This window comes from Ciconia boyciana, chromosome 3 (genome assembly GCF_034638445.1).
Source record: "Ciconia boyciana chromosome 3, ASM3463844v1, whole genome shotgun sequence".
Lineage (NCBI taxonomy): Eukaryota > Metazoa > Chordata > Aves > Ciconiiformes > Ciconiidae > Ciconia > Ciconia boyciana.
Genome location: NC_132936.1, coordinates 26,760,415 through 26,886,384, shown reverse-complemented (window position 1 = coordinate 26,886,384; position 125,970 = coordinate 26,760,415). Strand labels below are relative to the sequence as shown.

Here is a 125,970-nt window from a genome sequence, read left to right as displayed (position 1 = left end):
CGTATAAATATTTACATTGGGATACAGATTTCACAGCCAGAGACTTTTTCCTTGCAAGTGCACTGTAGTATGTTTTTCAAAGACCATGTTTAGCCCCGTTTTAAAAGAGGAGGACTGGACAGAAAGGTAAGTATTAGGTAAACAGAGCTCCTGTCCTATATTGGAAACATCTGCACAGTAGATCCTACTAGTACAGATGATCAGAGTATAATTAATTTTGCATAACGGAGACAAGAATAAAATAGCATGTTGCCCTTTATTTCACCGCTGCAAAGACTTTGTAATCAAGAGCTTTTCCTAGTGTGGAAACAGGGATCGTAAAGGAAGAGGAGATTAAAAGCAAGCGTATCCTACGTAATGGCTTTTACGATGCATCTGACCTTGATTACACAAATAACCTTGGGAGTGCTGGCTTTCGGGGAAAAACAGGAGCCGTTTTGATTAAAATGAGCAGAATGCAGATCTGTGTATCCTGATACCCAGGGCTATTTCAGAGAATTTTATAGGTAGAGGTGAATGAGTGCATTTAAGCAGGGAAGACAAAAAGAACAAACTCATTAAACTGAGCCCAATCTCAAATCAAATGTATTTTTACATTAAAGCTTAACCTGTAATGGTTATTAACATAATACATCACCAGCTGTCCAGCCCATACAAATGGCTGGTAATTATTTAATAGCATTCGGTATTTATCATGCTTTATACTAGATAAAGTTGGGTGAGCAAGGCCCAAAATGCCTGTCCTTGGAAGAGGCCCAGGAAGGGTGGTGCTAGGACAGCAGCTCCTCTGCATTGCAGAACAAAGCATCCTCCCTGCTCTGACACCTCAGAGTCGGGCGGATCGGACTGACTCACCTGTGAGCAAACATGAACATGTGCAGAATTACGGGAGTACAGAAAGAGTGAGCTTCTAAAACAGCGTGGCGAGTGAGGGATGGAGGGATGTGGTTATGTTAATTAGAATTGATGATAATCAAGGTCCTGCAGTTTTCCAGAGATCACAGCTGGAGCACTGGGGAAAGACCACTGTTGGCCTCTTCTGTTGAGCAAAGCAGGAGGCTATTTAGGAAAAAGTGAGGGAACACGGTTCAGTGGAAAACATTCGGAGGATGCAGAAGACACATAAACTGCCAGAAGAAAAAGCTAACGAGGAGAGAGACTCTAGCAGGCAAGAAACAAGGATGCCCTCGTGGAAGTTTTGAGAAGAAGGACAGGAAGAGAAACTGGAGAATATGAACTGAATTGCTCTCATTTTCAGCAAGGTGAAGGAGAGTCTGCATAAATGCAAGCACAACACCAGGTCAGTATTCCGATGGGCTGCATTTACTGTCTGTCTCAGCAGTAGGTGCTTAATGAACACCCAAAACCATCCCTGCTCTCTGCAGAGCAGCTGCAGCTCAGGCTTGATGCAAGGGTAGGTTTCCTTCGAGCAACCCTGAGACACGTGTTCTCTGTCTTTACTCCTTTCTTCCTTTGGCCTTATGTCAAATGTCTGCGTTCACCATCTAGGCATGGTTTTGCTTCTCGGGGTGTTAGTCTGGGTCAAATGATAACCAGGTCAGCTGGCAATCATGCTGCCTCACTTCCTCTTCTCTGTACACAAACCTGGTGGTGGACTGCAACCGCATACACTGATGTTGCTGTTTGCTAGTAGCACCTTCTGGAGTAGGCTACCTGGTAATGTTTTGCTTACTGAAAGCTCTTCTGCATCTTATACCTCCTGTCTCCAGTCTTGATGGCTCTTGCTAAGTAGGATCATGTAAAACGTCTATAGAGGGAGAAATAGGTTGATATTCAGAGTAGCATGAATAGCATCCCAATACTGATGTTGAAACAAGTGCCACAACTCTTGGTGGGCACGTTAACCCTTGACACCTTCCAGACGGAGCAGTTTGGCTAGCTGTGGGTTGTGGGGGAACACCTCTCTCCTGGCACCCGGCCTCTGTCCTGGGCAATGGGAGCTCAGCACAAGCAGAGACCCATCCTGGGGGAAAATTGAGATACAGTGGAGTATGGGGGCAATGGGAGAGGAAAGAAAATGGTTGCTGGTCTTCCTCCTCTCCTCGGTCCCACCGACCTCCCCGGGCCCATCCTCAGCACTGTGCTCTGCCGGAGCACCCCTGGGGGAGGGAGGATGGCCAGCGGCTGGGAGCAAGTTTTCATTCTCTCCCTCTGTGATGCTCCTGCATCAAAATCCTGTCCCTTCAGACGCACTCTCTGCAGTGATCTGGCAAGTGCCCGGGAACCCTCCGCCAGGGCATACCGTGTCCATTACCTGAACACCAGGTGCTACTCAGGTCCTAAGACAACATTTCCTTGCCATTTATTTTAGCTGATGTTTTTCAGTTATTTTGTTGAAAATATCACGGGCTTTTTCCCTATGGAAAAAGTGCATGTCTCCATTTCTGTCAAAGTGATCTGTGGAGAAACACAACACAAAAATACTCTCCTACAAGCAGTACTAAAACATAAATTGAAAGAGGACACACAGCCTTAGGTGTCCGGGAGCCTGATTGATGTTTGCCATACTAAAGCAGCCACCTATAAAGCAAGCCTTGTCCCATCAGCTGATGAAAGATCAAATCGCTTCAGTGCAGCAACTTTCTCTCAAAATAACGATAACAAATATATTTGATGATTGGACCAGAAGTGTGCTTGAGTTGCAGAACTGTAATAACTTTGCTGGCTGTTGAGATGCAGGTTCCTCCTGAGGGAAAGGTTATACGTTAATCATTCATGCTATAATGTGAAGAAACCAGGTCATAAGGAGACTGAACACATTCTAAAAATAATGTAATCTGGTGGGGAAATGAAGAGGTCTGCAAGAAGCAAACTTAGAGGACACTCTGGCTTGACTCTTTTGTCCTTTGAAACTGAAGATCCCAGATCAAATCCTACCTGGGCCTTTAGGAGCATAAGAACTGGACGAGTAAAGGCAGCATCCCATGCTTAACTTCTAATTGAGTGAGGCTGGATACCCAGCCTACTAATGTTCGGTGGGGGTGTTCTTTTTCCCTGACTCCACTGGGCTTTTAGGCAACTTGAGATATTTTGAAGAGGTTTGTCTGTACTTAAGATGGCTGAAGTCTTTCAATTGTCCTCATTTTTTGAGGATGCCTATTGGCAAAGCATCTGTGTTTCCAGGTCCTCTGTCTACCAGAGAGCATTGAGATTCAAGGAGCTGCAGATTAAAGGGGAGGACACCTCATCGCTGTCCTCAGCTGCCTGGAGGGTGATACAGAGGAGGAAGAGCGGACTCTTCTTGGAGGGGCACAGCAGAAGATCAAAAGGTACAATGAAAGGACAAAGGCATAAGTTGCAGCAAGGGAAATTCAGATTAAATATAAGGAAAAAATCCTTCACAGTGAGAGCAGTCAAAGACTGGCACAGCCTTCCCTGAGAAGCTATCGGGGATCTCCATCCTTGGAGACATTCAAATTTCAGCTGGTCGGGCCCTGAGCAGCCTGCTGTAACTCTGAAGTGAGCCTTGCTTTGAGCTGGGTGATCTCCAGAGGGCCCCTCTAACCCAAAGTACTCTGATTGTGGCAGTGCAGAGAGCGAGAGGAGACAGACATCTGAGATCTTGTTTACAGGGGGAAGCAACTGCGATAGCTTCGCTCCTCCAAAAAAGTGGAGTGAAGTACCTTGGACTCAGCCCAAGCCAAGCATGCCTGCACAGGAGTTGCTGCAGTGGAAAGCCGGTGACAAGTTTGTAGCATATGAACTTCTCTGCATTGATGAACTCTGAGAGTGACTAAGAGAAGGAAGTAAATGTCATCCTAAAGCAAACAGTTTGAAACTTGAACTTTTAAAAAAGAGCTTTGCAATAACAGGACAAATAGCACAACCTTGTCTGCATCCTCCCCCCACTACCCCAACTGAGCAGCACTGAAACGCAAAGGCTGGCACCAAAGGGTTCCTGCTGCTCTTCCCTCTGGAGTTAATGCTTCATGGGCTGTCCTGCTCCAGGACCACCAACTCTCCTCCAGAACTAGGCCTTCTCTTGCTGAATGTTTCAGCTGAGCACAGTGCAGGAGGGCTAAATCGCAATTTTCAAAATACCTGAAACTTAGCTTGATTTTTACTAGCCTAAGTGGGTGTTTTGGGGGTTTCTACCCTGGATCTTCCCCACCGGACACAGCATAGCTTTTACCTTTCCTCTGGAGCTCAGGAAAGACGCTATCAAGAAAATGTGATGGTCATAGCTCATGCTTCACGCCCATCTGTTTCAAGTGTTTTGTTTATGTCTTTTCTTTGTCAGGTTCCACCACTCTGACTTCCACGTTTCTTTCACAGTCATTGCTAAATTAACTTGGTTTTCTTCTGTCTTATTAAACAGTGAGTAAACAAATAAATAAAACTCACCTTCTTGGACAAGCAGCCCCATATTCATTTTGAGATGTTATATGTGCCGTATTTGTTAATACCTCCTGTTAGAAAAATTCACCCTTGCTTCCTAAGTCCTTTACTCTTCGTCCTGTCTCTGTTCAGCTACTTTAACATTTTACCAAAGATTCAGGTTGTACTTAGTCCGTTGGCTCCTTTGATTCTTTATTCTGCACTCTGCTTCCTACAAGTAAGGAAACACTTCCCCATTCAAAGCCACTTTGCCTCCCAAGAACCGCATCGCAGCTCACCTGTGCTATAATGCATAGAAGAAAAAAAGTGACAATAGCCTGGTTTATAACCAGTGCTACTGAACTACCCTATTAGTAACGCAGTGCTGCTTACTTGTACCTATCTTCTACAAGGATTCAGTCAAAGAGGGAACAGAGCTTTAAAGAAAGGCAAGTTATAAAGATGAAATAGAAATCAAAGCTGGAAGAGAAATGTCTTGCACGCTTCTAAGGTAAGGAGAGAAAACAATACTGAGGGCTTGCAGGTGATGTTTTTGGAATTTGTTTCACCAAGGGAACAGCCTGCTATCTCCTATCAAGGGAAATAAGGGCATTTATCAAAGATACGTTGGTCTTCTTTGTCCATGCTCTGCTGGATCGCAGCTTGAAGATGCTGCCACCCTCCGTGACAGTCACGGCTGATGGACCTACTAATCCTTCTGTTACTGATTACATGGTGTGCCAAACCATGCGTGCCATCTACTCTTAAACTGGCATGCCTTTCAACGTCCTGACTGTCAATACTTGCTGTCTCTAAGCTTCCCCTGGTGCAGAAGACAGCTTTGTTCCTGCCCCAGGACACTTTGTCCTCCTGCTCTGTCAGGGCCCCGCAGGAACATTGCGGACTCCTTCCTGTAATTGCCTACAAGCGGCAAAGCCAAAGACTTGCAAGAGCAGGGAGGCTGAATCATGCTTGGTGGAGTTCTGCTTTTTTTTCTTTTTTTTTAGTCTCTATTCTCATTCTGTCCACAGACTGTAAAATACACAGATCTCTATCGGCCGTTAGGAAAGTAAAAGAGCATGAAGGGGGACAAAGAAAACAAAATGGATAGGGCATTGGGCAGGCTGGGTGCAGTGCATTCTCACCCGTAAGCACAGGGATTAAAGTGACTCACGGATACATCAACGCTGAGGTGTGGGGAGCCTCTCCAACATTTCCAGCTAGCGAGATCATTTATTGTAGTGAAATGATTCAATGACCTTAAGAAGCAGCCAGAGGCTTTCTCTGGAGACTGCTGGAGAGGCAGAGTAACCTAATAGATGAGAAACAGCACTGAATACAACTTTTCTTGGTCTTGTTAATGATCTCAGCACACATAGCTCATTTCAGCTCTCTGAAAATAGTTGGCAAGTTGTTCTTGAGATTTTCAAATCATTTTAGGGTTGGCAACCAGTTACCACTTAAAAGTATAAAGCATATTTTAGCTGTGTAGTGTTTACTTTCCAATGTAATTTTTGAGATCTTTCGTAGCATAGGGGTCCATTTCTTATTTATTAAGGTCACCACAGAGCACTTTCCCCTAAAAAAAACCAACCCACCCTAAGGCAAAACTGGAAAAACATTGGGCGTTTGGGCACGAACTGCGTACAGCTTGGGGCAGAAAGAAGCAATTCAGCCAAGCAGTGGGTTTAGGTGACTTTCAAAGTTTGTTACTCCCAACTTTTACAATTCTGGAACATTTTTCAAATTTTGTGTAGCTGTGCTAAATATGAAGGCACATCACATGAAACGGGAGCTAGTAATACCCAGAACAAGCAGATACTGTCTGCCCCTAGAACAACCTGAGCACCTTATAAATGTCCATTTCAAACCTGTGCGTAGGAACTGCTGCTTCCAGTTCCCACCTGACTCAGATGGGAGTTTGCCCTTTGCACAGCTCAGGTGACATGGCGATTCCTGAAGTTATGCTGGAGCATCTGCAGCACTCCGGGGCTCTCCATGCCACCTCTGTGGAAACTGCTGATTTCTCAAGATCCTGAAAGTCAGGCCAAGTCTTCTGCTGTCTGTAGACTATGGCAAAGCTCTCATTTGCATACTACAAAGAGTCGGTATCGAGGAAGAAAGGTGTGCCGGTTTTCACTGGGATAGAGTTAATTTTATCCATAGTAGCTGGTATGGGGCTATGTTTTGGATTTGTGCTGAAAACAGTGTTGATAATACAGGGATGTTTTAGCTACTGCTGAGCAGTGCTTACACAGAGTCAAGGCCTTTTCTGCTGCTCACCCACCCCACCAGCAGGTAGGCTGGGGGTGCACAAGAAGGTGCACAAGGGAGGGGACACGGCTGGGACAGCTGACCCCAACTGGCCAAAGGGACATTCCATACCATATGGTGTCATGCTCAGTATATAAAGCTGGGGGAAGAAGAAGGAAGGGGGGGACGTTCGGAGTGATGGCATTTGTCTTCCCAAGTAACCGTTACACGTGATGGAGCCCTGCTTTCCTGGAGATGGCTGAACACCTGCCTGGCGAGGGAAAGTAGTGAATGAATTCCTTATTTTGCTTTGCTTGCCTGTGTGGCTTTTACTTTACCCATTAAACTGTCTTTATCTCAACCCATGAGTTTTCTCACTTCTACCCTTCTGATTCTCTCCCCCATCCCACTGGGGGGGAGTGAGCGAGCGGCTGGGTGGGGCTTAGTTGCTGACTGGGGTTAAACCACAACAGTCCTTTTTGGTGCCCTCCATGGGGCTCAAAACGTGTGAGATAATGATAGGTTTGATTGCAATGTGCTAGATTGAATTTATAGCTGTTACTGCTGTTTAGCTATTAATTGGCAGGCTCCTGTGCTTGCCATGGGGCTTGCTTGCCTTCCTGTATATTAAGAGTCTAGGGCTCATTAGTGGCTGCTTTTTGCTTTCGCTGCTTGCTGTGCTGCCGATCATCTGACTCTGCTGTGCCTGGGAACCTTTTGATAACAGCAGTGGCCATGCGCCTGGGCTGGCAGATGGCCAGGGCATCGCTGCTGTTTCTGTGCTGCCGTACTGGACAGGCTGGGACTCCAGTGTGAACTCGAGTTGAAGGGACTGTGACCTGTGGGTGAGTCCACATGGGAGCAGGACACCCAGAAGCATCTGTGGCTGTGAATAAGTCCACACCAGAGCAGGTACATCTTGAAGCGCCTGTGGCCATGGGTATGTCTGTGCCACAGCAGGTATACCTCTGAAGGGATTGTGGCCCAAGGATAAGTCCACACTGGAGAAGGTGCACCTCAAAGCATCTGTGGTTGTGGATAAGTCCGTGCTGCAGCAGGTACACCTTGAAGCATCAGTGGCTGTGCATGAGGTCATGCTGGAGCACCTCAAAGCATGTGGCCATGGATAAGCCCACGACAGAGCAGGTACACCCTGCAAGAAAACTGAAACCAGCAGCTGACTGCCTCGCAGCATTTTAACTGGAGGTATTTACCGGGCCTGTTTAGCCAAGGAAGGGTTTGAAGGTGGTTGGAAGTCATTTTACCTTGTGAACTCTCTCCATAGGTTGGCAAAGACAGTGACACAAGATGGACCAGAGCAATGTGTAAGGGCATATCGTGCATCCTGCACCTGCACAAAGCCCTTTCTCTTCTTGTCCTCTGTTTTTCCTCTGTGTTGCATAACATGGTAGGTATGGTCTTAACAGTAGATGTTTATCCCAAATTCAGCCATTTATTTGATTATTTTCCCTAAGAAGATGTTTGTTCTGAATGAGATGACTGATTCAACATTTTTTTTTCCTTTTGAGGAGTTTGCTGAATGGGAGTAAAAGAGGCAACTTTCCCTGAATGAGTAACCACTTAAACTTTGCATTCCAAGTAGTTTAATGTTTCTGCTTTTTTTTTCACTGTTATATGACTAATAAATGTTGTAGTGGTTGCTATAGTTATGGCTGAAAAGTCCTTTTGCACAAGTCCTTTATATACAAATAAGTGAGTTTTATGGCTTAAAAAAAAAGCCTCAGTGAGCTTAGCTGTTGCCTGACGGCAGCAGTCTCCACCTCTGGGATGATTACTTGCTAAAGGCGTGATACCCAATCTCAGTCAGTACTTTACACATGTCCCTCAGAAAAGTTGCAGGACCAAGTCTTAATGCCAGTAGACAGTAGTGCCCCTTTTCTTGATATTGCTTTTCTTCTTTTTTATGTACAAAAACTTCTAGAGATTCTTTTCAGTGATTTGACTGCCTCAAGGGACAATATGTATTAGAAATCTTGCATGCCCCAAATATGCACAGTAGCAGCAAGATTAGAAGACATCAGCTTTATGTGCAAGGGAGTTTATAAGAGCATCTCTTGCTTGTACCTATTTAAAACTTAGATATTTAAAGTATTTTAAATTTTAAATGAGGACGAGGAACAGCAAAATGAAGTGGGTGAACAGCAGCTAAGAATGGAAATCATCACTTGCAAAGCCAGGGGACTAAAGCGTAGCCAACCCACGTGGAAAGGAGAGAGGGCTCACCCGATGAGGAAGGGGTAGTGGGAATTTGAGGCTGACCAGGGTGCAGGCAGCATGCTTTCGAAGAAGGTATGAAAACTTCTGCCAGTTAGAGGCACTAGGACACCACTATTTTAGCAGCACTCCTGAAGATGTAGTTCCTCATGTGGAGCTTTCCAGATCAATTTGCCTCCTTTGTCAAGGTGAATTGGAGTAATGCACATACTGTGGAAATAATAGACAAGAACATCCTGACTTCCTCTGTCTTTCTCATTTTGCAAGAACTTCTGCTTAGTAGCCTTGAAGTTATTCAGGAAAGGGGTGTTAAAAGCAATTTTCACTTGTGTATCAACAACACAATAAAAAGGCTTTTTTGCTACAAAATTAGGCTATCCCCAAAGAAGCAACTAGCTAAAATGCAGCGAGAAGAAGGGTAATTCAGAAAGCAGCAGTAAAATTAATTTGGTCTCAGTGCTTTGGGGTGAGCTGTATAGCACCACAGATCCATTGTTTCCATAAGGTTATGATGTATACATACCACCACATAGTCAGCAGGAGTTCCTGCTGAACACAGGCTGTGGGCTGTGGGTGTCCCTGCAGGCTTCTGCCCAAACACATAGGTTCCCTGTCTGCTGCCGCTCCTCCTTCATCGCCTTCCTGCTCCTGGTGGCCCCACAGAGGGAAATGGGTGTCAAGGTCTGGGGTGTCAGAACAGTCAATGACAACTCACGTTTGTTCAGCACTTGCTGTGCCGTACCTTCTGTCCTTGGTCTCTGCTTTTCTGTGTCAATGCTGGCAGCAAGGTCCCTAGGTCTGTGGGGCCAGGACCATGCTACATGGTGCCCTCCCTCAGTGCTGTGCCAGCTACAAGTCTGGAGGCTTTAGTTTGGTAACAGCCTGTGCAGAAAATGCTGTTGGGACTCATCTTCATAAAGGACAAACGGACAAGTGAAATGCAGAGAATATGAAGACATGCTTGTCCTTCTGTGCTGAAAGGAGCACGAGGTGTAAGGAAACCCAGTGATACTTATTAAACTCCCGCTGCAGTTTGTGCTGCAGCGTGATAGTGGATATGCAGGCAATCACCAGAGCTTCTCATCAGATTACCAGAAAATTGCTGCATCATGTTATTAGATATGTGGAAAACTGTACGGTATTTAGTTTCAAATGCAGGGTCCATCTTCTGAGAGGGCAGTGGTTTGTTCAGAGCAGACTCAGAACAACCTGCAATACTGTGCTGCTCTCGTGGACGGACTTTTATAGCAAGGCTGGTCTGACATCCATCAAACAGAGCAGAAAGGCAGAAAGAAATTCTCCATGTCACGATGTAGTGCAAGACAGAAAAACTACAGCCAGCAGAGCTAAGTAACCGTGGCAGAGCAACCTGGTAATGCGGCTGTACAGCTTCCAGTACCTAACCAACTGCATTGCTTTATAGAGCCATGCCCAGCTTTCAGTGAGCTTGGGGTGCAGGTTGCATGAGCGCTTGACAAGGTAGTCAGTCATTCTGCAAACATGACACAATCAAGGCAAGATAGGGGAGGTCAGCCTCAGAGCTGAAGAACAAACCAGGCATCCTGGGCTACTAGTTTTGCTGCCTGTTATTCTATAAGGAAAAACAATTTGGAAAAGCTGTAGGTATTGTAGATACTGTATTGTGCACTCTCCAGTTAGCTGGGGGATAGGTGAGTGTGAGTGGAGAAGGAAAGTGGGGCAAGGGATGTGACACGGGGAACAATGCTGCTGTCATCACTTTTAGGAAATTCATCTGTTTGCATGTGAGGCCTTTAGCTGCAGCAGCCTCCATTGGATTTTTAGAGAACAAGGTGTTGCACCATTGAATTATTTTGTCAGAATTACAGGTGTCTTAATATGAATCCATGTTGCCAGTAAAACAAGGTGCGCAAAGTGGCTACCACAGCTAGGATGTGGAAGGGCCAGGAGAAAATACAGGGTGGGTGCACAGGCCTTTTGTAGAGGACAGCAAACCTGTGGGTGTCCTCCTGCTCATGGGGACATTGCAGGCAACAGGCACCAGCTCAGAAGCCTGAGAAACTCAGTTGTGCGCTCCGCTCCTGTGTAAGATATGATAGCAAGGAGAGGCAAAACTCATAAGAAGGTAGATTTTTTCAAGCCAGTCTTGAGAAAGAGATAAGCTTAGAAATGGACTAATATAATAGATGGACATAGAATGAGAAAAGAGCATGTTGGCCATAATTTTGACAAGGAAAGAGGCAACAATTACCACCTCATCAGTACAGGCAGGGACTGCCCATGCAGGTAGACATATCTGTCTGGGTTTGGCTTGTTTCCAGTTCCCATGAGGCAGAAGTGCAGCTGGCCTTCACCGAGTTTTGCTCGGTGGGACCTACAGAAATAGATACCAGGGAGTGCCACGAAGGCCAAGGAGAAATGTTTGAATAGTGGATATTGAAGCAGCTTCTGTTGGGTTGGATCAGATGAGGCCAATGGCATGGAGGGAGCTGAGGGATTCCAAGGAGTGACAGAAACCATCTCAGGAGGCTACACCAGACTGCCAAGCCTAGGCTTATGGCTGGGATTCCTCTCTCCTAAGAGCAACAGAGATAGAACCTGGAATCAAATAGATAATTAAATATAATCTGGTACTCCCAAAACTGAAAAAGATCTGATCTTGTGTCACTGTTATAATTTCCACCGATCCCTTGGATACTGAGCCCAGCCCAGTTGGAAGATTAGCTATGCTTTCTCAGGGGCAAAGCAAGCTATGCCCTGTTGCAAAGCAAGCAACCAGCATGAAACTCAGTTTCTCCCACAGGGTGCTCCTTTCAGTTTCCCAGGCTATGGAAATGTTCCTCTCATTCTTGAATGTATAGCAGACCAAATGAGTTAAAACTTTGTAATTTCTGCCTGAACACTTAAGTCTATGAGGCGATGTAGTCTGTAGAAACCGGAACACGGTGTACATATAGGATCACCACAGCAGGTGATTATACCAGAAACAGTAGCTGTTCTGAAGTTAGGGCATGATTAACTGATAGGAATTTATTTTGGAATTCCCTGTAGCTGAGGCCGGATTTGGCAGATATGATACTCCACCTGACCCTGGAGAAAAGCAGAGAGTGCTGTCAGACATATCAGAAATGAGTCAGTTCCTACAACGAGAAAATTAGAATGCATATTGCAACAACAGAGAGGGAACAAGGAAAACAATAATCATAGCGACATACCAAATTCCTGCAGATGGACATGAAAGACAACTCATTTAGCAATTACACAGTCTTTAAATCACAAAAGGGAAAATTACAGAATTGCAAGGAAGAGAAAAGCACCACATTCAATAGCAAGTGTCAATCCATGAGATGAGATTTTGAGGGCATGTGATGTTCATGCCAGGCAGAACAAGATTAAATGTATTTGCACCAGATGCAAAGACAAGATGAGCAATTGAATGTCAGATCACGAGACGACATGAGTGAATGCACTAGGCTATGAAGACTAGCAAAATAAGAAAGCAGAATGGCCATAAACTAAAGCCATTTTTAGATTACATTATAGTACCACCACTAAGATATTGTAATTTTTAAGCATAAGACCCACAAAAAGCATTCAAACTAAAATTTTAGGTAATCCATAGAAGCCACTGCTTTCAACTAAAGCATATGAATTCATGATCTTAGTGAAAAAAACAGGAAAGATAGTTTATACAGTCAGCAAGATGCACAAAACCCAAAATTTTATCCAGACTTGAGTCCATCACAGCATCCCAATATTAGTGCTGTTATGATATTACCATGATGGTTTTGCATTTGTGGACTAGCTGCCATGAATTTTACCCCAGGAAGTAAATAGGATGTCTAGAATATCACATGCTTTGCAGAGTGTCTGATACGTTAAGAGAAAAAATTAAAGAGATCAATAAGTGAATAGAAAGTAGACTTCACTGCCAAAGCATTAGAGCTCACAGCTTTAATAAAGAGCTACCGAGAAATAAAGTGAAACATCTATTTGCACACACTCAAGCACCCCAAACAGATGATTAAAAAGAGCTCAGGCCCCAAACTTTTCAATTGGAGCTATGTTCTGCATGTGGCAGAGAAAGATATTTTCCTAGCATTCAGTGCTAAAACACTGTCATGGGGACAAAAAAAAGTCTTAATAAGTTATTCATACTATCCTGTTCAATAGTAAGTCATACAGCTACCAGGCTAACAGCTGAGAACGCTGCTTGGGAGCTAATGCACAAGTAGACAAATACCAGTTTCCTCAAGAAGAGGGACTGAGAGGCCTGGCAGAGATATTTACTGTATGTATGTGATGCAAGTGTGTGAACATGAAGTTCATGGGGCAGACCCTTTGGCAAATCATGCTCACAACCGCATCCGTCTGCTGGAAAGAGACAGGGAAGTAAATAGAAAATGAAAAACGAGAATATTGCAACCGACTGAAGTATCATTCAATTGACACTGAGGAAAAACTGAGATGATTGCAAGCTGTTGAGTTAGAGCAGTTCCAGAAATTACCATCCCATCAGCAGGATTTTAATGTCCACTTAGTAAGGTGGTACGATGGTCTGTGCGTGCATCTGTGTTCTGTGCAATACAGGCAGACAACACACAGTACCTCCCAAGTGGTCTGACAAAGCCACCCTGAGAGTCCGTACTGAGTAGTGACCTAACCCCATGAGGGGCAAGAATGATGCAAACTACATATTTGTAGTCTGACAAAAAATAGTCCAAGACATTCATCAGTGTTTGAGCTCTGAGGTGAATTCCAGGCTAATCTGTCTGGTTTATAATCTATGCTGTAGACGTGCCTGTTTTATATGATGTGACCATCAGAGAACCTTGCAGAATATGTCATTTCAGACAGCACTTCTACAAAGAGGATGCCTGGACAGGGATGGGAAATTAAACTTTTAAATAAAAAAGAAGTGTTAAATGAATGTGACTGAAGCAGCAAAGCTAGAAGAACTGCACTACCTACAACTGACTTCTTATCCAGAGCAGTCTGGAATTCAGAAATATGGTAACTGAATAAAAATATGAGATCATCAGCCTGTTCTGATACCAAGGGCATTAACAAGACCAGTTTAAAGTAAAGAATTAAAGAGAAACAAAGGACAAAAAAAACCAACCAAGGATTTCAAAATACTTCAATTTCAAAATGCGTCCATCTTTCTTTCAAAGAGCCAGACCACTTTTGGATACTGAACAGTGAAGACAGCATAAGCATATCAAATGGTGCTGAATATAGAGGCAGCCAACTTGAGAATATGTCAGGGCCATCTGGGAACAAAAGCTTGTCTCCGGAAAATGAGCAGCATCCCCAGTGCACTTTTGCACAGGCCGAAACTGTCTTCTCATTACAAATGACATGTCTATTTGTAGTGAGTTTATGCTCCGTGCCTGGGAGTTTAATCATATTACTTCATCCTGCTGCCACAGTTGATCAAATAGCAAGGCTGAACTGGAAGATAAAATTGTTATTTTTAAGTCTATAGAATATATTTGAAAATAGAAAAAAAATTTATCAGGCCAATGTGGAGAAATATTCCACAAGGATTATCAGTAGCACCTTGGTGTAGAATCATAGCATCATAGAATCATAGAATAGTTGGGGTTGGAAGGGACCTTTACAGGTCATCTAGTCCAACCCCCCTGCAATGAGCAGGGACAGCTTCAACTAGATCCGGTTGCTCAGAGACCCATCCAACCTGACCTTGAATGTTTCCAGGGATGGGGCATCTACCACCTCTCTGGGCAACCTGTTCCAGTGTCTCACCACCCTCATTGTAAAAAAATTTATGTTGTCATCCAAATATGCATGTTCCTTGGTACAGCGGTGCAGCGCCATGAAACTCTGCAGTAATGAAAGGGGGACTGATGAAGGACGAGAGGCATGCAGAGGCCAACGCCTGCAGTGGCAGAGAGGCAGGAGAGCTCCCATCAGAGCATCGGGGAGAACCTTTCAGTGTCAAGCTGTACCCACAGGGAAAACCATGCACTTGAAGGCAAGGCACAAAGGCAGCCATGGAAGATAGTGAAACACACACTGTTGGCCGGACAGGTAACTCAGCCCATGTAAAGAGCCACCGACTGCACCTGAGGTCAGTTAAGGGTTGTCATCGCTGAAAGATGACACCGAAGAGAGAAAAAGGAAGACTGATGGGAGCACTGACAAAAGCACCTTCTTCGTGAGGCAGTAAAACAGTACAAGAAAGGAGCCTGATCTTGTGACCGCTGTAATACCCTGGCTCTGTAACAGCCTGCATCCACGTGTTCCTGCCGCAGCTACCATCCAGCAACCTCTGCAACAAGACGGCTGCTTTCCCCAGGCGCTGCTCTGCAGGGTTGCACAGCCTCCTCCAGGCCATGAGCCTGAATGCAAGAAGATTTTTAGGGCTCCAGGGCTTTTTCCAGCCCTTGATCTCTAGTCATAGATGACTTCTGAAGAACTCCTGACATCCATCTGCAGTTATGGTCTGAAAGACTGCCCTTCCAAATAAGAGCCTGCAGATTCTATTGAATTAATTTAAGCTGTAGGCTCATGTAATTGGGAACACATAATCTCTTTTAAAAAGCCATAATCCTTTTCCTAAGAGTGGTCAACACCAAGTACTTCTAAGGAAAATAAAAACCTTCCTAATCCTTGCTAGGTAAAAATTGCCATAAATCATAAAATACGAGGCTTAATACATCTTCTAAACATATTCTAACATATTTCAGATGTCACACAGATGTAAGTATTAAATAGCATTTCTTCAAATATTATTTCTTTTCTATGTTTGTGATCTCTTTTCAGTCTTGACTAGTGTTCAACCTTCATGACATGCTACAGCAATACTAGTAGTAATGTTACAGCACAAGGGTATAAAGAAATAAGTGGGGCAAGGCTTGTAGGGAGAGGAAATAGCTTTCATTAGACTAACTGATACTAATTACATAGTGAATGAAAAATGCATTTCTTTGCCTCACTTTTGAATTTGCCAGTTGTTTTCACTCTGTGCCCCTGGGCTCTTGGGCGGTTAAATAATGAGAAGCACCCCCTGCTTCCTCTACACCCTTCTGTATTTTAGGTCATTTTTATAGTGCCCTTGCTTATATGTCTCTTTTCTAGAGTGAACAATCCCAGCTTTTATGGCTTTCCTATGCCCTGAGCCCTTTCTCTTTCTGGGAAGGACTGGTCTTTTTGCACAGAATCCTAAGTGAAAAATCAGTGATGGTCTGTGAATTGGTAATACCATAGTTTATTGTATGGCTCTTCACTGCAGTCTTTCTGTATTCCAACAGCCTGGCCACTTTTTGTCTGACACCTTGTGTTTGTTGAGCTGCCCATATGGATCCCTCAGTCACTTCCATGAGTTAATTGAGAGCAGTTCTGTAAGAGAAATAAGTACTTTAAATATTACCCTTCTAAACATGAATTATTTTGTCAGGGTGAAATATAAGTAAGCTCTTCTAAAGGATTAATTCAGATACATTGTTGTAATCTGTGCATTTTTTCCTCCCTTTCTGTTTTCTTCCGGATCATCAACAGATACATTAAACATTGGACCAAAACCAGACCCTTGCTACACCCTGCTGTTTACCTTCTGTATCAATGAACACTTACAAGGAATAAGAAAACAAAAACAAAATAAAGGCCAGGAGAAGAACTAGATTACTTCCACTGTTTTTCAAGCACAATGAATTGCACCACATTCCAGTGCCAAACAAAGGTGCTACTTACATCCTTCCTTCTTAATATAATAATTCCCATTTTTCTTACATGTATTTTTCCAAATCAAAATAATTCAGTGTTGACGTCTAAATGTTCACCTTTTATCTAAGAGGAGCAGAACAGTTTTTTCTGCAGAAAGAAGGGAAGGGAAGGGAAGGGAAGGGAAGGGAAGGGAAGGGAAGGGAAGGGAAGGGAAGGGAAGGGAAGGGAAGGGAAGGAAGGGAAGGAAGGGAAGGGAAGGGAAGGGAAGGGAAGGGAAGGAAGGGAAGGGAAGGGAAGGGAAGGGAAGGGAAGGGAAGGGAAGGGAAGGGAAGGGAAGGGAAGGGAAGGGAAGGGAAGGGAAGGGAAGGGAAGGGAGGAAAAAGAAAGAAAAACAATATTTCAGACCTTAGAATTTATAAAGCTGCTACACTTTAGTAATAATTAAAGCTACACAAATAACAATCAGACATTTAATATGGCCACATCATCCTGTAATTATCGCTCAAAGTTTTTGCTACTATTTCAGCCTTTGCCTGCAAGTAGTTAAATATGTATGATTCTCTGTAACTTCATTTTTTGTGCATATTATTATGAAATTATCTGTGTCTTTCATTAATCTTTAAGGTAATATTTAATTATTGTTTTATCTCTATCAATATAACAGAAAAGAAGAAATATTCCATTTTCTCTAATAAGAATGAAATTAAAAATCAATTTCTAAGCCATCTCATTTTGAAAAGTAATTTTAAAAGCAATGAGACTATCGTTTTGAAATATATAACAAATCATTTCATGTTTTAGAGCACACAATAGTCAAGGGTCATTTGTTTAGTAAATTAAACTCAGTTTTCCAGTGCAGCTCATATTTTGTTTGTCCTGACTTTACCATCTCCATCTTCATTGTAGTGCAATGTGAAAATATATGAAGACCTGATGTTTCTTACAGAAGTTTGTGTTTCTGAGCAGTGATGTTCCCTTCTCCTCTGGTCTAACACCTCATTTGAACCTGTGATGGGTTACTTGCCCTCCAACAACCAGCCTCAGTTCGAATTCCTGACTACCAGGCTGACTACCAGGCACCCCTCTGTGGGGTCTTTTTCCATGGGGATGCTCTGCCACAGCCTTTTTTCTCCCCCACCGCCACAGCCTGAGTCACGAAGTGGGGCAGTGGGGCTCTGACTATGCTGCCAGAGCACCATACAGCCAAATGTCTCAGGTGCTCTGCAAATATCTGCAAACTCTTGCTTTAGAGGTGATAATATCACACGAGAAATTAAGATTGTGGGTATTTTGTAAATGGGTAAACTAAGGACATGAAGGCTAAGTCACTTTCCAAGGGTCATGCATATGCAGAGCCAGAAATAACAATAAAATAAATTACGCTTAATAAAGTCTATGAAATAGAATCACATCAAGTAGATTTTACTTCTCCCACTACTCAGTAGTCTTCAACAAATCCTTAATTGGCACAAATTACAGTCACCTTCCTGAAACCACTGAAGCTTTCCCGGTTTCCAGGAAGAGAAAACTGGCCTGTTCATTTTCTGATTTGCCTTTTCTCTCCTTGCCAAAGGAAACAAACCCCAAAAGTTTTTCATGCATGGGATCCCTGAGGATAAGGTATTAAGCTTGGCTGGTTCTGAAATTTGAAGTAGGACAACCGCCTGCTTTACAAGATTTCAGACAAAAACTCTTGGTTTTAACAAACATACCTTGGTGGGTTTTTTTACTTCAGTCTGCTGTTGAGATAGGAAAATGCAGGTAGCCCAGCCTCCCTTTCTACACTTCCTCATGCCATTAGTAAGGTCTCAGAGATGCCAACAATATATGAAATGGCTGAGCACCATTTCATCTGAAATGATGTAGCCGTCCCCTCTTGCTGCTCACCTTTGTCATGTGCAGCGTGTGAACAATGGGTAATCGCATGGGTAAGCAGCGACTAATGGGTAAGCAGCGAGTAAAGAGCCCTTAGCAGCCACTGAGCTGTTCAATCAGTTTGGCTCTGGAAATATTGAGCCAGAGTCACATCAGATGTATGAAAAGCCTGTGAGCAGAGTTATGTGACAATAAACTTGGTATGAGAGGAGACCGAGCAAAACAAAACAGATGATAAAGGCATGACTTGCTTGCTGTTAGCAATGCCTCTGTAGCATCACAGGCTATCTCTAAGCTATATTTTCCACTGCATTGCCGGCTTGCAAAACTTTTAATGGAACAAGTTTTTCTGGCAGAAGAACACTGATTTTTATCTTTAATGAGCAGCCTCTCTATCATTTAGCTTCAGGAAACAGCTTCCTGGTTGTAAACTGCTTGAGAGTGCTGACAGCCAGTCAACTTCAAAAGCAGCCGGGAGAAACTTACTTTCTTGGTAACTTTGGGAAGGAAATCAAAAATGCTGAAAGGTGCAGATGATGTTGTTATGGAGCAGGAGGACTCTGCTTCCCAACATGGAGAAACGACAAGTTGGGATATCAATGACATCAAACTTCCCCAGGTATGTGTCTGTGCCTTAGAAATTTATCCAGTTCTGACCAGTCTTCTCCACTTCAGCGCTGATCTTAAATGCTCTCCCAGTCATCTATGCCTCATTGCCTTTATTCTCTTTGCCACCTTGAGGTATGGGACAGTGTTTTGCTGAAAAGCTAGAAAATATACAGCAAAATATTGACGTTTCCATGCATTTTTCCTTAAACGTATTCTTGAAAGAGCTGCTGATTGATACACAAAAAATAGTGATACTGCAGATGCATTGCCTTTCTAGTCCACTGGTGGATAAGGTGCAGAGAAAGCAGGGGAAAAAATTATCTCCTGCTGTGGTTGCTCAATTAGATATGTCCAGGACTTGCTTTTTGCCCTGGGTAGTGCTTTATGAGAAGTGAGCACGGCACCCACGACTGCCTTGCAACTCTGGGTGCTCAGCCTCTCTGCAGATCGGGCTCCAGGCAAGCGGGCTGGCTTTCTGCACGGAGGCAACATTCCTTTCACGAGCACCTAGGAAAAGTTTGCTTCATGTGGGCAGAGATTTGCTGAGAGGCAGAATAGTGATCTTTCCCTCCTTCAGTCCTTTTATCTAGAAATCTCATCCATGCTCTCCACTGAAAGCCCACCGCACCCCCCACCCCAATCTCATCTCTCTGTCCCTCACCTCAGCATATTTGTGCCAGATTCCTCCTGCTGGGGCCCTTCACCATCCAGCTCTTTCACCTGCCAGCCCTGTCTTCTTACCTGATCCCAGTCTCTTCCCACTATGTCACTGCTGTTTGCCCAAAGCCTCCATGTCCCAAGCCACCTCCTTCCCTGCCCTCCACCCCAAGGTCACCTTCACCTGCATTTCAGCCTGCAGGCTTCCTCCACACCCTTCCCTATCCTATCTGATGGCTCCTGGGGGAGCACAGGAGTTTTTCTCTTCTCAGTTGATGTTCTTGCTGCTGTAATGGCTCTCAGTGGTTGGGATCAGCAATTTCAAGGAAATTTCTACGCAGTTTTTGTACCCCTACAATATACTCCTTTTCCCTCAAAACCATCAGCGGGTATGTTAGGTGCTTTACAGCTTACTGCATTTTACTGTGTTAACTGTACCCACCGATGTGATGTGTGGTTGGTCCTTCATCTTTTCTTTCATTTAGTTTTATTTTTATTGTTCCTTACAGTGTTGTCTTTGGGGCTTTTTTTGCTTAGTCCATAGCAAGAAAAAGAAAGAAAGAAAAACCTGACCAAGATGTTATTTGTTTTGGACTTCAGAAAACTCACCGTGGAAGTCTCTCATGGTACTTAGGCCAAACCAAACCAAAGTCCAGAACTAAAGACCTACAAACGTGGGCATAGGCTCAGTCTGATTCAGTATTTGCCCTTTTTCCAGCAAGTTGAGCCAAATCAAGCCAAATGATTCAGCGTAATGCTGCTGTGAATAGCCTGAAAGGCAAAGCAGGATCTCTGCCATTAAAGCTAACAGAAGTTAGTCAGGCGGTGACTGCTGCCTGCAAGGAAAGTATCTGCTATTTTACGTCAGGCACCCACCTTCCTCTCCCGGGGAGGTCCTGCACGCAGCTGGACCCGTGGGTGAGTGAGAACAACCTCCTGGCCAGGCTTTCCTGATGCTTTGGGGCTTGTGGGGAGCCACGAGGAGCTGTGTTTTTTCTGCCTTCTCTCCACTGCTCCCTCCTGCCAACCAGCATCACCTGCTGGGGTGCTGGAGTCACCCAGGCTAGAGGACACCCAGCAGAGGACCAGGTCTGTTGGGCTCTTGCACAAGCTCTTCTCTTCCTCAGCCTAAAACGTGGCTTGCTTTGGTCTCTCCACAGGATGTAAGACAGATAGACTGGTTTCAAGAATGGCCAGATTCCTACGTAAAACATATCTATAGCTCAGAGGATAAAAATGCTCAGAGGCACCACAGCAGCTGGGCAATGAGAAATACCAACAACCACAACTCTCGCATCTTAAAAAAGTCCTGCCTTGGGGTGGTGGTCTGCGGCAATGACTGCTCGACCTTGGATGGGAGGAAGATCTACTTAAGACCAGCCATATGTGATAAAGCTAGGCAAAAACAACAGCGTGAGTATGAGCATGGCTGTTCATTATATTGCAGTTCATAAGTGAACACAACATAAAAGAAATCAAAGTAGAGGATACCGTTTGGATTATCCAACCTTCCCACTGCCATTCCTTATATTCAAATGCAACTGTTGATTTTGGAACAATGCATTTTACATTTCTTACTGTTGGGGGAGGAGTTGTTTGCTTGTTTGTTTTCCTTTTTTTTTTCCTTTTTTAATATCTATTTCTGATGGTTAGAGATTGATTCCCAGCCTTCTCAGGCCCATGCATGAGGCTACTGAGAAAGCTGTGCAGTGCAGGCCGCTTCCTGCTGTGCTGTTCTGCGGACCTGAGTGTTGGCTTCATTATTGCATGGGCCCAAGAGTAACTCAGGAGGCAAGTCTTGCAGTGAAGAAGTTGCTCATAAACTATGATGGCTGGAAAATCAGCCTCATAGTCATGTCACCGGAGCAAGACAATGCAAATAGAGAACATGAGCTGCACGCGCATGTTTAACGAGACCATTCCAAACAATTGTTGATTGCTCAGTAGAGCTAGCGCATACTGATTTCTAGATCTGATGAACGTTTTGGCTAAAGAAAGGTATTACTTAAGCACTCACTGAGGGCAGAATGATGTCCTCTAGAAAGATCAGACAAGAACACATATGACATTCCAGACACTGCCAAGTTAAAAACTAAAACTGACCATGATAATAAATGATAAAATTATAATAAAGCTATAATATAAATCATTTTTTGCCAGTTATATTTAATAACAGAACAGAATAAAGGCAATTATTACTTTGCTTGTATTAATTTTTGCTTACATTTGAAAGTTTTTTGCACAGTTTTTCTCAGTGTAGTTTCTGAGCCCCAAACCAGAAGTGGCAATCCACCACGAATGAACCATTGTATCACATAGGATTCATCTGATTGGTGTATAGAAAATATTTCCCTCCACCTTTGTTCCAGGAAAATGCTGTCCAAACTGCAATGGGCCCCTGCAGCTCCTTTCCTGCCGAGGCCATGGTGGTTACCCAGTTACCAATTTCTGGAGGCATGAAGGCCAATTCATATTTTTTCAGGTTGGTATAAAATTACCTTACATTATGCTAGTTAATTTCGAAGACTGTTTTTTAAGATTGATTAAGGACATTTTTTTTCCAACAAATAAGGGTCATTGAATATGGCAAGGTCAAATGACTGTAAGGAGAAAAATTTTCACAATGAGTGGGCAAGGTCCTAATCAGCCTCATCTAACTTTGAAGTTAGTCCTGCCTAAGCAGGAGGTTGAGCTAGATCTCCAGAGGTCCCTTCCAACCTAAATTAGCCTATGCTACTATGATTTTACAGCATATTATATTTTTCATTTAGGCTCCCATGAAAACCTGTTGATTTTGAAGCACTTTGCCTCAGGTACATAGGAACCAATGAATCCTCGAAAAGTCAGAAATGCTGTGTTATCTCAACCTCTTCTCCAAGGCACCACGCGTAAGCATGAGGTTATCTTAGAGCAGGAAATGGTTGTACCCAAGGGACTGTCTATGGAAAATGCCATCTGTGCATTACATGTAACTTATATCTGGAAAACAGTGTATGCAAGTGTGTAAATAATGGGCACTGTTTCTGGAAGCTGTAGTCCTAGTTTAGTACCGTAACCACTGAACTGTTTCCTGTTGTCCAGGCTTTCACTTATGTGCAGGTTAAATAAAATTAATTCTCTGTGGAAGCTAATGGAACTTAATGTTCTGATAAACATGTCTAAAGTGTGAGAATAATGGAAATGACTTCAGGAACACTTTAGCCAGGCTGCAGAAGACCTTGTGGCTTCAACTGGGGCTCTCGTGTGGGGAGTCTCTTCTGCACATAAATGTGGTGTACTGGTTTTATGATTTCAGAGAATTTCTACCCCATCACACTTCATCTGAGATATGTTTGTTACTTGAGCTCACATTAAGTAAGTCTTATTAAATACAAAGCATTAAACCAGGCCATATGTGTGGTTTTGGCCTGTGCTACAAATTCTGCTCCCTTAAGATTAATAACAAGGTTGTTTCTAAATTTAACATATCATCATGCCTTTCTAAAGTCCAAAGGAGCTCATGACCATCCACGTCCAGAAACAAAACTAGAAGCAGAAGCAAGAAGATCAATCCAGAAAGCACAGACAGCTTTTTCTCCGTCTTCTCCAAGATTAAAAAGAACCCGGGAGACTGAGGTAACTCTTATTATTGACCAATGAAATTGTGGGGTCAGTGATCCATGGTTCAAGGCATGGTGGAGGCTATCTGGGCTTTGGGTCTGGGTGGGAGCAGGCTTTACATCTCTGCGTTATGCCTCCCCGTGATCAGTCCAAGAGGGAGCAGGGATGTCCTGAGCATCCTGCTCTGCTCAGCACTGTCATCCACTGCCAGCACCCTCCACCTGGAGCCTCTTTGGGCCTGGTGGCAGCAGGGGATTACATCTGTACTGGTAAACAAAGAAGGGCTGGAGGGCAGGCTCAGCTGCATCACTATTCACGTGGTGAATGGATTTGGCCAGTGCTAACTCGTGCTCATAGACAAAATGCCCTGGCAAGGGTCGGGAGGACAGCATGTGCCAAGGACCATTCCCTGGCAGGATTTTGGACAAGGTTGCATCAGGTTTGGGTCCCTTCACTGTGCACACCTGGCTTTGAACCTACCTCTGCCCCTACGTGCCATCATGCTACAAGCCACAAGCAATAAGAATCTTAAGCTCATGCTGTGATAAATAGCCCTTGATGGGCTGCAACACAGCCCTTGCATCATTTCACTTCAGGCCCAGAGGTTGCCCAAGGCCGGGATGTAGTGTGGACACTGCCAGGCCATGCCTTTTGGTCCCTGTTACCAATGACAGTCCTTGGCCTCATTTTATTTAGCAGTACAGACATAGCTTTAGAGCCCCACCTCGTTCCTTTTTTAAATGCAAGAGTTGCCTTTAGAAAAATTTCCTACAAGTTCTTTGTTAGTGCTGCTCCAGAAATTAAATTATTTACAAAGAAATCTGGGAATAAAGTAATTAGATATTTAGTCTAATCACTATTGACATTGAAGGAGAATATTAGAAGGTTTTAATTGGATTTAACTTCAAGTATTGATTGCACGACCCCATGAGAAAATTGTAACAAATGAACACTTGAAAACTCGGAAGTACTTGTGGCAATAACTGAGCTCAGGAGGAAGATGTGTGTATGTCTGTACACATACACACACACACACACTGTATACTATTTTAATCTGGCATACAATATATAACACTACCTATATGATATGCCTATTATATGCTGTGTATGGTATCTTGACAAAACAAACTTGTCATTAACAAGGCAACTCCAGAAATCCTTACTCCTTCTTCCTCCAGTCCCCCAACCTTTACTTAAGAAAACCCAGTTACTTCAGTAGCAGGCCCGGATTGTTTTATTCACAGACTTAATGCCCATCAGGGAGAGAGATGCTCTCCTGCGGAGTGGCTGCCCCTGAGCAGAATTCATCCACCTGCAGACCCTCAAGGGCTGTGAGGGCACCCTCAGGTGCAGGAGGCACTGTCCCACCCTTGGAGAGACAGCGGGAGGTCGTGTTTTCTCCACATTGATGTGTGTCCTGAGGTCCTCCACTGACACGGAGGAGGTGCCACAGAAAAGCGAAGGCACCTTCCACCCCGGCTCGTCCCCCTCTGGGTTTTGCCAGGATGGGTAAGGGGAAGGTGCATCACCTCTGCTTGGTGTGCCCTGCTTGCTCCTCTGGTCTCCAGGAGGGCTTTGAAGGCAGAAGAGTGCTTTGAAGGACTTACAGAAGCACTGACGTTAAAACATCAGCTCTGCTGGGTGTGGAAACACTTGTGAAAGCACCTACAGAGATCCCATGGACTGCCTGATGGAGGGAACCGGGTAGAGTAGTGAGGCTGTCTCCAGTGACCTTCCTTGCAAAGGCTGTGTTACATGCAACTGTACACCACCAGTGTTCACATGCAGTTTGTCTTTTGATGTGCTAGAGGTGGTGCATCCTCCCCAGCCTGGTGTTCAGGACAGTAATCAGTGCCGCTTCAGCTACAGACAAAAGGGATAATTGGGCTGGGTGGGGACAGACTTCTTAAATGGACAACATGGGGAAGCAGGGGCATCCAGGAGCCCAAGAAGTAGATTAAGAGAGTGAACAGAGGAAGTTAAACCCATTTGACTGGAATATTAATTTAGGAGCTGCAGCTATTTCTACTGGAAATATTCAGGAGGACCCTAAAAAACAGAGCTCAGGAGTGACTCTCATGGAGACACACTGACTTGGGATGGGACAGTCAGAGACTACAGGACAGGCTGGTGGTGGCTCTTGACACAAGCACCTGGGAACACAAGCATAAGAAAAAGCAGCTGAGCCACTGGGTAAATCTCTAACAAATACAGAAACAATGATTTTCATATCACTGGTTTAATTCTGTCTCCATGAAGACTAAAATAGTCCTCACCTAGGAAATGTTACTGAGCCACATGGCTTTTTTTCTTTTATACCTGAGCCTACTGGTCTTATTGAGGTCAAGTTCCCTCTAGACATGTTTTTGTCTTTCCCTTCCTAAAACATCTTCCTGGTGTCTTCACTTTGAATTGTGTGGGAGTAGGAACAGACCAAAGATGTCATAAATATCTAACTGTAGACCCTGCTCTTCAGCTGGTCTGACTGTGCAGTCAGAGTGATACCATTTACCCACAGCTGGCTTTCCAGTTCATGGCTCTCCAGCATGTTTTTCTTGGGAATAACCCACCATATTCATGTTCTGCCAAGACCGGCTGTGATACAGCTAACTCAAGAGTCTGATTTGACACGCAGAACCTGTGTCGCTGAATCTGCAAAAAGTCTTCTGAAAAAATTCAATTTTAATGTGGTCACAAGAGACGAGGGAGGAGAATTTTAGAAAAAAGTATGAGCCCAAAATAGAGCAAGTGATACATAGGATGTTTTCTCTATGGTGTCAGCGGGTCTTTAGCTGAAGGTGGGCTGGGTCCTACATCAGGTTGTTGGAATTTCTTCTCATGGTGAGTGGAGAACAGCTGAAAGGAGCTTTGCTACTCTGGCAGTCAGCAAAATCACTATAATTAAATGGATGCAAAAGCAGAATTACAAAGAAGAGAGACCTGTAAGTACTCATCAGAAATGATAGCACAGAATGAGTGTTCTGAAAAGAATTAAAGTTTGCAAAATGATAATCCAATAATTAGGGCAATTAAAGAAGTTGTGAGATGTCCAGAACAAAGGACCCAGAAGAATAATTCATGTGTGCTGCTCCCTCCCTGAATGAAATTTCTGTTTGTGGGGTAAAAAAATGTAAAGATAGGAAAATTTATCAGTTAGAAATAGAAGTAGAGTCTTGAAAAGCTGAAACATAATATTACTGTAGTGAAAAGATCACTTCAAAACAATCAGTTTAAAAAAAATCATACTTAGCTTTTCTAAACTCCATTAAAAAAAAAAAATTCTATGGTGTCAAATGTATTAGCATAATTTCATTTTCAGGTGCTTCTTCAGTATACGCTGGCAGCAGACCCCGAGAGCTGTGAATGTGAGGTCTAACAATTCTTTCAGTGTAAAACAGGTTTTCGGCAAAAACTGGTGAAACAAACCCAGACCCGTGATCTGGGAGCCCTGTTTGTTTGCCCCTAAAGCCCACTGGCGCTACCCTACAAGGAGGCTCTGCTATGGCGTCTGCTTCATTACCTGTATTAATCGAATGCATTCGTGAGGGTCTCATACAGGACGGTTTTTATTTCATGCTGCTAGACTACACTTTGTTTTACTAAACCCACCTTGCTTTCCAAGTCTCTGACAGGTGCAATGCCAACACAGGACGCTTTGCCTTTGCTTCTTTCCAAGCCGGACACTTACATGCTACCTGCTAATTTCGGGGAACATTTAAGCAAAAGCTCCCAGGAGCCGACGCTGGGCAGCTGTTGTGGGCAGCTGCCATACCCAAGGGCAGCTGGAGAGGACGGGGGCTCCGGAGAGGCGCCGACCTGGAGCAGGAGCCCGGCCCTCGGGAGGACCCCCAGCGCCGGGAGGCCTTGCAGCGGCCCTGCCGTCCCTGCGGCCAACCTCCCCTGCGCAGCCCCTTCCCCCCAGCTCTGCACCCACCCCGGCACCCAGCACGTCCTGCCCGTGACAAAGAGTGGCCATGACCCCTTCAGGCCTAACGCTGGCCCTTTGGGGGATGAATCCTGCGAGGAGGAATCCCCGCTGGCCTACAGCGGCAGCTGCCTCCCTCCGCCGCACTACCCTGCGCCTCAGGGAGGCCCCCGCCCCGTGGCGAGCGGGGCACGACACCACCGCCAGCTCTCGGCACCTCTGAGGGGAAGCGAAGGAGACGGGGGTGAGGGAGGGCACCGTACGGGTCTCAACTACTGCAACGATGACATGTTTTTTAACCTGTACCCGCTACGGTGACCGTATTTAAATGGACTCTCTCCCCCTCCTCTGGCAATGGGCCTAATTCTCCATCCCTGTTGCAACACGGATGTGAAAGTGCTACCACGCCAATTCCCTCTTTAGCTCCTCCTGCATGCCTCAGGAGGGGCTTTCATACCTGAAGACTTGTTTTTGTTCTTTTTTTTTTTAACTGTTATATTTTCCCCCACTATTTCATGGATCTAATAAAAGGTATCAGCTCTTCTTACAGACTACCTCACTGCCATTCTGGTTTGGTAGCATTTCAATCACCCCTTGATACTCAGTTTGTTCAAGCCTGTGGGACTGTGGAAGGTACAGATGGATGACCTCAAGGACCACAGCTGTCGTATGCAACCCTCTCCACTCTGCCAGCTTCTTCGGGCAGTGATCTAAGTCCCTCCACTGCACCAGCCCTGCGAACATATTGTATAGAATCATCACAGAATGGTTTGGGTTGGAGGGGACCCTCAAAAATCAGCTAGTCCAACCCCTCTGCCATGGGCAGGGACATCCTTCACTAGATCAGGTTGCTCAAAGACCCATCCAACGTGACCTTGAACACTTCCAGGGATGGGGCATCCACAGCTTCTCTGGGCAACATCTTCCACTGTCTCACCACGCTCACTGTAAAAAATTTCTTCCTTAAGTCCAATTTAAACCTACCCCCTTTCAGTTTAAAACCATTGTCCCTTGTCCTATCACTACAGGCCTTGGTAAAAAGTCTTTGTCTTTCTTATAAGCCCCCTTCATATATTGAAAGGCTGCTATAAGGTCTCCCTGGAACCTTCTCTTCTCCAGGTTGAACAACCCCAGCTCTCGCAGCCTTTCTTCATAGGAGAGGTGTTCCATCCCTCTGATCATTTTCGTGGCCCTTCTCTGGACCTGCTCTAGCAGGTCCATGCCTGCCTTGTGCTGGGGACCCCAGAGCTGGATGCAGGACTCCAGGTGAGGTCTCACCAGAGCAGAGCAGAGGGGGAGAATCACCTCCCTCGACCTGCTGGCCACGCTTCTTTTGATGCAGCGCAGGATTCAATGGACTTTCTGGGCTGCAAGTGCACACTGCCAATTTTTCATCCACCAGTATCCCTAAGTCCTTCTCTGCAGAGCTGCACCCAGTTTCATACATGTTTATATTCAAGGTGCCTTGCTGCTTTTTCCAGCCACTTTTCATTTCTTTCATTGCAGACTGTAACAAATCCTTCAGCATCCTTTCCATACATCACCCCCTTTTCTGACCACTACTGTAAGCTATATTTCAGCAGGAGCTATCAGTTCCCTACATTTGTTTAAAAAAGTAGGGTGCCAAATATGAATTTTCTTGCCTGAATTTAGTGTCCAGCTCAGAGCCCTTCGGCAAAGATTCCTTTATCTTTTCCCATAATTCACACCTGCATGGCTTTCCTGCATGACTAGCCTCTGCTGCTCTCTGGACTGGATTCCAGGGGCTGACAGCCCTCACCTTGCAGAGGGAGGCACTGACGCACGTCCCCACTGCCACCTCTGCAAGGACGAGCTGAGGGATGTCGTGGAGCCACATTGCATGGCTGGTTCCTTTAACCACCATGAAGATAGAGAGCCTCAGCTCCACAGGCTGCCCAGCTGGCACTCCTAACCGTGCCCTGCCCTGCCTGCGGAGCAAGCCATGCCTCAGCAGTCCAAGGCGAAATAAACCTTTTATTGGGATGAGTCTGGGGGGACAGTATTACGAAACAAATGGCAATAAAAACTTCACAGTACCTCAGACTGTGGTGTATCTTGTGTCCATCAAACAGGTTCAGTCTTATAATTCGTCTTTTTTTTTTGCTTGTTTTCATCTTTATAGATTCCCTCTTTTTTAAAAAGAATTTGGAATATATTAGTTACTAGGGAAACCACTCTCATTGCAAAGGGTGGAGTTCAGAGACATTTACGAGACAAGAACAAATTATATTTATAGAGTGTTTCAAAATGTTTATTGCAATTTGTGAAACAGGGGATGTGTAGTCATTTGTTTTATGTGGAAAAAATCTAAATGTAGATCACAAAACGACAGTCCACTGTTGTATGTGAAGGTCAGTTCACCAAACTTTTATTTAGCCTGTGAGCTACTCTCGTGCTAATACCAAACTTCATGTGTTTTACAATGATTCTTCGGATCCGTAACTCAGAGAAAGAAACTTTGACCGGGGTAATAACAACCTCCACCTCTAAGAGAGAAAAGGGAAATCAATAGGAGCCATAAGCGCTGGTGCTTCGGGAGGTGAGCTGCAGGAGAGGGACAGACAGGTCCCCCGGGGCTGCGTGTCCCATAGCTGGGATTCCTCTGCGACTGCCAAACCGGTCGCACCAGTGAGGGACCGCGCAGGGCATGGACCCTGCCTGCTGCCGTCCTGCTCTGTCTCAGCTCGCCTCTCCTCTGAATTCCTTACCTCTCCGCTGCACCGCTGCCAGCACCGCCTGTCAGCAATGGTACCGTACAGATGCACGGCTGGGAGGCTCCTCAGACATTGTTCCCGCACCAAAGTACCATCAATTCCCTTTACACCCACCAACCCCTTCCTCCGTTTTTAAAAGCTTCCAGCAAAGCGGATTTGATAACCAATCCCATAACCTGTTCCACAGCTTCACCGTCCCAATCCCAACTCTTAGCATTTTTTTCCTCATGTCTGATTTTATTTCCTGCAGATCAACCATTTCTTCAAGTCTTTGAAGATGGGTAGCGTCCCGTTACTGAGTTTCACAGGCTTCCTAAAGGACTATTACTACCAAACCTCCTTAAACGACATTTACTACCAAACCTGTCTTCCTGCCTGAGAAGCAGGAAGCTTTTTGTTGGTTTGTCTTTAAGTCTGAACCAAAAGATTTCCAAAACTAAACCTATTCCTGCAAGCACAGCTGCACTCAGCAGCTACCTGCCATAGCAGGGCTGTGCCTTCTTGCAGCTCCCGTGCTCGTAATCCTGTACACCTGGGACTGTCACGCAGTTTGAGGGACCCCCAGCGTTCATCACACATTTCCGAGAGGAACACATTTCAGGCTCAAGGAGGACAGGTTATTCCTTTTCAAAAAGGAGGAAACCAAGACTTCATTATTTTTCTAAGGTTAAACGCAGAAAGGCGTTCCAGATTTACAAGCTGCCAGGGTCAGTTTGACCTTTCCGTGTTCTTGCAGTGACTTCGGTGCTGGCAGCAACTCCCTCCACTTTTGGTACAATCAGCACGGTGAGTCAATATAATGCCAAATTTATATCCGTTTGGCTCAAAATATGAAGATACCGATTCTAGCTCTGATCTTCACAAAAATTACTTTTTGCAACATATTTGGGATATGTGAAAAGAAACGTATGCATGTCGCTGCTTTAAGCCTCTTTTATTTAAGCTTCTCTAAGGTATTGTGTCTAACTGGGTGGTGATAAGAATCAGAGGTGAAAGACGGCACTAGATGCATTATCCTCTGCAATTTTAAGAAAATATACTGAACACCAAGGTTATTCAGGGTAGCTTCATGAAGAAACACCAATTGATATGTGAGGATTCACCCATAGGTAACTCTGTAACCTTATTCTCTGCTGCAGACAATGATCTTCTGCAAGGCACAGCTGCAGTAAAATATTAGGAAGGCAGCAGAGATGCAAGGAGGTCAGGATGTGGATGATTACACAGGCAAAATGTTTTGTTTGGGCTTATTGGTGTTTCAGATGGCTGTAGCTACTGTCAAAGCTTACACAAATATCCCTACATGGCACGGAGGGTCTACACTTGCTGCTTTCCCAAGGTCTTAGCTCTGAAAGCACTGGCCTCAATATTTAAGGGGTAATTCTTTGGGAGTAATCCCTGTGCTTGCTCCGAAGCAAATATTTTTTTATATAAGGGCTCTTCTGAGGCCATCAGAGAACACAGCCAATGTTGCTCAGAATGATACATTAGCCAGACTGTGTCTTACAGAAACACAACTTTTATGTTTGGTTGTTTGGGGTTTTTTTGACTCATGCAGCATTTAAAGATGAAATCTAGACATATAATCAGAAGGACTTACCTTAATAATACAAGGCAGCAGCTGGACACCTCCATTTTTTAGTGTATTTATCCTCAGAATATCATTGTGAGAAAGGGAAATGCTTCTGTATCAGTCATACCAATGGGGAGATGAGAAGGCAGAATGGGGATTTGACCCACATATCTCCAGCCCTGGGCATATACCCTGCATTTCTTCTGGCCTTCCTCTCCCTGGGGCCTCTACCTTTGTGTGTGAAAAGAATTGCAGGTCAGACTGAGCACAGCCAGATGTTTTCACTTTCAACCCGTTGTACAAAGCCCCTGCCCTTTGGCAGACTGAGGCTATAAACTGTTTTAGATGAACTGCAAGGTTATGGACTATTTTCTAAAATATGGTCCTAAATGCATTCTCTATATTTTTAAATGAAACAAGTGTGTCAAACCGCTGGTGGTAGAAAGGACTCCAGCTGAGGAAGCTTTAGGCAATACACTCCAAGTAATTGTATAAAGCTTTTCTTTCCTCATGGCCTTTGGGAGGTTTACTAATCCATGTGTCTGGTACTCCTGGAAATTTTGCTCCGCTTCCCCTCAACGTAGTCATTTGGGGCTTTTTAAGTAATCATGATCAAGGAGTTAGAATGGGACCATCTAATGTGTTTTACTTTATTGCAAGCAAAATGTGGAAGTGTCCCCTGTGGTGGATCTCAGCAGGGATACAGCCTGGCTGTGCCAGGAACAGGCTTTATGTGACAGGGTAGCGACTGGCGTGGGGACCAGGGGACGCAGAGGAGGATGGGAAGGTGGCGCAGTTTATTTAAGAAGAAAAAATGAAGGAGGTCTGCTGGTGTCAGAGTAAAAATAGATGCAATCAGTAATCAAAGCAGGGTGTGAACAGGATATTAACATTGCACATCTGAACACCCTAAGCAGTTTGGACCTGGCTCTTGTGCAAGCTATGCAGACTGGCCCCGATTCAATACAGTGCCCCTTTCTCCCTGAGCTGCTGCAGTCCCCAGGCACTATAGGGTTTTTGTCTTTCACAAGGTAAACTTCACCAACGTTGTTCACCTCCTGGAGCAAGGAGGATTCACCATTGATGCAGGAGAACCAGGTTAGGGAGCACTTAAACAAACCTGACACACGTAAGTCCATGGGCCCTGATGGATGCACCCATGAGTGCTGAGGGAGCTAGCAGGTGTCACTGTGAGGCCACTCTTGATAATCTTTGAAAGGTCAGGGTGATTGGGAGAGTTTCCTGAAGACTGGAAGAAAGCAGTGTCACTCCTGTCTTCAGGGAGAACAAGAAGGAAGATCTGGGGAACTACAGACTGGCCAGCCCCACCTTGAAATCTGCAAAAGTGATGGAGAAAATCCTCCTGGTAACTGTTTGCGAACACATGAAGGACTAAAAAGTGATTGGGAGCAGTCAGCATGGATTTATGAAGGGGAAATTGTGCTTAGCCAACCTGATAGCCTTCTACAATGAGATGAGTGGCTTGGTAGATGAGGGGAGAGCAGTGGATGTTTGTTGTCTTGACTTTAGCCAGGCTTTCAGCACTGTCTTCCATAACATCCTCGCAGAGAAGCTGATGAAGTATGGGCTTGCTAAGTGGACGGTGAGATGGACTGAAACCTCAGCTATTCTGTGATTCTGGGAACATTTAGGATCAGCCATAGCTGTTCTCATACCAGACAGTTACAGTCTCCAGATGCTTCTGCTTGAATTAGCTGTGTACCATGTGGCACACCCGGAAAGTCATCCGAAGGCCTGACATACTAGGAACACCCTGGGGCAGCAGGACACGGCCTTTGTGGCCCTGCAGACAGCAGCATCAGCAATTTGAATGCCGCAAGCATCCTTTGCTCTCCTTGTTGGATTATTTGATTTCTGTGAGCAATGCGAGATGGTCTCCTGGATGGCAAGTAGCTCCTGAGGCACAGATAGTTTCTTCAGAGGACATGGCAAGCCAGGAAGGTCTTTGGCCAGCTCTTCACTCTGAGCTCATCCCTTCTGTTTCCAGTTAGTAACTGAGGAAGCATAACTGCCTTGGTGGGCTTGTCTCAGATTGGTGTTTTTCATTTCTCAAAACCAGTTATGTCAAGATTCGAACTTCACATCATTTGGCAATCATATCACCAGTGATGTGATTTAAGTCTTCTGTTACCAAGGGTTGCCCAATCTATTTGCTCTTCTAAAGACAGATAGTCATAAATAATACAAACCACAGCACGAGAGTGTCCTGTCTGCTCGTTGCTTTCTGTGCCTGGTAGAAACTGTTAAGCAAAGGCCAAAGCCATAGGGCAACTGGGCATCCAGCTCCTTTTTGCTTCTGGAGGAGACAGCAAATGCTTGTGGCAGGATCAGGTCCCGCACCCCTTTACCCCCAGCTGAGCGTCCCCGCCAGGACACGGCAGGGACTGGCTGGTGGGGCCTTCTGCCCCAAACGCCAGGTGAGGAGTGGAGGGGCAGCGACGTGCTGCTCTCCCCATGTCTGCAGCCTCTCCCCTGGCATTTGCGGGACCAGGGGTGGCAAGGCAAGCTGGTGGTGTTTCACCCTTACACTGGACAGTGCTCAGACACTTACAGCAATGAGTTCTCACAGCCACGAGAACAGCTGTGACCAGACTAATGTCTGTGGATAGTGTAAACGTTGGGTGTTGTGAAAAGCTGTTTGCCAAACATCCAGATTTCCTCTGCTCAAGTCACAGCAAAGACAGGATGAAACTGTGATCTCAGGGAGGACTTCAGCCCAGCCAGCAATGGCCCTGCGCAGAGCAGGGTCCCTGGAGGCAGGGCCCTCCAAGCTGACAGCAAAAGCAGCAATAAATTCCAGGGGGGAGAAGGGGTGGTTCTCCATTGCCTCTGGACTTCCCTGACTCCCTGCAGAGGAATGGGCATCCCTGGCCAAGGCCGGGGATGGTAGAACAGGATGGTACACATGTAAATGGCATGACTGGAGACCCTCTGACACCTGCGCTTGGAGGAAAGTCTGGGGGCAGGAGGAGGGCAGGAGAAAAAAGAACGAGTGTCTGGCGTTGGGGTGGGTGAAACATAGGATGAACAAACAGACCCTGGCCAAAGTGAGTTAAAATAAGAAGTAAATTGATGTTGTCTTGCCAGTTTACTCCACTGGAGTCATTGATCCTTATCGGTCTTTGTATGCACTAAGGAGAAAACTTCAGGCCAGGCTGTAATCCTGCCCTGACATTACTGCACTTTTATGCACTAAATCACCCCACCAAGAGGGACTGAACTTCCCAGAGGCTCCACTTACCTGCCAAGAGCCGCCCCTGGAGAAACAAAAACCCAAACCTCTTCCTCTTCGTACGGGTGGCTTAGGGAAAGCACCAGCTCCATCCGGGCAGGGGGACGCTGTCTGCACTGGGGGGCTGCTTCTCGCTTTCCCTCTCCCACTCGTGCAGCCTGGGGGCAGGCAGGGAGTCCCTTCGCCACGGGGTGCCTGGTGCTCGGAGGCGGTGACCCAGAGGAAAGCCTCAGCCAGCGCAGCAGCATGGCTGCTCCCTGCTGATGGGGGATTCATGGCAGAGCACAGGATCACCTGCGCAGACTGCCGTCATGCCACCGAAATTACAGGGAGTGGTAGACAGTGCAGTGAAAGACACAAAGCTCACCTGAAGAGCATCACGCAGCAGGCTATCAGGCTGCCAGTAACCTGCTCTCCTCTCCTCCTCTTGGCCAACAGGACAACCCACCACTAGGAATGGGAAGAGGCAAGTTTTTCCCCCCAGTTCAAGTTAGGTATGTTCTGGTTTTATTTTCATTTTATAGCTCATTAGTTAATAATAGTTGTACAGCTAATTTAACAGGGGGTTCTGGTGTGATTTGACAAGCTGTAACACTCGGACAAAGCACTCACTAAGTACTTCATTGCAATGATACTAAAACTCTTGTCATGTAGAAGCCTCCTCTCGCGAACTTTCAGAAAATGAATAAATGCTCCTTTAAAGATACTGTGTCACGTACAGCTTAACCCTGCTCTCTCCCAGTGCCTTGTGAAGCCCTTCTTTTGGGAGGAGGGGAGGTTTGCCTGACTTTGTTAAATTACCACGTACACTGTTAACTCCTTTACACACAGCAGTACTGCCGAATGTAAGGAAGAAAGGTTTATCTTCAGCCAGATTAAACTATTCTCCATAACCATGATTTGCATGAGAAGCCTGCTCAAAAACATGTCTGTGGCCTTCCTGCAGCACGGCGGTGAGCTCCAGCACCCACAGTGCCAGCTCCTGGCCTCAGCTGTGGGAGGGAGGGAGCACTGCTCCATGGCACGCAGCAGCCAGGCTGCGGTGGCTTCAGCTGTTTGGTGAGGCTGCAGACTCTCCATACAGCGGAGATGAGGCATCTTGCTGTCAAAAGACAGCACTCAGCCTCCCCGCCACGTTGTCCTTCTGCATTCCCTGCTCTCGCCTGACCCCGTGATAAAGCGTGTGATTTGCTCTTTCCTGTAAAACTAATGCTTTCTCAAAAGGTCCCTCCCAGGTGCCAAGGGAGTGCTTCAGTATTTTTAAATGGTCTCTCAGAAGCCCTATTCCAGTAAGAGAAGCAAACCTTATTATGCAGCAAGAAGCTTAAAGTTTTTCTAAGTAGATCCTTTTAATGCTGTCAGTGGGTTTTTCTTGGCCACCCACACCCCCTCAGGCAGCGTATGGCTACTCTCCTCCAAGCCTGGTCACTCCTTCATCCTGGGAATACGGTGTCCCGAACTCCAGCCAGCCTCCTCCCTCCCTCCTGTCATTGTACAGAGTGGATTTACGTTTTTCCCCGCTTACTCTTGGAGGTTAATTTCACTTAAAAAGGCTCGTTCAGAACTTCTACCTACTTGATTAAAACCATGGTCTTACATGGCAGAAATTGTGAAGCTGGGGCTTGCCTTCCTCTGCCACTCTCCCTTGTGAGTTCTTTGGGGTCTAATAATGGAACAGTATAAAAACTATTAAAGTACTGTAAAGATAATTTGTGATGATATAAAAACTGAAAATAGACATCATATGGTAGGCTTTCTCTCCATGGAGATACTAGCAGTGTCTCTTTCTACCCATCGCCTAGTTTCATCAAACCCATCGGAACTTGGTATAACTGAATCTTTGGTCCCTCTGCCAAATTTATTTGGAAACTGGTCATCAGGTTCAAAAATTATGGGTGGAAACTGTCAGGCTGACAAGATGACTGCGTAATACTTCATTTTGTTAGGAACTGGCTAAAAATCGACCTGCAGGCAGTCACAGGGCTTAGAATCCAGGCAGGCTTTCATGCCAGTTCACTGGTGGGTGAGAGCAGCACAGGCATATTTGCTGCTGCAGGCAGTTGTGATTATCCAGGTAAACTATATAATGTGGTCTTTTTTTCATCAAAAGTCTCTTCATCTCCATGATGACTATAACTTTACCAGCTGTTAGCCCATCCTAGTCCTGTTGATTAAATGCAGATTTATAGCAAGGGAGCAGAAGTCCTGTTTTACCTTATCCTAACCGTGCAGGCTGGCTGTGCCTATTTAGTAGGCACAGACTTGTGGGAACTTGAAACTATTTCCACTGAGCTCGCTGTTCCTACACGTGACTGGCTCTAGCTGTGTAACCACAACATAACTCTTCCTCCGATTCGGAAACAAAAGTCTTTCTCTGTCTGGCTCTTGTCCATTCAGGGAATCAAGCCTGCTCCAGGCCTGGGCTTTGGGAAAACTTCAGAGCAAAATGAGAGAAAACTTAAGCTCACACACGTCTTCGTGCAGGCCAAGATCACTTCTGTGTAAAACGTGGGTGGTTTGGGCATAGCTACAGTTAGGATTGCCCAGCCAGGTTCTTCATCATTAACCCCAAATGCCTCATCACGAAGGCATACAGCCAGCGCCAGGGAGACAGGTCAGCCAGCGTCCTCCTGAGAACGTCCCAGACTCTTGCACAGCAAGAGACTGGGCCCCACCATTTGGGCTGTCCCCACAACTGCGTGGGTGCTCCGTCCCCAGGGCAAGTAGCGTAGACAGACATAGTTTGTGTCACCATGCTTCAGCCCACCCTGCATTTAGCCATACAGACGCTGCCCAAACCAGCAGGCATACTCTGCAAGTTTCTGAAACACAAGGCCTCCTGAAAAACTTGCAGACTCCTACTTTTAACCACATTTTCAACCTTTTATCACTCTAATACCTTGGTATTTTTAGCAGTCCTTAAGTACTACAGCAGGGCAAAAAGCACTACATTGAAGGAGAGCACAGTGACTAGTTCTCTTAGATCTTTTGGAAAACCTCAACTCAAGCTTGACTGTAAAACTACGGTAACAGTAATCTTTTCCCTGTTCATATGCCATAAGTTTAAACTTTGTTTAGATTACAATTGTTCTGTAGCAAACCATCTTCCAGGCCTAATGAGAAACAGAACAGATGCAATTTTAGCATAAAATGATCAGGAACACTGCTGTGCTGATGCTCAGTGATCACCAGCTGATCAAGAGTGCGCCCCATCGTTATTTTTTTTATTCCTGTGAACAACAGTAACCACATGCTGACGATACACTGTATGATTTTGGACTCATGAAGGACTCTAATTTAGAGTCTTTTATGAGGAAAGAAGAAAAACTTGATTCACTGCGTTGCACATACCCAGACAAATATTCATCTTATCATCAGATTACTTTTTGTGGTAGTTTTTCAGGTTCTACAGACTTCAGTGTTTTTTTATGTGAAATGTTTAAAAAGATACACTTCTTAAAGAGGGAGCAGGTTCCAAACAAAACTGCTGGCAACTGTTTTGTCGGCTGCTATGAAAGTTAAGCCCCCCAATTTTCCCACTTTTTTACCACTGGGAAATGCAGCTGACTTTAATATCTGTAAGTTTATTTTTCCCAGACTTTACTTTCCAGATCACCATCTGTCTAGACACTGTCAATTACTAATATGTGTACTCAAGGTGAGTTTAAGGGTACTCAATATTTTCTTCTCCATGTGATTAAATTTCCAGGCAGCACTGAACCAACCCACTATATTCGCATTTGTCATTTAAGGCAGATGTCACATTATCCAGAGCAAATTAAAGACCTTTTCATTGATTTTTACTGAAACCAAAGTACAGAAGTTGTGAAAAGTACCCTGAACTTCAAAGGTCTTCTTGAAGGTTGTATAACAGGAACAATCTTTTCTTTGGTTATCCCCCACACACCCCCCAAAAAATCAGTGAGGTGTGAGAAGAAGGATTCAGCTGAAATGAGTTGTGAGTTAACACTGCTAACTATAAAGAGAAAATGGAAAAGCTTCTGAGGAGCAATCTGACTGATGATACCCATCCCTATATTAATCTGTACAGGGAATGATTTGGCTGTGCCAGAAAAAGAACAATTACATTTAGCTTAAATACAGTTTCCGCTAAGTAGCTTCAAGTGCAGCCGGCCCTTTGTGCCCAGGCAGGGTACCGAGCACAAGTCAGCAATCCCCAGGAGGCGCAGAGCTAGCTCTGCGGGCGTTGGTGCAGACGTCAGGTAGCCCAGGACCGAGCGTTTTCATTCTGCACATCGTGTCAGACATGGTAGCAAGAAGATTAAGCTCTGTCTACGTTTTAATCTCCAGCATTGCTGCTCTTGGAGAAGATGCCACAGCCATTGGGATAGATCAGCTAGGAAAAAACCCCTAAAACCCCTGAAACATATACTCTTAATGAAAACTGATTGTAACTGATTATTACTTTCATACATGTTTATCAAATTTCCTTTATAATATGAAGGGATTTGTGCCTTTTCCTCTGCCCTAAGCCACTGAATCCCATTCCCCACCAGCCCTGCTCCCCCACTGGTCTTAAAAGCAAAGTCAGCTGTTTGTGTGACCACAGTTCAAGTCAGGAGGCAAGGACACTGGGGTTTAGGGAAAAGAGGAGAAAGACGACCAGTATTTTGTACTTTCTTTTTTCTTCAAATGTGCAACTGAGAGCTGGTAAAAATTAACATCTCTATAAATATATCTTAATTGGCCAATCCAGGTTAATAAACACTGAAGTGTAAAGTACTAGACCTAAACCAAATTTCTTAGCAGTGTAGGAAGGAGCTTCCTGAACCCCCCTTGCAGTAAGACACCCCTGCAGTATTTTCTTTAAAATAGGAGAAAGGATTGCTCTTTTTTGCTTCCCAAAGACAGCAGGCAATGCAACATCAAAGTTTAGGGGAGATCCACAGCTCATGGGTTCATCTCTCTCCTCTGCCTGAGGTACTCCATTCACATCCATGTTTACCAGTTTTAAAGGGTTTCTGGGGAGACATTCAGTCTTCCTTATTAAAGCTGTTCTACAACAGATTCATTACACCTACTGCAGGACAGAATGACCAAAACCCCCCAACAGCATGTGTGCCTGGCCCTGGCTAGGGCCAACAACCTTGCCCTAGCAAACTTGGACTCTGAACAGAAACATTCAGAGCAGGGCAGGGACTGAAACGATGACCACTGCTTTGGGAACATATGCTCTCCAAGTGGCAGTGGTTAAGACGCACTTCTTTGCAGCGCATCATCCGTTGTCATATAAGGATGTTCCCACTTTGCATATTGGCTGCTTCAGATCCCATTTGGAGGCTGTCCTCCTGGAGTCTGGGAAGCAAACTCAGGACTGAAGGCTCCACTCTGAGGTTCAGGTACTTAAAATCCCTTTGAAGAACTGGCCTTTCTATTTATTCCCATTCAGTTGTGTTATCGTGGACATCTTACTAGCGCAGAAACCTAAGGAGCCGAACACCTGGCAGGCTAAACGTAATGCTAAACTATTGCTTGTTGCATTTTCTCTATTTTTCCTGGAATGTTCTCAAATTTTAAATAAGCTGTAGGGAAAAATAAATATACTTAGTTTATTAAGTAGAAAAGAAAACTTCAAACTGCGGCATGCCACCTAATGGCAGAACAGCAACGTTGTGCACTGGTACCAGTAAACACACATCAGGAAGCTGCATCCCAAAGCTCTTGTTTATTACTAAGCTGCAACAACCTGCAGGGGTAGCGCTACTTTGGGGAAAAAAAAAATTTTAAAAAAAATCAAGTAAGCAAATTCCTTTGCAAAAAAAAAGTCTGCAAACTGAATCAGGCAGAACTTCTGTTCTAGCAACTTCAGCGATCTCTTACCATTATGAAAGTAGAATTAATGAAAAGAAATTTACTTCGGATGTAAATTTAGCATGGAAACATGTAGGGGTCACAGTGCTTGTACATATCTTTTCAAGGAAAAATTCATTCATTCAGAAACAAAACGTGTGGAAAAAATGTCTACTTATCTTGGCTTTCCACATTAAAGAATAATTTAATTTGGCAGGATTTACTAGTCTTACTTTTCTTAGCTCTGCATCATATCCAGCTATTTCTCGTAGAGCATTCTGAGGCTAAATTAATCAATGTGCTACAGACATCTTCAAAAGATGTCAGAACACCTGCAGTTGCCAAGGTAGGAAGGCTGTCAATCCTAAAAGATGCAGGAATATTGTCTTCAGAAGCAGTCATGTTTCATGATTTTTTTTCTATTCATACTCTGAATATGTGTTCCATAAAATCACACTATACTGTAATTTTAACACCTGTCTCTTACTGCCTTGAATGACAGGTACACACCAGTGTGGTGCGTCTGGACCCTTTCAAATGGGCTACACCACCAGAGCTGAAAGCAGTTTTAGCTAAGAGAGAGTGCCACTTTTATACACCCCAAAAAGTTCCATTCAATAACAGACTCTTGTTTCTCTTCCAAATCCTTTGTTTCAGACAACATTATCTAGGACTTGTGGTTTTAAGAACTATTTTAAGGACTCAGGAACTATACTCTGGACAAGACAGAGGTAAGGCAAAGCACTAACTGTGCTTTTTAAGCAAACAGTTACACAAGTCATTTTACTAAGAAAGCTGCTAGTCTTAGAATAAAGGACAAAGCTTGAATCCAGACTGAGTGACTATCAAATGGAAGTCTTTGACTTCTTTACAGGTGCTATTAATACTAAATAACATACATAACATTAATTTCTGAAATTCAGACTGTTTTGCAAATGTATATAAGCTTTTATATTTTTCTCATCTTGGACAGCAGAAAAGACAAAACAGAAAAGCACCTCAAGAGTTCAGCCATTTTAACGTTGACAAAAGTTTCCAAATACACTGGCACACATTCCAAGGGAATTTTCTTGGATTAAAAAAATCAAACCAGACTCTATTGTTTTCCTTCTTTAAACAAAAAACCTTGTGTAAACACCACGTGTTTTTTAAATTCTGACCAGCCTGGCTCATGGTTACCGAGTGAATCAGGAGCTGAACTGAGCAGTTGGAAAGTGTCTACTGCTGGTCCTTTGCCCAGAGCACTGAATCACACCGTCTCTACTTCCTCCCCCCATCTACAGCCCAGCATTACACACAAAGGTTTAACTGGTGCTAATCTCCAATTAGACAGAGTCAAATCAGCATAACATTTGATCATCTGAGCATCTTCTCTCCACCAAACTGTCCACTCTGCTGCCTTTAATCCAATGCATAAGAGAGACCTACAGCTCCGAGAACCACGTTTCTGTCACCTCTTGTAGCCCTCCTTCCATTTTTATAAGTGAACCTGCCTCAAGTCATACAATAAACTCTTGGGAAAAAGGACTGCATAGCTGTATGCCTTAATCTTTTATTCAAGTTACTAACATAATTAGTAAAGGACAATTTCCCAGCACTAAACTAGTTATACCAACTAATGTCTTTATATGGTAATTAAAATTACAATAAAACTAAATTATAAGAACACAGAGCCTCTAGCAATTAAAGCCTTGGACTATTGAATATCACTAGATAGAATGAAGGAAGAGCAACTAGTCACCTATTTCTTTGCTGAAACAAGAAAAGAAATGTTTTATGTTTTAATAGCTGCACATGAACAGTATCTGCTGATAAACCATTTCAAAAGACAAAACTAACTCGACTTTCTTATAACACTAAATGCAGAGCAATAAGCACATTAATGACAGCTCAGTCTCATAGATAGAAGGCTCACATAATTTTCTTGGTGAAGGAATATTTCACATAATCTTAAAATAGTAATTGCCTGAGACTTCTGTTGAATCAACATCTCAATTTATAACAGGACATTAGATAGCTTTTCCTTTACGCCCAGAGTTTATTTCAAACACATGGCCAAGGCAAGAAAAAATGAAAGCTCAGAAGAAGCAGGTAAGTCTTGGTATGAAAAGAGCTTTGAACTGAAAGGCTCTTCTATTACATCCAACTTGGTTACTGGACAAAATCATACCTAAACAAATAATCGGTACCATCTTCTGATTCTTGTGACAAAAGCTTTCGACATTTCTCAGCAGGCAGAATCAGATCTTTACCTTTCACTCCCAACAAAAGTGCAGGTAACTAATACCTTTCCCTGTTTACAAACTTGGCAATATTTCAAAACATGAAGCTGATATTCTAAGCAATCTTTTTTTCCCTTCAGCAATGAGAACACAATACACTCTACTAAACGTTGTTGTATGAAGTAATAGTGCAACTCCAGTCTAAGGACATAGGCCAAAGAAAGGCTGTAGGCAGAATCTTATTAGACTAGCTAGAAAAAGCATGGTTTCAGATATACACATCCTTATTCAGAACTCATGTACCTGCAAGCTTCTCTACTTTTCTCAGATAACCTGTAAGTAGTATAATAAAAAGTCATTAAGAGGTTAATTCTGCCTGTCAGTCTTGCCTAGCATGTAGTTCATGCATGGTAACTCCTAACTAATCATCTTTAACTGCACGAAAATAATGATTTCTTAGCAAAATAAGAAATTGCAAGGGATTGCATATGTTCAAAATCATGATTTATTGATGTATTTTTAATCATGTAGCTCCTTGCAAAGATACACTTTATAAATTATGGAACAAGTATAGTTCTTTCCACAGCTTTCACATTTTAGTCCTCAAGTCCAGGTCAGTATTTTGAAATGAAATGTTCAAAGGTAAATTATGCAAAATGGCTTTAAAAAACTACACTAAAAAGCTTCAGTTCTTTCAGAATCCAAGATACATATATAATAAGCGGCATTACAGTGTCTGCACTACACCCCCCCCAAGCGATATATGCAGGAGAAGCAGCGTACAGTACCTGCACCAAACCTCAAGGTACACTTCATGATTAGCAGTACACAGCACCTGAACATCTACAGCAGCTTCAAAATTTATCTTAGTACAACAAATGCTCAAAGGGTTTACAGCATCTGTAGCAAGCTTAGATGAAGGGTTATAACACATTACAATCACGTCCAAGTGAGCCCTGCTTATGTGTGCATTCAGATCTGGCCAATGCACAAGCAGTACACACCAGCATTTCACCATTGTGCTGTGACACTTCCCAAGCAGAGCCACGCAACCCTGCAAACTCGTCCTACAGTACAAGAGAACTCACTGCCCATATCCCTCTCCCCTTCACGCCCATCCTGTTGAGAAGGCAGGCTCCACTGAACTTCTATCAAGATCAAATTACATTTATGACCAACTGACATCACTGCATTGGTGGGGATGTACCTCTGCGGTTAAATTGTATACTTCATGCTTGCTTGTCCTTGCTTGTTTTTTCTTTAAGGTTGATGTTGACAAAATGCCAGATCTTAACGGCAAACAAAGTACGTTTAATTTAAAGAAAACATTTATTTGAAGTTCTTTTAAGTCACACAGTTTAACAGATATAAGACAACTTTCTCCCCTTCACATTTCAAGCCTTCACCAGAGACCACACACACTGTCCCATGGACAGTAAGATTTTCCTATAACAATTCCTTTTGGACAAACCAGTGTCCAGGCAGATGAAGACTCACATTTTAAGCAGACTGATTTATAAAATCTGTTTAAAAAAAACAAAACAAAACAAACAACAAAACTTTGTTATCAAATTCTTGTCACAAAGTAAAGGTGTTTAATACTCATAAGCTTGATCTCAAAACAAAACCCCAGCCATTCATAATCAAATAAAACATACTGCCTTCAAAAAATTCCCCAGAATTTTAACATGTTCCAAATATATACACATTTATAACTTAAGTGCTCGTTAGCTACAACCTTTTATTCATGCAAGAGTTGTGACAGGAAAAGGTGTTTCTTAGAGCGGCTTTTCTGAAAATGCAGTAAAACTCTTCACACGTGCAAAGAACAAAGGGGTGTACATTTTGTCAATGTCGAAAGTAGTAACAGCTGTCTCACCAGTCGATCTGCAAAGAGTATTGTAAAAGTTAAATGAGACACAGCTTGCTGTTTAAGTCCCTCAGTAATGCGATCATGTTCCATAGTACAGTGTGCGCACCAAACTATAGCTGGAATGCAAGCGTCTTTCATACTGCCTCATTCTGAAAGCTTTTGAATGCTGGCCAAATCACACTATACAGAATACACTTCTATTTTAATATCAAAGAAACCACTTTCCCCTTCCATTCTTGTTATTAGCTCCAAGACTTGAAACAGTGCAGATGTCACTCAAGTCACCATATTAATATTGAAATAAAAAAATCCCCTTTTGTTTCCCTTAGAACCCTGAATTCAGAATACAGAATGACAGCAAAAATGTATATGTTTACAAAACTTTAGAAAGAAGAAACCCAAGTATTTCTGAACATCAGTGACAAAAACCATACATCCTCCTAGCTGTTTTATACTCGTCTGTATTCCAGTTTCAAAAGGACACCACTGTACTGACAGGTACAGCAGAACGCGAGCAGTACAAAAACTTCATGCTGAAAAGAATGTCTGTGATACTGCCACTTCTTCATAAATTAGGTATGAAATATTAGTTTTTATAAAAGCAATTTTTCTGTTTATGGAAGTTACCTATACTCCCAACCACCAGTAGTTTACTTTCTAGATTTTATATACTCACAGCTCAATAGCTGAGCTATGTCCCTATAAAAACACTGAATATAGAGATTAAGAAGACTGGAAGACAAGGCCTAAATCCACCTTAAATACCAACATCAAACATCTGGACAGCCAACTTGCTGGTAATTTATAGAGTGTCAGGTGGCCATGGCTCTTGCTGGGTTAGATATTTTGTACTGCTGGATTACATAGTTTGTAAGCGTTACAGTTCTCACATGATGGGTGCAGACATTTCTAGCTTGCACTTCCACAGAGGAAAAGAAATACACCTTAATGAATATATGTTTTCCACATCCCTTTACTAGCACGACACTAAGTCATTCAACTCTGATTCAGTTCTGAAATCATTCAAACATTGTGCATAAATCCTTTAGATGGCTAAAATACTGCAGTTCTACTACTTAGGAAACTTCCCACACCGTTATAAAAAGTTATTAAAATCCTGGGATTTCTTAAAGATCATTACAATATATCAAATCAGGACCAGTTACTGTTTTCAGGACATTTTGTTAAAGTCTCGCAAGTCTCACAGTCTTTACATCTCCTGTACTTAGTCCTGGACAAATTAATGTCACCTGTGTTTCTATAGTTAAGTATCCTTCTTTGATCTTATTCCCCATTTACTTACTTGTAAGTTATGTGACAAGAATGGTGTATCCAGACAAGTTTGTTGAACCTCTGGCGCCCACTGGAGCACAACTGTAGTCCTACATGAAAACTGTGATCTGTTTCTTGTGCAGGAACACGGCGGAAATACCTGTATTTGTGGTAGTCAATTGGTTTCTGTACAAAGAGAAAAGAAGTTTCATGACCCACAAAGAACACATTGTGCAACTATTTATCCTGAGGCCTAAGTAACTATGAGGACAGATTGTTAAACTCTTACACTTAAAATGAAGTACTGGTATTTCTTGAAAATACGTCAATTTAGATGTTAATTATGGAAGAAGTTTTCACAGAAAGTAAGATAAGCATGGAGGACACCACCCAAACTATGCAAACTCACTGTAATGTAACACTTCCAACTCTTCACAAGTTTCTCTTGACAGACACTTTGTTAATCAGAAAATTTTGTAATGTAAATAAGTTGACCAAATGATTCAGAGTTCAATTAACGAATACAGCTTATTTAGTTGTATTTAACACTGTGGAACATAACTGCACACAGTCAAAACTGATCTCAGAAAATGACCTCCTCATCCTTCCCTTCTGTTTGTTAACAATGTTAACAAGCTACCTAATAGCACCACACGTGGCAATTAAGCCTCAGGGGGAGAACCATTCCTCAAATATGAACCAGACATTTATCTGCCTTAATAAAAAGATTCTTACAGATTTGGGGAAAAAAGGTAGGATAAATCACCATGCTTATTTATATTTTATTTTAAAACCATTTTAAAAATGAAATTAATTTTTTAATCCTCTGGTGTAATGCAAATCTTCAGGTGCCTTTAAATATTCAGTCTGAGAAAACCTTATTAAAAAGCCCCCTCCTTAAACTATTTTTCCTCTTTTCTCTTTTGCTACCTACCTCTTCCTTTTTCTTCATTATTACAGCAAATACTTTGGTTTGATTGTCTGTTTCCTGGGAAAGGCGATAATGGCCAAGCAAGATTGCATCCGTTCTGGAAGGTTAAGAGGAGGATAGTGTCAAGGACATAAAAATATTCTCTGTCTCAAAAGAGTGATGTACTTATAATATGGATATCAGCAATGAAAAGAAGACTGACTACATATCATAATCAACGAAACTATGTTTTATTTCCACTTAGTAAAGTACCAGGCTCATTGATGATATGAAATGATGAAAACATTTTGGAAGGCTGCTAATTTTCCCAGATAGGACAGTAAAGATAAGTTAGTTCTACCTAGCTTACTGCTAAATATTTTCAGACTTCTGGTGAACAGCTCAAACTTGTTCTGAAGTCGCAAACTATCTTCTATGTTTTTAACAAGTTTGTGCAAACATAAAAAAGAAATCAAGCAATAATTTAGTCATATCCCACCAAAATCTTCACTTTCCTTCAAACAGTCAAGGAAGTGTGAGAAGGCAGTCAATAACAAAATAGTACCTTTAAAAGGAATCTAAAGCCACCAAGCTAATAGCATGTATTCTTCCATCTACTTCCTTTAAAAGTTTAAAATCATGTAACCCACAAAGGAAATCTAATTACAATATCAGGACCTTAAAATGAAAGATATCTTTGCATAAAGACCAAAATTGTTTGTAGTTCTCAGAAGAGAACTATAAACATCTATAACACAATAGAAATAACATTGTATTTTCAGTCTTGCTTTGCTAAGCCAGGATATAGAATTCAAGACAAAAGTAAATAGAAACTGCCAGCTAAAAGCAAGATGAAAACTGTAGAGCCAAATATTTTATTTCAATAACCTTGTATTTTTAGTCCGTAAGCGAGGAACTATAGATTGAGGATCTTCAGGAGTTGTTAGCATCATAACTTGACCATCTGGAAAGAATCTCAAATACCTGCAAAAATATAATTACACAATACAAACCTAGAAAACATATCCTTTTTCTGTTGTGGTGGGGTTTTTTCTTAAATCACAAGATGTTTCCCAGAAGGATATAGAACGTAATAGGTAACAGGATTTGAAAACACATTTCTTCACACATGATATAACAGAATAAAGAGATCAGAAATCAAAAGACAGTTTTGAAGATTAAAAGATCAAGTTATGAAGAGTTACGAAAGACAGCAGAAGTTCAGGAGTTTTGTCACCTCTAATCAAAGCAAGAAGGCTACCCTGGAATCAAAACTGACCTCAAGTAAGTTTCTCCATTCCTAGCATTGACTGAGACAAATGCACAAAATCTTAATTACAGTATCAGTACAGAATGGACAATGCCATATGGACTTCTTCAGGTTCTGGGATCTGATCAATTTTTACAGTACTCAGATACTGTGCTGATGTTTGTGAGACTATAGAAATAGCCATGAGATTCAATCATTTCTATTAACAGTTTCCAGCCTCAGAAGGGACAGCAGAATGGAACAATAAATGCTGGGAACAGGAAGATGAAGAACAGCAGAAAAACAGGCTGAGGAAACAAACGGCAAGGTATTTACAGAAAGTTGAGAAAGCCCAGCCTCTTGATTATTTACAATTGGTTACAAATAAGTTAAAAGACAATTCTTGTATAATCACTTGTTTTCCCTTTGCTGAAAACAATTATTATATCAGAAATGTAAAGCAGAAGTGATTTGGGGAAAGAAATCTGTGGACGAGTATTACTGTTGTTACTGTTTAAGTGTTATCCACATGAAATGGTATAACTGAGGATGAAATGTGTTTCTAAGCCCATCTCTAATTATCATAATAAATCCTATTTCTTAAGACCTATTCTCAAAAAATACACATAGCTTTACACACTGTAGTAGTTCCACTGAGCTTTACAGAATGATTAATGTTTGTGATATCAAGGGCTGGATTTAATGAACTTAAGAGAGAGAAACATTTCACTCACTCATTGTACTACAGTTCTACCTGTAATATTCCACTTGGTGCCACGCTCTATAGAAACCATCAAGAGACTGTTCTCCTTGACGTATGTATATTGTCTTGCTGATATATACACCTACAGGAAAGGAAGAAGTAAGTGTACGAACAAAAATTAAGTACATAATATTTAAGATGAAAAAATCAATAATCTAAAACTTTTGACTTTACTTTTGTTACTTAAATACATGGAAGTTTTTATTTTCGTCCCTTGCACCCTTCCCTTCTCTTTACAGATATTCTACAGATTCAGAAGCCCAAACAAATTCAGATTAGGTCTAACAACATCATAAACATCAAACCCACCTGATTTACTGCATGTAACTGTGACAGAACCAAAACTACTTCCAAAAGTACACCTTACCATCAAATCGAACGCGAGGCCTTTCCAAAAACATTTCCCTCCAAGAGGCATATGGAACAAGTTTATTGCAGCTCCTGCCCCATATTTTCAAACAGACTTGATGCCATATTTCAGGATCTCTAGTGAGAATGAGAAAAAAGCAAACCCCTTAACTTTCCTGCAAACCTTGTTTAGCTTTTATATATCAAAGTAACACACTCCGTTGTTTAGTTTGGATGCAACTGAAATAAACTTTCTTGAACAACAATAGCTCATAATTTAAAATCATTGACTAATTTACTTAATCCCGGAGCGTTTGAAAGCCACTTCCTCCTCCCAGTGAAATTCAAGAACACAATGACATTTTCAGCCAAGTACAGAACAACAATATTGCAGCAGCCTGGCACTTCTCTGTGTGGCCATATGAGGATGACAACACAACAGACATTATTTTGGAGACCTTGCAACTCTAACTTTCAAACAAGGTAGAGCAAGTAAGACTTTCAGCAACATTTTTTATTACAGTGAAGTCATCTATCTAACATACCATTTAGTGGTGTATTCAAAAGCTGATTAGCACTGTGAGGAGCATAACATGACAGTTGCCATGGGAAGAAAAAGCAGGACATAGTCCTACATGTACAATTTAGCAGCCCAAAAGTAAAAAAAAATAAATCCCGCCTTTCCAATACAGGCAATTTTGCTCTATGGATTTATTATCCACCTCTACATACTGTTTACATGTGCTTGAGCGTAAAAAAGGTCTTTTTTCTTCCTTAGAGCAGAAAGAAGCTTCACTCTAGATAACTTATCCACAATACCTGGCACAAATGTAAAATCCTCGACAGACAAGAGATAATTGCTCTAATGATCTTAGGTCCAAGTCACTTGAAACCACCCATCGGAAAATGTACATTAGTACTTCCATAGGCAACACTGCAGAGAGAAAAGAAATCCTTGTTAGATGGCAACCTGTAAATCAATAGGTTATCTATAACTCCAAGTTTGACCATTACTGAAGTTCTGACTTTTTATAAAAAAAATCATACTTTTTCACATTGTAGCCAGATGCCAGGGAACAAAAAAGTTATCTTCAATAAAAAAGTCACTATATATTAGAAAAAAGTCACATAACGGAAGAAGAAAAATCAAGAACTGAAAGTGCATTTTGGTAAGATGATAGGATAAAACAGTTTTAGACTACAAATATCCACAACTGTAAGATGTTATACCAAAAATTCCATATATACATTGCACATCCACAGTGTCTGCGAAGCAGTATTTTCTTCAAACTGACCTAGTGTGTAACGTTACCTCAAAGCATACTGCTTTTGCATGACAAGCTAAATAAGCTCAGGTCAGGTTGAGTATTGGATAGGAGGTCCTAAGAACAACATATCCACTATTAAATTGTTATGATATCGCTCTATATTTTGTGGTACAGGTCCAGTGATTGAAAATGGTATCACACAGCATTGTTGTGTTGAAAGACTTTTTCTAATGTAATACAAGATAATGACAGAATCCTCATCGAAGCACCACAAGATCATACGATAATTTTCCTAGCATTAAAAGTTCAGTGAGAAAGCCCTGTGAAATTAAGCCAAAATTATTTCTAATAACTTTCTGCCTCCCTAAGTTTCCTCTGTTGTTTCTGTTGGGTATAATCTTGTTTACTAATCTTATACCATCAGGAATTACACTTCATTTATTTTCAACTACTGCTGCTTTCCAGAGCCTATGGTTTGAACTGTATCACCACATGCACTTAAGACTTGATGATTTTACTCAGTATAACTGCTTTGAGATCAAATGGAGAAAATAGCTGAGCGGCACAAAGGTACATTAAACAGTAACTAGCTGTAAATACCGTGGTAGGGACCACAATTTAATAGAATTCTGATCTTTAGTGAAAAAACATGCTGCTTAAAAAAACTGCGTTGCTGCACTCCCACAAATCCAACGGGACTGGTTTTGCTACAAAATTTGATGAAACTTAAGTTTCACATTTCAGAATACTAACGTGATAAAAAGTGCATACACCTCACTGGGCACCAGTTTCTGTATTCATTTAACGCACATCTCGTTTCATGAATCTGACTTAATTCTATGTTTTATTACTGAGAAGTCATAAATTTGCTACATTGCCTGTATTTGCAACCATTAAATTAATGTTCCAGTATAAACAAAAGTTGTGCAGATTATTGCTACAAGGTACAAAACAGTCTCTGGCAACTTACGAGCTCTTCGGTACATGAATTCTTAGTGCCTTGGAGAATGGGAGATACAAAGGCTTAAAAATATCTTGCTAGCACTAACAGGTATACATCTTCCATTCTGATAGTCACCAGTCAGCCAAAGCCTTTGATTATCTATCTTATCATCCATGTTTCTAAGTTTCTAGTAAACTAGGGATTGTTAAGACACTTTGCTTCAGATACTGGGCACACCCTGTAGGAAAAATATTATAGCATTTCTGGTGAAGAATGCTATCTTGGTCTTAAGCGTTATCTTGGTCTTTTTTCTTTTACTTGTGTAAAAGAAAAAAAAAAACTATTATGAAAAGTTGCTCATATACTAAGGAGGGGAAGTAAATATATTCAGTATGTCAGTTACATAGCAGAGGTCTGATCCTGTCCTGTAGTAAGGGTTAACCAGTATTCTAAGATTATGAATGTCAATAAAGAGTAAAATGGAACACAGGAAATCAATTCAGTCAAATCTGTTGCTTCACATTGTTTCACTTTTCCTTGGGCTGCTGAGGTCTGCGACTATTGTACTACTGGGATGACCAAGAGGGATCCTTTCCAGCCTACTAACTTCTGAAGCAGACATCATGATTTTAACAGTTTTCATTCTGTTATAAAAGAGTCAGTAAACAAGATACTGTAACACAGGACTGGCAGGAAGGCAGAAAATAAAACTAGAAAGAGACTTAAGATTGCTGCTCAAAAGAGATATCTCCTGAGATCATTTTATAGTAATGTCTACAACATCTTGACTTTACTGGCAAAAAAACGAAATATGCTTTCCCGAGCGTAAAATGCCACAGTTGTTAAAATAAAATAAATAAAAAAACCCCTGTTTTCTTCATGTTTTGACTTGAACAGCTTGCTACATTTACTTTATTTTCCTTCCTTGAGCAGAACAGAGGAGATCAGGCCAAGACTTCCAAGAGCAAAACACACATGCTTTAGAGGCATCTGATTTTAAGAGAGTTCATAGCTTATACACACTCTCTACAATTTAGATCTCATAAGGAAGTCTCAGGATGACTGCCCTAGGACTGAAGCACTGAAAATCATTAACCTTCAAAAGCCTTTCTAGCTATGTTATATAGTTTTGCTGAACCTGAAAACCTATTTGTTGTAAAAATCTGATACAGAATCAGATAAAAACAGGAAATGCAAAGATGCATATTCTTCACAGAAGAATTGCCCCTTATTCACACTTAAGAATTGTAATAAATATTTGAAAACCACACCAAAAAAACCCACATTTCACTTATTCAAACATTAACTGGAAGGAAAACTGGAATACACTTACTTCAGCAAGTCTGTTCCTAGAAGTTGCTACTTTTAAGTATGAGACTGATCCTGAAAAATTCTACTTAGTAGTAGTACTACATGGAAAAGCTTGTGTGATAAAGGCAAAATCATGTATGAGAAAAAGATCTATTTAGCTAGTTGATGATATTTTTTTCCTTTACATCTAACTACAAAAGTAAATCAAGAGATACCGTGTACATTTCTTTAAAAGTGGCTTTAGAATGAAGGAGACAAATGTTTTAATATAATGAAACATCTCTATAAATTCTACCTCTGAACTCTTACAGTGTATCTTAACTCATACCTGAGATATGGGTCTGGCTGACATCAACCTCAGGCTGACAAAGTTTGACTGAAGATTCCTGAAGAGTTAACTGCTGCTGGAAATCTGACAGGAGATCAGCCATTTTGTCATCCTCTTTGTTATCCTCAACACTAGAAAAGGGAGAATGCCAACACTGTGATATTGGACAAAACATACCAACAGATGTCCTTACCTTGGCATCAATCTGCTGTCTTACCCTCATTCAATATAGTTGTTTCCTGTATGTTTTTAAAGCAATCTCATTTCATCATACGGTAAAACAACTACTGCAATCTTATGCAAGGACTGTCGTGGTTTAACCCCAGCCAGCAATTAAGCCCCACCCAGCCGCTCGCTCACTCCCCCCCAGTGGGATGGGGGAAAGAATCAGAAGAGTAAAAGTGAAAAAACTCAGGGGTTGAGACAAAGACAGTTTAATAGGGAAAGCAAAAGCCACGCACGCAAACAAAGTAAAGCAAGGAATTCATTCACTACTTCCCATCGGCAGGCAGGTGTTCAGCCATCTCCAGGAAAGCAGGGCTCCAGCACACGTAATGGTTACTTGGGAAGACAAACGCCATCACTCTGAACGTCCCCCCTTCCTTCTTCTTCCCCCAGCTTTATATACTGAGCATGACGCCATATGGTAAGGAATAGCCCTTTGGCCAGTTTGGATCAACTATCTTGGCTGTGCCCCCTCCCAACTTCTTGTGCACCTGGCAGAGCATCGGAAGCTGAAAAGTCCTTGGCTAGTGCAAACATTACTTAGCAACAACTAAAACATCAGTGTGTTATCAACACTGTTTTCAGCACAAATACAAAACATAGGCCCATACTAGCTACTACGGAGAAAATTAACCCTATTCCAGCCAAAACCAGCACAGAAGTTCATTTAGATTTTGCTGGAATCCACCTGACAGTAACAACTTTTTTTTCACTTAATTCCAATTCCAGTTTTTGGAGTTGAGAGTTCACTGTTCGCTGTTTTGCATGAAGTCAGTGAAGAATTGCTTGACCCCCTGAAAAGACTAATCCCATATTTTACTTTGTCTAACATAAGCCATATGCAGGAAATAAATTATCATTAACGGAAAGTTATATTTTGTAATCCTTGTCATAATGTAAGATACTAAAAACAACTACGGATTTTTTTTTTTACTCTTGCGTTATTCACTGAAGAGTGATCCTCAGTGGGTTTATTCATCAATAATGAAGGAAAACCTTCCTTTAGGAAAACTACTTCTTACCAATTCTGTAAATAGGCAGACATAAAAAATTTCAGGAGCAAGAACAAAACAGCAGAACAGAAACAATATGCTTGCTACTTGTCAGTAAACTTGGAAGGATTACTAAGTGATAAAAGAACATTACCACATTCAAAAAAATCTAAATTTAAGTTTTATGTCATAATATGATCCTTTAATAGGTGCATGCTTGCTTGCACCAAGTAACCACAAACTACACAACTCTCCTTGATCTCATGACAAAACACTTTCTTTCCCCTGACTTGGTATACAAGCTAGCTAAGAGATCTTCCAGTCACTTTTTAGTATTATTCAATTCTACTCTAAATGAGCTTAACAGACTAAGCTGAGAATATAAGCAAACAACTAGTAGACCTACCAATGGGTTTTAAAGTATTATAGAGAAGACAATTATGTTTGGGCTTGTCATAACTAACACTATAGTAAGATGTTGCACTGAACATACTTTCCTCTATTTTGGTGAATATGATAGCCAGTCCCAGTACCTACAGGCTGCACTGTAAATTGTTTTTTTCAAATATAATTGCATAATATTTTTTTTCTTACCAAGATTGTATGAAACACCTACAACAGTAATTCAGAAAGCAAAACCACCACAACTAGAATCTCTTGAAAAAAACACACCTCTATAAATACTGCTTTTAAACAACAATTAAGAGTACTGGCTGTTTTTCCTTCACTGTCACATAGCGCTGGGGACAGTGCAGCAACATTTACAAAACTGAATGAAAATTCATAGCATCACTTAGCTTGGAAAAGACCTGTAAGACCATCGAGTCCAACCATTAACCTAGCACTGCCAAGTCCACCACTAAACCATGACCCTAAGCACGACATCTACACATCTTTTAAATACCTCCAGGGATGGTGACTCAACCACTTCCCTGGGCAGCCTGTTCCAATGCTTGACCACCCTTTTGGTGAAGAAAGTTTTCCTAATATCCAATCTAAACCTCCCCTGGCACAACTTGAGGCCATTTCCTCTCATCCCATCACTTGTTACTTGGGAGAAGAGACCAACACCCACCTCGCTACACCCTCCTTTCAGGTAGTTGTAGAGAGCAATAAGATCTCCCCTCAGCCTCCTTTTCTCCAGGCTAAACAACACCACTTCCCTCAGCCGCTCCTCATAAGACTTCTGCTCTAGACCCTTCACCAGCTTCGTTGCCCTTCTTTGGACATGCTCCAGCACCTCAATGTCTTTCTTGTAGTGAGGGGCCCAAAACTGAACACAGTATTTGAGGTGGGGCTTCATGCCGAGTACAGGGGGACAATCACTTCCCTACTCCTGCTGGCCACACTATTCCTGATACAAGCCAGGATGCCATTGGCCTTCTTGGCCACCTGGGCACACTGCTGGCTCATATTCAGCCGGCTGTCAACCAACACCCCCAGGTCCTTTTCCACCAGGCAGCTTTCCAGCCACTCTTCCCCAAGCCTGTAGCATTGCATGGGGTTGTTGAGACCCAAGTGCAGGACCCAACACTTGGCCTCGTTGAACCTCATACAACTGGCCTCAGCCCATTGATCCAGCCTGTCCAGATCCCTCTGTAGAGCTCTCCTACCCTCAAGCAGATCAACACTCCCACCCAGCTTGGTGTCAGAGAGGCTTAATGGAGTAGAGAAAATGATGCTAAAATAAGAAAGTAATCCTAAGAAAACCAAGACTTTTATATGACTGTAGATTATCATCCAGTATCTTTCCTAGTGCACAAATGCACAACAAAGATTTCATGCTAGCAATGCATTCAGAAACTAAAGTAACAGATGTAAATAAAGCACTTAGCTCATCTTACTCTCTTTTATATTGAGTCAACTACTGCATTGAAGCTGTACTGCCCTGGGGCAACAAGACTGAGCCAGTAATACCACACAGACATGGTTGTATTTTCCTCTTTTATTCTCAGTTTTAAAACTCTTGATTTCTTGTAGCTATTGGCAGCATCTATGGCTGCTACCAGCAAGCAGTGAATTGGGAAGCTCTGTTTCGTAAGCTTGTCTTCGCTACGCTATCTGAGCTATAACAGAAGTTTTGGCTTTAACAGCACAACTATTTGTAATCCTTCCACTTGAATTTAACTAGCTCCAAACAAGTCTGTTATCTTCTTTGAACTACAGGATAGAAAAGTCCTCCTTGGACTAATGCATCTGTAAACTTTCTATGAAGCAGTCTATTCAAACGAAGGTAGACAAGTTTTCCAAATGTTAAGAGACTTACAACTGCGTATAACCATAGAGCATTCATATGCTTTAGAAACAAAATTTCAGGTTTCAGTACTCCTATGCACTTAATTAGTAAATTTTCATACTCACCACCTCTTTCCAACTCCATCACCATCTGGGGACCGTGTATAGGTGATCTTAAACTCTATGTCAGGTACAAGCTGCATGGCTAGACGATAAAACTTGATGGCTGAAAATAAAGGTTTAGTGTTTAAACATGTCTGATGCCTATACTAGCTTATCAAAGCAAAGATTTTTTTCAGAGAGATGGCTTCAGCTAAAAGCACTAGAAAGGTGGAAAATGCCTTTGCCTAGTAAATCTTATTTAGTCAAAACTGATTAGGTTTAAATTCAATACAGAAGAGAGGCACATTAAGCATATTTTCAAAACTAAAAACTTCATGTACTGTTTCAGAATAAAGACCTCCCTCAGATGTGTTTCTGCTTTTACAGATCTACCTTAACTACTACAAATTCTATTACAGAGTACAAAATTCTACATTAAAACATTACAAAGTCCTGGTTTTGTTTGTTGCCAGCACTTAAAAAGCTTTCTCAACAAGCCGTAAAGATTTTAGGCATTATATTCATAAGTAACGATGAGGAACATGAAAGAGAATTTGAAAGATGATGCAGGTACCTTAAATCCCTGGTAGAGTACAGACAGTCATTCAGACATACACAACATTATAAAGGTGAGAAAGATCAACAAAATATTGTTGTAATTTTAAAACTTCAACAACAGACACAAAACAAGTAAATTTTACTGTGGCAAAACCCTGGAAACTACAGAAGGCACAGAAGCAAGCCACTCAAAACATTGAGGGTGAGGAACCTGACTGGAGGAAAGCAGCCTTTCCAAAAAGCTATGTAGCAAGCGCAAGATTATGGGGCGTGAAGGAAAAACTGACAGATTGGGTTTCTTCTAGCATGCAGAGAAAGAACTTCTGCCTTTAACACTCCAAAGATGCTACAAACACTGAGTAGAGAAACAGGCCCAGGAAAATCACCCTGTGGGAATGAACTGTTATTTAAGCTGCAGAATGTCTTTCTTCTGAGTTAACTCTGTAGATCCTTCTTAATTTAAGTGGGCTCATTGCATGTACATTCAGTCTGTTTTAATACCAGTATTAAGATCATATATGTATTTATATGTCTCTCTCTATTCCCACATGGTGATACCAAGATCAGAGGGCAACTCTCCCTCAGTTTGGACCCTTAAAAACAAAATCCAAAATAAAACATCAGTGAGTGCGGAGCTCAGAATCTGACACACTAATGAGTCTGAGAAGCCTGAGTTTGGGGCAAGTAAGTGTTCCTACTTCCTTGAGTTCATGTCAGGGCCGGTGATCAACAAGTAGTAACCTTTGGCTGGTGAGGATGAGGAATACCAGCAGCCAGCTAAAGAGAAATCAGTCTCAACTTTAGCATTTAATCTTGCAGCAAAGCCTGCACTGTACTTCAACATGAACAAGCTGCTGCACATAACTGTCTCACAAACATCAGGTATCAGCAGATTTCAGAAGCAGGCTGAAATGCCACTTGGATTCTGGTGACTTGGGCCAGGACAGCAGCTAAAAGTGTAGTCTGAAAACAGATGTCCCAACACGTCCTCAGTAACATAGCTGTGTCTGGCGTAGGATCTTGTCTCTAAGGTCTCATATAGATGTATGTGTAGAAATAGTTTAGTTTTGTTTCTTTAAGTCTCAAATCAAATTCGACTGAGAAAGAATGGATTCATATTCATGAAATCCAGATGCCTAAAACACCTTTGTGAATGCAACTCTGTTAGATGTTACTATTCCTCTGCTGCTATGTTTAATACACAAAGAGTGCACTCAAGCAGATAAAGCTATAGCTTTCATTTTATATATACAATGCTTAAATAGACTGCTTTCCTCACATATGTTTTTTTATTTACTTGGAAACTGTTAGTATGAAAGAACCTTCACAATCTACTGCATGATCTCCTAAATGGTAGATTATGTATCAGATTTAGTTCTGACATCTTTTTTACTGAGCATTTAATTTTACACCCAACACACAAAATACCTTAGCCTAAAGTAATTTTGACCGTAAAAACATGTAATAAATTAGAAACTGAACCAACGAATTTTATTATGTACTGGGGACTCATATTTCTCTCAGTTCATTTGAGATTTGGAACAACAACCAGAAACACCTTGCAAGGGAAGGAAAACTCCCATAGTGGAGAGGAAATTTTGTATTCAACAGGTGGCTGAGTTCAGGAGTTTCCAGAATACTCTCTGTTTTGCATATCTTGACATATTTTGCACCTGCACTTTAACCAAGGTGGCCAAAACCTCCAGTGGATGAGCAGGATGGCACGTACGTTCTGTGTTTCCTTTTTTTTTTTTTCATGAAAGAAATAGAAAACTGGTATCTCCACTACAGACCTACAGGACTTGAAGTTAGGATGGTCTTCTTACTCTATATATTCTGAAAACCAAATATGAGGAAGAAAACTTTGAATTTCCATTTTTACTAGTGCTGATAGCAAGAGGGCAAGCAAGCTAAACATCTTAAATATTTATGGCAAACCTCATAAAAGAAGATTACCAGATTTAAACATTCACTTCAGGAATTCTTAACGAACCCATCTTAGCATGCTGTGTAAATTAAAAAACCAAAAACAAAACCCAAACAATAACACAGTCCATGGGTTAAGTAGTTCTGTTCAAAGTGGAATGAACAAAACTGTGAGCACAGAAATACAGTATATTGCCTTGATTAATTACTATGCTTATTTCATGCTACAAAAGTCATAGAAAGAAGCATGCTATATGAAGAAGCAATCCAGTGCTTCATTAAACTGCTAGATTTCAAAATACTGTTGTTTTGTCTGAAAGCTAGAAATTCTTTCCTTGATCTCACTTTAGCTTCACCTCAACCTTAGAACTGTGATATGATGGTTCCTTTTATAGCAAGTTTGTTTGCTTATCCGAATAATTGAGCCCTCAAATTACTATTAGCCTGCAGTTTAAGTTCACTGGCATCATGCAGTCTTGCACATAAATCAGAGAGTGTTAGATTCCTCTGCAATAAGGGTGTTCATTGTAGACTTCCATATTACCTTCGTAAAGGGCTCCATTTTGTTCTTCTTCCACTGCCTTCAGGAAAAGTTCTTTTGCCTGCACAATAAATTACACAGAACACTTCTTAAATTCCTTACAAATACAAGCACATTGTCATTTGACTTAGAATTATTTTTCATCTTACCTACTGTACCCTATGAAGGAGATGAATAAAATAATTCCATAAATAGAGTGAGAAAACATATTCATGTGCTACAAGCCATAACTGAAATACCCAATCAACAAACTGTCCACATTCCTGCTGCTCGCCCCTTACCTACAGTCTTTCAGAAAGCAGACTGGGAAGGTGACGCAAAGCCAAGCATAAAAACTAGAAAAATCAGTGTAGGATTATGGAAATACATTAGTACGGAGACAACAGGTTAATCACCTCTGTTGTTTCTCTATATTTAATTCAGTATTAGCTTTTAGGATAGTTATACTGCAATACTAACACACACAAAAAAAATCCCAAAATTATACGTCTATTTTTTTGTACCTTTTCTTCCTTTGCTATCTCCTGTTTCCCTCTGGCATCTACAGACTTTACTCCAGGTCCTCTTGAAGATGCTCTGCATGGCAGAGGTTCCAACCCACTAGAACTCATACCTGGGGCAAGCTCAAACATCCACTGAGCTCTGAACATCTGGAGCTCTGCCTAAAAAATGCAATTAATTCTGATTTAGTATCACATATTCAGACAGTACATCTTCTGCGGAGAAATTATAAAGTACAAACACAAAAAAGAACCGCAAAATTATGTTTTACACTTCCAAGTGTTAAATGGTTTCAGTGAGTTTAGACACAGAGAGTTAGCAATTGTTCTACAGTAAATTTTTTTTAAAAAGTGCACAAGTACTTGTTCTACCTCATTCAATAACATAAGCACTTTTATCTGGACTGTTCACCTCAGAAGAAAAACTGATGTTTCAAGAAGTGGTTGTTAGTATTATGGTTATGACCTAAGACTCCATAGAAAAGTATTCTTTCTAGACATAATGTTTGTTCTTGTTTACGCAGAGTTATCTTAAGCAAGAAGTCAATTAGCTCTTGAAATTAAAATTTAGAAAACCTGATTTTTTGCACACAAGCATACTAAACTTTACGACAATCAAGGCTGTCATTTATGTAATACACAAATAAGACCCTACATTCCTTTCTCTTTTAAAAAGAAAGGACTGTGTTCTGTGAAACAAGACAAGTTATAATTCTTGCCATGCATTTTTCTTCAGCATCTTTGAAGTTACACTTTACATGTCTCTTGCAATCATCACGACTTCCGGGGAGCAACTACACAGAAATCTAGTATCATAAGAGAACACACTTTTCTATTAGACTGCTTTTATCAACTTTCTGCTCCAGAAGAGAGCAACAACTTAAACTGGAAGTTGATCCATACAGAACCTGCTGTCCGATTTCTACAGTTCTTCAAAGACATTCCAAATCTACCAAAAACTTTCTTTTAATCTACACAGAAAACTGAATACTGAATTTGACAGCTGGAACACAATGCAAAATTTATCTATTTCACTTTTGGAGGGGCAGACAGATTAAGCGTTTGTCAGAACAACAAATGTGTGGTAACTAAATGAGCATAAGTAATGCAGCTTAAATCACAGCAGCACTATGTCTGTAAAAAACCACTAGCATGAGAGATATACCTGAAGATTTGCTTCACCGGATCTTTCATTGTCATCGGTTCTTACCAAACCAGAGTGACAATCTTCTTCAGCTTCTGCCTAGTAGAGAGCAGTCAGACATGATTATGGAGTCTGCGTAAGTGCCTACAGCATATTCACAAGGCACAACTGTCATGGACACACATTAAAAAAAATTTAAGCATACTCCCCTTTTCACCATCCTACCCACCTACCCCACAGATCAATCTTAACTGATGATAAAAACGAATCTTAAAATTACTGGTATTGTTTGCACTTCCCTATTAACCCAATGAAGCTGGGTTTTGCATTTCAGTCACATCAATCCAACACGTATCAGTTATGTATCACTTGAAGGCTTACATGCACCAGTACACTGCCATAATACCTGAATAAATACACTCAGTGTCTAAGTCAAAGCATAGAACCAAAGCTTCAGTATTAAACTGTAGTGTGCTTCACACAAGAAATTAAAATTTAATCACTATCTTCTCATTGTAAAGATAACCAGTAGTTTTGATTTGTTTAATATTTAGAAAAGCACAAAAAGACTAGTGCTTTAAGTAACAATAGATACTTTATGAAAATTATGGGACAACATGGGCAATCTCAAAAACTACATGTGAAACTAAAAAAGAAAGGTACTGTAAAAGAAAATACAAAGCTAGCATGAGAGCTTGACAGCTGGTTTTATTTACAGTACTGCAGTGAGACAGGTTAAACAAATAAGACCTTAAATAGGACCTTTAACTAAACTTAACAGGGCTCTACATAGGTGTTAGACCTTATGCTCTATACTATAGCTAGTTTAAGAGCAAAACTTGAAAAGAAGCAAATAAATTCTCATTGTGAAATATACTGAGATTTATGGAATCTATACTAAAACAAAGGAAAACTAATTCTGAGCACCAGTGACAAGCCACTAAAATGACAACAGCAGCAAGGTGCCAGTAAGGAAAAAAAACCTCAACAAAGACTAAGACATTTGTTTAAAGTTCTTCCTGCAGCTGAAGCACCTCAGTTTTTCTACCATTCTGTGCTGAAATTCACATCTATAGTTCTGCTAGTACATAATGCAAAGTGAGATTATAAGAAGGCAAACCTGGCACTAAGATTACCACAACTATGTACAGAAGTTTTGTTTCCCACTCCTTCCTATTGTATATAGTGCTCAAAGACTTCAAGTGACATTCTGTCAGTGAGATTCTTCCTAGTTCTCGCAAAGAAATCTCTCTGTCCTGCACAAAGTGCAGAAATCAAAGCATTCTTGTATTCAGAAAATCTATAAAATTTTTATAGCATCTGGAAGTTCATGATCAAACTACAGAATACTGACAAACCTGATGGGAAGGCAACGTTTAATCTCCTTGTCTTGGTGACAGGCACCTCCCTGGAGTTCAGCCGTAGCACTTGTCTCCGGTTCCCCAAACAACCACAAACTTACTGGCTTGTCATCTGTAAACGTGTTTTCACTGATATCTCAGTCAATTTATCTTTTACAATTGATAATGCAGATCGTGTTGGTTGGTTAAAGTCAACAGACATTGCATCTGTTTCTACACTCTGATTTTAAGGCTGTACATTTTTAATTTCTTGGTGGAGGAAACAGGTAAGCCAGAACGCTCCAAAGCACTAGCAGCGTTAAATCTGAGCAAGGAGTAAATAACTTAGAAATTTCATGGGTTTTGATTCCAGAATTTGATTACAGGCAGTTAACGTCCTACAAGTTCCAGCAGTCCTATCATGTTATTTTAGCATCCAGGGATTACGTCCACGCTGGCCAAATGGAGATAGCCTAGGAACAAGCTAGCACTGAAACTGATGTCTCTAAGTGCATTATTATGGCACTGGGCTGACACAAATAAGGCCTACCTCTGCATGCGCAGAGTGCAAGGCTTCTGATCTGCAGCTGAATTACGTTCAGTCAGCTCTCAGGTGTGGGCAGAATAAGTTTGGTTTTATCTGCAAAATGCAGAAACTAGTAATTTTTAAACTAAATTAACACACTGTCTTCTTGTGCATAAAAGCACGCCCATTAAAACTTTTAACTCATGAAGTCTGTAAATGAACTAATTTAAGAGTTAAAAATTATTTAGAAGGTTATGAAGCTGACTGAAGTTTACTTCATGTTCAAAAGCTTTTTGTTTCAGTAATCTGTCCAAGACTCTTGGTTTTCCTCCCCTCGTCTCTGTTCAACTGCCCTACTTCTCCTTCATTTCTGAGTCACAGTCAGTCATGGTTATGGACCAACTGCTTCCAAAATGTCACTCAATGCTCTTTAAAACTTAAATGTGCTCTCAATCCAAACAAAAAAAATACCATACTATGAAGACCTAGTCCACAGCCTAAAAGCTGTCAAAAAACATCATGAAGTTGATTACAATCAAAGTTTTGACTTTCGTCATTACCTCCTCTATACTGAGTGCATGTGTGATCTGAAGTCTTTCATATCAAAGGTTTGTCTTCTGGCAGCAGTGGCAGCATAAGTGACCATCCCTCTAAACTTACCAGTAAAGCAATTCATTCACATTGCTACTGCGTGGCTAACTGGACTGGAAAACTGATCTCTACTAACAACCTTTCCATTATTCATTTGATCTGCTGAAACCGTATGGTTTTGCTAGCACAAATGAGTAAACACATGTATCACTGAAGCAAGGATCTTCACCAGCGGACAGCTCATGAGACCACACCTAAAGCAGGTTGTAACTTGTAAAAATTGGCTCCTTGCCCCCACTCCGACAATACTTAAATTGCAGTTACAGTTTCTGAAGTTCACAGAACATTGTACTGTAACCGCTACTTAGTGGATAAATCTAGCCTGTTCATCTTTATGCTGTTGGCCTTCCTTCCGCTACAAGTCGGCTGTCATATGGAACAGTGACTTTATCCTGCTTGAAAGTGAGACATCTTTAGTGTGTACTGATCAGCTCAAATATTTTTCCATGAGAAAAGTGGTAGCCAGTCAAGCCACCAAAAGGTCAACATGTCAAAAGTCAACATCTGAATTAGACTGCGACCTGTAAAAAGAAGTCAGCTGAGTAGATTTTATTCCGATTTGTTTGAAAAGCTTTAGAAATCATTTGCCAAATGCAAAACTAGTTTATTTGCACAGCTTAAATTGTTTTGCAATCAATAATTGCATGCTGATTTCCTCAGAGCACAACAATCACTTACTAAACTGTCTGTAATATCAAGTCCTTTAATAGTTCAGATCTTTGTTTCAGCAAAATAAAGCCAAGATCAGAAACAGTTCAAAGTTGACTGCCACCAGTTGAACAGGGCTACATGTGAACTGTACAGAACTAAGGGAGAAGCAAGCACAACATGGCGAAACAGTGACCGATGGCTAATGTTCTTCTCAGTTTTATAAGAAGAGGAAGTCAGTCCATTTTTCTGTCGATGTGGTAGAAGCAACACTGTGTTCACAAACAAGAACACAATGTTTTAATCATGGTGGTAGGGAGTTTCAAGAGCTCCTGAATGATATAAATGGTTTAACTTCGAATGATCAAGTTCTCATCATGGATACGTGAATCCATATTGACGTGCAGTCGGAAAAGCAATACTGAACCTAACAATATTTCTGATATACGTTAAGTCACAAACTTAAATAAGTAGAGTGCCTCTCTACTCAAATAAGTAGAGAGCACGGAGCCGTTTAAATTACCAACTGACTTTATGCCATCTGTTTTTTGAGGGAAGAAAGAGAAACGTAGGGCACGCTCATCTGTAATGACACAGTGATTTGTTCAAGTGTTTCTACGGATAGCTAGATCGGTCCTGACTCAAGCAGCCCCACTCATCAGCCCAAAATCCCCTGCGGAGAGCGGCCGTGACTCCTGGCGGCGCAGTTATCCGGGGTGGGATCGCGGCACACTTCCCACAGGCATCACCGGGTGCCCGGCGGCCGCGGGCAGGCGGACAGGGCAGGGCTGCTTGGCAGCAGCCCGGCTCGGGGGGCCGCTCCTCCCGCTCCCGGATACACACCCCTTGCCGCTGCCACCGCCCCCCCGGGTCCCCCCGGCGGCGGGGCGGGGCCGGGCCGCCCTCCGCCCGCACCTGCCACGGCGGCCGAGCCCCTACCGCCACCGCCTGCCCGCGGGGCGCCCGGTGCCTCGCCCCCGCCCGCACCCCCCTCCGCCCCAGGCCGCACTGCAGCGAGGGGCAGGGCACGGCCGGCCCGGGCCCTCTCACCATGCTGCCAACGCTCGGGCGGCGCTGTCCCGTCCCGGGGGTCTCTGCCCCCCCCGCTCGGTCCGTGCGTCCTCCCCGCGGGGGGAAATTAGCAGAGTTCTCGGTCGGAGAAGCGCACCACGCAGCGGGAGTAACTGCGGGCCCTGCGTACGGCAGCCATCTTCCCGGCGAGTGAAGGGCAGGCGGGCCGGGAGCAGCGGAGACACACGACCAGACAAACCCGCAAGGTCAGAGCGCCGCCTGACGCACGGGCCGCTCTGAGGCGCGGGCGCCGGCCGCGCGGACTACCCGTCCCAGCGCGCACCGCAGCGGCTCTCCCGCCTGCGGCCGGGCGGCGCGCTGCCTGCTGGGAAACGTAGTCCCCGGGCGACACCCCCTTGGGCTGCGGCCGCGCCGGCGGGGAGGCGGCGCCTTGCCAGGCCGGTCCCGCCCGGCGGCGGAGCAGAGGCTGCCGGGAAGTGTAGTTCCCCCGGGCGGCCATCCCGGCAGGCGGCGCCAACGCTCCGGGGCACCTCGCGGGGTCGCTGCGCCGCCCGGCCTCTCCGCCGCTGTGCCTGGTGCCCGGCCCAGCGTGCCGCCGCCGCTCCGGTGCGGGAGCCGGGTGAAGGCAGCGATGTCTGGGCCTCCGGGGCGGCCACCCGCGCCCTCGGCGCGGCCCCTCAGCCCGGTGTCAGCAGGAGCAGGGCTCGGTGTGGGAGCCGCCCTTTCCGCTGTGACTGCGGTCAGACCGGGGCCCTTGTTACCGATAAATTAAAACCCGGGTAACAAAGGAGTGGTTAGTACCGCCGCTACATCGGTCATAATGTTGCTGAGGTCGTGTGAATCTCGTGGGCCCCTGTCCTTTGCCCATCCGGTTCAGTGAACAGAGTTACTGTGTGCTGTCAGTACACCTCATCAGGTTTTCTAAAATAGGACTAAAACCATTTTTTAAATCTGTATTGCAGTCTTCTTTTGTGCTAGAAGAAAACCATGTGTACGGGTCTTTACGTCGGGCCTGCGAACCCTTACCCATACGTGCGAACCCTTACCCATAGGTACAGCCCTGCATGTTTTCAGGAGCAGGGGGAGGCGTGTGCCTTGTGGAGAGGGGCAGGTGGGAGCTCTCGCCCGGGCAGCAGGAGCAGGCAGCGGGGAAGGTGGCAGCGGCCAGGGGGGCTGCGAGGGGTGCGGGAGCCGGGCACCGGCAGCGGGTTTCCAATCCAGATGACTGCAGAGCCGCTCTGCGGAGAGGGGAGCGTGAGGGGCCGGGGGCTGTCTGTCAGAGCGGGTGCCGATCCCTGGCCGGGCGGTTGGAGGTGGTGGGGGCTGCAGGGCGGTTGGGGTGGGAGGGCTGGGGAAGCCTCTGGGTGCTGGCACGCTGGCGGACCCTGCGTGAACGGTTGAAATGACAGCAGCGCAGCGGAGGTTTTGAGATGGGGTGATCATGAATACAACCGGTTATCTTCAATGCTGCTTCTCGTTTGGGGTTGGAGTCGAAGCCGCTGGGCTTTTCTTCTGCCTGGGCATGCCTCTTCTTTTGGGAATGACGAAGCCCTGCCTCTAGCAAGAGAGGAACAGGGTACCACAGCCATCACTGGGCTGGGTACTAATACGTGTTTATGCATGTGAGATGTAATAGGGATGGCTCAAAGCAGAAATCTCTTTTGAGTAAGTGTGCACTGCTCCTGCTGGCTTCACTGGGAGTCACGCCTGTCCGTAGGAGATTATTATTCTTTTTTCAGTCTAAGAAATGTGAAAACTAGCCTCTGTTTAGATGGGGGGGCTGGGCATCCAGAGCTTTTTGGAGTTCCTTCGCACCTTTTTTAACATCTTGTCAAGTGAGTGTATTTCACTGAAGGATTCACTGATGTAAAATCCTCCCCGAGGGGAGGAGCTGTGTGCGCCATGCTCCTGAATTACAAGTCCAGCTCACCCTGTCTTGCAAACCCTGGGAAATAACTCTATGCTTTACTTGTAAAACGTAAACGAAGAAGTGTAAAAAGAAGCCAAGACTTACTGAATCATTATTACGGTCAGATCTGATGATCAATTGCTTGAGACCAATTTTTCTGCCCCCCCCCGCCTTACCCTGACCCTGCTAGAGCCAGGGCGTGCGCCTGGTGCTCAGGTGAGGAAGGCTCAGGCCCCCCAGCAGCAGTTAAAATGCCGAGATTCTTGCCATTTGTTCACAATTTGGTATTTCTGCATTCCTGTTTTGTTACTTAAACTCCTCTCGGGGATGTGAGAGAGGTCAGTCATCAGGGGATTTTTATTATTATTTTTTAATTACGTTAAGACCCGGCCCAGCCGTAATCCCCTCTCTGGCAGCGGTGGTGCCGCGCCGCCGGGGGGTCACGCCGAGCTGCTCCGCCGTCTCTTGCCTCTCGCCCCGGCAGCCGCCCGCTTCTCGGGGGACCCCTAAACCCCTCCCGCGGCTGAGGCCGCGCCGGTGAGGCCCGCGGGCCCTCGCTGCCCGCCGCTGCCCTCCCTCCTCCGAGGGGACCGGCCGGGCGGCGCGGAGGGGAGCGGCGCCGGCCTAGCGGCCCGCCCGGCCGCTGTCGTGGGGCGTTATCCCCCCGCAGGGAGCCCCGCCGCCGCCGCCGCCGGGCGGGGAGCGCCAGGGGCCGAGGCCGGGGCCGGGGCGGGGGGCGCGGCGGGCCGCGCCATGGGCTCGGCGGCCGGCGGCGCCCTGAGCGAGGCCCGCGGCCGCCGTGGGCGGCAGCTCGTCCGGGGCGGCGGAGGCTGCGCGAGTGGGCCGCGGTGGCAGCCGCCGGGGGCGGCGGAGCCGGGGCGCCGCCATTAGGGGACTCTCGCGCGGCTTCCGCAGGCCGGGGCTGGGCTGAAGGAGGCGAAACCCGTACGCCGTGAGTACCGCCGGGCACGGTGACCGCCCGCGGCGGGACCCGCTCCTGCCCGCGCACGGGACGGGGAGGGGGGAGGAGGGAGGGTGGTTTTCCAGTCAAGTAAGCGACTGGAGTGGGGTTACTCGCCTGTGTCGGGGCCGAGGCTGGAAATCGGTCACCGCCTCGGCGTGGAGGCCGAGCGGGAGCCACGACCTGGCCTGTCGCGGCGGACAGGCGCAGGGGCCGGTGGCTCGACTCCCGACCATCTCACAAATGCCCCGGGCCCTCCTGCTGCCGAGGGGCTGATTCCTCCCGCTGCTCCTGCCTTGGTTTTCAGCTCACGGGGCACCCCCAAAGCCTTCACTACAAACATAAGCAGCGGCTGCTGGCACAACATCGATTTAAAACCGCGGCTTTAAACCACGCCTTTCTCTGTGCATCCTACTAGTTAATACCTTCAGGTTATTGCCAAAGCACAGAACACATTTTAAAAGACGCTTGCTGATTGTTTACTGTTTGCGTTTCTCAGCTTTGGCAGAGAGTGACCCAGTTTCACTTTCAGTTCTCGGCGCTGCAGCCCTTCAAACAGGAGAGGATGCTTATTTAAAGCGTACATAAGTGAAATAGTAAGTTTGAATTATACTTAGAGTCAGAAAGTAGTCTTGATACATTAAATTAGGTTTGCTTTTAAAGGGGCTTTGCTGGTTGATTTCTGTGGGGAAAGAAGATGTTTACAGGTGAGGTAGAGTGAACACGGTGCTACAATATGGTGAAAATAAGGCTTTTACTTTTTTCTGTTTAGTATCAACACACTCTTTTACTCCAAGACAATTTTGCAGTTTGTATTTATATTCTCTAACGATGTGAATTTGCCTAGATTGTAGTTGTAGACTAGAATGTAGACTAGGTTATACATGTTGTAGCTCTGCAAACTGCTTGTCAGAGACTCATGTTCTTCTCGGTGATTTCAGTGGGACTCTACTTAGGTGAAACAGTCTGCAGGCTAAGGTTTAGTTTATTCCCATAATTGGAAGGTGGGAGGTAGCAGAGGGTGTTAAGGACAGAACATAAATCTTGCAGAGTGAAATAGATTTTTGAAAACAACTTCACTATTAAGCTCAACAAGAAATGGTACTCATTTAATTAATCAAATAAAGCTTTATTAGGTTTTGTTCAGTGGATTTTCATACAGGTGGTTTTGTGCTTCCATGGGAGCTATGTTAATTCTGTGCATCCTGGCATGTTTTTTAACATGCGTTCCTCACTGAAATCTGTATTTTCTGACTGTTTTTTCCTCTCTAGGTTCTTTGCCTCCCTTTTATGCCTCAAAAATATTTCAATTCATTCATTTGTTTTTGTCACATTTGACAGCAGAGCTGGAATCACAAAGACAATTTCTTACAAGTTTTGTGAAAATCAGTGGCTGTGGAAAGGAGAGGGGCTTAAATAGGCAGTTACATTCACCACTTCATCTATTCAAGAGACATCAGACAAACTATCTGTCCGTGATAGCCATTGGTGGTTATTACTAGCAATGTCATGTGCTAGCAGTGTTATGCATCTTTTGGTTTGCTGTGGTTATCAAACATGAGGCAAAGATGCTCCTCCACTCTGCGCGTCACAGTCCCCTGGAAAGGCATATGTGAATGGTGAGCCAGGGGCAGCATAATGCTCCATGAATTGTAAGCCATTGCACCTGTTATGATTACAATTTCAGTTGTAATGTGCAGCCCACAAGCCCCATCTGTTTCAATTTGAATTTACTGTATAAAATTATCTGTTTGGATACTAATCAATATTACATTTTCAGACTAGGAAACCACGCAAAGCTTTGTTGTTGTTTGAAATTTTTGCCAAGGATCTGAATAAAGGCCTGGGAGCCAAGGCTTCTGAGTTGCCATCCAGTCATTGACCAGCTGGAATAACCGGAGCTTTTTAACCTGGATGCAGAACACGGCCTAAACATAGCTTTATGCTATGCAGGTGCACAGCCTGAAAACCAGCCAAAAAGAAACTGGTACTCTAAAGTGCCGTTCTTATGGACAGGCTCTGTGTTCCTTGACAAGTAGTACAAAATGTGGGATTAGGTCTCTAATTTAAGGTGCTCAGCCCTGGTTCTCTGTAGTAGTGTGTGGAAAGAAATGGCTACTGCTAGAGGGCAATTCTTCCTGCCTGTCTAAGACACTACCCAGCGTCTAAGATAGTGTTAGGGACATGCTGTTTCTTTTTCATACGCAATGTGTAAAATTGTCAAAAGGCATATTAACATCATATTCCCTAATTTTTGTTTGCTTGTTCCTGTATCAGTGTTAGTGGGACTTATAGGCTTAGAAGACTGAAAACAAAGGATCTTCACAGCATCTTGCATCTACAGGATTGTGGCTCTGCATTGATGTCAGTTCAGGGTTCAAGCAACATAATCCCATTACTTGTAAAATCATAATTTGGCTTTGTGAAATAAGGCAAGATGGAGGAGAGATTTAAGGCTGCTACAAAAAAAATTTTAAATGCAGGTTACAGAAGGCAAAAGTCACTAGCTGTGAATATTGATGTCCTCTTAGAGTTGGAGAAAAAGAGAATACAGGGACCAGGCCCTCATTGCAGGGGAATTCTGTTTTATTCCAAATGTATGGTTAATTTACGTAGAATAGATCACATTTACTCTAAACTGAAGTGTAGGAAATACTAATAAAAATTAGATTAAATGAGGGAATAAGAACTTTTTTTCTTTATTATCTAGCATTCTGTTGTTCATGCAGTGTCAGGACAAAAGGTCGGATAGATAATCTGATGTAGCCACTACTTCTGGAGATGGATTCATGCTTAGGGCTACTGTAGTGAAATACATTTGGTCTTATCTGACATGAATATAATATTCTTCCTCTGACGGCTTTGTTTAAGGGAATACATATGGCTATATCTCTAGCATAGGATCTTATGGAAAGTCAGGGAATTGGTTTGTTTTAACTAATGGCAGTATGACTTGTGAGATGGTGACTTACATGTCTGATAATTTGGCTGGAACACATTCCCTCCTATCTTTCTGTAATGCTTCATTTTTCTCATAGCAAACTATTTTCTCCAAGCTATGAAACTTTATCCTCTGCCTTTGGTAATAGTTTCTCCCATTAGGGCTGCCTGCAATCTTGCTGTAAAGTACTTCTAGCTTTAGCATAAGAGTGGATTTGGGGAACATACCCAGTTAAGTCCAGATATAGGCTGTCCCTTTCTGGTGAGAGGCCAAGACAAGTGTTTGTGTATAGCTTACAAGGAATATCTCTTGGAGGAGAATGGAGTCTGCAAACAAGTAATCTTAGAAGGGTACAGAAATCAAATGGATTGTGTTCTGTACTTTCAGACCAAAGGCTAAGTCTTGAAAACATGATTCCTGCAACTGTTCACACTGTCCTGAGTGCTCTATATTTATGCTGCCACAGAAAGAACTGGTTACACTCGGAGGAGAAACACAAGAAACACTAAGGACTGAAATGCGCTTGCAGCTAAAGTATCCTCATCATGAATAGGTACACAACTATCAGACAGCTTGGTGATGGGACCTACGGCTCTGTCCTCCTAGGGAGAAGCATTGAATCTGGAGAGCTAATAGCCATTAAAAAGTAAGTATTTTCATTTGTTAACTTAACAGGGTATGGTCCAGGTTTTTCCATTCTGTGGTCTGCATCACTTGGTCATGCTGGTTTGAGTACTTCACATTCCACGCAACATTTGTATTTGGAGTTGTACTGGGACAGCGTGCAAAGCTCAAGTTCCTTGTATCCTCCAAAGCCCCAGCAGAAGATAAAGAGGGTGAGCGTATTGTAACAGTGCTCTGCTACTATGTGCAGTCAAACATGTATTATGTATATTATTTAGAGTATTCTGCAATGCTGCCTTGGAATCTGCAACCCTTTCCTGCTGCTTACATGGAACATACATTTCATGGTCTAATTTCTACTCTAATCTTAATATTGCAGTGGTAATTAACACAATGGATCTGATTGTCCATTATCTGTATCTTTATATGCTATAATGTATTAGTCTTTTCAGCTTAAGATTTTCTTAAAATTCCTGAGAAATCCACTTGATTTTCTCTACCGCTTCAGCAGTGACTTCAGTTTGTAAATGGCTTATTTGTCCTAGCTGTGGTAAGAGTCAGCTGTAAAGCATTGCAGGCACCTTCCTGAAATACCGACGGTGACCCAGGGACATACTTGTCAACAGAGCTTTCAGTACAATGCTGTTTTGTATGAACAGTCAATAGCTGGCTTTAACAACTTTCTAAATCCTCTGTGCTGAGGGTATTTTTCCTGTATCAAACCTTGCCAGAGGCACCTTTGATTTTCATTTTGCAACATGGTAGAAACTCAAAAATTTCAGAACAAACCAGAAGATGGTACTGTACTCTCTTAGCTTAAGAGAGTTAATGCCAATCCATTATTAAGAACAGAAATGGCCTGGTGGCTGAATGCACAAGACAGTAACTGCAAAAACACTGCTTAAACAAAAAAAAAATAATACAGACCCCTTCACAAACTGAAGGGCTTGTAGTTCGTAAACTATTCTAACTATAAGAGCTGATTTCAAACTGGAAACTTACTACAATAATAAATAATACTGAATTATTAAAGTCTGACAAAGACTCAGATCTTCAAAGGGTGCCTAACTCCCTCTGAATCCAGACTCTAAGCAGATGGGTATTTTTGGAAGTTTATGTGCTCTTCTGTGTGTGTACATGTGAGCCTTCGTCCTGTTGGTCCTAAAGCATAGAGTTATGTGTGAAAGAATTGAGGCATAATCAAAATGCACGTGAACAAGTAGGACCATACATTACACACAAATACTATGTTCAGAGTTATATTCTGGCTTAGGAGAAAACAGATCTGCCACGCAGTTTGTTTGTGTTAGAGCAGAGTTGCCTATAAGCTTGAAAGGAAAGGCAGAATTCGAAAAGCAGTTGGCACGATAGATGCAACTTGCAAGGGAGAGGGAAACATGGGGAGCAGTGAACACTGAAAAATGAAGAAATACTACTTAGAGGGGAAAGGTATTGAAATTACAGAGAAATCAAAATATAGAGAAGAGGAGCAAGAAGACTATGATAAAATTGGAGACCCAGTGAATTGATTTAATTTGGTCTTCATTAGATTTGCTTCAGAACTTAGTCTGAGTTTTTCATAACTGTCATAACCATTGTCCTTTTTACAATTAGACTTTACTCCACCACGCTGTGTACTGGAAAGAAAAATAACATGCCCTGACTTGTTGAAGGCTCTGAAATTTTTGCAGCAAGTTATATATAGGAAAAAAGGCAATCCTGTGTAATAGTAATACTTTTAAATTCTATTAGAGTGTACCTTGTCTAGAGATGTAAAGTTTTTTTGACAAAGGAGATAACACGTTATATTTTGATTGGAGAACTGAATTGTTAAGATGTAATGAGACTTAATGGGTCTAAGACCAGCTGATGTTGACCATGTGTTAATTGTTTTTTTCCCTCTACTATTGTAGAATGAAGAGAAAGTTTTATTCCTGGGAGGAATGCATGAACCTTCGAGAGGTTAAGGTACTTGTTTCATTCAATGGTTGACTTCAAATTAGATGATCCCTGTCACATTTTGGAGTAACATCAAATTATTTCCACCCCTTTTATAAAAAATTCCCCCCGACATGAGCTGTGGCATATGGCATTACAGTTCTGTTTCCTGGCTCTGCATTTGAACGGGGTATCTGTAGCCTGATAAAAATTCTTATTAAAATTCTGTAGTCTTACAAAAAATCATTTGGTTGAGAGAGCTGCTTCCTCCTTGCAGTGAGTGGTGAGTGAGTGAGAGAGCTTTCCTGTCACAAAACCTGTGGTTGATTGGTGTTTGTTTTTCAGAGCTTGAGAACACATGCCCTTTGCTGAGCAATAAGCTTTGTACATGCAGTTGTTTCTGGATAGTTGGTTTGGGGACAGACATTTAGCATGAAATTCTGACACCAGGAAAGCTTTAGGGGTATGTTCTAAGGACCTCCCTTAATTTCTGCTCCTTGCTATCACTTGCAAACATGCAGAAAACCTAGGTCACTTTTCTTACAGTACCACGTATTGGTACTGTGTTGCTACAGCAAGAATGAATGTAGCATTGAAAATCTAAAAAGAAGGGAGAATAAAGACCCAAGTATGCTGATTTTGGCTGGGATAGTGTTAATTTTCTTCGTAGCAGCTTGTATGGGGCTATGTTTTGGATTTGTGAACCAAACTGTTGATAACACAGGGATATTTTAGTTACTGCTGAGCAGTGTTTGCACAGCATCAAGCCTTCCCTGTTTCTTATGCTTTCCCACCAGCGAGTAGGCTGAGGCTGGGCAAGAGGCTGGGAGGGGACACAGTCAGGACAGCTGACCACAGCTGACCAAAGGGATATTCCATATGACATTGTGCTCAGCAGTAAAAGCTGGGGGAAGGAGGAGGAAAGGAGAGACGTTTGGAGTGATAGCATTTGTCTTCCCAAGTAACCATTACACATGATGGAGCCCTGCTTTCCTGGAGATGGCTGAACACCTGCCTGCCGATGGGAAGCAATGAATTAATTCCTTATTTTGCTTTGCTTGCGTGCGTGGTTTTTGCTTTACCTATTAAACTGTCTTTGTCTCAACCCACGAGTTTTCTCACTTTCTGCCGTTCCGATTGTCTCCCCCATCCCACTGCAGGGGATGAGTGAGCTCGGCTGCCCACCATGGTTAATCTGCAATACCAAGGAAGAATTTCCAGGGTTATATTTAGTCCTGAGTCTAACCTGACTATTGCCAGTGCAAGTACAAGAAGACTGTGAATTCTGCCAGTAGGAAGTGAATTATAGAGAAAATGCAATTATTTTGGTGCCTACTGTGATGCCAGATAGCTGTCTTTTGAATGACCAGCACATTAAATCGATACGTATACTGTATATGTATCTGGTAATACTTGGAGATCTGGTCTTTGTTCTCAGAGCTGTCTGATTATTTAAAATATTGGAAGAATTTTTGAAGCCAAGTCTTCTGCATCAGTGAAATAGTTTTTTCTTTTTTGTTAGAGTAAGACCCTTGTAAAATCCTGTTTGTATTTTCTGTTTCTAGTCTTTGAAGAAATTAAACCATGCCAATGTAGTAAAACTGAAAGAAGTTATCAGGGAAAATGATCATCTGTATTTTGTGTTTGAATACATGAAGGAAAATCTTTATCAGTTAATGAAAGAAAGGTATGTGACAGCATCACCCATTCCTGATACAAATTAATTACTTGCGTAATGTGCTTTTAACACCCCTGTTGCTTTTCAAAGGACTTTGGATCATTTGTTTAGGCTTAGATCATTATGGCTTAAAGCTGTGTGCTGCAGTAGGAGCTGTGGCTGTCACCTTTGAGCATATCCCAGACAGTTTAGTGAGAGTTTCCAGTGTCTCTTCCCAGATTAGCCTGGCAGATAAGTAGGGCACTCTTGAGAGTTAGGAACTGTGGACTTTTAACAGCCCTCAGGCTGAGGAGGCATCGAACCTAGAACTTTTGATTTCTAGGTAAGTACTCCAACCAGCAATGCTTTTTCTGTTAGAGGGTGGTATCACCACCTCTTCTGTTATGGCTTCCTCAAATAAATGAATAAATAAAAAGTGGTTGAAATGGTCATCATGAGGGGTCAAATTCTTGATTGCTTCTAGGATATTTTTTTTTCTTTGCAATTTGAACTGACATGTCCAAAGACTGCCTATTTTATTTGTGAGCATTCTCAATAAAATCTAGCTTTTTGATATTTGTTGAAGCATTAATAAAGCCTTAATTTTAGCCTGTGGGCCATGATAGCATCCTCCAGAGGATAATTTGGGGTAAAATAGCTCCCTGCTTTGAATTGTTCTCTGAGGAGGCCATTTTATCTCTATGGACCATAGAATCAGCCTGTGAGATGACAGTAATCTTACTTGATTTAACAAAGTAAGGTTGTTGTTACAACATATCTCTGTGAATACTACATAAAATACCTTTTTAAGCATAAAAATACTTATTATGCATGCACAGGTATAGAACAGCTTTAACTAAATTGGGCACATATATATGGATGATGATTTTTAATTATATTAAATGATGAAGCTTGAGCAAATGGTTCAAGTGCATAACATACAAACCAATTATCTTCAGGAATTTCTTAGAAATGCTTGATATATCCTATCTCCTTACGAAAACAAAAAGGGCAGATGTCTGTAAAAGTGTGCTGCACATCATATTCTCTACACTTTAGCTAGGCCTTGGACTGGTTAGACATTGTATAAATCAAACCTTTAAGAATGTGATTTATTTGCTTAAGTCTTAGTTAAAATTGCCAGTCTTGCTGGAAGGGACTGTAGAGGAAATACGACTCTGCTGTAATTAAAAAAATAAGCAAGCAAATATGAAAAGCTGACTCTAGTAGCTGATCTCACTTCTGAAATATGTGATGGTCAGTTTTTTTGAGAGGCATCGAGCTCAGGAAATTGAGTAAGGCCCAGGCCATCTTCTTCATTCACTGTTAGGCTCTTTCTGAATAAAATTGTCACTGATTTCCACCCCAACCCATCTGTACTGTGTTTTGGCATGCGCAGAGGCAGCTGGTACAGAGCTGTTTGATCACAATCCTCTCTTGGTAAGAAGGGCTATCATTAAACCGCCTGCCATGGCTGATCTTCTGGCCTGAATATTATGAGGAGAAGAGCCTCTTGTTTTCAGTGGTAGCAGATGAGACTGTTTTTTCAGATAACAGAAGAGAAAGAAGTAGCACATCAGCTGTTAGATAATAACAAGGGAAAGTCAAAAGTATGGCTTGTATATGCTCTAGAAGAGAGGCTAGAAGAAACTGTGCATGAAAGGTACTAAATTAACGTGAACCCTTGCTGTCTTGAGGAACATGCCTCGTGACCTGTACATGTTAACATTTGTTCAGTTTGGCCAATTTTCTTTTTTTTTCTTTTTTTTTTCTTTTTTTTTTCTTTTCTATTTTCTCTTTTTTAATTCACTGTCCCACATAGTCTTAACATTATGTCACATAGTCCTAATATAATGTAATAGGGCAGTTCTGCAAATGCTGTGTAAATTTTATTGGAGAAATAAACTACATGAGAGTCCTTAAAATATATCTAGCAGTTTTATTGTCATTGTTACCTTTCATCTTTGGTTCATTAGATAGCATAAGCTAATGTGTGAACTTAATATTTATTTCTTCCCTTTTCTTTTATCCCACAGAAACAAACTGTTTCCTGAGTCTACAGTTAGAAATATTATGTATCAGATCCTGCAAGGGCTTGCATTTATCCATAAGCATGGTAGGTTATGTTTGAGCTGTAAACATTTTGAAGTAGAGCAAGATAGTGTCTGTTTTTTAATAAGTACACTAACAATTACATTACTAACTTTAGTAAAGGGAGTGATCAAAAGAATGGCACTATATAAGAGATTCAGATTACTGAAAATATCCATATTTTATAGTTGCCTGATATTTTAGTCTGGAGGTTTTGCTCATTTCCTTTTCTGTAGATTTCTACTTTCTCAAACTGGCAGCTGGCCACTTTGTAAAACTCATCGGATGTTAATGGGCACGTTTCTTGATAGATTTAGAGGTCCCCTGAGATTGAGAATAAAGGAAAAATTACTCTTTTCTCAAGGTACACACAGATAGCCGAATAAAACACACATTCTCTGTAAGATACACTTAAAGTAATAAAGTCTGAGTGACAAACAGCTTTCATGGCCTTCCAACTAATTTTTACAATAATGATAAAAGTTAAACCTGGTGTATCAGCCAGCAGTAACAAGACCCACTTAACTAATAAAAAGAATAACTTATTTTGATGATAACTTCCTCACCTTGTTTTGCTGCCCTCTGCAATTCTGCCTGCTAAATACACTGTATTTGCTGGTCAGCTATCAGGGTTATCAGAGGAGAACTAACATCAGTGGCCAAAGTCCTGGAAGTGAAAGGCTTGTAGGACCAGCATTTCAGTTCACTTGAAAAATACATTTAACTTTGTTTTGCAAAACATTTTCAAGCTAATGGCTTTATTCTCTATTCTAATGGGGATTGGATACTCTTCTGAAACCAAACTAGAAATACCAGTCTGTTCCAGTGAGATACAAAATACTTAAAACCAGAAAAATAATATGATTTATTTGCAAAAATCTAAGCCACCTTTTTTTAATAAATTGTCAAATAGATCACAACCTTTCAGAATACCTTTTACTGCTGTTTAACTTGCTATAGCTATAAAGAATGAACAATTTTGTGTCAAAACTAACTGTCTTGTTCACTGACCTGCTACACACTAGGCTGATATTTCTGCCAAGATGTTGCAAATCCATAGTTACAAAGGTCTGGAAATTCATGGCAAGCCTGACAGGATGGTCTTTGATGGTCTTGTGGCTCACAGTGTAAGACTGAGTGTCCCAAGATTCTCTCTGCGACAGTTTTGGAAAAATCACATTAACTTTTTTCCCTCTCTTTTTTTCTCTGTTCTGCTCCTGTATGGCAGAGAAATGCTTGTCGAGTAAACTTTTTATGTTCTTTGTCCATCCAAACTCTAAGCATCTTTTCATATTTGAGTACATAATCGATTGCTCTTGTTACAAGTTTACCATGAAATAAATTGCCTCAAAATAATTCTCTCGGTGCATTGCATGTCTGTGCAGCAAAATGCAGAAGTGTTTGTACTAAATGCTAAAAGCAACCTTGATTGCTCTGTCTGGTACCTTCCATAAAGAGGCAGTAGTTCAAAGTAGCACCAGAACATCTACTTAATATCCCTAGGAAGGGCGTAATCTGCCGGTTGGTAGAAATCTACAGCACTATGTCTTCAATGCCATCATGCATTAATCTAACAAACAAAAGTTAATATAGTTATACAGGACAATGTAGACACATCCTATGTGAATGTTTATTTTATTCTCTGTGGGAGCATATTCAAGGCCATGGGAAAAACTAAGCATGTTGGAAGGTCCCTGAAAAGGAAGTCATAGAGCTCAGTAAGGTACTACAGAGGGAGCTGTATATAGGAGACAGTGGTCTCAGATGCTTGCAAGAAAGAAGCATAAGCACAAGTTTTCCAGACTAAGGGTGAAAGCACATTTCAGAGACAGTAGTCAGTAATATTCTAGCCCTCTTATCTCATTTGTATTGAAAGAGCCCTTGTCAAATGCTCATTTGTGATCAAGTTACACTGAACGCAGAGAGCACTAAAAAAATACGCTGAGATCCTCTGTCTGATAGGGTGACGAGTAACTGCGTGCTTGCAGGTTATTATGTTCTCAGATTTAAAAAGAAGTTTCAAAGTGCAAAGAAGTTACCTCATGTCTTAATTCATATTCTGTTTAAAAGAACTTTTGAAGTAATTTTTTTGACATCTTCATTGCGCAGTTTCCAACACAATTAGAATGAAACTAACATTAATATAGTGTGAATTTTTTATGTTAAAGAAGTGTGCCTTGAAAGGGAGCTATCTGACTGAATACTCTGAATTGTTATGATAGTCAACTTGTGTATGCTGTTCTTCACAGTCTGACTGAACAACCATTATACTGACTAGCTCTGTTGATCACATAAGACTTTGAACTCTGGATTGTGCTATTCAAGCTTCAGCAATAAAGCAAATAAAGCAAAACAATCCAGGTGGAAAATAAAGGCTACAGCTGGGGGTGGCATTGCAATGCACATCAATATTCATTTGAATTTTAGGGTTCTTTCACAGAGACTTGAAACCTGAAAACCTCCTTTGTATGGGACCAGAACTTGTGAAAATAGCAGACTTTGGCTTAGCCCGAGAAATCCGATCTAGACCTCCTTACACCGATTATGTATCCACAAGATGGTAAGTGCTAGTATTCGCCTACATTGTGTGAAACTTATAATCAAGCCTTTAAAGATGTAAAATACTAAATTTGTGCTGGATGTAATACCACTTTTGATGCCTCCTCTTTATGAAACTTTTATTTAAGCTTGGTATAATTCAAAAAGCCTCAGTTAGTGCAAGACAGTTTACAGACAACAGCAGCATAGGAACAAAGAGGGAGCCTGATAAGGCAGGTGGGACATGCTGAGATTGCTGCATGTCAGGAAGGCATGAGAAGCTTACAAGAGCTTATGTACGTTTTAATTCTTCATTCTAGAAAAAAAATTGTCTTATGTATAGGGTAGGAGAGGATAGGAGCTTTTTAAGGGAGGTTTGCTCTTAACAGCAAAGAATGAAGAGCTGAATGGTTTCGTGTAAGTCTGTTTGAATTATGTTGATTGTTGGGGTTTGTTTCTTTATTTTTTTTTGGTCTCTTACAGGTACAGGGCTCCTGAAGTCCTTCTGAGATCCACCAGCTATAGTTCTCCAATAGATATTTGGGCTGTTGGTTGTATAATGGCAGAAGTTTACACACTGAGGCCTCTCTTCCCAGGCGCTAGTGAAATTGATACTATATTCAAAATTTGCCAAGTCTTGGGGACGCCAAAGAAGGTAGCTAAAGTGACATTCCACACTGCAATAATACTAGAGGTGTTCTACAATACAGAATGGCACAATAGCAGTAAGCATAAAAATAATCAATTTTCACGCTTACTGCTGTTTTATGGTATTGATCTCAGATATAGTAAACTAAATTAAAACTTATTTTCTGTGAAATAAGCATTATGTAATCATGCTATAAAATATGACATTTAGAGGAGGAGAAATAGACCCCTGAACAGCAAACAAAGTCATTAGACTGTGATGTCATTCGGCAGAAATTTAATTTTCTCTTGCATATTGTGTATAAACCTATGGTTTAAGAGGCTAGAAATTGGAATCATAGCAAGACTCTTATCTCCTGATTCCATTTGTGCCTTTGACTTGGTTGGATGTAAAGCAAGACTTACCTCTCACCAGAGACTTGAGGTGAAAATTTCTAGTGAAATCTTTAATATAATCTAGAGTAAGCTGGACACAGTCTATTACTGATAGAAGAATATATGCTAGCGTACTTAGGCACTGTGATATTTTACAGCTGAACTTTCTTTGTGGTTGGAAATCTCATTCCTCCAGAACGACTGGCCTGAAGGCTACCAACTTTCAGCCTCCATGAATTTTCGCTGGCCTCAGTGTGTACCTAACAACCTAAAAACCCTCATACCTAATGCTAGCAGTGAAGCAGTGCAGCTCATGAGAGACATGCTGCAGTGGGACCCCAAAAAGCGGCCAACAGCTAGTCAGGTTTGGTTTTGTTTTCTTTTTCTCACATCTACATATGATGCTTCCTTTGACTGCAAGACACCTTTTATAGACAGTCATTTAACAGTTGCTCAGGGGTGCAGTTCTTAGAAGGGAGAAGAGCAGAAGCCAAGAACAATTTGCAAGACAAAGGGGAGTAATTAAAAGAGAAAATCAATCTTTTGCATGCCACATCAACTGCATGGGGTGTGTGCTCAATGATCAAATGCAGTGTGTATAAGTTCACCTGAATTAAGTATAATCCAGTCACCGTGAATAGCAGCAGAGATGTATGACTGAAGGCTGTGCTTGTTTCATTGCTATTGATACGCGCCACAGAATCACAGAATGGTTGAGGTTGGAAGGGGCTTCTGGAGGTCGTCTGGTCCAACACCCCTGCCGTAGGCAACATGTGCCAGTGCTCAGTCACCCTCACAGTAAAAAAGTGTTTCCTGATGTTCAGAGGGAACCTCCTGTGTTTCACTTTGTGCCCATTGCCTCTGGTCCTGTCACTAGGCACCACTGAAAAGAGCCTTGCTCCATCTTCTTTGCACCTTCCCTTCGGGTATTTGCATACTTTGGTAAGATCCCCCAGAACCTTCTCTTCTCCAGGCTGAACTGTCCCAGCTCTCTTAGTCTTTCCTTATATGTGGAATGCTCCGATCCCTTAATCATCTTCGTGGCCCTTCACTGGACTCTTTCCATTATGTCCATCTCTCTCTTCTGCTGGGGAGCCCAAAACTGGACACAGTACTTCAGGTGTAGCCTCACCAGTGATGAGCAGAGGGGAAGGATCACCACCCTTGACCCGCTGGCAACACTCCTGCTCATGCAGCCGAGGATACCGTTAGCCTTACTTGCAGCAAGGGCATATTGGTAGCTCATGATCAACTTGGTGTCTACCAGGTCCTTTTCTGCAAAGCTGCTTTCCTCGTGGTTGCCTCCAGCGTGTACTGGTGCATGGTGGTGTTCCTCCCCAGGTGCAGGACTTGGTATTTCCCCTTTTTGAACTTGATGATGTTCCTGTCAGCCCATTTCTCCAGCCTGTTGAGGTCCCTGTGGACGGCAGCATGACCTTCTGGTGTGTCAGCCACTCCTTCCAGTTTTGTGTCATCAGCAAACTTGCTGAGGGTGCACTCTGCACCACCATCAACGTCATTAATGGAGATGTTGAACAGTATTTGCCCCAATATTGACCTCTGGGGTACACCGATACCTACTGGCCTGCAGCCAGACTTTGCTCCACTGATCACCACCCTCTGGGCCTGGCCATTCGGCCAGCTTTCAGTCCACCTCGCTGTCTGCTCATCCAGCCCAGTGTTGCCTGGATAAAGCTAGCTTTACAAGGTAGTTTGCAGGGCAGTCTCAGCTCAATTGCACTGTAGATATGTCCCAACATCCTGTACATAAGCATAGCCCAAGTCATCAGTATTGCACATACAATGGTCCAGTTGATGTCGCTGACGGTAGCCACTGATTTCAGATATCAGTACTGTAGTGGTAGTACCCAGCTAATGAAATGAGCAGGGCACCTTTTGAGAAACAGATGTGATTCTAGGTTCAAATCTGACTTGACTTCAATAGGACCATAGCTGAACCTTTGTGATTATATCAGACCTTCAGTACGAATTGTAATAAAAAGCTTTAAAGCTAATTAAAGCAGTTTAGTAAAGCATTAAAGTAAAATAGATGAAGAACTCTCAAAGGTAATGAAAAGTAAAAAATACTGCCTATAACTCAGTATTAAGAGCCGTTAACAAATGTTCTGCAGTAAAGTACAAATAGGGTGAGGAATCTGAGCTTTTAGAAGCTTTTTGCAGTGAGAGGTCTTTGGGAAGGGAAGATGAGTATACCTGAAAGAGCAAGATGGGCAGAGATTAATTGCCTTTACTGACAACTCCTTAATTACTTGTAAGGCAGGATAAAGATATTTTTACCAACATGCCTTCCAAAAAAGAGAGAGGCTAATTTTCATAAGAGTTATATTTCTTTCACTTGAGTCAGTCTTGGAACTGGAGAATGGAAGAGATGGGATGGAGATGGGATGTCTCTGGGGTCATTCAAGTCTTGATGGCTGAATCTGTGACGACAGGTGTGCATGTGTTTGCACATGCACACACGCGCACACACACACACAAAGAGACAGCACATAATGAAACATGCCTCTAGATGCCATATACCTGGTTAAGTATCTTACTTCTGCAGAACCTTTTCCTTTTGTGCAAGTCCACAGAGGATTTGATAACCTGGTATCTGTTGAAACTTTTCTACTATTGCAGCATTATTCTGAAGTGGATTGTACTCACTAGAATGTAGTGTTGAGAGATGGGTCTTCTGCTGTTTCCCACCCTAGAAAAAAGGAAATTAAATTTGTACCGTCACATAGGGCTAGGGTAAGTTTAAAACTTTGGTTTCCTAAGTTGAATCCTAACATCTTCATTATGTTTTAGGCACTTCGATATCCGTACTTCCAGGTTGGGCATGCCTTGGGCATTCAGGAACTGGGGAAACAAAAGGAACTGCATAATAAATCATCTCTGCATATTAAGCCTGTCCCTCCAGCACAACCCCCTCCGAAACCTCACGCCCGCATTTCATCAAGGCCTTTTCAACAAAGCCAGTCTTCTCAGCACTTGGTGTACCCATATAAGGCAGACAACTCTGGGGCCGAGCACAGTAACTACTTACAGGAGGACAAGTCTAACCAGGTTCTTCTGCCTGCAATTCACAATAAGGTTCCTCAGCAGGTAAAGGTCCATATAGCATAAGATACACTTCCTGATATACTGCCTGATTTTTCCTAAATTGTGTTTCTTTTTCTTGTTCTCTTTCAAGGTCCTTATACTTTACTAAAAGAACAGGAAATGGGAATAAAGAATAGTTAGAACTTTCTGCTGGAAACTGGAAGTTACTTTGTTGAAATCTAAATCCGATTGCTATAAAACAAGCAAGTCGATTTCTCATTTCAAAGCCATGTTATGCTTCCCTTTGTTGTAAAGCACCACTTAAAGGATGACACTGTGATTTAATACAAGTAAAAAGGGTGTACAGTGTTCAGAATGTTAAAGGGATTGATGCCAGAGAGAAAAGTATTAAGCTAAATAGTGTTCAAATGAGGGGGAGGAGGGCTATTGCCTTCATCCATTTAAGGCATACAATTTATGTGACTGAGAATAATAGTCCCTTTGTGCTTCTATACTGGCCATGGAAAACAACAGATTCTTCTTTCAGCATAAGAACCTACCATTTTTGTTGATTATACAAGGAGACTGGATTCTTAAGATAGATGACGAGAGCAGACAGTGTGAATGCTGCTGCTAAAAGGTTGGTCTTAAGTACGGTCTGTGCTGGCCATGTACAGAGTCACACAAGGTTGAAATGCACTGATGAGCTTAAATGGCTGAAGAGACACAAATTTGTACCTATGCTGTCCTGCAAGAAAAATACATTTTATAAATGTCTAGGCACATGTTTGTGGAAACATGAACATGCATGCAGTTTTGTACTCCCAAGACAGGTCAAGAAATAAAAAAGGAGCGTGAGCTAATTGTTTGGGAGGTATATAGTGAAATATAAATAGAATTGGAATTGAGACCTAAGAAATTTATTCTTCTGTCAATGCAAGATACTTTATTACAGGATAAAGTGCAGAAGGTACATAATAATGTCTACAGGCTACAGATTGTGTTCTTAGCGTGTTTAATGAAAGATTAGGATTCTGTTGTTACAACTCTACTACCACTATTACTCTTTGAGACAGGAAAAAAAAGTCCTCTTTGTTCCTGTCACCTGGTTTGTGGTGTAAGTGCATGGGTTTGTTTCTTTTCAATCTTTGTAACAGAAAATACCTGCTGGGACTGAGAATATAAATGGTGAACTTAAACCAAAAACTAGGCGAAGATGGGGACATCTTGCTAGAACAGTGAAGAGTTCTGAAGACTGGGATGACTTGGAAGACCTTGGTTTCAGCTCTTCCATCACGAGGATGGACTTGAAAAACAAGAAGAGGCAGAGTGATGAAACTCTTTGTAGGCAAGTTGTTTTCTTTTATGTTTGTGTGCTATTTGGTCTTACTTCCTTAGGCTTTGCGTCTTTTTTCATAGTGTTGCTCTTTATGCTTTCTGTGGATCTGGAAGCATATATCCAGGCCGGTAAAGGACATGCAGCTTGTCTCTCTCCTGCTTTGCCTTGGCTGCTTGTCGAATGCTGACCTTTGAATTGCAGCACATTTTTTGATGGACAGTGCACCCTTTTATACAATTCCTTGTTCGTTTTCCCCCACTGAAAATGATGCTTAGCTTAAGTCTTCCCAAGTTAATCTTTGCATATATACTTTCTATTTCACATATGAGCCATTTTGACATATTCCACGCATATAAACTGTTTTGGGTGACTTTAAGCTGCAGTTTCCATGGATGATACACAGTAGAGAAAAACTTAATGAGTGATTCATTAAAACTTTAAAAGCAATATATAAGGGAACTAGAAGCGCAAATCTAATTTTCAGGTGCACTCGTATGGCTTCAGGCTTAAAATATTCCCTGTTGTCTGTGTGGTTATGCTGTAGCAAACACAGTATGAGGAAATGATTCCTGGAGATGGGATGGAGATGAGAAGGCCAACTGTGGATAAACATATGCTATAAGAATTGGACTAAGTGTAGTGATTTTTGGGTTATAGATTTGAAAGTATTTTGGACCTGAAGCCTTCGGATGCTGTAGGCTCTGGCAGCAGTGCACCTTCCCATGCGACCTTTCCACAGCAGGACACTCCCACATTGCGAGTTTCTGCAGCAAAGCAACACTACTTGAGGCATTCTAGGTATCTGCCTGGTTAGTAAAAAATACTTGTTTCTTTTTATTCCTGTAATTTCAACAGCAGCATGAAATAGTCATTGGTACATTAAGCTTTATCCTTCGAGCTTGTGGAGGGGGGCTACTGCTTAAAGAAAATGAGGAGAGCAAGAGCTTTGCTAATGTAGATGGCCATGATACAAACTACATTCTAGCAGTCTAGCAACTGGGATAAATTCTGCTTACAGGAAGGGGACAGGATTGTTGGTACTTCTTCCTCCTGCTGTATACTCTTTTATACTTTGAAGTGTGTTAGAAAATGTCTGTTAATGTGCCAAGCTATTCCCTGTTTTCCTAAGAAGGGTAAGACTGGTTTTCTAGACTGGAAAAGAAAGTGTCCTACGTTTACCTCACGAGTATATAATACCATGAACAACAGAAGCTAAGTAATAGTGGGAATATGCTTTGCTGTAGCTTGAAGTTAAATAGAATGCAAATCCATGTCTGTATAGAGGAACTGCATGCCTGTCTTCATGTTAACCTCTGCTATACTGAGACCAGCACTGGGGCAGGATGAAGTACAGGAGGTGGACAGCACGTCTGCCTGTATTTAAAACAAGCTGAATATAAATGTACCCTCTTTCGTAATTTATGTTTATAAAGGCAGTGTTAGCTGTTCATTCACTTGTTGTACTAATACTTCAAAATTAATTAAGTAAACTAGAAGGTATCGTGATGGTAAACTCAGTCTTTTTTCCTGAAACAATTAGTTTCAGTGACTTTCAAATTGGATCGCTTAAGTAGAGTTTTGGTAGCTAAAAGTTTTGTTACTAGAGGAGGTTGTAAAACACATTGATCCCAAGCCTGCTTTTGTTTTTACATATTTACGTAAATGGTGAGCACATCCTTGCATGTTAGGTATCCTGCTTAAATATGGGTTGTATATTAAATACAAATAATATGTGACATATGAACTCTACTGCAAACTGTTTGCACAATCTGTGGTTTCAGTAGATACGTCAAAGAAGAGTATAGTACTATGAGAAATGTAATTACCATGTTTTACTCTCAGGTTATCTTGTCACTGTCAGGCTAAAAGCTGTAAAATGCTGTGTTTGATACAAAACATAGATTTTGTTTATGTAGCAAGGGTTTGCCTTCTGTGACTTGAGAATATTTGTGGCCTTGATGTAAGGATCCTGTCCCTTGACACAAGCAGCCATTGTTGCTAGTGGAACTACTTACACTGTTATCTTTGCAGGGTTAGGGCCTATGGCTAGTCATAGCATTCCCGTATGAGAGGATGGGAAGTAACCCAGAGGCATGTTAAGAGCGAAAAGGTTTTGGTTAAGTTCACTGAACCGGACATCTGCTCTAAGATTGTGCATCAGATGGAATACATGCAAGCCTGTGTAACAACAGAGGTTTCAGCGTGGTAATTTTTGCCTTTTTGCAATAGGAATAAGCACAAGGAATAGCATAGTCTCCACTTCAAACAAAGAGACTGTTCCGTCAAATCCCTGGCCCAGTTCTGGTTTGCCTGGGAAAGCTTCCGGTTTGGGAGGAAGTATTAACAGGATGAATTCAGGTAAGAAGCTGTGCTTAGCATCTGAGAAAAGATAATAGGTGATGTCTCTGCAATTCCAGGCAGCCGTATTTTGGGGTCACCCATTTCTAATACATTGTCAGCTCCAAAGAGATTTGCTACCACGTCTGTTCTTCCTGTTGAAATCAGTTATAAGCACCGTTCCTTGAAGACTACCTTAAACTGAAACATAGTAATTTCTTCTAATGAATCCCCAAAAGTCTAGTTTGAAGTATCACATGCATAGATGGTTGGACAGCTTAGGTCTGTTTAACCTGAATTACTTCATCTTGCCTTCAGTTTCCCTCGTCAGTTTTTGTAAGTCATATTTTCAGGTTTCCAAATTATTTTAGCCCAGCTGGTGCATAAATGACTGCCATAGAGGAGGAAGCTGGTCTAAATTGAACTAGCCATACACACCGCTCTTGTTACGTGAATAAAGCAAATCTATCATCTGTCATCATGTCTTTTAATTGATGGTGTTTAAAATAGTGAAATAATTGTAGCTTTAAAAAATTCAGACAAAAAGCAAAACTCTTCAATTTTTCTTCTTCAGGTTTTTGGGGCATTTGGTATTTCAGGTATTTGATCCCTATTATTTGATTTGAAGTAATTAATTTTTACATTAGATTTTAACAGATATACTTAAACATGTTGATGTTTCTAGATTGTATCTATGTATTTCCTCTCTAAATCTTTCTGGCTTCAGGTTTTCATGTGATGTTACAGTTCTGCAGTGCAGTACTTGTTTTGCATATGTTGTTATGAAAATGTTTGATTGAGAAAATTTCTGTTGAATCTTGGCCCAAAGAAACATTTTGGGCCTTTAGAAACTCTGGTTTAAAAAATAAAAAACTTCAAATTTTGGATGTAATTTAATCAGAATTCTTTAAAGATTCAATGTAATTCTTTAAAGATTCAAGATGGGAGGACGTTGTAAATGGCTAAACTACATGAGAACCTTTGTATACGTAGCACATGCCTCCTTCCTGGTTCTTCTACAAGTTTTTGCTTCTTTTGTAGCTGCATAGGACATCATTAGATTTTTCCCTTTTTTACTTATTCCCATCATTTCCCACAATATGCTTTGCCACTGCTCTACTGCTCTAGTACAATATAGGCATATGTGCGATGGATCTGCTCTGTGCATGCTAACTTGTTTAGTGTCCATCTGCGCTATGACTCTAGACTGTTTATTTATAACTATTTTTGTTCAAATTTGTATGGTGCATCCTACAGGTCAGTCAGATCTGTTCCTGCTCATCTGAGGGACAAGTTTTGTAGCTGATTTTCCAAATTTGAAACATGAATCTGTCACAGTTTATTAAGTTGCACTCTTACTGGCTTCAGTAAGAGCTTTGTGTAGCACCAGAGCCCCAGACTCACTGCATAGAAATCAAGAGTGAGTATATTCATAGGACCCAGTTGCTGAAAGTCAAACAAAATAATTCCAACTGAAATGCTAAGTTTTGAAAGCTTTGAGTAACCTTGAAAAAGCTGAGATGTCAGGGAGAAGCAGAAATTGCCCTTCTAAGAGTACAATTTGTACCTGTTTTCCATTAATCTTTAATGTAGTCTGATGCCGACAGTCTCCTGAATGCAGGTATATATAGGATCTGTGGATTTCTAGTGTCTTCAATGAAGTTGTTTTTTTCGTGAGTCCATGATCAGGCTTGGTCTTGAATATGACCCATCAGTGCACACCTTTGTCATCTGTTGATAGTATGGGAGATCCATTGTGTTGAGCTTAAGTGTTCCTTGCCATTTCTTTCAGGGCCTATAGGATCAAGCGGTCTAACTAGTGGTTATATCCCTTCATTTCTGAAGAAGGAAGTAGGCTCTGCTGGGCAGAGGGTTCAGTTAGCACCAGTTGTGGATCCATCTTCTAGTAAGTATAGTACCAAAGTTGTGGTCCCTTGCTCATTACTCTGGTAATGCTGTATATATGCAGCACTGAACTACGTATCTTTGCTTTACTTTATTTGTAAATATTTGACTGACTGGAACTACAGTTTGTAACCTTGCAGAACTTCATATGGAGACGGATTTGGTTTATTTTTACTTGGTTTATGAAATATGTGGTTTTATCCACAGGATATTTCAGTGGGACCTAGAGGTTGGTGTGAGAGCTGGCACAGAATTCACACTTGTCAAATCAGTGATATAAATACTCCTTGTCTGATAAGGCTTTAGGGATTGGATCCACTATTGTTTCATATCAGCAAATTCTATTAAAAAAGGAGGCTTATTTCCTGAGGAAATGAGGATCTGGACCTGCATCCAGTCGCTGTTCAATGTGGACAGCTACTCACTGAACCTTTATCTCATGGCATTTTCTTTTGTCCCTTAGATTATGCTTCTCTGAAGTCAGTAAGACCCCATCTTGGACGGCCATCGTTCAATTCACCTACAAAAAGCACACCAAGGTTAATGCCTCTCCCACCACCAGCTCAGCCGATCCACGGGCGTGTTGACTGGTCTGCTAAGTACGGTGCTCACCGGTGACGTGTCGAAATACTCTCTGAACCAGTGCGTGTTTCCCATGAAATGGTGGCTAACATGAGACAATTTGATACTGTTTTATATACCTGTAAATTTAAAAGAAACAGATCTTCTAGGAACGAGACATTTTGAAGGGGTTTTTTTACTTTTATTTGTATTAATTTGAATGCAATCTTGTACCTTTTTGTATAAAATTGTTTTGTTATATAATTGGGTCCAGTTATTTTCATAAATCTGATACATTTTGTATATATGGCTTAGGGGGTTTGGCATTTTTATACAATAAAATTTTATAAGGAACTTTTTTAAAATTTAACTTTTCCTTTATTAGATTCAACTTTTTTATAAAAGTGGATAAAAAAAGCAAAGTGGTGCAATATTGCAGTGGAAGAGAAGTACTAAGGAAGGGGCATTCATTAGACGTCTTCTGAAGTTTATGTGCTAAATGAGGCTGTATAATTTCAGTGATGCCATGTCTCGATGCCATGCTTCTGTTGTCCTATACTCATTTGCTTTGTACTGACATCAAAGGAACGAGTGACTAACAGTCTAAACTCTCCTTTGCAGTCACTGAGAGACTGCTGAAAGTCAGTGGGAGGCTTTTTTTTTTTAATTTATTTTTGCCTTTAAAAGGTTTTTGTTGGACTGCTGTCCAGCTTTCCAGCTCCATTCTTCTGCTTTTACGAAATTTGGGGAACCTTCTTGTTTGGTGAAGGGTGAATACGCTTCTGTAGATCTGTTTTCTGACACAGCGCTCTTTTGTCCTGCTTCAAAGTTGCTTCTTGGCATTGTTCACTACGAAATAGAATGTGGACCTACCTCTGTTAAATTCATTTAAATGTTCTAATGATTTCTAAGGAGAAAAATCAGATTCTATTTCTTCTTTTGTTGTTGTTGTTAGAAATATAAGATCTGAAGATGTATTTAAGACAATTATAAAGCTGGTTTCAGAGTAACAAAGTATGAGCGATATGCCAGCAGCCAGAGTTTAAGGAAACAATATCTATGCAGCTGACTTAATTTTCACAACTGTTTTAAATCACTTTTGGAAAAAAAAGCCAGAGGAAATGAATCAGTTTAAGCTCACTTCAGTTCTTCTTCACTTCAATACATCTTCACTTACAGTGTGAAGAATATGTCACCTTCCATAAATTAGGCCCCCGTGCTCTACTGGGAAAAATGGGACCTTACCTGGTCCTGCTAAAAAACATTCTAAAATTGTGGTTGATTTCACAGAAACTGATACAGCTCTTTGAAGAGCAGTTTAACTTTGTTTATAAGAGAAAATGAATTACCAGGTTATAGAGAAGAGAAAATAGCCCCATAGTCTGGTTTAATTTTGCACTGGAAAGGAGTGCCAGAGTCCAGCCATCAGCAAAAGATTCATTTAGATCACAGTCAGAATTTGGCTGTTGCTGCACCTCCTTCCACAGAAGGAAGATAAAACAGTACAGTGCTGTGGGAGAACTTCTTTTATAGCTGCATTTTGGAACAGCACCACCAAAGCTGGTGTGTGCTGTGAAAATGCATCTTCCTGCAGAAGTGTGCAGAAATGCTCACCTTTCTGAGCTCATTTTATGAACAGATCAGGCAAATCATATGTTTGAGACTTAAATCCAGTTTAAAGGGTTCAGAACAGGTATGGTTCTCGACATCCGGCCATTTCGAAGGAGCTGAATGGCTAGTGTGTCAGTGGAATCCTCTCTGTGGGATCTGCCAGCACCCACAAGGGGCAGCCATTGTGGACTGGAGACTGGTAACGTAGGCTGGCCTTTTCAGTACTTCCCGTGGAGAACATGTGGGACTTTGAGGAAACTGTACCCTAGAGTAGGCTGCTGGCTCAGTGCTCTGGGGGGAACCCTGAGGAGCACTGGTCACTATTTGCTTTTATGAACTCAGTCCACAGTGAGACTGTACAAGACAAAAAGAGAGCAAAAAGGTCTATGCATTTAAAAATACATGCATGTAAGACTTACACATGCCAAGGACATGTTATGTGTCCAGCTACTCCGTTATTTGTTCATAGCAAGTACTAACTCCAAACCATATCTAACTGCTTCCAAAGCAGTGATGCCAATGCATAGCAGTAAAATAAAGGAGCAATTCAATTTCTAAAGCACACGCTGATGGTGTCTTTGGGTAAGTGGAAAGGGAAATATGTATATTTGTGTTAGAACTGGAAAGATAGTTGTTTCTCTTGGTGGAAATAAATACCTGTATTTATGTCTAGATATCATTTAATTTATTTTATCACTGAATAATTGGTCTCAAGAGAGAACACCCTGAACCTATCCTAAGTATCTCTAGACCTAAGTAGGCAATTTAACTAGTCTGTTCCATACGCTTAATTCCTACTAGCAGAAGCAGAAGATGAACAAGTCATGAGACCAGGCTGCTGAGGCTTGGGTTCATCCTACCTAAGCATGAGCTCCTTTGCTGTGAGCTGACTCTTTAAACCAGCGGTGAGTGAGAATCATCTCAAGAGAAATTCGGCTCACCTGAGAACATAGGAGCCCTCTGGAGATGCCTGGGTCTCTCCACTAAGGATGGGGACTACTCAACGTGTTTACAGTAATACAGGATGAATCTGAACCTGGCCTGTAATCCCCGAGCCTTTATCAGCCGTGCAGTGGTTTTCTTGGCTATAGCATTCAGGTTTTGGTCAGTCCAGCAAAAAGATTAGAAAAAGAAGTAGTACTTTTTTGGCATATCTCCTCCTTTCCCAAATTAAAGCCTTTATTTTGGAAAAAAGCTAATAATCTTGATATTCAGAATCACCTCTGCTAGTTTTAACTTAGTGGGACAGAAAATTAGCTAAGTATGATGGCAGCACTTGTAGCCTTTACTCAAGTGAATTCCTACTGAAGTTGGAGAAAGTTCTTTTTGAGTAAAGACTGAGTTGGCTGAGCAATGTATTTTACTGCGCTGTCTCAGTGTGCAATACAGATATGGAAAAGATGTAGGTCTCCGTTATACTGAAATCTGGACAAGCCGCATATCTGAGAATTTATCATATGTAGCCTACTACTTTGTGTTTTAATATTTAGCAGCATCTTTCTGCAAAATGTTTTTAGAATTCTACTGTTTACATTTTCTCAGGCTTATACATAACGTAATAATGACTGTTGGAAATAAGGGGGCCTGACAGTGGACTCATTCACCTCTGTGATCCAGATTTTCTTAAAAGTATTGTGTAAGTAAGTGCCATGATGTTAGCAAAAAAACGCAACCCAAGCCAGAAAACCCACTTCCATGGTATTTCTGTATCTAATGAGGCTGTTGATATGAGTAGGATGTTCCATAATGTGAGGAGGAAAACATATATCAAAAGAACATTTTTGAACTTACATGGAAGGAGAGGGTCGAATTGTCAGAGTGAGTAAAGAAGTAACAGTTCTTGTTTATTCAGTGTTTTTGTTCTGAAACATTATAAATGTTTGTTTCATTCCTTCTGTGTCAAGTCTCCTGCCCAGAATAAAGTTACTCTTGAAGAAATATTGGCTGACTAGAGTCTTGATCTTTTATTCAGTTTTTAATAAAAGCTCTTTAGTTTGGCTTTTGTTTGTTTAGTTGGGGTTTCTTTTTTGAATAAGCCTTACATTTGGTGCCTTCTTGGAGGGGTACTGCGTCCTGGCAGCTCTGCTCTGGCTGCAAGTTCATTGGCCACATGACCGGAGTCATTTCTGCAGTGTCATTTTGACATGCATTTCTGCATGTCATTTCTGCAGTGTACCGTGAGCTTCGTGTAAAGCGAATGGTTTAGTCCTTGGATGTCAACTCCTCTGAAACTAACCGCAACGCTGAATTAAAACAGAAGGTGCATAACACCTCTGAGGAAGGACAGGCAGTTGGACTATGTGATCCTTGTAGGTCCCTTCCAGATGAAATTACTCTATTCTATTCTATTCTATCCTATCCTATTCTAAATTGTTCTCAGTGTCTTGTGTCATCTCTCCTCAGCTTTCTCCCCCTGTTTTCAAGGCAGTAGAAGTTGATACCGCCTATGAACTGAAGGCAATTGATAACTTACCAACCCAGCCCTTTTGCTAACTGTTCAAGTGGGTTTAAAATGGATTGTGCAGGTGATGAACTAGGTGAAAAGTACGTTTAGAGGTGCAAAGATGCTAGATTGTAACTGGCGTGCGGGTAAGGTGAGGAGCTCAAGGATTCATAGGTGACTGGGCGGTGGGAGTGGGAGAAGTGATAAACTGAGCACGGCCTGCCAGTATGGAAATAAAAATTAATTTGAGTTCCCCGTTCCAAGCACAGGCACACCCCTGACCACAGCGTAAGTTCAATGGGCAAGGGAGTTTCTGAGGGTTTGGAGAAGACCGTTGGCTGTCAGGGTTTCGCGGCACAAAACAATGGCAGACTGCCCCATGCAGTGCCTCACTTGGATGTGTCTGCAGTCTTGGAAGCTTGACTACCCTACGTTCTCCTACAAATGGACCTTGAGCTTGTTTGGAGGTTCTAGCAGGGGAGCGCAGCTACCGTATACCCTTGACCGATGAACGGTACGCCTCTATCGGGGAAGGTCGTCCTCTTCGACCGAGCGCGCAGCTTCGGGAGGGACGCACATGGAGCGGTGAGGGAGGAAGGGGACACCCGCCTAGCCAGCCAGATCAGCCGAATCAACCCTGGCGATCAATGGGGTGACAGATGTCGCAGCCAGATCGCCCTCACATCCAGAACACAGCTCCCGCCGCAGCGCTATATAAGGCTCACGACACCGACCGCCCTCACCTCACGGCGATGTCGCCGAGGCTGAAAATTCAGTGATGCACGCCGTGGAACCACCCCTCTGTAAGGCCGAAACGTTTCGGGATAAAATAATTCAAAATCTTTAACTTTTTTTCCGTTACATTTTCCTCCCAGAAGCCTTTGCGAAATATGCAGAGTAATGGCTTCCTATTGGCGGCTGCCCCGCTTGTCACCGCCTCGTAGCGCTGAGGCTGGGGGCGGGGCGGTGGAGGCTGTGGCTGCTGGCGGGGCAGGGGGGTGCGCGCCGGCCTCCGGCTCGGCTCGGCTCGGCTCGGCTCGGCTCGGCTCGGCTCGGCTCGGCTCGGCTCGGCTCGGCTCGGCTCGGCTACTCTCCTCACGGGGTGGCAGCCAGCTGCGGGCCGGTGGCGCCCCGCGGCTTGCGGAGGTCTGCGGCGGGAAGCACTGCTGCCTCGCTAGTTAATAGCCGTGTATGTTCGCTTGTTTTTATTATTCTTTTTTAATCCTCTGTGTGAATACTGTGGGTTTCTGTGATTTCTGTTTTCCCATCGCCACCCTGGTGTCCTCTGGCTCGCTTGGCTCTCGTGGTCTGGGGGGCAGCAGAGGGGCTGTGCTGGGTCCAGGCTGGCGTTGGGGTGTCTGATCAGCAATAACCTCCCTGGTCATGGCCTGCTCGCCCTGGACTTAACGAGTGCTTGTACAAGAAGTGCGTACTCCAGCATTTCTCATCTCTTATGTGAGAGCTTGCTCTGTTCTGCTCTTTGCCTCCAAGCAATCCCCCCACTGCCAACTATCAGCATGATGGCTTCCCATTTAATAACATGAACCGCTCTTCATCTCATGTCTACGAAGAACTTGTCACGAATGGAAGGGGTTAGAGTTGATGGCTTGGGAGGCTACTACCTGTCATATGTTGAGTAGGGGACTTTCCCCCCAAGTTGGTGTTACATGATGCAGGGTAGAAAAGAGCAGCCGCTGTTGGGCTGAGGGCTGCTGAATGCAAGCAGTGAAAACTGGGTCCTGGAATCTTGGATCTGCAAGGACATGCCAGGCACAGCTGGTCTCCTGACCCTCTTCACCAATGTTCTTCTGGTCTGTGTGGCTAGCATGGGAGTGATGACTGCTTTCACAGATATTTATGTTCCCTCTTTCCCCCTGTTAGCCCAGGCGGCCTTCATGAATCACAACAAGGGAGTAAATTCAGATCCTTTTTTCCCAAAGTCCCTTTTGCTGTTGAGATACCAGGCTGCAGGGAATGGCCGGCAACCTGCCTATGATTGCTGCTACTGGATGCAAATTGCCATTTTCCCTCCTTTACTTCTGGTGAGAAGAGCAGGGAAGGGGGAAGCTCTTTGCCCATCCCTAGGGTGCTTTCTTTCCATCAGATTTCAGTTCACAGGTTGGACTTTCTCTTCCAACATTGCATGGCAGGCTCAGCCTCAGGAACCAGAACACTACAGCTTGCTTCAAAGCTTGTTGATCCCCCTGTAGTTACAAGACAAGCATCCACCATGTCTTTACCTTCTGTTTGCCTTTGCTGCATTGATGTGAACTTGGCAACAGTGACTTGCTTACCTTCTGTGACATGTCAGCTGGCCTGCTAGGAGCATGTCTTAGGAAGATACACTGAAGAAAAGTAACTCTTCTGTTTCTTTAGTTTTTTAAACTTCAAGTTAAAAATCACCTTTGGCTTATTTTTCTTCTTCTGTGAATTTAGCTGTATTACAAGCAACTCCTATTGCATTCTGTTCTTTCACGTAGTTCACACTGATACTTTTCTTTAGTCTTTTTTTCTGTTTCTCATGCACTGTTATATTTATTAGCAGTATAGATACTACTCAGCAGTGTTTGAGTTCCTGGTGACTTACCTAAGAAGAAATGGAGGCCCCTAAGGAGGCATGAAGGGCCAAATAGCCTGGCTCATTTGAATTCCCATGGTCAGATGCAGGCTCGTATTTTGTGTTCTGTTTTCGTGCTTGTTGGCTAACAAGCAGATCGCTTGCCTCGTGTGTGCTCAAGGTCTTTCAAAGGTCGCTTTTTCCCTCACTTATGAAGGAATTCTTGCAACATTGGAAACTGGAGATTACTGTTCGCATGCCAACAGCCTCTTTTCCAGGATTACTTGAACTGTGGATTGGAGTGACAAGAAATCTCCCTGCAGAGGGAAAACAGCTCTCAGTTGCAGCAAGGAGTTGCTATTACGGAGTTCTGCATATGAAATGCCAGTATGATGACATTTGATGCTCCCTTGGCTTACAGCTCTACAGTGGAATCCAATTCCTGCTGAGACCTAAACACTAGCCTATTCAAAAAATAACAATTAATAGCCTCGTTTATGAAGCCATTCAAGAACTAAAATGCTGCTTGCAAAGCATAGTGTATTTGATCAACTGAAAAGTCTATACAGTTTTGCTTAGCAACAGGGTTTATTAATAGAAAGAAATGTGACCAGTGGAAGGATAAGTAATGCAACAGTCTGAATCTTTGTATTTTAATCTGGATTATTACAGAAGAAACTGGTCATTCTTTTGAAGTTTCTACTGATTCCGGATCACATACTTACCCTGGATCACCACAGCTAGAAAGAGAAATGAGAGGCTTTGAAAATACATTCTCATACTTCACCTAAGTATGCGTAGAATTAATGTTTACTTTTGGCATTCTTTGATAGGACTGCCACATTTGAAAAACCTGTCTACTGCCTCTTCTCCCCTTTGGTTGAAACTTGGCTTTCAGTGGTGATTGAGTAACTTTAGTGCTAAAACTTATATTTTCTAAAAGTTTTAAGGATTTCCTTAGTGGTGACTTTATTTTTTTCTGTTATCTCCTACTTAGCAACTTGATGCTTACTTTTCCTGAATTGCAGGGGAATGAAAAGACTATGAAATACTGTGACTTGACTGTGCAGCAGTAAAACCAAATCAGTTTAGACTGAAACTTTACTGAAGTGTTTTGTCAAAAGTTAACTTACATTTTTGTCATGTGAGTGACCTGTGAAGCATTATTCCAGCTGCCATCAGATTTTTGTATCATTATTAACTTATTATCTTTTATAACTATTTTAGGTAACGGAAGTTTGAAGTCATGGCTGGAAAACTGAAACTTTACTACTTTGATGGAAGAGGCAAGATGGAGTCAATTCGCTGGTTGTTAGCTGCAGCTGGGGTCGAGGTTTGTTTTAGTGTTTTTAACTTTAAGCTGCACATTGGTAAGCTTGTCTTTGAGGCAGACCACAGGTTGTTAACCAAAAAAGAAAGGGCATCCCAAGACACAATAGTAAATGAGTATTGGCTATTCAGTATAATTAAACACTCTTACTTTAGGCACACAAAAGTATGGCTTCAAGTTACATGTCTTCTGAGCATTGACACTGTAAACCAGTTTCTTGCTTAATGGAAGAATGAGTAACGCTTAATTAAGCATTTAATTACTGAGCCAGAGCTATTGAGCTGGATGATGGATGTGTTCCTGGCATAACAATATTATCTGTGCCAAGTAAAACAGCAACAAATTTGCTTTCTCTAGTCTTTCTGTTTTCAGTTGGATGCTCACACACAGATTTTTATTTTATTTTTCACTCCACTCGCTGCATCCTCCACAATAAGCTATAGCACAAAATATGTTTTGTCTTACTTACATCATTTAGATGAGGCTTAACAGGGTGAAGTGAGCAAACTGACCTACATGTGTAGGGAAATCAGAAATCTCAGAGCAGGAAGAAAAATACTTGGGTGAACCAGAGAAGCAAGATACCACTTTAAAATAATTTTTTTAAATGGGATATAATTTACTTACTCATTTGCTATCTATTTTGGTGATAAACTGATAATTCAGGACTAGTAGTTGCTCCGAGTGTCCTCTTTTATACAGTAAGCTGTTACACTTCATATGGTTACCCCTGTACTGAGACAAGGAACCCGAGTTTTTCTAAAAGACCACTAGTCTTTATTTGAAGGCCTTACACAACTGGCTGCTTCCCTGCATTGTTTGTTCCTATGTTTTAATTCCCTCTCTCTTTTTTTAAATTTAAGAAAACCCTGTTGACAGGTACCAGTTATTACATTTTTCCTTGGGGTATTCTTTTCCCAGCTTTTCATCAGCAGAAACCTGGGTTCTGAATTTTAGACTCTGTGATCACACTTACTATGGTTGATCATTGGCACTGTATTAGTATGCCTAACCTTCTGGGGTTTCCCTAGTATAGCAAGTCTTAATGGTTAACATAAGTTGCACAGATATTCTGAGAGAGGTTGACTGAGGAAGGATCCTTGGGAGTCCATAGCTAGGCATCTAGGGATTGGTAAGCTCAATCATAAGACCAAGGCTCCATGGTCTACATTGACTATAGACGTGTATGGCACATACAAACATGTACATGTACACATCTAACTTTGGTGTCTTAATCTTGAACTGAATTCCTATGTAAGTAGGACTGATTGGACCAGCCATCCTCAACCATATTGAATATAACTACATCATTCCAATCACAGGCAATTCTGTATAATTTTGTTTCTCATCTAGTGAATAATTCATCTTTAGCTGTCCTAAACATGCTTCTGTACTAAACTTCTTGCTGGGCATAATACTTTTACATTACTTTGTAAAAACTTTGTTTTAACTTTCTAAGAATTTGTTCCTGTTTAGCTCCCAAATCGAAATATCCCACAGCAGAGGTTTTTTTTCCACATACCAGAAAGCATTTTAAGGACAGCCTAGTCTGTGTTGTTGACTGTGTCACATTAAATTGCCTATTCAATAGCAAACAAACCATCCTCACTCCACTTCTTATTGCCTGTTTTTCTGCTAGGGTTGCCTTTAGCAGCATTTGTCAAATAAGACAGTCCAAGAGGTTTTGCCAGTGCTTCTGCCCTTGGTATTTTGTCCCTTAGAGCCATATCTGGAATGGAAGGAACCATGATGTATAGTCTCTTCCTTTTATGACGCTTAAAAAGTTTCTCTGTTCTAGAAATGTGAAAAGACGCTCATTTCTTCTTCTTCCTCATTCTCTTTTGTCAGTTTGAAGAAGAGTTTTTGGAAACCCGAGAGCAGTATGAAAAGCTCTTGCAAGGTGGGTCCACATGAAACCTCAAGGAAAGTGTGAGCAGACTTTATTTAGTCTCAGAGAAGATGGGTGAAGAGAAGCCTTTGAAGACTGTGTGGGGCTTTCTTTCCACACAGCAGAGAGGGGAGTAAAACTGAGAGCTGTGAACAGCTGCAGAGGCTGATTTTTTTTTTCCCCCATATGTGGACAGATGCAATTGAAAATTGAACGTCTTTCCAACCTGGTTGTTCTGTTCTCCGTTTGTCTACGTGTCCCACCTGGTCCCACAAACTTACCCTGGGCTTCAGTAATGTGCAAAAACGTATTCTAAAACTTCCTTGAATGTCCTGATTTAGCTTCAGATACTGGTTAAAAGAGATAAATTTGGGAATCTGACATTTTCTTCAACTGTGTTTTAAATAATGGAACAGATTTTTTAAAATGTATTTAGAATTAGACACTTTTTACTCAGTTGATATGTTTAGTGTGATTGTCTCCACTGTATTTCATTTCAGCATAAAAGCTGCTGTGCACAGTCCTGACTGCAACTTCAGTGAATTTTTTTTAAAGCAAGGATGTTAATCCACAGTAACTGTGTTCTGCAGTTTAATTTGTCTGCACCACTGTAATTTATTGTTTGCATGGAAGAACTCCAGTTTAATAGAATGACTACCCACAGCAAGCTCACCATGAACGTAATGATCTTCTGAAGACAGCAAGAGATCTGATGTGTAGTTACTAGATCCAGTAGAATAATGTGTGTCTTTCCCTTTAGGTGGATCACTGCTGTTTCAGCAGGTGCCCATGGTGGAGATCGATGGGATGAAGATGGTGCAGACTAGAGCCATCCTCAGCTACATAGCAGCAAAGTACAACCTCTACGGGAAGGACCTGAAGGAGAGAGCCCTGTACTGTAACAGTGCTACTCTTCTTGAATTTATTATAGTAGCTCCGATACATCTAGAATTAATTGCATACTTGCACACCCAGAGAATCACCTGTGTGCCTCAGTGACACACAATTTGCAGTGAGCCTGACAGGCCACAGTTAGATGCAAGCCAACTGATTTGTTCTAATTAGATTATTTTTATGTTAAAATATTTGAGGCAGGGGTTTATTGTGCTTTAGTAAAATATTAATACAGCTTGACACAGGTATTCGAGAGGTGACTGGCGTGTAAATGTTGAACTACTTTTGTAAACAGAAAACTTTTTGGAAAGCAATGGTTAGTTTTTAACTTTTGGCTGCAAAATAAGATCTGTCATTGATGTTATCTGTGATTGCATGATGTTCCACAGCATTGTAAAAAGTGCATGGTTTAGGAGTTGGGGAAAGAACAGCTAAAAGCTGTTGAATAACTTCTGGTTTCATGTGAAATTAAATCCAGGTCTTGATGTTGTGTCTGTGTGAAGGAAAAAAAATGTGATCGGGCTATCTCAGTATGGAGCCTTTAAATGTCCATTTCCTATTGTTTTTCAACAGAACGAAAACTAAAGGTCAACTAGTAAAGCATCTAACTTCAATACTTTACAATAAGCTGCCATTAAATGGTGGAAATGGTTGGAAGAATTGGCTGAAGCAGGTTCAGGGAAGTAACAAAAAGAATGAATATTCGGACAGGAGCCTCAGTCATAGCTTATCAGCTTCTTTGTGTTGTTAATAAGCCATCACTTCCTGTAGCTTGCATTCCTTGCATACCTCTTCCTTCAAACAGAATTCTCTTCCATCGAGTTTTAGATTTAGCCTGGAGCCTATTCCTGCTGTTTACCTGCAAATATAAATTAAGTATATTTGTTGATTTGTTCTTGAGCAGGGGAAGGGAGCATCAGTGTTTCGAGGAAGGCTTGCTGTGATTAGCTCCAGGTTTAAGTACTTTGGATAGCTGGTCTTGTGCAGTGTGGAAGTGCAGTTTTGGAAGACCAGACAGATGCAGGCGAGAAGCTGGCATACATTAAGGCTTGCAGGAATATCTGATAGCTTCTTATTGCACATAACATGTTTAATCCTTACAGAGGCTTTTTCGAGAAGCTGTTGCCTGACAACAAAAAACTGCGGTTAGTCTTATTACACGGGAGGAACTCAAATCTCTTATGACATGGGCTGGTTAGAAGACTTTGTTAGACTATTTTATCAGATATTTTATTCTTATTCCTGAGGACTTAATTTAAATTTGAGTCTTGTCTACAGTACAAAACCTGCTGTCAGAGCTCTGGAAAAATGGATAAAAGGGATGATCTGAAGAACTGCTGTACTAATAATTTAGCTAGATGCGGAACCTCGTCCGCTTCAGGTTTCCAACCCCATTATTAATCTGTTTGGCACCACTTGGACTTTGGATGAAACACTGAAGGTGGGATACATCCAGGTGCCTAAGCCAGTTGGGGATGACTTCTTGTAGTGCTGTGTGTTTCTTTGGTGATTCTGAAGTGATCTGTAACACCAAAGTTAAACTTGTTTAACCTCTGTACAATCCTGTTTAGTCCTGCACAGTTGTTATCCCACAAGTGTGAGGTCGTTTACCCGGTGTGCGAGACACCAATATACACACAGGGCAGAGGTGTTTTATTTCATGTCTGCGCAGAGATGGGTGCTAGGTGGTAGCTCCACAAAGCTAGCACAAAGTGCAGTCATGCAGGTACAGTATTTATACAGTCTAGTTATGCATATGCATAAGTAATTACACAAAGCAGTTTTCTGTTGGTCTACGTTTCTCTTATTTCAACTTAAAGCTACAGTGCTACTTTAATATTCTGCACATGCTCAAAGGTGAGGGGTCTCTGCTTGGGCCGGGGTCTCCAGCTCGAGAGGTGTGACTTTTAGTATTATAATGAGGATAGTTCATGTGAGGGTGCTTCTTATCACACTTCTACTAGTTGTTTCAGATGGTTCCCAAAACATTTTAATTAGCTTACGTATTCTTCAGGATGTGCTTCTCTCCCAAGGACAGTAATTCTTGTTTAGATGTTCCGCTTTCCAGCCTGAATCCCCCCTATCAGCTTTACATAAGCCTTGGCCTTCCACCAGCTCCTATTAGACTACACTGTTAGACTACATGATGAGGCAAGTAAAGTGCCACCAATGCTACAGATATGAGTGAGACTCAGACTGTGACATGTTTTGTTTAACTGCAAAAATAATTTTCATGACGGGGGTGGAAAATTCAACTTCTAGTATCACAACACAAATCTAAGAAAACTCTGCTTATGAAGGTGCCTTCTTATTTAAGGTTTTTGTTTGCTTTGATTTTAAGGATTGATATGTATGTTGGAGGAACCGATGATCTTATGAGCTTCATTTTGATGTTCCCATTCTTATCGGCTGAGGATAAAGAGAAACAACGTGCTGTTATAGTTCAAAAGGCGACAAGCAGGTATTTCCCAGCGTATGAAAAGGTATGTAGGAGGACCATCTCATTCCATTGTTCTGGGAGGATAACAATGGGAACACTGGGTATTTTACCAAAAGCAGAAGAAACAGAAAGGTGTCAGCGTAGTACGTTAAACCAGAACATCATACTGTCTGCAGGCTGGAGAGATGGGAGGGTGGTCAGAGAGACAAGTTGGGGTGGGTTAAATGCAGAAATTCCTAAGTGAGATTTCATGGTCTGAGCAGCACCAATATTCAGACTGAAGCGTCCAAGTATCCCCTTTGGCTCAAAACTGTTACAATCCAATGAATGTGTAAACATAGCTATGTACAGTTAAAAGAGCAACTTCCTTTTTTTTAGGAGAAATGAAACCGTGTAACTTGCATTGCAAAGGCAATGCCGTTTTAGAATAGCTAATTGTCAGCTTTGTTTAACATTTCAGATACATCTACATGCTTTTTTAACCACAGTTATACACAACTGTCACTGCTGTCTTCTAGTCTGAGTGGTCTGCTGCTTCAGCCATACTGGAATCTTGGTGTTTCTCTAACTGATCCTTTGAGAGATAGGACCCAAGAGGTGCTCTCAATGGACATTAATACACACAGACAGGATGACCTGGCAGAAATAGCTGCTTTGCTTTTTAAAGACTAAAAGGAAGACAGTTTCCCAGTTCAATACCAGCTCTCCTATAGATGGCTGCCAGAGTTCATTCTGCCCTAGATGCAACTTGTTGCATCCTAGCCTCAATGCTTTAGGCTGATCACCTCTCTTTTACATTCTCTATTTTCCCACTGAAGCTGTAACTACATACAGAAAAATTCCAGATTTATTAGGCTGGAAGGGAGTGAATACCAAGGAGGTATCTAACACTGTAGTCCAGTACGTGGGGTTACCTAGGGCTATAGGAAGGAAGGATGGGTAAGAGAAACCCTGGGATTCTAGATTGCTGCTCTGAGGAGTGCTCATAGATATCCCGTAAAATGCTCAGTGACTGCAGGCACTGGGCCCACATCCCCCACACTAGTAGTATCCCTAGTTGCATGGGAGAGAAAGGTGAAAAGAAGAGGAGGCAGTAAGTATTCTCAAAGAAGGTGTGCCTGTGCATTTTGAAAACATCAACTCCAGCTGGCTATCCACATCTGAATGTTTTCATTTATGACACTTCTAGGTTTTGAAAGACCATGGGCATGACTTCCTTGTTGGCAACAGTTTTAGCTGGGCAGATGTTCATCTTCTTGAAGCCATTTTAATGGTAGAAGAGAAGAAGTCAGATGTGCTCTCAGGCTTTCCTCAGTTACAGGTACCTTACACTAACAGTACACTCATATGGCTGGAAATGTGATAAATGATATGTCAGTCTGTTGTGTGTAGATAATTCCGCAAAACAAGAGTATTTGTCACTCCTCTTTCATTGTAGTCTTGCTCTTCTTGCTTTAGGAAGAACATCATAATATGTTACATCTAGAGAATCTATTGTTTTCTGTAGTAATCCCTGTACAGATCTGAAGAAATCCACCCTCCCTCTTTTTCCCCTCCTCTCACCAGTTCTGTGATACCTTTAAGCAGAAGATATTTTCTGGATCACAAGAAGTGATTTGAGTAAATTACACATCTGAAACCACAGATAACTGCTTCCACTTTATCCCATATCCCATCCACAAGACAGAGAGCTGTTTTATTACTGTTTAAAATAACAAAGGTTGTGGTGAGGGGGAGTAAAAATCATCCATGGCTAAAACTATATTTCTTGTCTTGCCTCCACATACAACTTGTTAAAAGATGTTACACAAATCAGTAAAATTGTTTTTTCTTGTTACTTTCTGTTCTTTAAATACCATGTACTTACTGTTTACCTTTTAGGCATTTAAAGCAAGGATAAGCAGCATCCCCACAATCAAGAAATTTCTGGAGCCAGGGAGCCAGAGAAAACCTGTTCCTGATGATAAATACGTGGAGACTGTGAGGAGAGTTCTCTGCATGTATTACGATGTAAAAGCGAATTAATGTGCCTGGCTAAAACAACAGCTGTGCTTGGTTTAAGAGAACTATCAGATTGCACATGTACAATTATACTGCAGGGAGAAGGTGAAGGGGTGTTCAAAAGGAGTTCCAATGGACAGTATCTCATGTTCTCTCATACAAAATACAGTAGGCAGGTATCTTTTGTAACACTTCACTACTAGCCTATTTTTTTCCTTCATTCTTCTTGAGATTTTTCTGGTAATTTTGAACAAGTGAAATGGCAGCAAGCATGCTGTCTTCCTGGAGACTTTTTGGAAGAGTGAAAAAGAAAGAAATGTGATTGCTGACTGACAGCTTCAGCATGTTCTGCTACTTCTGAGGACTTTCTTCTGAGACCCGAATCAGATTTTTGTATGATGATTGCTTCCAATTTAGGCCTTTTGTTGTTTTTAATATCACTGTAGGCAAATGAAACAAGTGGCTTTTAAAGAAAGTGGGAGGGAGGTGTTTCTCTTGCCAGTTCTATTGGACATCAGTGACTTGTCTGAAATGTCAGCGTTGTATAACTAAGCTGCGCTTTTCTTTTATTACTGAATTAGGAAACAAATTGACTGCCAAATGGCATTTTTGTGTAACTGTTGTATCTAGAGGGATCTGTTCTAATCAAATAAACTTTTTATGTGGTCATGTTGTCATGTTGTGTCATGAATGAAAGTTGGGCCTTGCAAACTTCGTTTTTACTTTTCTTGGAGGATAAATTCTTTATACTTGATATCAAGGGGATCCTTGTTAATTTATATGCCTCATGCAAAGGCATTTATAAACCAGAGAAGGGAGATGTGAAGGAGAGGTAGTAAACCATCACACAAACCTGGTATAGTTGCTATCTAAGGTCTAATACCTGCCAAACTCAAAATGTTAATTCTTTTCCTCTCTCTCTCTCTTTTTTTTTTTTTTTTTAATCTATGGTTTCAGCAGATGACTTGCGAAAGGAATTTCAAACGTTTTTAATCACTTTGATAAATGGCACTTATGCTTTGAAAAGCTGCTCTGTAGGATGCTATCTTGGGGTTTCATATCTGTTATTTATAGTTCTATATTAATGATATAGTTTACAAGAAAAGACTTGTGCTCAATCCCTGATGGCATTGTTTAATTCCTGTGTTAGCTATGGGTTGAGAAATAAGATGCTGCTTGACCTTGGAATGCAGTGAATACGCTCGCCTGATAGTTGATGAATGAGTTGCCCACTTGAGAGCTCATCAAGCTCCCCAGCTCCAGCACAACTGAAGTTCTCAGCACTACGAATACCTTTCCCTCATTGCCAGGAATACAAGGTTTATGTTGACCTCCACAGGCTTATCTGTCTCCTGCCTTCCTAATGTCAATTGCAATTACAGTTTAGTCCTTGGTTTAATCTCAGATTGGTTTAATAAGAAAGTTTGGAAAACCCTGTAGTTGTTGATCTGAATTCCTTTGCTGAGTGAACTTTTTCTCCAGAATACGAGGAAGGTTGTGGTGTAATGCTGTTCAAACAAATGTTCCACAAGCAAAGATGCGGAAGATACAGGAGGTGACTGTCTGCCAGTAGTTGTCAGTGATAAGCCTAATAGCCAATGGTCATGCCTTTTAGTAAATAGGGTGGCACAGTAGCAATGAATGTGAACAGAAGAACAGTTGATACTGAAACTTTGTCATCAAGACTGTATGTGTTTGAGGACAGGGTTACTTCAGCCTAGCTCAAGAGTGGTTGTGTGGACTGAATGCCTCTACTGAAACTTTGTCATCAAGACTGTATGTGTTTGAGGACAGGGTTACTTCAGCCTAGCTCAAGAGTGGTTGTGTGGACTGAATGCCCCTTAGACTGCATTAGGTGCACTCTCGGAGCACGTCTTTCAGTTTGATTTCATCCAGAAAGAATCCAGTTTGTACACTCCAAGATCACACTGTGATGGGAGCCAAAGCACAGTTAAAAAACTCATTTTAAAAACCCACTCCTGTTCCAGACCACTAGTGTAGACATACCCTATAATGCTCTGGGTCTGGCCCAGCTGATGGGTTATTTCCTGATATTTCAGTAAATCGTTGATGAGAACTTGTATTCTGTTTGGTTATTTTGTATTTATCTTCTTGATTTGGTTTGAGATGAAGACACCTAAATGTGTTTATATATGAGATAGTGTGTAGTTCTCCATATAACATCTACAGCCATCTTTGCTTACGCTATCATCACAGGGCTACATGGACACAGTGTTGTGGGTTAACCCCATCTAAGGGTGTAGCATTTCTTATGTGGACATTCCCAGACAGGTTTGTCAGTTTAGTTTCTAGCCTGGGCAGAGTGACAGGTCTATAGACTGTTATCGTGATCTTCCTAATTCTGGGCAAACTAGGGAGGAAATCAGCTTAGATCTAAGTCTTTTGTAAAAGATGCCCATACTGAGTATCCTTGAGTCCTGGTACAGTGCTCTAGCAGTAATTATTTAGGTCTTTAACTGACTTTGGTAATGCTTTTAAGACACATCAGAGCACTTCAGTTCTGTTACCAGCCTTCAAGACAGTAGTAAGCAAAGAAGATACACAGGTGTTTGTTGCCATTTCTCCTATGTCTCTCGATATTGCTGGCCTGATAATTCCTGGCTCAAAATTAGTTAAGAACCTATGATAACCTCAGGAATTGTTTCACTCTTAACTGTCTCAAAGCACTTAGGTGTTACACAGGCAGTTTTGATGTATTTTCCAAGAAGGACTTGGGTTTGTCTTCAACCCTTGCTCTGGTAAGACCTGTTTGTGTACAAATCAGCCTGCAGCATCATTCTGATAGCCAGGCAAAAGTTATGCTTAGTGGGAGTAAGGGTTGTGGTCCTGTTATCCCACAAGTGTGGGGTCGTTTACCCGGTGTGCTGGCCCTTGCATCAGTCCTACACAGCCTGTTTTGGTTAAAACACTCGCTGTCAATGGAATTGCAAGTTCATTCCCATTAAAAGCACTTCCCAGTGAAAATTCTCATTGATTTAATAGTGAGTCCAGGATATAGGCTTTAGTACAAGTTATGGTTTCTGGTGACTGTATGGGATCTTTACAGATTACTCTGCACTGTGTTGCTTATATTTTGGTGGGTTGCAGTTAATTCCAATGGAACTTTAGTATTTGGGTGAGCATCTCTGAAGGTGGAAAAGAAGTGGTTGGTATTCATAGGGATTTTGCAGATCTCCTGCATGCTTCTTGTGGCACTTCTTCATTGCTGAGTATAAGAACACCAACCAAAAAAAAGCAAGATGCCAAATTCAGGCAAAACTAGTTGGACCAACCGACTGGAGGGTTCCTAACACTGCTTACAGCAGGTACTTGACAGATTTTTCTATGCTTAGTAGAGAGACACAAAATCTCCTGCAAGGTCTATACTTTATTTCTGATGTCTTTACTGTGTACCCTATTCATAGCGAATAGTTCAGGCTGTGGTTTTACAGCCAGCTCTCTCACCAAAAAAGACAGGTCTCCCTTGCCTACACCGTCACCTTCCCTGCTTTTCTTGTATTACTATTTACAACATAAGCAGAACCAGTTAAGAACTCTAGACACTTTATTTTAAGGGTGATTTTTTACTGGCTCAGACAGTTAATCACACAGTCAGCTAGATTGCTGGTGCCAGCACAAGTTAGGCAGTAAGAACAAGTGGCTGTGAGCCACAGAGGAGGTATGACCACTTTCTTAATTGCACTCTTTTCAGTTGTGTAGGTCAGCTTAAGCATTTATAGAACTACTGCCAAAATGTACTGGATACATGAGTACAGCAATTAACATACTCTTACAAAATAACTTTTTGTGAGTTTCACTTAGTGAACCACTTTCCTGATCTCTGAGGGGATCATCACTATGCTTCCTATACAATGCAGTTATCACTATTGCTGTACTTAGGCACAGAAATGCATAATTTAAAAAAGATATATTTTAAGGTAAGAATTTTTTGTTTTTACCTCCATAACAACCACCTTTCAACACCAAAATGTCTTTGTTCCTGGCCCATGTTTAACAGCATGCTGTATCTCTATCCCAGTGTTTAGGGCCATGGGAAAGGTAGCTGCAGCCTGAGGATCTTCTTTCCTGACTCACTTACCTTGTTACCTTTCCATTTCGAAGGAGAATTTCTGGAAAGCAGACACCAGTCTAGGAAGCTACTGCAAGGTAAGATGTTTGACAGTCTTGAATGACTTCTACCAGATTTTGTTACCTTGTGTACTACCATGCAAACCAGTCTCCAGTCTTCTCAGCCTGAGGGAATATTAGCTCAAAATGATGAAAGGAGTGTGCATTTAGTGCTTAGGCTCAGGCTGCCAGCTGCCATCTTTTTCCTTCTGTCAGTAGTTGTGGTGGGGTGACCTTGGCTGGCTGCCAGATGCCCACCCAGCCACTCTCTCACTGGCCCTCCTCAACAGGACAGGAAGAGAAAATAAGATTAAAAAGCTTGTGGGCTGAGATAAAAACAGGAGGATTGCTTACCAATTATCACTATAGGCAAAACAGACTCGATTTGGGGAAAATTAACTTTAATTTATTACCAATTAATATAGAGTTGGCTGGTGAGAAACAAAGACAAAAAATTAAATACCTTCCTCCCACTCCTCTTCTTCCCAGGCTGAACTTCCTTCCTTTGTTCCCAACTCCTCTACCTCCTCCCCTCCTTCTCCTCTTGGTGTTCACAGGGCTGTTTCTGACACTGTTTTTCCCTCACACTCTGCCGTGCAGTGTTTTGCCCCTTTCTTAAATACATTTCCCCTGAGGTGCCACCACCGTGGCTGCTGGGCTCAGCCGTGCCCTGCGGTGGGTCGGTTGGAGCTGGCTGGACCCAGCTGTCCCAGCACGGGGCAGCCCCGGCCTCTCCTCATAGAGGCCGCCCTGCAGCCCCCCACTGCCAGTGCCTGGGCACCTGCGCCCCATACATCAGTATCTGTTTTTATATGGTACAAATAAGCTTGCCCCTTGGCTAGTTTCCAAATGGGCTGTGGGGATTACAGGGACCTGCTGGTGGCCTTGGAGCTAGCACTCGTGTGTGTTGGCCGCTGCTTTGAGGTTCAAGAGGGGGAAGTTCCCATTTCAGAGGAAGTGCATAGGAGCTGGACGTCAGGTCCCTGCCTGGGCACTGCTGGTGCAGAGGTCCTCGGTGGGCTGCCAAGCAGGCTGCACTCAGCACCTGAAATTTGGAGTTGCGTTAAACCCCAATCTTGCTCCCAGGAAAGGCTCTTCTATATCCTGTTTGCTGCGGGGGGGAAATTTCAGGTGTAGGCAACCACTAGGCATGTCTCGCAGCTCCATTTCAACAACGGAAGAGCTGTGGGCATTGAATTAGACTGATGTTACTTTTTTCTGTCCCCAGATGGAGCCCTGCTCTTTCAGCAAGTGCCCATGGTGGGGACTGGTGGGATGAAGACGGTGCAGCCCAGAGCCATCCTCAGCCATGCAGCCCGAAAAGTACAACATCTATGGGAAGGACCTGAAGGACAGAGCCTGGTACAGTAACTTTAAACCTCAAAGCACTAGATGCCCGCTTTTGAACTATGACTACTTTTGTAGTCAACGGAAAGAAATAAGTATCACCAGACAGCAATTTATCTGTAAGGCATGGTTAACCTCTTAGCATATGACTGGAAGCATGTCTGCAAGCCACCTAGGAGTACAGGGCAGAGATCAGGCACATATACAGACATCTCCAGCAGCCCCTTCCAGGCTTTGACCTGTAAAACTTTCTTTGTTGGTGTCTGTTGGAATTTCTCATGCTGCAGCCTGTGCCTGTTGTCTCCCCTCCTTTCACTGTGCTCCTCTGAGGAGAGTCTAGTCCTGGCCCCTCTGTAACTACATATTAGGTAGGTGAAGACAGCGGTTAGATCCTTGGCACTTTGCTACTTAACATTTTTATCAAGGGGCTAAAAGAAAAATTAGTACAGTTCACAGAAGATAAAAAGTGACAATAGGGAGGAAAGATGAAATTCAGTGATCTGAATCAGTATGCATACTGGGAATGAATAAACAAGATGTATTTAGTGTAGCTAAATTCAGTTTACCTAAATTCCCACTGAAGTGAGAAGCAGGAACTCAGAGGAGAAGCTGAAGGCCATGGTGGATAATCAGCCATATACCAGCTCCCAACGTGGCACTGACATCCAAAAAAGCTAAGGTGACCTTGGCATATAGTGGAAATTTTCAAATAGCATGGTTGTATAAATCTATGTCCAACTCTGACCTCGACCCATGAAGTATCTAGCTATAGGCATCACTTCTTAATCCTAATGCAGAACTGGGGACAATTTTCTGGTTATGCTGCAGGTTCCAATTCATTGATGTTTCTTGCCCTACAACTACTACTTTCCATTTCAGACCAACTTCTACACTGCAGCAGAACCATTTAATCTCACACCTGGAAACGTCATCCAAGACAAGATGGAATGGAAATGTTATCCTTTCTGGAAAGAGAAAAAGAGCTTCACCTCATCCTTCAGCTTTATGACCATCCTGAGCTTTATCACCTCTTCCTTAGCACGTATGACCCCAGCTGTGCCAGCCTACTCGGATACATGTTAGTTCAAGCATAGATCATCCTTCCAGTCGCTTTCTCAAGGGAGTAACTACCTTATTTAACTCTTGCTATTATTCAGCAGACAGTTTTGCTGTAGGAGAACTTTACTCAAGGGATGATCTGAGAGAGAACTGTTCTGGATTCCTTTGAAAACCTGCTTTGAACAATTATTTCTGAGAAAGTTTCTCTAAGAAAGGGTTGCACAGAGACAGCTTTGAAATGAACAGCGTAACTCTCATACCTTGCAGAGCATCTCATTGTTTAAGTTCTCACAAAGAAAGCATGCCCACACAATAAAACAAAGGTGTAACAGGAACGTGTGTATCTTAACCTTAATTAAAGAAGCACACTCTTTATTTGTCTAGTGCCATGGTACTTTCTTGCTAATAGTAACAGGTGCTAATATGAAGCAGTGCAGGGTTGAGGCTGGAGAATGTACATCTTCAGGATCCAGGGGTCATTTTTACCCTACAAAAGGGACAGAGTAAGACTTCACTAGTTGGATGGTGTCCTGGTTCTCCTTGAAGCAAGTGGGATGCCTCTTCAAGCCAGACTACTGAAGACAAGTGTATAGGTTTGGGCTCCAAAGATTGATCTGTCTTTTCTGCACGTTCCTATGTAGAAGATTAGGAAACTCCACATTCAGCAGTGAAACACTTTTCTAACATGAGCATATTTACTGTATTTTACTTATTACAATTTTATTACCTTGTACATAAAGACCATACACAGTTTCAGCATGGCTCTCAAGCACACCAAAGCCTTCTTTCAATATTCCTGCTATGGCAAGGGCAGTTCAGTTCTACGTATACATACATTCAATTTAACCTCCCACTGCACAGGCTGATGAAAAGAGGATTATGTACGTGTAAGTGAGATGTTGCCCTTGTGAAGCGAGCACTGAGGTCTGTCGCGCTGCTAACTAGCTGGGAGAGACGAGCCAGATTCCTATTCCATTATCAAACGTGCATTGAAAACCTCTCCTTGAGAAGAAGGGAACAAAAGCAAGTGGAGGTTCGTATCTGACCCAGTGCACATATGACTAACCACCTGTCTTTCCCCCCACTTTTAATATATCTTATACCATACTTACAGTTTCTTCTGATCATTTTTTGTTTGTCATTTTTATGGAAATGTAGCAACTGTTGTACATGTGCAATTTATAAAAATGTCCAGGGATGCAGAAATAAACTTGAAATGTAGGTTTAGGTCATGAATACCTCCATCAGTTCTGTACTGCAGCAAAAATGAGAAGTCATTAGTTTTTTAATTCCTGTAAACCTTTTTCCTCTTGAATCAAGCTAGTTATGATCTTTTGTGTCTGTCAAACTTCTGTAGGCAGAAGTCCAGCAACTGATTGAAGCTATCCTGATGGTAGAAGAGAAAGTGCCCTCCATTCTCTCAGAGTTTCCTTTTCTGCAGGTAATTAAATCAAATAGTAATACAGTCATATTCATTCGAAGTTTTGAGGAAGACAAGTTAAAATGCTTGGCAGTTTCTTGCACTTTTACAGAATGCAGAAATAATCAAGTGAGGATCAGGAAATACAGCCGACAGTAAAATACAAAGAATGGAAAACAAAAAGCAGGGCTGAGAAATGCATGTGAGAAGTGAATTACAGTCCAATTTGTATAAAAAATTATTAGATAAATTCTTTCTTATGCATGTGGTCCCAGTAAGAGAGACAGAGAAGGGCTTTCATCTCCCCTATCTTATAATGGAAGTAGAATAAGACACTCAATGAAATTAAAAGCAGCAAAATACAAGCAATGAAAGGCAACATTTTCACACTAAGACGGTGGAAATCATTGTGAGAGGATGTCATTGAGGCCAGGAATTTAAAAGGATGAAAGTGATATCAAGGGTATAATAATAAATGCTGTGAAATCTTGAAAGATATTGAACATTCAGGGGTTAAGCAGCTCTCTAGTGCTGAAAGATTAAATTGTGAAAGGCAGATTATCCCACTACTGATCATTGCATAATTTTATACCTTGCCTTGTAGACTTGTACCATCTGACTTGCACCTACCTTTCTCTGAGGTTGTACCATCTACTCCCTAGGAAACTGTCTCCTCCCCTGTCATCAGCCCTGACCCACCATCTGATGAAGCTGATATCATAGGCGTGTGTTGGCTTGTCATTAGAACTTTTCCGACCCCTGTTCTTACAAGTTGCATACTTTTGAATTTTAGGCTTTCAAAGCAAGAGTAAGCAACATTGCCACAAATAAGTTCCTCCAGCCTGGCAGCCAACAAAAGCCACCGCCAGGTGAAGAAGCTGTAGCATTAACAGATTTTTTACCAGGATGTGAACCCACATTCCATCTGCTGTGATTTTTCAACCTCTTTTCCTACTTAAACTTTGATTTTTGTTCTTCTAGATTTCTACAGTCTTGCATATGCAACATGAACAAATGAATTGCATGCTGAAAACATCATTAGAGAGGAAGCCACATTAAATTTCACAAACTGTTATATGTTATCTGCAAGAAAGGTAAATGCAGAGTTAGAACATTACTCATAAATGTCATTAAAACTCATACATTTTATAATTTTGAACATGCTACCAAACAGTGAATAAAGAGTATCTTAAAAGTAGAATAGTTCTAGATTGTATAAATAATGTGTCACTAATCTTGTTTCATTGAATCTTTTTATGCTGACAGATCTGTGTAAGAGGGTTTAAGGGAAGAAGAGAATTTTGCCTTTGAAGATAAATTAATGCTGAAATCTGTATTAGGGTTATGGGGTCTTATGAAAATTCTGATGAACTCCAGGGAAACATGAACTTAAATAAAAACAAAAGTGTTTTATAAGAGAAGAAATGGACTTGTGGTCAATAAAACCCATTTCTCCTTGTCTGAGAAGTATAAATAAATCTGGTTTTATTAAAAAAAGGATGAAAACAAACAAAAAATATTTTACAGGATGAGAGCTGATTTTAAATTTTTTCAAGTGATCAATTCTTATCTTTTTTTATTGCAAAAAAACCCTTTTTATTGGGAAAAAAACCTAAACTGTTGTCCAGCTTTATAATTGGTCAAGATCAGATAAAAATAGGATTGAAATGGCTGCTTTACTTCTTTACACCCTCTTTTGAAAATAAAAAGATTCTTTAAACTTAAGCTTAGGTTATTATTAGCTTTAGTTGTAACAATGCACATAAACTGGGAGTCTTAGAAAGTTTCACAGCACACAGCAGAGACCAAACAGAGGAAATATACACAAGTTTCTATCAAAATACAAAGTCATTACAATACATGAGTTATTTAAGATAAATATTTCACAATGAAATTTGTACTACTAAGGTTATTTTTCAGTTGGCTTTGAAGCCTTGATCTTGCCTATCTTGTGCCTATGTAAATCAGCCCTTTGACCATGTTGAGATACTTAGATCAATACAGACTAAACGATCCAAATAATAACATTCTGTAAACTGGCCCTCCACGTAAGCTCTCCTCACCAGCAGCACAATGGGTGTAAACCAGAATTAGGATGACTGTTTTCAGACTTTTCTGTGCCGGTGGTCCGGGTAAGTGCCAAACAGCTTACAGAAATATATGTGAGGGTGAATACAGGCTTGGTTAACCTTCTCCTCGGGTGGTCAGTAAAGCTTCCAGGACAGAACCAGAGCAGTCACTGAAGGTTTGCAGCAAGTCTAGGCTTGAGTGACGCATGACTTGTTCTAACTATTCATGCGGACTCTAATTTTTTGTCACACTGGTGTTGTGCTTCAGTTTAGGAGCTCGATAAACAGCATGGGGAGAATCGTCCTAACCCCTCTTGTTTAATTCTTTGGTGGCGGTTAGTTATATACCCTGTCCCCACCTCTGAGAGGATGCTGCTGGAAGCTGGAATCAGCGGCATGGTCCCCCAGGCCAGCTGCTTAGTGGTTTGTGAGGATTGCAGGCAGGTATGTTTTGAGAAGACTTTGGACTTGTCTAACCTACAGCACAATGAAGTGTGTCCACTGAACACAGTGGGAACTTGACATGCCAGGGCATGGTATATGCACTATTTAAAATCTGCCTATGCCCAACCCAAGATCATTTAAGTGGTACCTGGGCTCCATGCCAGCTGCCTGAATACTCATGGGCATGGCTTAACAAATTGTTTATAAAAGAAACTTATTTTCTTTTCTGCTCTAGAGGTTTACAGAACAGCTATTCACGTTATAGATAACAGTAACCTCATTGATACAATACCTTTAGATGTCAAAGGAGCTTTATAATTACATTATGAAAGGCTGTGCTGGAAGAAAAATAAAAAGAGAACAAGGGGGAAAGTCTTTCTGGCAAACAGGAATGTGTGGAAAGGGAACAACAGTCAAAGTTGGATATGGCCATGTTCAGCAAATCCAAAAAGCATCAGAATGCGTTGCTTGACCACTCATCCCTGAGCCTCAAATCAGAGATCTCTTCCTCCCCTTCTTCTTTGCCATCAAGCCTACCGCTGCCGTTGGCAGCATTTGAGACTGCAGAAAGGACAAGGAGACAATAGTTACTTGCATGCTCTTCTGTGGTCACTGTTCCTGAACCAGCTCTTGCACTCAGGTACATGCTGATATCCAAGACCTCAAAAGCAGGAATAGATTAATCTTGATTCAGTGCTGCCATCATGGACAGGTATGAACAGATGCTCCTTTCTTACTCAGCTATCCCTTCCTGCATGTGCCGCACTCCTACTGTAGCCACATCTACGTCAGTGGTTTAGGCATACGGGGACCATTGGCTGGCACTGCTGCCAGGTAGCGTGGTACAGCATGCATTGACACCACGCTCCGAGCTTCCAAAATAGGGTGCCGTACCCATGCTGCCAGCTGGGACCAGTTTCTGGGCCTATGCTGGACTTTCGGCCCGTATTTGGGAATTTTCTGAGGGGTGGTAACTGGGTTTGACATAGAAACAATATAGAAGCATATATTTAATGCTGTGCTTTATTCACTAAATGATGAAACTGAGAGAGAGTTAGAATTAGGCAAAGTGTAAAGAAGCACTGTACAGTTGTTTTTTGCTAACACCATCAACCTTTGAAGTGCATAAATTACAAATTTGCAAGAAGCCTCTAGTGGAAGTGCATCCTCTAGAAGAGACTGGCAGCAATTGCCAGGCAGAGAAACCATAACAAAACTCCAACTGTGAGGAAAAAATAAAGTAGCAGCTTTGGGGGGATTTCCTCAAGATAGTTACCTAGAGATTTTTTGTCCTGAGATTGCCCATCTTGAGGTGCTGTGTTAGTACAACCATGGCTTTAGACTGATAAACACAATTTTGATAACAGCGTGGGTTCTGTGAACAGATCTTCAGATAGCTGTACTGACATCTGCTGCAGGGGTGTAAAGTGATGCCCAGCATCACATGTGGGTCTATGCTAGAGCTGAGAACCTGGTATTTGGCACCCAAATCTCATTTCCCATCTGCTATGCCACCCTTGTATCTGTTCACATCCACTTTCAGTTTTGGTATTTTCACCCAAAAGGTAGATAGGAAAGCTGAAGCAGTTACTTTTCATGGAAACAGGGTAGGAAAATCATAGTTTATTTAATCTCAAACGAGTATTAGCCATGTACACTCAATTTCCAAAATCAATGCTATTGCCTGAAGACGTGGTGAGTTGTGACACAAACTGCTCATTTATTTTTTATACCAAGTTATCACCAAGTATCAAACTAAGTAAGTCTGATACTTTGAAACTGTATTTCAAAGTAATTAAGCACTGTTATCCATACCTTGGGTATCTTTTCTGTGCCATACAGCACTGAAAATAAAAATTTTACTGTTAAATAGTGAACTGTTACTGTTAAATAGTGACATAAGCCTAGAAACTTCAGTGGTTAGTTTTTAAATGGTTACTATTACCCTAAATATGACTCAGAAAATCTATAATTTTCTCAGTGTTTTAAAGTGTCTCGCCCTTGTATTTGGGTAAAATGCCCCAATAATTCCAAGAGAGCAGTTTGAATAGATGGCTACCATGGAAATTATGAGGCTACCCAGATGGTGTAGTCAAATCAGCAAACTGAAAAACAAAGACAGTCTCTGCCTTGGATGGCAATTTTCAGAGATGTACGTCTTTAAGCTGGGTAGCGCCGGCTTAATAGCCATGGGAGATTTTCTCTCTAATTGGGTATGGCTGGAAACTCCCCCAAACTCCAAAGTTTAAACAGCCCCGGGGGAACCTGCCTGTGCTGGGTGGAGGCCGTTAAGGGCATAAGGTAAGCATTGGAAGGTAAGGTAACTTACAAATTCCTTTTTCTTAAAGTGTTTGAGCGACTATTTATAGTGAAGCTACTTTCAAATTTCTTAGGGCATCTGCTGGGGTAATGTAAATTCTCTGCTCTCTTTAGTTCGCGTGCCAGGTAGACTAAGCATGGCTCGATAGTCACTCACCAGCTGGAAGCTGCAGGAGAGAGAAAGCAAGAGAAAGAAGTTTTTTAACCAGGAAATGTATCCTGCAGTGCAGTTCAGAGCTGGGCACGGCAGCCGTGAAACCGCTGAGGGGACAAAGTGTGGGAAGGCAAAGGTGGGTGGGAGAACACAGGGCAAGCCTCTAGCACTGTGGCGGTTTCTTCTGGGTTTGAGCAGGAAAGCTGGCCCATTTGGCACGCTGGACTCTGCTCCCAGCTGCAGGGCTGACGGGCACGTCACACTGCATGCAGATCACGCTGCTTCTGAAAGACCATCCCCTCTTAAATGGTTCTTACATCGCTGAGAAGCATCCTCAGAGAAATTCAGGACAGGCATGTCATTAACGCTCACTAGGAAATAGGATGGAAATATGGAGCTTAGACAAAAGCAATAAAAACATTTGTCTATAGACAAAATTTGTGTTGAGGTCTTTGCTAAATATTAATTAAGGCTAAAGGTAGTGCATGCAAGATGTGGTTACTTATTTGGCTGCACCATAAATTCCTGGTGTGAACCAATTCTTCAGCAGTGTCTGGGCTAGTGCAGCAGTCCCAAAATGCCCTGGATGGTGACGCATTTTTGCTATGGGAATTGGGTATTGCTTAGGTAAAATAGGAAGGTTTTCCATATCTGATCTCCACATTCCCTGGGAGTGTTTGGTCACTTGTACCTTTTGCAAGAGTCAATTTCTTCAGCAGGAACAGTCAAACATATCTTTTCAGGAGCAAGCAACACCAGGTCAGACCACTGGACTGCTTGTAAGCCTTGTGGTTTGTACGGCTGTCGTGCTGTGGCTTTAGCAGCAATATCTCTTAGACTATTTCTTATCTCTTCTTTTGTGCTTCCACTGGTATGGGCTGGCTGATGAATGATAGCAAGTTTCTCTGGCAATTGCATAGCTTTTAACAGTTCAGTAATTTGTGGAGCACTTGATATTTTACTTCCACTAGAAGTTATAAACCCAGGTAGCTTCCGTAACTGCCCAGTAGCATGGCATACTCCAAATGCATATTGAGAATCAGCATAAATATTTACAGTCTTTTCTTTGGCCAGCTGATAGACCTTTGTTAATGCAATTAATTCGGCTGCTTGTGCACTCGGCTTCGGACTGAGTGGTGAAGCGCCTACTACTTCATTCACAGTAGGTATTGAATAACCCATAACCCAGCTGCTGCTCAGATAATATGAGGACCCACCAACAAATAGTTCCAAACTGGGATTTAGAAACAGCAGGCCTGTTAAATTTTCTTGAGTCTTTTTGACTGCACGGGTGGTTACTACACAGTGGTGATGTGGAGTTCCTGCCCCAGGTGAAAGGGGTAGAGTAGCAGGGTTCAGCATGTTAGCTACCAGCCCAGAGGCTACTCCTTGCCCTTCGTGTACAAAACAGGTAAACGGCTTACCGTAGTCTGGCAGTCCCAGGGCAGGTGCAGCTTGCTTCAAAAGCTTGAATGTCTTTAGCTTGTCTGTTGTGCAGTGAATGGGTTCTACAGCATCTTGAGCAATAATTGGTATCAGGGGTTTTGCCATTTCCTCAAAAGCAGCTATCCAGGGGGGGCAGAATCCTACAGTTCCTACAAAGCCTTGCATTTGTTTTTAGTAGTTGGTTGGGGAAGATTTTGAATGGTTTTAATATGGTTTTCAGATGAACGCTGCTCCTCTTGTTGGAGAATGTAACCCAGACATTCTACACTTCTCTTACAAAAATTGTAACTTATGCGGAGGGGCCCGATGGCCCTTTTCAGCTAAGGCAAACAGTAAGGAATGGGTGTCAGCTATACAAGATTCCTTGGTTACTAATAAATCATCAGCATATTGTATCAAAAATGAATCAATTTTTTTTAAACACAACAACCTGCAAATCTTTTCCTAAAATTTTAGTAAAATAGTGGATGACTGAGTGAAGTCCTGAGGGAGCCTTGTCTACATTAGCTGTACCTTTCCCCAAACAAATGCAAAAAGGCATTGAGAGTCTGGATGAATAGGTATACTGATTTAAGGTAGAAAAAGTTGCCCTGTCTCCAGTAAGTCAAGAGCTGTATCTGTCCACCTTTAAGGAATCTCAAATGTCAGTAGACGCATAGGAATGGGCAACTGAGCTGAGCCCTCAGGGTAAGACTCAGGTCCAGACCCAGGCATGGAAATGTAGCTGTCTGTATGTGAGCTACCTGTGTCAGGTCCCTGTATAGTCAATGGAGATACATCCAGTAGATCTGAAGACTGAGGAGACTTTACCAAAAACCAAGGGTTTTTTTCTGTGTCAGAAGCTTAAGACAATTAAAATCCACTTACAGCTGACAGAGTTATTCTTAACTTAAAAAAAAATGAAGCAGATGACAAGTTTTTATTCTCTGTTTGTCATGGTTCTTCTCACATAATTTAATGCCATATAGAATTCCTTGTTCATGTAAAATGATAAAATTATACCCACGACTTTTCACTCCCTCTGTTTTTGTTTTGCAAACAATAGATGAATTTTCCAAGAGGATTAAGTTTTAATATTCTTGGTATTGCAGTCTTTGGCTTTTTTAGTTAAAGCAAAAGTCTTATTTGCTGTAAGTGTCTGCCCGTTTCACATTGGGGCAATCTGTGTTGAAATGATATGGATGCCATGTATCTGAGCAGTATGATAATGAAGGCGGCGCTAGGTAGCTGTTGTGAACTACATAGATAAGCTGCACTGCCATATAGTAAAAGCTAGTCCCACAACATGCAGAATCTAATAAAACCACTGTCTTGGAGGCAAAACAATGTAATTAGCAACAGCTATTCGCATTTTAAAACTGGAAGTGATTTCTTTTTCCTTTATGTGTATTTGGATTATATTGCCTAAATTACCCCAAATATTGCTATTTATTGTAGTAACATGGCTTAGTTCCCACCAGAATTGCTCAAGGGAGAACCCTCAACCTGACTGTTCTTTAAAATTAAGTTTTGCCAAAGTATGTTCCAAATGCACTTTATTTTAGGTGCACTTACAAAGCACTGTGACTTGAAGAAAACACATTGCTAGCGCGTACCGAACCTGATTCAAATGGGACATGTAATGTGGATGCAAAGCGCAACAGACTTAACATAGCTGCTTTGTTTTTAGCTCTGAGAAAACTGGGATCATCTGTAAATTTTTTTTTTTAAATCAGGCGCTCTACTCTTTGATTTCTGAGCCATTAGGACACAATTAGGATACCCACCTTCAAGCTTTTTTTCTCCCAATCATTTCTCCCAATCACTAACATCTCTGTGAAGGGGGAATGCTAGTCCCAATTTTTAGTAATTAGGGCAATGAAGCATAGAGAAATTAAGGCCTGGATTTGCAAACACTTGTACTCAAGCGTCAGCACAGCTAGCCCAGCTGCTTGTCCCTAGGTATGGAACAGCTCAATACGGACGCGCTGTCTCTGCCACACCTCTGTTGCTCATGGCGCAGAGAGCGGTGCTGTTACAGCAAGCTTCAGACGTGACGAATGTGCCAGACCTCCGATGTGCCAGTCCCCTGCGCACGCAGGTCCCCGGTGGGATACTTTTGGGGACACCTGAAGCCAATGCAGCCAGGTTCCAGATCTGGCTTTGAGGGACACCTCAAGGCTGCCGTAAGCAGCAAGGAAACAGGCTGTAGCCATTCAATAGGACCACCAAGGAAGCTCAGCCTGTTTCGTGGAATAAAGGCAAGATTAACAATTCATTTGCCCCTACTTGAGGAAAGAAGTGGATGGCTGTTGAAGCTGCAGAATACACGCTGACATGTGGCAAACAAAGCTAGACACATTTCAGCCTAGCAGTGAAACATCTTTTCTTCTTTTCAATGGGGATGACAGCAATGAGACTGGGTGAGTAACTTCCCTGAGGATGTGGTGACATTTTCAGTGGCTTTGCATAATTGTCTTAAAGTTCAGCAAGGTTGCCCCTGTAGCTCAGGACTCATACCACTTGTTTAAACACGTCTGTGTTTGCTTATAATCATAAAAAGTCTCCCTAGTAGCACTGGGGAAGGCTTTACGGATCTGCACATCTTTCCTTTCCTAGCACAGGCTGTGTGATGTCCCTGGTCCATCTCTCATTTTATGTTTTAAACCAGACGCAGTGCAATTCCAACAGGCATCGTGAGAACAGAAGGCTCCTCCTCCCCCCAAAGTAATGGTACTTACACCAGTTTTATGGGACACTGTTTTCTGCTTAATGTTTTTCAGGGAACCAGGAGCTCAGAAGCATGTCAGGGAAGCCCAGGCTTACCTACTGTAATGGAAGGGGGCGAATGGAGCCCGTACGATGGCTGTTGGCTGCAGCTGGCGTGGAGGTCAGTTGACACTCGGCACAGTGTTCCAGACTGGTGTTTTCAGCTGGCTTCAGAAAGGAACAATTTAACATGCACCTGGAGGATGAACGGCTGCAAGGGGGTGGCCACAGTCATTTGGCCAGTGGCACTGCATGTTTGTAACTACCCTGCTTGGTGGTTAATATTTGGGGTGCAAACTCAGTGGAGCTTGGAGTTTTATAGAGCTGGTATCAGTCCCCTGAAGTAATTAATCATAATGGGTCAAAATGGGGACTTATTTAAAGGCTCTTAATAAACCTGAGTTTTCCAGCTGTGCAAAACCACCTTAACTCAGTCTTACTGAGTTTGCAGTTACAATGTGTATAACCAAAAGAGTGTTGTTGACTTAATGCCCTGGGGTGGGGTTAGAAGTAGTTGATGTACCTTGTGCTTCCCTTGGCACTGGCTGCAACCTGCCTTCCTGTAGATGCCTGTACTCTGTCTCTACCCGCACTAAGCCCTCGATCAGTGCCCGGAGGCAGAAGTGGCCGGGCCCTTCTGCTCCTCCCCAGCCCTGAGGATGGGGGGGATCCTCAGAACACCTGTGCCCAAACAGCACAGCTGGAGATCCGGCTCGTTATGTTTTGCTTGGTTGGGTCGTTCTGTGTATGGTTATGTGCAGTCACTTCCAGAAGAAAAAGGTTGACATACAGCAGTGTAACACTCTTCTCTCTCCTTTTCCAGTTTGAAGAAATTTTTTTGGAAACAAGAGAGCAGTATGAAAAGTTAATCAAAGGTAAGAATCTGACACCTGAGGCTTAGTCCTTCCAAAAATTGCTCCGATTTAGCTACATTTGTGGTTTAACATTAGTTTATTTAAACCAGTGCAAACTTCTAGGTGCAAACCTAGAATACTGAAATACCAGTTTTGAATAACCTGTTCTTTCCAGTGCCAAACAGCTCCTATAAGCTAAATGCCATAGCTTCTGTGACTGTGTTTATCACAGTACATTAAACAGGGGTAGCAAACATTCTTATTTAATGCAACTTAATTATCTGTGCTGTTGAGCTGTTAGCATGGTTCCTGGCACACTTTTGGTGCAGGGCAAACAGCACTCCCTGAAGCAATTCCTAGGCATCATCTGGGAGTTGTCCCAGGCCAGGGGCCATTTCCTTAGGTGTGAGCACCATGCTCTATAGGCAGAGAGCGCTGAGCAGAGCAAACGCAGCCAGTCTGTGCCAGCTGGCCTGAGCTGTTGTTGAGTTGACTAGTACAGATGTACCTGTATGTCAGTTCTGAACCTCGCTGAGATAAGCCTCTAAAGGAAAGGCTGGCATGGAACCCAGGAAAGCCAGTTTTCCTTTGTGCTAGGCTCTGTGCAAACACGCTAGTCACAGTCCTAAGCAGGATAAGCCCGAGCTATGAAAATTCTGCCAGTTAAAAAACAGGGAGCCAACAGGGGAGACCTGCAGAAAGTCTGGCGTGGTCAAAGCAGCAAGCCACAAAGGCTTCATGTCAACCTTGGAGTGAGACCAGTTCCCAAACTCCAGTGCATATCTGCAGCCACTGCCCTCGATAGTTGGCCAGATGAAACTCAGCAGTCACCCTGGAAGGAGAGGACTTTGCCGCCGGGGTGGGGAAGGAGTTGGGACTGTGAAGAGCACTACAGAGCACACCTGTCCCGCAGTTTACCTGCTGCCCAAGACATGTAAGAGAGACCTCACCGCAGGCTGAGCTTGCCAAGACATAGTAGGAGGTTTGGTAGAGGACTCGGCTGCATTCTGGCTGCCTGCTCAGAAAGGGAAAGCTGTGTTTAAATAAATTCTGACAGGAAAACTAAAATGAACAAAAATAAAAAAGAAGTGGTATCAAGAAGATCAGCATTAAAGTTGCAGGTCCATCTGGCTGGGAATCTGATGACATGGGTGTAAAGACACCAGTTACAGCTCTAAATATGATAGCTCAGGTACTGAAAGCCCAAATCTGAATTTGCTTCACAGGACTAATTAGTCCAGACAGAGTGGGACAATCCTGGATACAGTGTCCAAGCTTATCCATATCCAGAGAGAAGAATTAAGCGGTGATGAAAAGGATTAGGGAAGTTTTATAAAGGGCTTTTATGCATATATATTGAGCTTAAGAGGGTGAGAACACAAAGAAAAAAGTGGTCTTTTATACAATGGGTTGAAGAAAGACAAATTAGTTAGTCATCCTGCTAAAGGGACCTCTGGAATGCTGCCAGTTGTGCAGAGCAGGACTGAACACGAATAACCCCACATTACCTCTCTCACTCATTTTTTTCTCTCCTTACCAACGTGCTTTTTGCCAGGGTATCCTGTGTTTAGACACCACCACTTTGTTAGAATGGTCCAGGCATGACTTTGGCCCATGCCAGCTGATATCTCCTAAGCAATGCCCCAGCAGTGTCCAGGACGAAGCCGGGGCCAGGGGCTGTTCCCAACAGGCAGCTTGCAGATGGACAGCTCTTTTGGAGGCCGAGAGAGTTACATAGCATCGGCCTGGCCAGACCTTTACCCATTGGCCTGAGACACAACTATCTGGGCTCAATCTGTGCAGCCACAGGTTCCCCAAGTTGCTACCTGGATATCGAGAAGCTCTGCTGGTCTGTGACAAATAGTAGGTCTGGATGTTTGGTTTTTAGTGTATACTCCACAGACCACCTTCAGACAGCACAATGCAATCCGCAAAACGGTTGGCAAACTGCTTTTAATCCTGCATATATATTCTATGCAGTGGCTGTGTGAAGTGGCTCTCGCTGCAAAGCGAGGAGCAGCAGCCTGCTACTCGTCATAAGTGAGAAATCCCTCTTTTTGGTAGGTAAGAAACAAAGCGTGCATTCAGTTCACTCACATTTACTGCATCACACTTCATGTCAAGGGTGAGAAAGTCAGATTTTATTTTTCACTTTGTGCATCTTTCTGCTGAAAAATATCCTTGCAGAGCTGTTAGCTTTCCCATTCTCCTTTGTTTCCGCTAGACAGATACCAAGTAATATTTTTTCCTTAAGCTGCAGAGGTATGTTCTGGAAAGACATGAAAACACAATCTTTCTGTGAATGTTTACAAGAAAAAAACACAGGCTATTCGTTGCTGCAGAGAGAACTATTCTTTGAATTTAAACTGTAAATTAATAATATAGAATGAGTGAAGAATGTTTATTAATTCTAGGCTAGCAAAGTATTTTAATAGCTCTGTGGAGAAAAAAGCAGACAGACATGCCTGTTAAAATTAACTCTTCTACCTAAAAGAAGGATGCAATGAACA

At 42.2% G+C, this 125,970-nt stretch overlaps 5 protein-coding genes and 1 long non-coding RNA gene across 12 annotated transcripts in view; 5 read left to right on the top strand and 1 right to left on the bottom strand.

The window, feature by feature from the left end:
• Positions 1-7,586: 7,586 nt before the first annotated feature.
• On the top strand, positions 7,587-8,146 carry LOC140648842 (uncharacterized). The gene is made up of 3 exons (XR_012041353.1): positions 7,587-7,797; positions 7,877-7,999; positions 8,121-8,146. It is a non-coding gene; the product is annotated as an uncharacterized lncRNA (long non-coding RNA).
• Positions 8,147-18,886: 10,740 nt separating this feature from the next.
• GCM1 (glial cells missing transcription factor 1) lies at positions 18,887-27,383 on the top strand. Its single transcript, XM_072857843.1, has 6 exons — positions 18,887-18,988; positions 20,796-21,048; positions 22,005-22,117; positions 23,122-23,250; positions 26,858-27,188; positions 27,361-27,383. The coding sequence occupies exons 1-6, from the start codon at positions 18,887-18,889 to the stop codon at positions 27,381-27,383; spliced, it is 951 nt and encodes a 316-aa protein (XP_072713944.1).
• Positions 27,384-43,271: 15,888 nt separating this feature from the next.
• Positions 43,272-65,739, bottom strand: FBXO9 (F-box protein 9). 2 transcript variants are annotated; one of them, XM_072855171.1, is made up of 14 exons: positions 65,458-65,739; positions 61,264-61,341; positions 60,102-60,260; positions 59,602-59,659; positions 56,598-56,697; positions 53,020-53,150; positions 49,989-50,103; positions 49,189-49,307; positions 48,813-48,903; positions 47,698-47,793; positions 46,834-46,927; positions 45,931-46,085; positions 44,493-44,641; positions 43,272-44,043 (listed from the first exon to the last, which is right to left on the bottom strand). In XM_072855171.1, exons 1-13 carry the CDS (start codon positions 65,458-65,460, stop codon positions 44,533-44,535), a joined length of 1,308 nt encoding a protein of 435 aa, XP_072711272.1. In that variant the 5' UTR covers positions 65,461-65,739; the 3' UTR covers positions 43,272-44,043; positions 44,493-44,532. The 2 variants fall into 2 exon arrangements, with proteins under 2 accessions (XP_072711272.1, XP_072711271.1); XM_072855170.1 differs by lacking the exon at positions 43,272-44,043 and having other exon boundaries at positions 44,065-44,641; positions 65,458-65,738.
• A 2,311-nt stretch (positions 65,740-68,050) lies between these two features.
• Positions 68,051-93,851, top strand: CILK1 (ciliogenesis associated kinase 1). Of its 6 annotated transcripts, none has more exons than XM_072855166.1 (15): positions 68,057-68,300; positions 68,809-68,905; positions 71,717-71,896; positions 73,788-73,842; positions 75,378-75,499; positions 77,506-77,585; positions 79,988-80,120; positions 80,582-80,753; positions 81,318-81,485; positions 83,933-84,229; positions 85,324-85,514; positions 86,163-86,314; positions 87,735-87,863; positions 89,635-89,748; positions 90,211-93,851. In XM_072855166.1, exons 3-15 carry the CDS (start codon positions 71,796-71,798, stop codon positions 90,363-90,365), a joined length of 1,869 nt encoding a protein of 622 aa, XP_072711267.1. In that variant the 5' UTR covers positions 68,057-68,300; positions 68,809-68,905; positions 71,717-71,795; the 3' UTR covers positions 90,366-93,851. The 6 variants fall into 6 exon arrangements, with proteins under 6 accessions (XP_072711270.1, XP_072711267.1, XP_072711265.1 ...); XM_072855164.1 differs by having other exon boundaries at positions 71,638-71,896; XM_072855167.1 differs by lacking the exon at positions 68,809-68,905.
• A 1,550-nt stretch (positions 93,852-95,401) lies between these two features.
• On the top strand, positions 95,402-106,131 carry LOC140648826 (glutathione S-transferase 3-like). Its single transcript, XM_072855163.1, has 7 exons — positions 95,402-95,551; positions 98,147-98,252; positions 100,098-100,149; positions 100,898-101,030; positions 103,373-103,514; positions 104,661-104,792; positions 105,353-106,131. The coding sequence occupies exons 2-7, from the start codon at positions 98,166-98,168 to the stop codon at positions 105,494-105,496; spliced, it is 690 nt and encodes a 229-aa protein (XP_072711264.1). The 5' UTR covers positions 95,402-95,551; positions 98,147-98,165; the 3' UTR covers positions 105,497-106,131.
• A 16,509-nt stretch (positions 106,132-122,640) lies between these two features.
• Positions 122,641-125,970, top strand: part of LOC140649956 (glutathione S-transferase-like) — an 8,530-nt gene continuing 5,200 nt past the window's right edge. Inside the window, exons 1-2 of the mRNA XM_072857807.1 lie at positions 122,641-122,727; positions 123,430-123,481. Of these exons, the coding sequence (XP_072713908.1) occupies positions 122,641-122,727; positions 123,430-123,481 (139 nt within the window). The remainder of the gene's footprint in view (positions 122,728-123,429; positions 123,482-125,970) is intronic.

Excerpts from the sequence above, each read along its gene's own strand:
- GCM1 (XM_072857843.1), top strand. The coding sequence starts at position 18,887 with ATGCTGAAAGGTGCAGATGATGTTGTTATGGAGCAGGAGGACTCTGCT. Across the intron at positions 21,049-22,004 it reads AGCTAGGCAAAAACAACAGC|GAAAATGCTGTCCAAACTGC; the intron begins GTGAGTATGAGC and ends CCTTTGTTCCAG. Across the intron at positions 23,251-26,857 it reads AAAGAACCCGGGAGACTGAG|TCTCTGACAGGTGCAATGCC; the intron begins GTAACTCTTATT and ends TTGCTTTCCAAG.
- FBXO9 (XM_072855171.1), bottom strand. Across the intron at positions 46,928-47,697 it reads TTACGGACTAAAAATACAAG|AACGGATGCAATCTTGCTTG; the intron begins GTTATTGAAATA and ends TTAACCTTCCAG. Across the intron at positions 46,086-46,833 it reads TAATGAAGAAAAAGGAAGAG|AAACCAATTGACTACCACAA; the intron begins GTAGGTAGCAAA and ends CTCTTTGTACAG.
- CILK1 (XM_072855167.1), top strand. The coding sequence starts at position 71,796 with ATGAATAGGTACACAACTATCAGACAGCTTGGTGATGGGACCTACGGC. Across the intron at positions 71,897-73,787 it reads GAGCTAATAGCCATTAAAAA|AATGAAGAGAAAGTTTTATT; the intron begins GTAAGTATTTTC and ends CTACTATTGTAG. Across the intron at positions 73,843-75,377 it reads TGAACCTTCGAGAGGTTAAG|TCTTTGAAGAAATTAAACCA; the intron begins GTACTTGTTTCA and ends TTCTGTTTCTAG.
- LOC140648826 (XM_072855163.1), top strand. The coding sequence starts at position 98,166 with ATGGCTGGAAAACTGAAACTTTACTACTTTGATGGAAGAGGCAAGATG. Across the intron at positions 101,031-103,372 it reads GACCTGAAGGAGAGAGCCCT|GATTGATATGTATGTTGGAG; the intron begins GTACTGTAACAG and ends TTTGATTTTAAG. Across the intron at positions 104,793-105,352 it reads CAGGCTTTCCTCAGTTACAG|GCATTTAAAGCAAGGATAAG; the intron begins GTACCTTACACT and ends TTTACCTTTTAG.